At 44.2% G+C, this 144,179-nt stretch overlaps 1 long non-coding RNA gene across 1 annotated transcript; it reads left to right on the top strand.

The window, feature by feature from the left end:
* Nucleotides 1-43,305: 43,305 nt before the first annotated feature.
* LOC137517728 (uncharacterized) lies at nt 43,306-122,754 on the top strand. Its single transcript, XR_011020637.1, has 4 exons — nt 43,306-43,375; nt 43,470-43,551; nt 120,873-120,974; nt 122,391-122,754. It is a non-coding gene; the product is annotated as an uncharacterized lncRNA (long non-coding RNA).
* Nucleotides 122,755-144,179: the final 21,425 nt, after the last annotated feature.

Genomic DNA, 144,179 nt, shown 5'->3' with positions numbered 1-144,179 from the left:
CCAGCCACTGCTTAAGGATATGTAGCCAGGCATGGCCTTGCCACCACCAACACTACATGCTGAAGCCAGCCTAGAATGTACCATTTATGCTCAATCCATTTATGCGCAAAAATACAATTCCGCGGAAAGCGGTGACCATCTCTACTAGAGAGAGAGAGAGAGATGAATATGCCTGGTTATCTGGGGTTCTCTTTGGACAACTGTTGAACACAAAAGGCAAGGCCATGCTACATATCCTTAAGCAGTGGCTGGATGGTGCTACATATCCTTAAGCAGTGGCTGGATTGTGTAATGGTTTCTGAATGAAATGTGCTTAAAGGGGAGATTTATGTACCTTACAGATAGCGGGGTATACTGTAGTATACAGCGAGCAACTGAATTTCATGCAATCAGCTAATACAGTGCATAACCTCTGGATCTAACTGCATACACCTTGTGAAATTCACTATTGCCTAGAAGAGTGCCAATTGATTCAATTGATGATGGACACTTAGGATGGATGCAGTATGGAAGTGAATTGCGTGTGACACAGCCAGCTGTGAGTGGTCTAGGTTATATAAACCTTAAGGCTGCTTTCACAGTGAGACGTTACAGGCACACGTTAGTGCAGCCTGTAACGCACCCCACCGCACAGCAATGAAAAATCAATGGGCTGTTCACAGTGCCCACGTTGCGTTACACAGTAACGCTGCACGTTCGTTTGAAGTGCAGCATACTGTGCGTTCTAGCGGCTTAAGCCGTGTTAGACTGTTTGCACATGCTCAGTATGGGTGTCTTTTTTATTTTGTGGGCAGAGAGGAGGCGGGGAGAGGCCGCTACGTAGCCAGGCACATGGCTACTTTATAGAATGGATGAGTCTTGCAGCCGCGTTCATCACTGATTGAAGGGGGGCAGTGCGTTTCAGGGGGAGGCCAGAAAGGAGTGAGTTACAGTAATCAAGGCGGGAGATGATGAGGGCATGGATGAGCAGTTTGGTCGTGTCCGGGGTTAAGAATGGGCGGATCTTGGAGATATTACGGAGGTGGAAATTGCAGGCTCTTGTGATGTTTTGGATGTGTGGGATGAAGGAGAGGTCAGAGTCCAAGGTGACACCCAGGCAGCGGGCCTGGGAGGTAGGGAGAATGGTTGTGTTGTCGATTGTGAGGTGGAAACCTGGGATGGGTGCAGCAGCATGGGGTGGAAAGATCAGGAGCTCAGTTTTGTCTAGGTTAAGCTTTAGGAACCTAGCTGACATCCAGGAGGAAATTGCTGAGAGACACGAGGAGACCTTGTTTATGGTGGTGGCTGAGAGATCGGGGGTATGGAGGTAAATCTGAGTGTCATCTGCATAAAGGTGGTAATTGAAGCCCAGGGAGGAGATAAGCTTGCCAATTGAGGAAGTGTATATGGAGAAAAGAAGGGGGCCTAGAACAGAGCCCTGGGGGACCCCAACTGAAAGGGGGGCAGGAGTTGAGGAGGAGCCTTGAAGGAAGTGGTGAAGGAGCGATTGGATAGGTAGGAGGAGATCCAGGCCAAGGCAAGCCCATGGATGCCCATGGACTGTAGTGATTGGAGGAGGAGGGAGTGGTCAACAGTGTCAAATGCTGCAGAGAGGTCAAGAAGGAGCAGGATGGAATAACTGCCTTTGGCCTTGGCAAGGGTAAGGTCGTTGACCACCTTGGCGAGGGCTGTTTCAGTTGAGTGCGCAGGTCGGAATCCAGACTGTAGGGGGTCAAGTAGGGTATTGGTGTTGATGTATTTGGTAATGCGCTGGTGGACTAGGCGTTCGAGGAGTTTAGAAGCATAGGGAAGGAGGGAGATTGGGCGGTAGTTTGAGGGTAGGGATGGGTCGAGTGAGGGTTTTTTCAGCAGGGGAAGCACAGTGGCCTGTTTGAATGCTTTGGGGAAGATGCCTGTGGAAAGGGAGAGATTGAACAAGGAGGTGAGGACTGGGGCCAGGTCAGGGAAGTGGGGACGAAGAGTATTCGCGGGTACCGGATCACAGGGAGAGGATGTGGGGGGGGGAAGCCACTAGCAGCAGGCTGACTTCATCAATGGTGGCAGGACCAAAAGAGGCGAGGGGTGGATGAGACAAGGGAGCCGCTGGGAGGGAAGGCAAGGGGACAACCTGAGACGCATTGGTAAGGGAGGGATGGAGGAGGGAAATTTCATTGCGTAGGAATCCGTCTGGAGTCCTGGACCCTGTTGGTGGTGGCGGAGAAGGCAGTCAAGCGGCCTGCGGGCAGAGGTGCTGTGTGGGGAGCGACTTAGTCTTGGGGGCAGTCTTGCACTGTGAACAACAGGTAGGTATATGCAATGGGTATTACAATGTGCACCTGTCAGTCACACACAGACAGGTAGCGGACAGGCTCAGTGACACTGCATGCGCTCAGCTCACGTAGGTAGGTGGGTGCACTGTGAACAACAGGTAGGTACAGTATATGTAGTAATGGGTATTACAATGTGCACCTGTCACACACAGACAGGTAGCGGACCGGCACAGTGACACTGCGTGCACTCAGCTCACGTAGGTAGGTGGGTGCACTGTGAACAACAGGTAGGTATATGTAGTAATGGGTATTAGAAAGTGCACCTGTCACACACAGACAGGTAGCGGACAGGCACAGTGACACTGCGTGCGCTCAGCTCACGTAGGTAGGTGGGTGCACTGTGAACAACAGGTAGGTATATGTAGTAATGGGTATTACAATGTGCACCTGTCACACACACAGGTAGTCACTGAATGTGCTGGGCCTGGCAGTGGCACACACACAGTATGAATTAGCAAGGCTGTCTATGCAACACAAGTGTCAGTGGGACACACACACACAAAAAAAATAGATCACAAGAACAAGATTAGCTCTCAAACGAGCTGTTGTGGGGTGCTATTTTAGCAATAGTTATCAGCATGGAGCAAGCTAACAAGCCTACAAGAGCCTAACTAATCTTTCCCTATGAGAGTCTGCAGCAGCTGTCCCTTCTCTAATTACTGCAGGCACACGAGAGAGTAAAATGGCTGGCACTGCCCGCCTTTTATAAGGGGAGAGTGGCTCCAGGAGGGAGTGTAGCCTGATTGGCTACAATGTGCCTGCTGACTGTGATGTAGAAGGTCAAAGTTGACCCTAATTGTGCACTATGGGGGCAAATCGAACTTCCTGTAAAGTTCGCTGTTCTCCGCGATCGCGAACACTCAAAGTTCGCCGGCGAACCGTTTAGGCCATCTCTATTGTGGAGTATTGTGGCACTTGGTGTAGGCGATCCTTGGCACCCAAATGAAGCATCCATTTCCCCATAGATGGAAATTGTAATTATGGGAATACCTGGTATAGCCCGTGCCTAAATCAACTAATCTTAAGGCAAAGACAACTTTCTAAGATGTAACTGACCTCCCAGGTTAATGTGCACCAGCTTCTGGCTGCACCATCCATTGCTTTTTGAATGACAGTGTACTCAATTTACTGCTAAGAAAAAACACAACGCAACCCAAAACACACCATGAAGAAAATAAAAAAAGAAGAAAGGCTAAGAACAAATCTTGACTTTCCTGAAGTTGCTTTCAATGAGATCCTTTTTGAACCCTATCAAACATCTATTGATAGAACTGAAACATGCAGTCTGGAAAAGGAACTCTTTAAGCCTTACACAATGGAAGCAGTTTAGTTATGCTGGGAATACACGGTAGTTTTGAACCATGTATCGAGCCACTCGATAGATTGCGGCGCGTCCCCGCTCGTCCCCGCGGGCGCCCGGATCGATTCCTGCTCATCCCCGAGGGCGGCTTCTTATCTTCTTTTCATTTTTGACCATTGTCCTGCCCGCGGTATCGAGCAGGGAATCGATCCGGCGGGGCATCGGACAGGTCGGAAATTATCAATTGAGCTATCCGCGGCTCGATTACACGGTTCCAAACAAACCGTGTATTCCCAGCATTAGGAAGAGAGGGCCAAACAACACCTATGACAGGTGCAGAAGTATCACAGAGATAGCTACAAAAAACACTTGTCTCTAAAGATTGTGCAGCTAAATACTAGCTGATGGCTTATATCTTTTTTGGCCATGACATTTCCTTTGTTATTATTTGAAATATTATGTTGTATCAAAATATGAAAGCAAAGTCTGAGTTAAATATAAATAAGCAATGGTGGTTCAGTTTCAAGCTCTTTTAAAGACATGTGTGGGTTTGTTTCTTATTCATTAAGGAGTATCAACAAAACATATGTCTCAATATCATAAAATGCAGTACAAATGTTCCTACTAGTTTTGACTAAACAGAGTTTACAATTTAGCTCCAGGTTGTGTGAACTTAATGATTCCCAGTCCCCTCCTAGTATTCCTTCATTGCTGCAGAAAGCTGAGCCAAATCCAGCTCCACTATGTGTCCAGCATGTGTTTTAAGACTGCATATAAATAGACTTTTGAGCGTTTTCTGCCATTTGCAAAGAGGTCTGAAGTTAATTTTACAGACACATGGAGACAAAATAAAGATGAGCAGATAAGGACACATCTACTCTAATTGACCGTGGCTAATTAGAAAAGAGACACTTATTTTGTTTCCATTAGAATTCACATTGGGCCATGTTATTATTATTTGTCCAAACATATGAGTAGAATAAGAGAGCCACAGAGGCTTTCTTAATATCCTTATCCAAAGGGAATTACGGTTCAAAAGCACAACTTGTGAAAACTGAAACGTAAGAAGGAAAACATTTTCATTGTGTCTAATAAGGACCTACTATGGAGTCAGCAGGGCCAATTTAATGAGAACAGTTGTATTTAAACACATTTTCTTACTATAGTTTCACAGCAGATGACATTTTACGTAGCTAAAACTGCTACTGTGAAACATATGTATCCTGTAATGCGTTTCCTATTAAAGTAATCCATTTATTTGTCATAGTGACTAGTGATGTCGCGAACCTCAGATTTTCGGTTTGCGAACCCCGTTCACGAACCTCCGCGGAAAGTTCAGTTCGCGAAAAAGTTTGCGAACTGCAATAGACTTAAATGGGGATGTGAACTTCAAAATTTACAAAAATTTCTACTGGCTAAAAAAATGATAGAAAACATGTTTCAAGGGTTCTAATACCTGGAGCTCCCTCCTCCCTACATCTTCCACCCTTCTACCTATTCCCTCCTCCCTCCTACCAGAGGGAGGAGGGTCTCATCTGCCAGGGAATTCCAGTATTTCAAAAGCCAACTTACATACCATGGCTGGGGATTGAACCCTGGTCTCAGTGTATGGTAGGTAACTAACATATCCATTATACCACCAACACTTCTAGCTGAAGCTAGCCTAGCATGTACAATTTATGCTCAATCCAAAAGAAAAATTAGACAAGACAAATAACATTTATATCATGATTTTCTCCTGGCAGACTCAAAGCACCAGAGCTGCAGCCACTAGGGCACGCTCTATAGGCAGTAGCAGTGTTAGGAAGACTTGCCTAAGGTCTCCTACTGAATAGGTGCTGGCTTACTGAACAGACAGAGCCGAGATTCAAACCCTGGTCTCCTGTGTGAGAGGCAGATCCCTTAACCATTACACCATCCAGCCACTGCTTAAGGATATGTAGCCAGGCATGGCCTTGCCACCACCAACACTACATGCTGAAGCCAGCCTAGAATGTACCATTTATGCTCAATCCATTTATGCGCAAAAATACAATTCCGCGGAAAGCGGTGACCATCTCTACTAGAGAGAGAGAGAGAGATGAATATGCCTGGTTATCTGGGGTTCTCTTTGGACAACTGTTGAACACAAAAGGCAAGGCCATGCTACATATCCTTAAGCAGTGGCTGGATGGTGCTACATATCCTTAAGCAGTGGCTGGATTGTGTAATGGTTTCTGAATGAAATGTGCTTAAAGGGGAGATTTATGTACCTTACAGATAGCGGGGTATACTGTAGTATACAGCGAGCAACTGAATTTCATGCAATCAGCTAATACAGTGCATAACCTCTGGATCTAACTGCATACACCTTGTGAAATTCACTATTGCCTAGAAGAGTGCCAATTGATTCAATTGATGATGGACACTTAGGATGGATGCAGTATGGAAGTGAATTGCGTGTGACACAGCCAGCTGTGAGTGGTCTAGGTTATATAAACCTTAAGGCTGCTTTCACAGTGAGACGTTACAGGCACACGTTAGTGCAGCCTGTAACGCACCCCACCGCACAGCAATGAAAAATCAATGGGCTGTTCACAGTGCCCACGTTGCGTTACACAGTAACGCTGCACGTTCGTTTGAAGTGCAGCATACTGTGCGTTCTAGCGGCTTAAGCCGTGTTAGACTGTTTGCACATGCTCAGTATGGGTGTCTTTTTTATTTTGTGGGCAGAGAGGAGGCGGGGAGAGGCCGCTACGTAGCCAGGCACATGGCTACTTTATATTCACTGCACTTGCAGTGTTTACTTCTAGGAGCGGCCGCTGATTGGCTGGCGGGACCACGTAATGCGGAGAGCTCCGCTCACGTGGTCTCCGCAGCGCATCCGACAGAGCAGGCGCACCAAGAACTGCTTTTAACGCGGCTCTTGGTAGCGTCCTGCTCCAGCACCACCAGGCGTGGCATTAGGGGCACGTTATGCGACCTTAACGTGTCATCTAACGCAACTAAGGTAAGTGCTTGTTTTTAAATATTGGGAGGTGGGTGCGGACGGCTCTCCCCGGCGCTGGCCACGCTTGGGGGGGGGGGGGTCGCCTGTGCCACCCAGCCTCCCCCTCCGGGGTGCTGCTGTGGTTCCCAGGCAGTGAGAACGCGGTCCCCCGGTTGTATGGGGGCATTGGGAAGCCTCCTCGTGGAGCTCCTGGATAGTGCTATTGTAGCATGAACTAATTCCCACAGGGCAACCACTTTGCGGCATTGGTTTTGGACCCTGCATATGTTGGCATGCGAAAGCGAATGCATATTTGCATGAGCATTGCCTCATGAATAGCCAATTAGGCCAAATTTGCTTAGCCAGTTTTGTCAGGTGTTCACTTGGTGTTTAATGCACACATTCAATTCTCTCTGTAGTGATTAATGTCTATGCCCTTTTGGAGGCGGGTGGTGGATGGCTCATTCCAGGTGGTGTGAGTCCTGGAGTGGGCTGTCTGCGCCTGTCCTCCAACCCCCCCCCCCCCGCCCCCTGGAGTGCTGTGTGTGAACCAGCCCTGAGCTCCAAAGCTCAGTGTGACCCATGCTTCATTCCTTTCCTTTTCAAATGTGTTGCACCCAAGCTATGCTCAGTAGCAGAACGCAATGGACGTTAAGGTAAGTGCTTGTTTTTAAATATTGGGAGGTGGGTGCGGACGGCTCTCCCCGGCGCTGGCCACGCTTGGGGGGGGGGGGGGGTCGCCTGCACCACCCAGCCTCCCCCTCCGGGGTGCTGCTGTGGTTTCCAGGCAGTGAGAGCGCCTGGGACCCCGCGGTCCCCCGGTTGTATGGGGGCATTGCGAAGCCTCCTCGTGGCGCTCCTGGATAGTGCTATTGTAGCATGAACTAATTCCCGCAGGGCAACTGCTTTGCGGCATGGTTTTGGACCCTGCATAAGTTGGCATGCGAAAGCGAATGCATATTTGCATGAGCATTGCCTCATGAATAGCCAATTAGGCCAAATTTGCTTAGCCAGTTTTGTCAGGTGTTCACTTGGTGTTTAATGCACACATTCAACTCTCTCTGTAGACATTGTGGAGTGTGTTGGCCAGTCTATGGATCACGCTGTCGGTAGCAAGGTGCAGTTCACTATGGATGGCTGGAGCAGCAGGCATGGGCAGGGAAAGTATCTCACTTTTACCGCCCATTGGGTCACCCTCCACTGAGGAGGGGGCAAGATCTGGGGCATCTCAGCTGGTGGTGCCACCACGTGGGTTGAAGGGGAGGCCTGTTCCACTTCCCTCTGCTACATGGTCTGTCCAAGGCCAGTCTGCCGTTGCTGAGCCTCCCAGCAAGTGGCCCCGCTCCTACACTGGTCTGCAGCACCATAGATGCCAAGCAGTGCTGAAACTGGAATCCATGGACGAGAACAGGAAAACAGGATCTGTAATTCTTGCAGCCTTACACAATCAGATTCGGCAGTGGCTGACCCCCCAAAAACTGGACACAGGTGTAGTGGTGTCTGATAATGGTGCCAACATGCTGGCCGCCATTTCGGGAGGTGGCTATATCCACTTACCTTGCTTGACCCATGTCTTCAACCTTGTAGTCCAGATAATTTTTTAAGGACTGCCGTGGAACCACCTCCAGGTCCCATGGCCCACGACAACTCCTGCTGCTCCTAAATAATTTTTTAAGGACTGCCGTGGAACCACCTCTAGGTCCCATGGCCCACGAAAACTCCTGCTGCGCCTAAATAATTTTTATGGACCGCAGTGGAACCACCTCTAGGTCCCATGGCCTACGACAACTCCTGCTGCTCCTTAATAATTTTTTATGGACTGCCGTGGAACCACCTCTAGGTCCCATGGCCTACGACAACTCCTGCTGCTCAAAAAAAACCAAAAAAAAAAACGGTGGAACAGCCACTAGGTCCCATAGCCTACGATTTATCAAAAACGAGGTTTCAATTGAGATTACTGACATTTTTCTGTCGGAACGCGGAATTCCGCGGAATTAGGCAAAAATCCGACGGAATGTAACAGTTACGGAATTCAACGCGGACGGAATTCCGCGGAATTGGAAATTGCACTTTCTGATCAACCCTATTCAGGAGCATACCCTGCAGGATCACACCACCAGCTGTTTCCTGTTACTAATCTCTCTGATTGCGTGGCCTATACAAAGACTGTTGTTTACTCTAGGCATTTGGCAGAACTTTGTAGTACCTTGCAGACCCGAGGCTCTGGACAACCCTTGTACCTGTAAACCTGATCTGTTCCTTGTTCCTGACCTGTGTATCTTGCCTTTTGACCAAGCTTAATCCCTTGCACTGCGCTTATCTGATTTCTGTTACTGACCCTGCTTCCCTATTGATGTTGATTCTGTCTATTCCTTGGGTACAGGGATGCTCATCCGGATTCCGGATATCCAGGTAACCCGGATATACAAACTTTTTTACACTATCCAATTCGGATTCGGATTCCGGAATTTTTTAAAAATCCGGATAGCTATCTGCTGATATTTGGACGCATTACTCGGATATCCGCGGATATTGCAGATATCCGGATCCGAAACCAATTACAAGTATAAAATTCCTTCTCCCTCCTCCCTCCTGGAGGAGGAGCAGGGGCGCCTCTAGCCTTCTTGTCACTCCAGGCAAGAAATCCTGTGGCGCCCCCCCCCCCCCCCTCATAAAAAATAAAACAAAAATCATATAGATTATAGAACACTTCACACATGATATAAGCCATCAGAGAGGGATAACTATGAAATGGGGCCCTAGGCAAGATAACACTTTGCCCTCCACTGATGGTCACCTGGCTTATTTAGTTAGATTTGGTGGGGGCTAGCAACCACCAGGCCCCTAAACTCTCTCTAGACCCTAGGCAGCTGCCTAAGTTTACCTTGTGGATGATCAGCATTGTATGCCATACAGCACATGCTGCCAGTATGCACCTCAAATACAGCATCTACACTACAAGTTCCAATGGCAGTCACATTGCAAGATTGGATTATCAAGCAAGACATTCTTACTTTCAAAATAATTTTTCACAAACATTATGAGATATGCAAATATGTTACCACCTGTTAGGGTAGGACTAGAGTGGGTATATCATGACATTGAAGGGCTGATATGGTAAGGTGGTTTAAGGCCCAGTGCACACCGAGCGGTTTTAGCACCGATCCGCCAACCGCATTTGTCTGTGAAAACGCTTGGCTAATGTATTTCAATGGGATGGTGCACACCAGCTGTTTGAGGTTTCTAGCAAACCGCAAACGTGCCTCCTGCTGCACATTTGCGGTTTGCAGAAGCGATTCTGCCTCAATGTAAAGTATAGGAAAAATGCAAACCGCTCTGAAAAACGCTAGATCAGAGCAGTTTTCCAGGCGTATTTGTTACAGAAGCTGTTCAGTAACAGCTTTTACTGTAACAATATTTGTAATCTGCTTCACAAAAACACGCAGCAAAATGTCTCTAAACATGCCTAGAATTGCTCTGAAATCTGCTCCAAAACCGCTAGCGTTTTGAGGATCTGCTAGCGGTTTTGGTGTGCACTGGGCCTAATAGTTTGATTCATAATCCATTCTGGAGATAAGCACAGTGTGTTTGTAGTGTAAGTGATACAAGAGAAGAGAAGTAGAATGGAGGGAGGAAGGGTAGTAGAGGGTCAGAATTGATGACATGGATGAGCAGATATCTATGACTAGAATAGAGGCTCAGTGGGTACCACTACTGCATTTTAGTGCTGAGTCCTAGGCTTGAACATTGGCCAGGGCAAAATCTGCATGGAGTTTCTGTCTTCAGACACTTCAGACATTTCCTGCATCCTAAAAAACATACTAATAAGTCAACTGGTTTACCCCAAAACAATCCTATATTGAAAATATTAGACTATAACTATGGTAGGGATTAGACTGTGAGCTCCTCTGAGGACAGTCAGTGACATGACTATGTACTCTGTAAAGTGCTTCAGGAGATGTCAGTGCTATATAAATAAACAATAATAATATGGTAGGACATTAGACTATGACTATGGTAGGGTTAGATTGTGAGCTCCTCTGAGGACAGTCAGTGACATCACTATGTACTCTCTACAGTGCTGCAGAAGATGTCAGTGCTATATAAATACATAATAATAATATGGTAGGACATTAGACTATGACTATGGTAGGATTAGATTGTGAGCTCCTCTGGGGACAGTCAGTGACATGACTATGTACTCTGTAAAGTGCTGCAGAAGATGTCAGTGCTATATAAATACATAATAATAATATGGTAGGACATTAGACTATGACTATGGTAGGATTAGATTGTGAACTCCTCTGAGGACAGTCAGTGACATGACTATGTACTCTGTAAAGTACTGCAGAAGATGTCAGTGCTATATAAAGTACTGCAGAAGATGTCAGTGCTATGTAAATACATGATAATAATATGGTCGGACATTACAGTTTGACTATGGTAGGGATGAAATTGTAAGCTCCAGTGAGCAGTCAGTGACATGACTATGTACTCTGTAAAGTGCTGAAGATGTCAGTGCTACATAAATACACAATAATAGTTCCAAATGCTACTGGCTCCCCTGAAGAGTGCTCAGACTAGTGTACATAGTTGTGCACATTGTTCCCCAAGTAGCAGTTGTTTGGTCAGGGAGACAGTGGGAGAGGGAGCATGAGCAGAGGGTGAGGGCAAGCAAAGTTAAGCTCCACACTCACCACAGTGACTGCAACAACACAGGAAGATGGATCCAGCGAGGTGTCCCTCATGACAAGCGTCCAGCGATTCATCTTCCTGCCAGCGGGTATGTGAGATGTCACGTGACATTACAGGACGGGCGCGAACGAGAAGTCAAGCGACCTCAGTACTTTACTTGATCCTCAGTGACGGTCACTTTTCACCACACAACGCTAAGCGATGTCATGACATTGTGTAAATGACTGCTTGTCGCTCAAAAAAAAAAATTGATGACCATCAGGAAAATCGTTGGAAAAATCGTGAGGTGGTACATAGCATTAGAGAGAGGGCAAACAGACAGCATTAATGGAAATACATTATTATGCCATCTTCAATTATAAGTAGTGATGGATGTAATTACACACATTGCTTACATGTCCATTATCATTGTTTGAGCTTTAGATGCTGCCCTCCTATTCACTCACGCACAATGAAAGACAAAACCTGCAACCCCCACTGTGTCCATTACACACTTCAAACACTGTCCTGTTGAATTCAGGGAAAAGTGCAGGCTGTGTAGGGGAGAGGATCAGATGATCCTACCGCTCCATAGCTAGTCATGGCGATTGTCCTGACATCTAGACATGCAGACATTCTAGCAGAGCACACAGCTGTCTGCAGAGTTTACTGTTTGTTTGTTTGTTTGTCTCACTCCCTCTGCAGACTCAGTAACATTTGGGGGTAGGGCGCTGTCGCTGTCTCCTCTGTGGAGGGGCAGAGAACAGCTATAAGCCAGACACCTTCTTCTTAGGGAGTATCTATAATTCTGAACTCTGAATGATTCTTTAGTGACTTAGCAGAAGGCTATTTGTGAAAAGAGCTGAGTAACCAAGCAGCTCAGGGTGACCCAAGCTACTAGGAATGTATAGGGGGATAAAAGGAACCAAATGCCCTCCTACTAAAAAAGCAAAGCTTGGTGTAATTTGCCTTCTTAAAACAGAAGGAAATCTTTTTCTCTCCAGTCCCTTACAACGGTCTTTCAGGACAGGAATTTTTATTTCCCCTTGGACTGACAGTAATTTATTGCACCTTCCCCATCAAAGCCGCTCCAAGCCGCTGCCTGGGTAGTCAGTAGGTAAAGGCGCCCCTGAGGAGGAGGGTGGAGGGAGGAGGAGGGTGGAGGGAGGTGGAGGGTGGAGGGAGGAGGGAGGAGGTTTTTTGCACCTTCCAAAACGTTTTGGAAGCATTTTAAAGGGCACTTCTGGTTTCTCTATCCGGATATCCGAATAGGTCGGATATCCGCGGATAATGCGTCCGGATATTCACGCGGATATCTAAAAGGTCGGATTCGGATATCCGAACCAGATCTGGATATCTAGGTATTCGGATCCAGATCAATTCGGATTTTAAAAAGTACTATCAGAGCACCCCTGCTTGGGTACCGTATATGTATATATATATATATATATATATATATATATATATATATATATATATATATATATATATTTATTTTTTTTTGCATATATTGGTATCTGTCTCCTGCACATTGCTTGTAAATATATAGTCAGAGTGTTGGTTGTATGACTGCACACTGCTTGTCTGGTTTATGGGAGGTTCATTGTATATATTGCAATTACATGTAGTTTGCACTTTATCTGCATTTATCTGTTTGCATGCTTGAGCTGGGTACAATAACCTATTATTGCACATTACTCCTTGCTTCACTGTCAGTATCGCTGCACACTGTGGTCATCGGCGCATACAAGATAACTGGCTGCTGGGAGACTTGGACGCAGGATACAGCCAGTATATGGCTGATCCTGCTACTGCACAAGTCCTGGTCGTGTTAAATAATATTCCCCCTCCCATGGATGGTGGGGAATGATGTAATTCAGCTTCCAGCTATTGCTGGTGGCCAAATTACAGTGTTTTAAATGTAACTTCAGCTCCGTCTTCTGATGGCGTTGAAGTTACACTCTGTGCACCGCTATAGCCGTATTTCCTATTACGGTCTATGGTGGCGCTGGCTGCACCCAAATCTCCTGCGCTGGATTACTTGTGTTCGGTGGCCATCACCTGTTCCTCCATTCAGGTTTGCAACACTGGCCGTCATCTCCCTGATCTAGGAATATTTATGTAGTGATGACCTCCTCATCTGCAGTAGGCATCTGCTCCAAGCAGGGCCGGGCCGAGGCAGAGGCGTGAGAGGCTCCAGCCTCAGGGCGCAGTGTAGGAGGGGTGCACAACACCCTCAGCTATCATTTCTCTATTGTGTTTGAAGCCGAGAGAAATAAGAAAAGGGGATACATGGCAGTGATTGTAAGCCAAATAATTAGAGATTAAGGTGTTGGGGCCCCAGGTGCCTCTTAGTCTAATAGCAATCAGTGTGTGACGGCTGGGGTGGGAAGGATGGAGGGGCGCATTTTGGTGTCTCAGTCTTTGGTGCTGGAGGACCTTGTCCCGGCTCTGGCTCCAAGCACATAGCAGGCGTTAGCCCTCTGGTGTCACAGTTTTGTTTATCAAGTACATACAGGCCCAGATTTACATCACAGGAGCCTATAGGCACATACTGTAGGTTCTGGCACCCTAGATTTTGTCCTCCACAAACCTACAATCCCCTATTAAACTGCACTGCCACTGTGCTAGTTGGCCCAGATGTCAATTCTCCCCTACTTCCCCTGCCTTGTGTAGGTGGCCACAATTGCCCCTTAGCATTAGGTAGCCAGAGGTGCCCTTATTATTAAGTAGCTAGAGGTGCCCCCAAGTATTAGGTAGCCAGAGATGCCACCGGCTGAAGGAGATCCCAGTGAAATATTGAGAGCTGGGTGAGTAGACTCTCATTTATACCCTGGTCAGAACTTTGCATAGAGAAGGAGGGAGACACTTGGGGAGTGGAGTTTCCATCATCAGGTGCCTGTAGGTAGGAGCCTACAGTGCCTTATGGAAAATCCAGCACTGGGCACCCCCCCAACCAAAGGTGCTCCACTGAAAACTGATAACGATGAACCATAGCCACTTGAATCAATACAACAACGCAAGATAACACAAATCTCACGAACAATGCAAAATTTCAAAAGCTATGTTTTTAATGACGTGTAAGGACATAAAGGGGGTTTATTCACTATAACAAATAGCGTGCCTTATCAGAGTTAACATGCCTTATCAGAGTTGGCACACTCTATCAGAGTTGACACGTCTTATCAGAGTTAACACGCCTTATCAGGGAAGCATAGCAAGCGTTACAAGCTTATGCCTGCTAATTGGCAATGACGAGAGCTCCACTCACCCTGCCCTGAGCCCCTGCAGGTCCAATCAATTTAAAGAATATTATCCCCCCCCCCCCCCCCTTTGATTGGCCCAATAGGCTGCCTGTCAAGTTTCCTGTCAAGTGACAGGCAGTCTATTGGACCAATCAAAGTGCGGGGGTAAAGTCGTTTAAAGTGATTAGACCTGCAGGGGCTCAGGGAAGGACGAGTGAAGCGCTTGTCATTGCCAATTAGCTGGCATAACTTCATAGCGCTCGCTATGCTACTCTGATGCGGCTTGTTAACTCTGATAAGGCATGTTAACTATGATACGGCTTGTTAACTCTGATAAGGCATGTTAACTCTGATACGGCTTGTTAACTCTGATAAGGCACACTATTTGTTATAGTGAATCAACCCCTTATATATTTGGAAACTCAGATGATTCATTCCACAAACCAAAAGCATGTATAGAAACTATATTGTATACAAATTATTGTACTGTATATAGTCAAAATGTAAAATAGACTTTCACTATAACTAGCAGAATCATTGCTGTCTGTTGGCTCACCCCAACATTTTTTTTTGTTAGGCTTTCACAAGGAACTTATCCCCCAATGACAGCCTGCTTTTGAGGTTTTGATAACTGTGATTGGGGAATACTGGATAGTGCCATAAACCCTAACTTCTATTATTGGGTAACCCACCAAGCAAGAGCTTTTGCTCATGAATCCACCATGGGTGGGGTCGGGCTGGCGATCTAGATACAGAAGGAAGCCATGTCCCACTGCTAATGGGGTGGGACTTTTTTAGGGGGTTATGTTACTTATTTTTATCTTTTCATAAAGATATAAATATTCAGCATCAAAGAAAGCTTCTTAAAGAGACACTAAAGCGAAAAAAAATGATGATATTATGATTTGTATGTGTAGTACAGCTAAGAAAAAAAACATTCAGATCAGATACATCAGTCTAATTGTTTCCAGTACAGGAAGAGTTGAGAAGCTCCAGTTGTTATCTCTATGCAAAAAAGCTATTAAGCTCTCCGACTAACTTAGTCGTGGAGAGGGCTGTTATCTGACTTTTATTATCTCAACTGTAATTGAACTGTTTACTTTTCCTCTGCTAGAGGAGAGTTCATTAGTTCACAGACTGCTCTGAAAGACTCATTTTGAATACTGAGTGTTGTGTAATCTGCACATATTATAGAGTGATGCAATGTTAGAAAAAACACTATATACCTGAAAATAAAAATATGAGAATATTTTCTTTGCTGCTAATCTTCTAGTAATTATTCATAGTACACAACCAATTCATTATATTATATATTTTTTTCGCTTCAGTGTCTCTTTAAAGAGAACCCGAGGTGGGAATCTTAGAGTTAAATCTATACACAGAGGCTGGGTCTGGCTATAGTGCCCAGCCTCTGTTGCTAGTTCAATATTCCCTAAAACCCCCCTGCGCTCTGAACGAGCCCATAAATTACAGACGCGCTGTCTGGCTCTGTTTACCTTTCTAGTGTCACTCACGCTGCTCCCCCGCCTCCTGCAGAGCGCTGGTCCCTGCCCGAGTAACTTCTCTCTAATCAGCGGCGAGGAATGGGACGTGGGCGGGGATCGGCGCTCTGCAGGAGGCGGGGGAGCGGCATGAGTGGCACTAGAATGGTAAACAGAGCCCGCTGCGACAGGCTCAGTGTCGCCAGCGCGGCTGTAATTTTTGGGCTCATGCAGAGCGCAGGGGGGATTTAGGGAATATTCAACTAGCAACAGAGGCTGGGCACTATAGCCAGACCCAGCCTCTGTGTATAGATTTAACTCTAAGATCCCCACCTCGGGTTCTCTTTAAGCTATATCAAAATAGCCCAGTTAGCTACAGCACATAGCAAGCTGTGCATAGGCAAAACACACCAGCATTTGCCCAAGGCCCGGGCCTCTATGGCTTTTCTCTAAATATGGCCCTCAGTACACTCCAAAGTCATCCTAGCCAGCAGTAACAGATGCCCTCTATTCTACAAGTGGGCTACTTTGACTGCACACTAGAGCAGATTGTAAAGTATAGGAGTAGCTGAAATGCTGACACTGTCACACCTGCACATTTACCAGGGCTACAGGTGATTTTTCTCTGAAGGAAATGTGTATTTCCATTTTTAAGAAAGGAACCCTGAGAGAAAATCGTGACCACATGGTTTAAACTCTTTTAGTGCCATTTATTACAATGATGGATTGCTCCGCTTTTTGTAAAACACTGTGTAATACGTCAGCACTACATGAATATTGTAAAAAGGTCTTATCTTAATCTATAAATACATAATTTCCCTGTAAACTTTTGTTTAGCCATCACCCATATAATTTGTGCAACCAGACAACTGTTTTTATCTAATTGGAACCAAACCATAACCCCATCACTTCCCCACATCTTAAATTTAGTAGACCAAAACTTTAAAATGGAACATCTTCTCAGATCAAAAAAATAATCAAAATTGAATGAAATATACATGGGAAATCGATTGGGCTTCCTTCCTACATTAACATTAACACTATACCTTAGTGCTCTGTATAAAATTCACATCTAACTAGACCTACTTTCGCTCCATACAGGTCCGCTACAACCCCACCCTTCCTATTCCTCCCTAATCCCCACTTTCCCTCTGGCTGACCATCCCATTTAGTTGCAAGTCCGAGTCATAAAAAAAACAAATTGCAGATAAGGACCTCTGCAACTGCCCCCGGGTGATACTCTACCTCTGTCTCAAGCACAGGCCAATAGAAGGTTAAACTTGTAATGGATTCCTCGGTTCTTAGACTAACATTAAGATGTTTTAGTTAAATATTCTTTGTAGCCTTTTTTCTGGGTTCAAACATTCCCCTGATAGGCTGCAAACTCTCCTTGTACATTTAAGGTCCATGAAGACTTCCTTTTTATCTCCTATGTTTCTTTATTAATGATATTGCAGTTGTTGACCTTAGATGTCATTCTTTTTACCTCTTGTAAGCACTTGTTATGATATATAATTCTGCATACTGTTTATTAATGTTAAACTTTCAGTAAAAACTATTAACACAAAAAGATCTATAAATACATGTGACTGATAAGCTGGTGTCTATGGTTGTAGTTATGTCAAGTCAGTGATCTAAATAGCAGTAATTCAATACAAATATAAGGAGCCACAATAAATAAATAAAATACAGTGGCTTGCAAAAGTATTCAGCGCCCTTGAAGTTTTCCACATTTTGTCACATTACTGCCACAAACATGAATCAATTTTATTGGAATTTCACGTGAAATACCAATACAAAGTGGTGTACACGTGAGAATTGGAACGAAAATCATACATGATTCCAAACATTTTTTACAAATAAATAACTGCAAAGTGGGGTGTGCGTAATTATTCAGCCCCCTTTGGTCTGAGTGCAGTCAGTTGCCCATAGACATTGCCTGATGAGTGCTAATGACTAAATAGAGTGCACCCTTGTGTAATCTAATGTCAGTACAAATACAGCTGCTCTGTGACGGTGTAACGATTGCGGAATTATCTCCGTGGTCAGCGCACAAGGTGTGCGCTGACATGGCGGAAGTCCTCCACAAGCGTATAAAACGACAGAACCCAGCTTGGTGCAATGCACTTGTAGAGGGAAATTCCCACCGGCAGATGGAGCTGTGGAGCGCAGAGGAACAACCCCTCTGCACTGCCACAGATGCCAGCTGGGAATTGTACGAATTGCAACAATGCAGTGCAAGATAGCCCTCAGAGAGAGAGAGAGTGAGCACAGCGACAGAATGTATGTGTGTCCACCTATCTAGTCGCCCCCTGGTGACGGTGAACACACAACAACGGAAATCAAGTGGGAACGCAATCGCAAGAGTGACGATTGCCAACAGTGACACAAGACCAATTAAAGACAGAGCACAAGTGTAGCAAGAAAGACACAGCAAATAACGATGATCAGAACGCCAAGGAAAATAAACGCACTCGCTAAGTGCGGTCGCCGCACGCAAAGTGCAACAGCGACAAAGCACGCCAACCCTAACTAACCAATGTAACACGAAAACGAATAGAGAACGCAAACGCTTGATAAATGGTTACCTCACCGAGCCTACAGCAAGCGTTCGTTCCAGACAAGACAGACAGATGGAGCAACCTGTAGCAACTGCTGCTCTGGCTTTCACCCTTAAGACAGAGTACCACCGCCACTACCGCTAGGGCGAATGCGATCCCAACAGACAGAACGATTTCCTGTCGACCGCCGCTGGTGACAAGACAATCGCAACAGATAGACAGTACAAGGCAATACAGATAATACTACAACCTGACTACGCTAGAAGGAATGCCTAGTGCACTCTCAAGGAATAACTCTAAGATAATCTTAACAAACAATTAGCAAAGGCTGAGACTCCAGGTAAGTTAGCAGGAACAAACCATCATGACCAGCCAGGAATTCTGGGAAGAAATGGTTTTTATACTGCAAGCCATCAGAGGAAGCAGCTAAGCAATTTGCATGACAAGTGGATGCAAATTCCTCCTCAGAACAGCAACTCTGCAGCTTGCAGAGTGGAGACAGGTCTCTTTTCCAGAGACCTGCAGCACTCAGACCTAACAAATGGTCAAACAGCTGTCTGTGCAGATAGCAGCGCAGATCATTACAGTACACCCCCCCCCCCTCCAGCAACGGCTTCTAGACATCTCTCAAAACTGATATTTCCCCCAAAAAATCTGAACACTCATGAAGGTCGGGACAGCCCGACAAGGCCCAATTCCAGAGTCAATCCTCCCGAGACCGAAGTCGTCGGAAGCAGAAGCCACCGAAACATGCCCATCAGTACTACAAGCCTCAGCGTAACACCCATCAGGACTGTGAATGCCAGAGAAGAACCCATCAACACTCTCTGAGCAATACCCACCACCTTCCAGGGACCGTCCAAAAATACCAAACCTCCCACAATACCTATTCGAAGTGTCCCTATCAACACAAAAGCCACTGTTGATCCTGTCCAGGGTACCAAGACAGATTTCTCCCAGAATCTCCCAGAACACTTTGAAGCTCCTCAGAGATCCCAAGAGGCTAGAACGTTCACCAGGCTCACATGGAGAACTATCAAGAAACCCTATGGAACCTATGACAATTCCGGATTCAGAATTACCAGGACGACCATCAAGATCAGGGCTTTCAGGGACCACTTCTGGGCATGCAGGCAGGCAGGAAAAATCAGAACATGTCTCCACAGAGGAAGCATCTGAGCACGCTGGTAACCGAGACACACTTGGGCATTCTGGCTCACAGAGTGCATCGGGGCACACTAGCACAAGAAAAACCTCAGGACATGTCGAGGAACTGCCAACCTCAGAGTCCGTCACGACAAGACCAAAACCAGGACCGGGCAGAGAAACATCACGAGTAGTGGTCACAAGTACTGATCTTTCAAAAGAAGACTTGGACTCAGACTTAGAATTCTCTGTGACTGTAATATTATCTGACCAAAACTCATTATTGACTAAGCATGGCTGAAGCTCCACAAGAGCTGCAAAAGTAGTCAGCATAACAGCAATGCCTACTGAAGTGGACAAAACCTCAAACGGCCCTGCGGGGCAGGAGGCACCTCCTAAAAGCTCTGCACCCTTTGGGAGGAACTCGGAGACCTCCAGAACATCAAACAAGACTTCAGAAGCATCATTTCCCAAGTTTTCTGACAAGGATTCTGAACTATCCATGTTACAGGGCCGAACATCAAGTACCTTCTGCGGACAGGGCAGATGTCCCAGGGATGGTTCCACCATACGCTGGGACTGAATTTCATCTTCAAGAACAGGATGCACAGGAATATCTAGTGAAACCAACACTGACTCCCTGAGTCTAGTTTCACTGCAGGCAGAATCCTTCATAGCAGTCAAACCCGACTGCAATTCTGAAATGGCAGAAAAACAGATGAAATTAGCTGCAATACCTAGAGGAGCCTCTGGGCTCCCTGCAGGAGATTTATTGCAAGGTAATATTAACTCATCCAGAGTACAGGGTGGAGAATCAGTACTTTCTTCAGAGCAAGAAAGAGACTCACAAATGTCAGTGTGAGTGAACATCATGGTTTCATTCATGGTACAGGGCAGGCTCACAGAAACACCTGAAAAACAGGCATTATATCGCACAGATTCAAACTCCACACAAGCAGAAGAAAATCTTTCAAAATTCACACAGGTGTCAACAACAGTGGTACACCCATTCATTTCAGATCGCACAGTATCCAAACTCACTTGCTTTACCCCAGAAAGGCAGGAACAATCATCTGATAACGGTGTCTCTTTATTGGAGTCAATTGGTTGATGTGTGCGCAATTCATCCAAAATCGTCTGCCACACACAAATCACTGGATCCACAAAACACTCGTCACACTCATCAGATTCAATCAAAGTGTACACAGAATCAATACAAGCATTAAGAATCTCTTCATTTTCTGCGATGTAAAAATCTCAAAACGCCTTCCAATCGAATTCGAACTCCTCAATCAAAGCCCCAATCTCCCACGGAGCAAATGGAGGCTCAAACAACCCTATATCAAAGAAACACTTATACGGGTTGGGATCAGAAACATGCATAGTTTTACTTACTGCTTTAATATAATGTATAATTCTCCCTATAATAGGATCCACATATGCTTTTGCTTTGGGTAATGAAACCTGAGAAAAATCGTACAAATCGGAAATTCCCTCTACACTGGGAATTTCGGTTTGGCTGGTCATACTGTAACGATTGCGGAATTATCTCTGTGGTCAGCGCACAAGGTGTGCGCTGACATGGCGGTAGTCCTCCACAAGCGTATAAAACGACAGAACCCAGCTTGGTGCAATGCACTTGTAGAGGGACATTACCACCAGCAGATGGAGCTGTGGAGCGCAGAGGAACAACCCCTCTGCACTGCCACAGATGCCAGTTGGGAATTGTATGAGTTGCAACAATGCAGGGCAAGATAGCCCTCAGAGAGAGAGAGTGAGCACAGCGACAGAATGTATGTGTGTCTGTCCACCAATCTAGTCGCCCCCCGGCGACGGTGAACACACAACAACGGAAATCAAGTGGGAATGCAATCGCAAGAGTGGCGATTGCCAACAGTGACACAAGACCGAATAAAGACAGAGCACAAGCGTAGCAAGAAAGACACAGCAAATAACAATGATCAGAACGCCAAGGAAAATAACAAAAGCACTCGCTAAGCGTGGTCGCCACACGAAAAGCGCAACAGCGACAAGGCACACTAATGGCGCGGTCTTCGCACGAAAAGCGCAACAGAGACAAAGCACACCAACCCTAACTAGCCAATGTAACACGAAAACTAATAGAGAACGTGAATGCTTGCTAAATGGTTACCTCACCGAGCCTACAGCAAGTGTTCGTTCCAGACAAGACAGACAGAAGGAGTAGCCAGTAGCAACCGCAGCTCTGGCCTACACTTCCAGACAGACTACAGAAGGAACCACCGTCACTACCGCTAGGGCGGATGCGATCCAGACAGACAGACAGATGGAGCAACCAGTAGCAACCGCTGCTCTGGCTTGCACCCCTAAGACAGAGTACAGAAGGAACCACCGCCACTACCGCTAGGGCGAATGCGATCCCAACAGACAGAATATTTTCCTGTCGACCACCGCTGGCGACAAGACAATCGCAACAGATAGAGACAGTACAAGGCAATACAGATAATACAATAACCTGACTACGCTAGAAGGAATGCCTAGTGCACTCCCAAGGAATAACTCTAAGATAATCTTAACAAACAATTAGCAAAGGCTGAGACTCCAGGTAAGTTAGCAGGAACAAACCATCATGACCAGCCAGGAATTCTGGGAAGAAATGGTTTTTATACTGTGCAAGCCATCAGAGGAAGCAGCTAAGCAATTTGCATGACAAGTGGATGCAAATTCCTACCCAGAACAGCAACTCTGCAGCTAGCAGAGTGGAGACAGGTCTCTTTTCCAGGGACCTGCAGCACTCAGACCTAACAAATGGTCAAACAGCTGTTTGCCTGTGCAGACAGCAGCGCAGATCATTACAGACGGCCTCAGAGGTTGTCTAAGAGAATATTGGGAGCAACAGCACCGTGAAGTCCAAAGAACACACCAGACAGGGCAGGGATAAAGTTATTGAGAAATTTAAAGCAGGCTTAGGCTACAAAAAGATTTTTAAAGCCTTGAACATCCCACGGAGCACTTTTCAAGTGATCATTAAGAAATGGAAGGTGTATGGCACAACTGTAAACCTACTAAGACAAGGCCATCCACCTAAACTCACAGGCCGAACAAGGAGAGCGCTGATCAGAAATGCAGTCAAGAGGCCCATGGTGACTCTGGACGAGCTGCAGAGATCTACAGCTCAGGTGGTGGAATCTGTCTATACGACAACAGTCATGCATAGTGATGGGCCGAACCTCCGATTTTAGGTTCACGAACCGGGTTCGCGAACTTCCGCGGAAGGTTCGGTTCGCGGAAAAGTTCGCGAACCGCAATAGACTTCAATGGGGAGGCAAACTTTGAAAAATAGAAAAAAATTATGCTGGCCCCAAAAATGATGGAAAAGATGTTTCAAGGGGTCTAACACCTGGAGGGGGGCATGGCGGAGTGGGATACATGCCAAAAGTCCCGGGGAAAAATCTGCATGTGAAGCAAAACAGCGTTTTAAGGGCAGAAATCACATTGAATGCTAAATTGCAGGCCTAACATGCTTTCAAACATCTTGCATGTGTATACATCAATCAGGTAGTGTAATTAGAGTACTGCTTCACACTGACGCACCAAACTAACTGTGTAACGCACCGCAAGTTACCAGCTGTTTGTGTAGTGATGGCCATGCTGGACTACTGCGCAACATGGCGAGATTGCTCTTCCTCACTCAGTGATGTCAGGTAATGTGTGACTGCCTTCTCAACTTTCCATGGCATTTTTTAAAGCTTACGTTTTGTTAGATGCAGTCAGCTGAGTTCACTCAACACAAACGTAGTTATATGCAGTGAGGTGAGTTCACTCAACAGAAAAGTTAGATATGCAGTGAGGTGAGTTCACTCAACCCAAAGGTAGTTATATATGCAGTGAGGTGAGTTCTCTGAACACAACAGGTAGTTAGATGCAGTCAGCTGAGTTCACTCAACACAAAGGTAGTTATATGCAGTGAGGTGAGTTCACTCTACAGAAAAGGTAGATATGCAGTGAGGTGAGTTCACTCAACAGAAAAGGTAGATATGCAGTGAGGTGAGTTCACTCAACAGAAAAGGTAGATATGCAGTGAGGTGAGTTCACTCAACCCAAAGGTAGTTATATATGCAGTGAGGTGAGTTCACTGAACACAAAAGGTAGCTATGTGCAGTGAGGTGAGTTCACTCAACCCAAAGGTAGTTATATATGCAGTGAGGTGAGTTCACTCAACAGAAAAGGTAGATATGCAGTGAGGTGAGTTCACTCAACCCAAAGGTAGTCATATATACTGTGAGGTGAGTTCCCTGAACACAACAGGTAGTTAGATGCAGTCAGCTGAGTTCACTCAACACAAAGGTAGTTATATATGCAGTGAGGTGAGTTCACTCAACAGAAAAGGTAGATATGCAGTGAGGTGCGTTCATTCAACCGAAAGGTAGTTATATATGCAGTGAGGTGAGTTCACTTAACCCAAAGGTAGTTATATATGCAGTGAGGTGAGTTCACTCTACAGAAAAGGTAGATATGCAGTAAGGTGAGTTCACTCAACTTAAAAGGTAGTTATATGCAGTGAGGTAAGTTCACTCAACACAAACGTAGGTGTATGCAGTGATGAGGTGGGTTAACTAAACACAACAGGTACTAGTAGTAGGTAAATGCAGTACTGGGTAGGTAGTACAATGTGCAGCTCCCTGTCACAAACACAGGTGTCACTGAATGTGCTGCTGAATGCTGGTGGGCTGCTGGCAGTGGGACACACACATTATGAATTAGCAATGTTGTCTAAGCAACACAAGTGTCTCACACACAGACACAGGTAGTCACTGAATGTGCTGCTGCTGCTGCTGGCAGTGGGACACACAGTATGAATTAGCAATGCTGTCTAAAAAACACAAGTGTCAGTTTTAAACACAGAAAAAAAAAATTGATCACACGAGCAGGATGAGCTCTGAAAAGCAATAAGATTCAGCTAAGCAAGCTAAGAAGGCAAGAGCCTGACTAATCTGTCCCTAGGAGAACAAGTCTGCAGCAGCTGTCCCTATTCTGTCTCTAGCAGGCACACGAGTGAGGCTAATGGCCCCCGGAGCCTGCCTTATATAAGGGGGGGTGGGGCTCCAGGGCTTAGTATAGCCGGATTGGCTACAATGCACCTGCTGACTGTGATGCAGAGGGTCAAAGTTGACCCTCATAGAGCATTATGGGGTGAATCGAACTTCCGGGAAAGTTCGCCTTCGCCGGCGAAGGCGAACCACCCGATGTTCGCCTGGAACCGTTCGCCGGCGAACCGTTCGGCCCATCTCTAGTCATGCACTGCACATAGTTGGCCTTTATGGAAGAGGGGCAAGAAGAAAGCCATTGTTAACAGAAAAGCATAAGAAGTCCCGTTTGCAGTTTGCCACAAGCCATGTGGGGGACACAGCAAACATGTTGAGGAAGGTGCTCTGGTCAGAACAGACCAAAATTGAACTTTTTGGCCAAAATGCAAAACACTATGTGTGGCGGAAAACTAACACTGCACATCACTCTGAACACACCATCCGCACTGTTAAATATGGTGGTGGCAGCATCATGCTCTGGGTGTGCTTCTCTTCAGCAGGGACAGGGAAGCTGGTCAGAGTTGATGGGAAGATGGATGGAACCAAATACAGGGCAATCTTGGAAGAAAACCTCTTAGAGTCTGCAAATGACTTGAGACTGGGGCAGAGGTTCACCTTCCAGCAGGACAAAGACCCTAAACATAAAGCCAGGGCAACAATGGAATGGTTTAAAAAAAAACATATACATGTGTTAAGGTAGCCATACACTGGTCGATTTGCCATCAGATTCGACCAACAGACAGATCCCTATCTGATCGAATCTGATCAGAGAGGGATCGTATGGCTACCTTTACTGCAAACAGATTGTGAACCGATTTCAGCCTGAAACCGTTCACAATCTGTGGTGGTGGTGCTGCCGCCGCATCCCCCCATCCCGCATACATTACCTGCTCCGCCGGCACGACTCCCGGGTCTCCGCTCTTCTTCTCCGCTCTGGTCTGCTCTGGTCTCCGGCATGCTTCCCTTCTTCCTGTCTGGGGGAAGTTTAAACAGTAGAGCGCCCTCTACTGTTTAAACTTCCTGCCGGGACAGGAAGAAGAAAAGCATGCCGGAGACCAGACCAGAGCGGAGACGGAAAAGAAGAGCGGAGACCCGGGAGTCGTGCCGGCGGAGCAGGTAATGTATGCGGCTCTATTGCGTCGGTCGTCGGGCACTCGAACGCCGCTAGCGATGCGCTCTTTACCCGCGGGCGATCGACGGTAATTTTCCGCACGGCGCGATCGACGGGATCGGACGGAATGGATCGAAATTCGGCGTGTAGCGTGAACGATTGGCAGCAGATTCGATCCCAGTGATCGAATCTGCTGTCGAAACGGCGGCAAATCGGGCCAGTGTATGGCCACCTTTAGAATGGCCCAGTCAAAGTCTAAATCCAATCGAAAATCTGTAGCAAGATCTGAAAACTGCTGTTCACAAACTCTGTCCACCTAATCTGACTGAGCTGGAGCTCTTTTGCAAAGAAGAATAGGAAAGGATTTTAGTCTCTAGATGTAAAAAACTGGTAGAGACATACCCTAAAAGACTGGCAGCTGTAATTGCAGCAAAAGGTGGTTCTACAAAAGTATTGACTCATGGGGCTGAATAATTACGCACACCCCACTTTGCAGTTATTTATTTGTAAAAAATGTTTGGAATCATGTATGATTTTCGATCCACTTCTCACATGTACACCACTTTGTATTGGTCTTTCACGTGGAATTCCAATAAAATTGATTCATGTTTGTGGCAGTAATGTGACAAAATGTGGAAAACTTCAAGGGGGCCGAATACTTTTGCAAGCCACTGTATTTGGAAAGGTCGCACCACATGTTACTGCTGTGATGCAATCATACAGTGAGGCATACTTTACAATTTAAGTATGTTTCACTTCTGCATTATGCACATGCCACACAGCTCTTGCGCCATCCCGACAGGACCTGCTGGGCCGTGATCGATGTGATAGCCTCATAGGACTATCACTTCTTCTGCAATTGGATGCAGTGTTTTGTGCAATGTGATGGAATGTGGTAAGTGTTAATGGCCATAAGGGCTCTTTTCCACTAACTGTGATCCGCTTGAGAAAGCAGAATGCAGACATTTTGCCAATCGTAATGAGCTAACATCTAAACCGCGGTGCTCAGTTTCCACTAATGCGCATAGTTCTCCCCCAAATCATAATCTGCCTCATTCCTGCTCCATTCCTGATGGCTATATTTGGCGCAGTTGCGGATAGTGGAAATTGTGGAATGTGCAATTGCAACACAGCGTGAATGCGGTTGCAATCGCACTTCCCAGTGGAAAAGAGTCCTCAGTCCTGCAATATAATTTTCTTTAACGTCATCTAAAAGACCTGACTGATTAATAAAACATTTGTACTATACACCTGTTATTTCTCAGCATTTATTCCCATTCTTTAACACATTTAGAGCAGGTAATTCAATCTATAAGGTTCAATTTAAAATATCAGCTTATCCACAATATTGCAGCTAGGAATTCTAAATAATGTATTTGCATTTGTCTCCACCTACTGGTAGAACTAAATGTTGACATTTGGTGATCTGTGTCTACATGCAAGATTTAGAAAGAAAAGGATGTCCAAGTTTTGGATCTGCCAGCATTAAAATCTGCAGTATAATTTTTTTTACTATGTTGTCCGCTGCAGGCACTACTTTGTTTCATCCACTTATGCAAACCTCAATAGATAAAACAAAACCTGCAATGGGTCATATCCTTTTAACTTTTCTCTTGAGTTTTCTCCAAGGAAATAATTTTTCATGTTAACTAAAAAATAACTTTTCAGCACTTTGCAATTGAAAAAGTAATAAAACATAGGTACATAGGTAATATCAAATTTATTGAGAGCAATTTCTTGCTTGGTGGGAGCTTTAAAAGTATTTTATTGATAAATAAATGTTGTTCCTTTAACCACTTAACGACAATCTAACTTATTAAAATGTCCTGTTTGAGCCTGTTAACGGCTCCAGGACGGTTTAATAAGTCGCTTGCTCCCGCTACGCGCTGCGCCCGCTGCCGTTTACCATTGGGTCACCGCGATCTGGGATTGGGGAAGAGGACCGAGCGGTCCTCTACCCAATCACAATGCCTGGAATGAATGGACATGACTGCGATCAGCGGCCACGTCCATTCACAAAACAGGAAACAGTCACAGCATAGTAAAATGTAAAAAAAAAACAAAAAAAAAACAAGTGAACAATTCCTATGAAACGGGAGAGTGTTCACTAGCGCCATCTAGTGGGCAAAAAGTAAAATTACACATACAGGCAATACATACACATACACTTATTAATTATCAATAACATTAATAACCCTCTGCCCCCCCCCCCCCCCATACACAAAAAAAAACACTTGTAAAAAAAATTCGATTATAAAAAAAAAATGTATAGATAGTTGCCTTAGAGACCCAGCTTTATTCATCTATATTTTATGTGGGAAAATTACTTTTACTTTACTACATAAGGGCTTGTAATTATTGATCGGACAAAAAAAAAAACCATAAAAATAACACCTATATTTCCAAATAATATATTGTGATAGGGACATTAAAAATTAAAAAGTGTTTTAATAACCGGGACAATTGGACAAATAAAATGTGTCGGTTTTATACAAAGGAGAATGTTTTATTTTAACTATAATGGCCGAAAACTGAGAAATAATGATTTTTTTTCCATCATTTTCTTATTTTTCCCATTAAAATGCATTTAGAATAAAAAAATTCTTAGCAAAAAGTACTACCCACAGAAAGCCTAATTGGTTGCGAAAAAAACAAGGTATAGATCAATTTGTTGTGATAAGTAGTAATAAAGTTATTTGTGAATAAAAGGGAGGAGCACTGACAGGTGAAAATTGCTCTGGTCCGTTAGGGTAAAAACCCTTGGGGGTGAAGTGGTTAAAAACCCCAATTGTCTATTTTGTATATATCAGTTTGTATCCTTGGCTGGAACTGTATTGAGATATTTTATCTCCATTTTCTGGCATATTTTGTTGATAAAGTTGGAACTGGCTGGAACTGTATTGCGATATTTTATCTCCATTTATCTCCATTTTCTGGCATATTTTATTGATAAAGTTTGAAAATATCTCTTTAGAGAACATTAAGGAGAACAGTTAATAGTTAAAATGGTCAAAATGTACGTATGGTGAATGCTTAGAACCACAACAGTATCCCAGGCAAACTCTGGAATCAAATGATTCATAAATGTATGGCATTGCTTTCAAAATACAGAAATACACAGCAACTTTAAAATCTAGAGAGGAACTATTGAAGTACACACCAAAGACTGAAAACAACAGAGTCCCAATAGTGGTCACCTATAGGGATGCTCATTCGGATTAAGCGGGAATGCAATTTCCGAAATTCCGATCGGAAATTGCATTTCCGCATCGGAATGCGGAAATCGGTAATGCAAGTGCCGTAGGCAATTTCCGCCGGAAATCGCGGAAATTTCTGCCGGAAATCGCGGAAATTCCGCCCGACTTTAACATTGATTTTCTCAAAAACTATAAGGTCTTTTCGAAAACTTTTTTTTGCATATTGTTCACAAGATTCAGTTCAACAAACCCTGAAAATTGGTGTGTCTAGGACTTAAGGGAGCTTTGCTAATAACCGCTAAAGTTGCCGGATTTTTACTGTAATGTAAAATGCAGAAAATAGGCAGATGCAGATTTTCTGCATTTTACATTACATTAAAAATCTGCCAACTTTAGCAGTTAATAGCAAAGCCCCCATAAGTCCTAGAAACACCAAATTTTCAGTGTTTATTAAACAGAATCTTCTGAACAAGATGCAAAAAAAAGTCTTCAAAAAGACCTTATAGTTTTTGAGAAAATAAATGTTAAAGTCGGGCGGAATTTCCGCAATTTCCGGCGGAAATTCCGCATTGGAATGCGGAAATTGGTAGCGGAAAGCGGAATCGGTAATTGGTACATGACGGAATGCGGATTTACCGCGGAATCGGAAATTGGCATTCCGACTATCCCTAGTCACCTACAACCCAAGATTAAAGACACTGAGGAAGATATCGAAAGCCCTGCAACCGATACTTCACAAAGACAAACGCCTGAAAGAAGTTTTTCCTGATTTACTACTGCTTGCTTTCAGACAACCTCCCAATTTTAGACAAATGATTATCAGAAGTGCATTATCTACACCAGAAACTCCAGGCACATTACCCTGCAGTACTGCAAGGTGTGAGACCTGCCCTTATATCTTGAGCACAAGCCAAATACAAATACCAAATTCACAGAAATATCATCAAATACCAGACCAATTTTCCAGTGAGTCATCCAGTGTAGTATACATGATACGCTGCATGAAATGCCCCTCAAGAGGAATCTATATTGGAGAAACAGGACAAAAACTGCGCACAAGAATGAACCATTACCGCTTTAGAATTAATGAGGGTAAAATGGACACACCAGAGGGCCAACACTTCTGTGAACCAGGACACAGCATGCAAGATCTAAAAGTACTTATTCTTAAGGGTAACTTCAAAAATGAACAAGCAAGATAGATTTCTGAGTACAAATTTATGAAAATGTTCAAGACATTAACAGAAGGTTTAAATTGTGGAATGGGATTCATGACTCCTTATGTAACATGATTGACTTGGCTTCACTATCTTCAGAAACCTGATAGATTTCATGTTTGCATGCATGAGCTCACTTGCTTCAACCTACTGATCGCCTGACATCTAACTGCTCAACAGCAACCAGCACAACTGCCATCTTCGTGTTTACTATTAACCTGCATCAGTGTTTTACTACAGCTAACATCTGGAAATATGCCTGAAGAAGGGGACTAGATCCCAGAAAGCTTGCATAATTTAACTTTATCAGTTAGCCATTAAAAGGTATTACTTTTACAAGACTTTGTTTTTTTCTACCTACATAATTTGTTTGGCTAACACGGTACAGCAACATTTTTACTACTATCAAAGTGTTAACACAAACACCAAGATTTAACACAGCTTCAGTAATTGTGGAAAGCATTGAACAATCCACATAAGGCAACATATAGGTACTGGAAGAAGCAATCAGGTGTGAGAAATTTACATTGTAGGCACTGTACCCTTGCATCATAAAACCCAAGAAAAACAGAAAGTGCACCTAACATGACACATTGGACCTGATGCATCAACTAGGAAGTGCATGGCCATTTTACCGTTACTAACACCAAGGGAGCACTGCCTGTTAACCCGGTAACACGCGTGGCACTAACGGCCGGGGCTCAGCCTTAATAAAGCTAAAATTGCAAAAAAAAAATGAATCCGCACAGCAATCTTACTGCTAGTTGTTGCATCCGGGCCAATGTACATTAAGGCTTAGTTCACACTACAACTACAAATCACAAAATGAAATCCCAATTGCTTAGTGACTGCAATTTTGCAAAGCAATTTTAAAAGCAATTTTAAAAGAAAGAAGAATTCATTCAAGTGCAATCAATGAGAAAATGCTGCATGCAGTGAGGTTGGGATTTAGTACACATCGCAGTGCTGCAGTGGGATTACACTTATAGAGTTATACTGTAGTAGCGCTGTGGCGATCGCCGGGATCAGCAAGTGCTGCTTGTGTGAACTAGCCCTAATAAGAGATTTTTCTTTTACTGGTATTTATCATCTTTATCATCAGAGAGCATATATGTTTACTGGAAGGTTGAAAATGCAGCTTTGTTATAAAAATTGCTATAAACATAATTAGGTACCACCCAAGTCAATTTGGAATTTAATGTTTTTAAGAATTGTTTATTTTAATTTGCAGACACTGTAGAGTAGTCAAAAACTGAAAGCTGGCTCAATCTGTACTCTAGACAACAGCGCTCAGTATGCTCTGTTTGGTATAATGTTGCCAAATGCTGTTCATAAACCCACCTTGCTCATTATCTGCACTGGGCACAAGCCATTGTAACAAAATATGTAACAACTGCACCAGCCTATAGCAAATTCTAACACTCTTATATGTCAGTTCTTGTTAGAAAAATCATAAAATCATGGCAAGGCCGAATAGCAGCTTTCAAGATGCAAACTCTCCCCAAACTAATTTAAATTTTTTGCACGGTTAATATCACTGTTCCAAAGCAATTTTTCAAAGAACTCAGAAAGACTATTAAAAAAAAATTAGTTTGGAAGGGGAATAAGCACAGACTAGCCTATGATACCTTAAAAAACAACTATCAAAGAAACTACCCATCTGTAAACCCCACATACCTATAGAGCTTTTAGCCAGCAACAATACAAAACTTTTCAGAAGTCTCTCATCACAGCCAGTGTGAAGAAAAAGCCTTGCTTACCACCTGTTTGTAACAGTTTGGCCTCGATTCATAAAAGTGCTGTCGGTAAGGTAAATTCGAGTGGGGAAACACCGCTGTCGGTATTTCAGCCTTCTGGGTGGTCATTCATAAAAATGTTTCTAGTTGTGATAGGAGTGCGGAGATATTCCGCTGTAGGCTGGCGTTAGGCTGTTGGTACGCATGCGGAAACAGGAGAAGCTGGCCGAGTCCCTCCGTGCGGTGTTGTCTCTGCTGCTGCTTGGGAGGTCTGTCCCATTCACTGCAATGTATTCCGCATGCTTCTCGCCACATCAGAGGTAGCGGTAATCCCCGACTGCATACCGCTTCCTCTAATCTTTATGAATTGACATTTGTTACTTTTCTTAAGATAATCACCGCGCAAGGCGGTGATTTATCACTCTGCTCGCGAATGTCGGCTTTTCATGCGGAAAAAGCCTTTATGAATACAAATTTTGCTATGTGGTCGGTAAAGTGAGCTGTTTTCAGCATTTCCGCATGCGGGAATGCTTTATGAATCGAGGCCAATGTGTCGGCATCAGGCTAGAGGCTAGAGCTATACCATGTAGATAGGTTCTACGTCTCTGTCATTATTAACAGAGGAATGATTTACTGTTTGTTTCTCTGCCCTGCTCTCACACACACATTGTTTTCTCACAGATCGTATGAGAACAGCTGATGGATTTTTTTAGCTACAGAGAAAGGATCTGAAAAGAAGGAGGCTTACTTTAATCCTATTCTTGGATGCTCCCCCCCCCCCCCCACCCCATTCAAAATGAGCTATTTCTGTTGTAAACTGTTTATACTGTGAGGCAGAGAGAGAGAGAGAGAGAGAGAGAGAGACAGGCACACAGAGATGCAGCTGATGAGTTATTTACACACTTAATTTGAAGCTATATTTCTACTTTTCATAATTCTAAACACATTTTACTCACAGGATTACAGCCAGTGAAGATTGTCTCTGTATGCTGGATGTGCTGGACACAGTCCCCCATAGTAATGCCCACTGTGAAAACTGTTTTCTTTAAATGTCATATTTTCTTCACAACAAAATATTGCTATTTGCTAGTAATTACTGGAAATAGATATGGCATTTAGAATTTTAGTTGACTTTAATAGTTATCCTTTAACCGTTATCCTTTAACCCTTTTCACTCGTATGTCCCGCATAGCGGGACATCGCGAATTCCGCGTTGCACTCGTATGTCCTGCTATGCGGGACATCCCTGCAGCGGCAGTTTGCAGCGCATCGGGACCGCCGCAAACCGCCGATCACCATGCGCCAGTTTGCGGGCATGTAATAGTACATGCCCACCCTAGCCCCATACCGGATGTCCGCGATCCGGATCCGCAGGAAGTGACATTAACATTTAAATGTCACTTTTTTTCTTTGTTTTTTTATTTTTCGCCATATAAGACGCTCCGGCATATAAGACGCACCCAGATTTAGAGGGCAAAAATCAGGAAAAAAAGAAAAAACTAAACCTAGGTGTGTCTATGATGCAGGGGTGTCTTAAGGACTTTTTACCCCCCCCCCCTTTCCAGTTACATTACATACTATTACACCACATAAGGGGACAGTGTTATGATTGGTTGTTCCCATGTTGCCTGCCTATGTTCCTCTATGTGGTCAGTGTAGTGATTGGCTATTCCTGTGTCCCCCTGGGCTGGTCCTGTGCTGTGTCCCCCTGTGCTTTGTCTCCCTGTGCCTGCTGTGTCCCTGTGTCCCCTTGTGCTGGTCCTGTGCTGTGTAGGGGGACACAGGGGGGTGCCTGCTGTGTCCCCCTGTGCTGTGTCTCCCTGTGCCTGCTGTGTCCCCCTGTGCTGTGTCCCCCTGTGCTGTGTCTCCCTGTGCCTGCTGTGTTCCCCTGTTCTGCCTGCCATGTCCCCCTGTTGTGCCTGCAGCCCCCTGTGTCAGTGTCCCCCTATTGTGCCAGTGTCCCCCTGTTGTGGCAGTGTCCCCCTGTGGCAGTGTCCCCCTGTTGTGGCAGTGTCCCCCTATTGTGCCAGTGTCCCCTGTGGCAGTGTCCCCCCGTTGTGGCAGTGTCCCCTGTGGCAGTGTCCCCTGTGGCAGCGTCCCCTGTGCCTGTGGCCCCCTGTTGTCCTTGTGTCCTCCAGTGCCGGTGTCCCCCTGTGCAGGCAGCGTGAGTACACATACATTAACTGCCCCCGCGCTCCTGGCTCCCCGATCCTCTTCTTCCATCTACTGCTGCCCGCTGCTGCCCCCACCGAACATTGCTGGCCGGTCTTAGCCGCAGGAATACGCTATCAGCACACCACGTGCCGGGGTCACGCATGCCGCTGAACAACGCTGGCCGGTCCTAATTAGCCGCACAGGGATACACTATCAGCGTGCGCCGGGTCACACATGTGTATGCGTGACCCCGGCGCACGTGGTGTGCTGATAGTGTATCCCTGCGCGGCTAATTAGGACCGGCCAGCGTTGTTCGGCGGCATGCGTGACCCCAGCATGTGGTGTGCTGATAGCGTATCCCTGCGGCTAATTAAGACCGGCCAGCGATGTTCGGCTGGGGCAGCAGCGGGCAGCGGTAGATGGAAGAAGAGGATCGGGGAGCCAGGAGAGCGGCGGTAGGAGCAGGTAATGTATATACTGCTTTCCTGCGCACCTCTGCATCCCGAAATCCGTACTTTCGCCGCATAAGACGCACCCACTTTCCCCCCAACATTTTGGGGAAGAAAAAGTGCGTCTTATACGGCGAAAAATACGGTAGTTGCTGATCTGAACCAGCAGATTCATCACAACAGATTACATGCAGATTCCTCTCAGATTACTTTGCAGAATTTTTGCAGATTGCTTGCAAAGTTGCAAGGAGAATCAATGGAATCCTATGGAAGGGACTGAAACTTCTTTTTAAGAATTCAGAATATCCCACAAACCAGGCTACATTACTGTCATGAAAAGCCTTTAAAGAAAAAATGCAAATCTTTCCCCAAGATCCCAATCCAAATACCTCATCAAACCCTCCACATAGGTTAGCGGCTTTCTCTCAAAAAACATCTATGAAAGATTTCAGTGCTGGCTTTTTTCTTATATTCCCAGGACAATTTGTTACTGCAGGTGGTTGTAAGGATCCTTCCTGTAGACTGCCCTGTTGGTTGCAGTGAAGCTGCAACCGAGCAGTTTTAATTTATCTGCTTGCATTTGGTTGTTTGGTTTGGATTGCATTTGCAATAAGTCACATTGCCATCTGCACTCACTCTGCAGTTCAGAGCAGCTCAGGATGTTGTTATGAATCCACCTATGGCTTGCTGCAGTTGAACTGTAGCCAGACAGCTCTGGATTTCCTACATGCATGTTGTTGCATAATATGGCATACTTTTGTAATGAGAGTCCTTTCCATCCACAGGCAGCTTGTAGCCTTCAATCAGCCTGACACAGGATGGAGTTATTACCAATAAGCTGTGTGGGAATTTGCATGTCTGCTCTCATTGGCTGATGTCCATATAAAAGTCAGCTCTTCCTTTCACACCTTCCCCGTCATAGTGTTCAGCTTTGCCTTAGTTGACTGCTGGGTTCCTTGTGTGAAGTTTAAGATTGTATTGCATTACCTTGCCTTGCCTGCTTGGATGTTCATTGACTGCACCCGTGGGGGTACAGTGAAGTCTTTCCTATCCTGATAGCTTGGAGACTGCCTTCACCACATTGGTTACTGGTAGTACTTACTTCGAGGCAGTGGTGCTAATCACGATCTTGTGATCACGAGCTGTTTTTTGTGATCACCAGTTCATGATCAGCACTAGTGATTGGCTCTCGATAACAAATGCCGATCACCAATGCACTCGTGATTGCACTCGTTAACCAACTCGTGAACACTAATAATTTGTGATCTTGAGTCGGTATTCACGATTAAAAGCCCACCGAATTTAACGGTTAATAGCAAAGCCCCCTTACATGCTAGAAACACCAAATTTGCAGGTTATGTTCAGAAGAACAGTGGGAACAAGGGGGGGGGGGGGGGGGGGGGCAGGTTCTTTCAAGAAGACCTTATCGTTTTTGAGAAAATTGATTTTAAAGGTTTTTTTGTTTCAATCATTTTTATTGAATTTTCAAAGAGAACAAGACATATCAACAGGAAAGTTTTGTGGTACATCATTACAATCACGTAGGAGAACAAGTTACGATGACAGAAAACATTTTGTAAGGATGAAATCAAGGTTTGAGCATTGATGAACCTACAGAAAAAGCATTATTATTCTTGATGAGTATAGACTTACTACTCAGTATACTATAACAATCTTATGTGAACTAGAATTGCTAGCAAGAAGATAAACTGAAAACATAACCTGGAAGAGTACTCACTACCCATTTACTAAACCAATCTTGGTCGGGTAGCCTTGTACTCTTTTCAAACTTTAGTGTAAAGCCTATGAGTCCTGGTCTCCAGCGAGTACCAGGCTGGATTAAGCGTAACATACCTACAGCATTAGTTCAAATCATGTTTTCTCCATTCTTATGAGTTAGTCTGAAGTAAGAGTAGTTTATTGTATAGCGTAGGTTCAAAAAGCAAAAATTAAAGCTATTTGTCCTACTGTTCTGTGACTGTAAAGTATTACCCAAATTAAAGACCGGCTGAGGAGAAAGAGTACAAAAGAGGAGAAGTGATATACTAGAGTAGAATAGATAAGTAAAAGATAAAGAAAAGCAAAAAGAGAAATAGTGGGCACATGGGATCAGAGAGTTGCTTTACTTTACTCTGAAGTAGTGTTGGGCGAACAGTGTTCGCCACTGTTCGGGTTCTGCAGAACATCACCCTGTTCGGGTGATGTTCGAGTTCGGCCGAACACCTGATGGTGTTCGGCCAAACCGTTCGGCCACATGGCCCGAACTAAGAGCGCATGGCCGAACGTTCCCCGAACGTTCGGCTAGCGCTGTGATTGGCCGAACGGGTCACGTGGTTCGGACCCGAACGCGCTCTGATTGGCCGAACTGTCACGTGGTTCGGGTAAATAAATACCCGAACCACGTCATATCTCTGCCATTTGTCTGTGGGTTTAGCTTTGGGTAGGCAGGCAGGGTAGTTCGCGCTCCAGCCACACTAGCCAGGGTCCCCCCAGTCATTGTGTCGCTGCTGGGAATAGTAGTACACCGCTCGCTCAGCCACACTATATAGCATTGTGTTTACTGCCACTCTGTGTACCTCGCTCAGCCACACTATATAGCATTCTGTTTACTGCCACTCTGTGTCTGCTGGGAATAGTAGTACACCGCTCGCTCAGCCACACTATATAGCATTGTGTTTACTGCCACTCTGTGTACTGAAACTTTACATTGAAACTTTACAATCAATTTTCTCAAAAACTATAAGCTCTTTTTCAAATATTATTTTTTCCTCTTGTACCCACTCCCAAGGTGCACATACCCTGCAAATATGGGGTATGTAGCATGTAAGGAAGCTTTACAAAGCACGAAAGTTCGGGTCCCCATTGACTTCCATTATGTTCGGAGTTCGGCGCGAACACCCGAACATCGCGGCGATGTTCGGCGAACGTTCGCGAACCCGAACATCTAGGTGTTCGCCCAACACTACTCTGAAGCAATTAGACCTTATATCTTCACCCAGGTTAGCAATTCTCAACTCTTGAGGACAGGTCTGGGCCTAAAATATACCGTAATTAGTAATTGGGGACCAAACTTGTTCATTTTATATATACAAACAAATGAGCACTACCATAATTGTGCATCTACGAGCCCCTCAATTAGGCCCTGTGGCAATAAAACATATACTAAATCTTTAACTGGGAAAAATAGAAAGACATCCTGGGCAAATCTGAATCTCTATAAATCACCACTAAGTCACAGTGGTGATTCCTCTCCAGCTCCTGCCTTGTGCGGTTCCTGTGTCTGAAAATTGGATGAGTGGTTAATCCTGGCTTGATGTTGTCCAGATGTTTATTAAGAACATGTGTTAACTATACAGATTTGTCTCTATTTTTGGAGGCCTGATGAATTTGCACAACTGCACTAATCTTGATGTTAACAACTGATGCATTTTTGCCATTCTCTGCTATGGAAAATGTTCCCTGATGGATACTTTTTATACATATTTTTGCACAAGTGTTGTCTTCAATAAAAATCTTTTGTATTTTTGCATATAAACTCTTCAAGTTTCTTCAGTCTTTTGCTACATATATCCTTTTTACTAGTATAACGTCTATGTAGGTGTTGTGGCACACCTGAGAGGATATCATCATCATTCCTTTTTCCCTGTATACAGAATATGGTTATTAGCCCAAGCTCTACTCAGGCTTACCGCTGAGGAGGTTAACTCCTTGGTCCACTAGAAGGTCACAGACTCTGGTTAAGCCCACCTGGGACCACCAATGATAGCTGATAGGTGTATCTAGGGCCACTGGAAAAGAGGGATTACCCAGTAAAGACTCTAAAGGTCTGTGTGTGGACATGAGCTTACCTGAGTATTTACAGCTATCCCAGACTTGTAACGAGGTTTTTATAATTGGATTCTTTGGGGCGTAATCCATAATAGATTTTGTGGAGTAATAGGATGAATAATATGTCTTTCCATGTCCACCAAAGCCGGTTTATCTATCTCTGCATGCCATCTAGTGAGATTTGCAACTTGAGCTGCCTTGTAGTAAAGCTTAAGGTTGGGTACTCCTAGGCCACCATGTTCTCTTAAGAGCCTATTAAAACATGGTTTCTCTGAGCCCCAAATGAAGTCATTTATCTTTGTATGAAGATTCTCTAAAAATGAGGATGATAGTAGGATGGGAAGATCTTAAAGTTTCAAAAGAAAAAAGTATACACTTAAATGCGGTAAATGACAGTTAATGTAGCAAACCTAACAGTAGTGTAAATGTACATATATCAAAAGAAAGAGCATTGAATTTCCTGGCGGGGTACGTACGGACCCTATGGAAATTCCTCCGGATCTGCAACTCTTTGGCCAGGGATCGCTGTACAGCCGTAGTATGGCTGTATAAAGATCCCTGGCATCATTTCCTATTTTTTTAAACTTTTTTATGTTCAGGGCGGGGGGGGGGGGGGGAATTTTAAAAAAAAGTGACGACAGTTTAGACAATGGCCTCAATTCACTAAGATCATGCTGGAGATAAGGCAAGAGAAAAAACTTACCACCACATATCGATCTTGCCTTATTGAGGTATAGAGATACATTTTCACAGTGAGAGAGTTATCTTATCACTTCAGTCCTTAAGTTACCTCCTCTGTAGTTATTTTCACATGCAGTTAATTAACAGCCGGGGCCCCTATGCAATTCACTTTTTCTCCTGAGTTTTCTCCTAGGTGATATTTTCACACATTGTAATGAAACCACCAGCAAGCAAGCAAGAAAATACTCAAAATAGTTTAGATAGTACTTTTTCACTAACTTTTGGTACTTTTTCAATTATAAAATGCTGGAAAGTTATTTTACAGAGAAGATGAAAATTCTCTACTAGGAGATAACTCAGGAGAAAAAGTGAATTGCATATGCAATTCACTTTTTCACCTGAGTTTTCTCCTAGGAGATAATTTTTCATCTTTGATTTAAAATAACTTTCCAGGACTTTTCAACTAAAAAAAGTACCAAAAAGTAGGTAAAGGGGTACTATCAAAATTATTTTGAGTATTTTCTTGCTTTCTGTTGGCTTGAAAGGCATTTTATTGACAAGTTTAAAAATATCACATAAGAGAAAACTCAGGAGAAAAAGTGAATTGCATATGGCCCCGTCTTTAACTTTAGAATTCTGTCGTTATTTTAAGGATTGAAGAGTTAACTTTACAGATCTCACCTTAACTTAAACACAGAAGAGTTAACTTTAGGTTTGCCTGAGGTAAAATGTTTCTTGAATACTACATGCCTTATCACCATGGTGATAACTCTAGAAACGTTATTAAAGAAATGGGATAAGCTTACTAAATTGAGGCCAATGTCTTCACATATATAAAGTAGCATAGTGCGGTAAGGGGCGTGGCTTAGTGGTATTGGAAAGGACTTAAAGCACATCTGACACGAGGCAAAGCTTCCTAATGTAAGCACAGAGGTATGCTCATGCTGGAACCACGTATATTATCTGTTCCTCTCCTCGATCCCTCCATTCCCTGTAAGCACTCCTTAAAAATTTTGTTAAGAAACCTGCAATTCCCTGTCCTACCTGTGGATGGCATTTTGGACTTGGACTGTCATGTACATCACTACTCACCACCAGATGTCCTCAGCAGGACTTTCTCTGTAATTATGCAGTCAGCTGCAGTGAGCCTATTTGAAGACTTCACCTTGCTACAGATATTGCCAGAGCTTCAGCTCTAATAGGCCTCTGCTTGCTGCTAGCTGCCTGAACTCCTGGTCCCATTGCCTGTTCCTGATTCCCCAGTCTGACCTCTTGCCTGATTATTTACCTGTCTCTGGATTCTGATTCTGTACTGCATTGCTCTCCTGGTTTCTGATTTTGAGCTTTGTCTTGACTTGCTCTTGGTATCGATTTGGTACTTCATTCTTGGATCTGTATATAGTGTATATAGTCCTGTCACTTCTAGTATTTAGCCTGTGTGGCATGCATGTGGAAATATTCACGGTTGTATATATGTTTGCACTTGTTCAATAAACATCATTGTTTGATACTTGCTGTCTCATCTCCTGTATGTGTTGCAAAGAGTGGTCACCAGCTCTGCTGTCAGTGAGGGTTATAACAAATTTTTACTTTTAGCTGAAGGAAGAAGAAAAATAATTAGTGCCCCAAATATATAAGTGAACCCCCTTTTTTTCTAAAATAGGTCACTATATGTCTGCTGTTTTTGTTTTTTTTATACCCGGTCTTGTACCTTTGCTGAACTGTGCCGAACTCTGCAGTGCCAACCAGATTGTTTTTTATTTATCTACAATAACGAGGATATCTGAAAATGCAAGTAAAAGAACCTTCCAATTTCAGATAAGATAAAGTCACTATGACCAGAAGGTAATTAAATCTCCTCCTCCCTTTGAGGACTTTACACAGTGATGTAAGCCTGTTACATAGGTGATTTTTGCTGTTGGAGGGACAGTAATCTGTAAAATAAGCAGTAAATGAACACTGAATTGTGTTAAAAAGAAAAAGAAAAGAGCAGAAGTGATGTTACCTTTGGCATCACAAACACAGTAAAGATGGAAACCAGCACAAATATTTTTTTTTTATGTATATCACATTTCTGTTAAATTTGACAGGGAGTGCTAAAAACAATATTGGATGATTTATTTTATTTTTTTTCAGTTAATATGGAGTTTCATGCCTCTTTAAAGTGGACCTGAACTCATACACAGGACAGTAGGAAAACAGAGAGAAATGCCTCCATTGGCCTCAATTCACTAAGCTTTATCAAACACTTTATCAAACGTTTGATAATTTATCTCATGGGTAAAATCTAATTTTGAATTTACCAAGGTGTTATAGATTTATTGAATGTTAAGATAAATACATAACACCTTAGTGAATTCAAAATTAGATTTTACCCATGAGGTAAATTATCAAACGTTTGATAAAGTGTTTGATAAAGCTTAGTGAATTGAGCCCTGTATGTATTTAGAGGGTTTAGCCTGTCTAATTCCCCCTCATCTGTGTCTAATCAGAAGTTGATCTCTCCCCTGTGTCAACTGACTGCCACGGCAGATAAGCTCATTTGAAAGCACAGGGTGTTAACAATATGTCTGCTTCCCTGAAAGCAGAAAGTAGAAACAGAGCAGATTTATTGTAGGATTTGTATCAGCTGTAACACTTTTTTTTTTCTTTAAAGGTTATTATGCTGTTGCTTATCTTTTAGAGCAGAGAGGACGTTGTGAGTTCAGGTCTGCTTTAAGAGGAGGAAATGCGAGAGTAATAAGAGGAAAAAAGAAGCAAACTTGCCTCTTCCTGTCTGAAAATTTGACTTTAGACAAAAGTTACATTTTTCAAGGAGTGATTACGGGGGCTGAAGGAAATGAGGAGATGAACAGACAATGCAAAGAGGTATGTGGATCCAGCATGAACATACCTCTGTACTAAGCTTAGGTAGCTTTGCATCCAGTCAGGTATTCTTTAATGAAACGGAAACATTTACACATTGATGCCATGTAGCCACTACTTGAAAGTCTCAACTTCAACAGCAAGTGGTTTGCTCTGAAATAGCTAGGTCTGTGTTTGTAGCAGCCTTGCAATGCCATTGCTTGATTATCTTTAATTGGAAAAAAAAAAAAAAAAAAACAATTGCCCAGTTACTTACCTGGGGCTTCTTCCAGCCCCCTAAAGTCTTCCTGGTCCCTCAGCAGCATCTGAATTTCCCGGGTGTCCCGCTCTGATCACCTCATGCAAGGCCCTGTGACACACACTTCCTTACAATGCATTTCTGTACCTGGCAGAGCTCTTGTGCAGTGTGCAGAGCCGGGTGACTCTTATGGAGGGGGACAGAGGAGGAACAGTGGAGTGCGGAATCGCAGCAAAACAGGAATACTCTAGGTGGCTAGAAGAAGCCCCAGGTAAGTAACTGGGGAATTTTTTTTCCACTTAAGGGCCTGTTTCCACTACACGCAGATTCTGTATGCATATAAACTGACTCCAATGAATGCCTATGGGCCTGTTTCCACTAAACGCGATTTTTCTGATGCAGATTTCCCATATAGGCATTAATTGGAGTCAGTTTTCTGCATCTGCATGTAGTGGAAAAAGGTCCTATGTGTCCCTTTAAAGGCAACCTGAAGAGAGAGGCATATGGTATCTGCCGTATTTATTTCCATCGAAACAATACATATAATAAATACAACAGCCTCCATTGTTTAAAAAGAAATAAATATATCAGTCTCCATACTCCTCTCACTTCAGGTGTGCTATATCAACATGCACTGAAAATGACGTATCAGATTTGGGTAGATTATCCAATTTAATAACAACACTTAACAGCATGCTGTGTATAACACAAAATGCAAATATATAAAATACCTAAACAATTATACAATAAAAAGCTAGGCATTTTGCACCCAATGTCCCAAAGACTAGACACTGGACAAAAAAAAGCAGTTTCCTTCACAGATCCAAGTTGTTGACAAAAGTGTACTATTGTGACTTGTGATGGTGTCACTCAGTTCCATTCCCCAAAGCTATTAGTAGGATTCACAGGGGATGCGGCTCTCGCTGCAGGACATGGGACCATTTGTTCAATGACTTTCTGTGAAAAGAGTTTTGAAATGTGTTTTGAATGAACAGCATTTTCTTTGTGTAGTTTGGTAAATAACAGAGAGAGCAAAGTTAGTCAGCAAGTTGAATAGTTTCTGCATTCTGATTCTTTGGAGTTCTTTTGTGTTATGTCTGATAGGATGTTTTCAACAGTGATCAAACTGATGGGCATGCTGAATGCAATGTAAGTAAAGACAGAACTCTGCATTTCGTTTGTGTATGTTTTTATAGTGCAGATTAAATTGATGACACCACATTTAATTTTTTTAATCTATCAGATCCAACAGAAAGGAACATTTTGCAGCTAAGCTAATGCAATAACTGGTATGCATATTTACCTGCAGATCAGTTTGATCAAAGGTAAGAATACCCTTTTTAATGTGAATTTTCTGTAGTGTAGTTTGCCATTTTTATTTAAAAAAAAAACAAACTAAACTGAACTATAGTTTATTAAATTGCATAAACGGAATATATAATTTCCTTAATATATAATGCATTGCTTAACTTTGTTGTAGTAAAAATGCAAACAATTGTACAATTGTAGTTATTGTGGTGTGATTTACATCTGCAGAATGTACCTGAAATGACAATTATAAATCTTATTATATCTAGTGACATAATATTAATACATGTTTTGGGTTTGCAACTGTATTACTACTACAGACTATTTGCCTTGGCACTTCTCAATATAATGAGGGTTTTAACGTGCGTCTGTCAAAGACCTGACGAAACAGATGTTTTCAAAGTTATATGCAAATTTTGACTTTTTCTGAAGGAACTGAGCTTCCACTTTTTTAGAGTCTAAAGGTCTGGTAATCTGATAGGTGTTTTGACTTCCAAATAGTGTATCTCTAGAACTTTTGATTATTTTGACATGCAGTTTTATAGTGTAATATTTGAATTAGATTTTTTGTTTGTTTGTTTTAAATTCAGTTGGACTGTCCAGATTTGTGAGAACATTGCTCTAGATTTAGGCAGAGTGTTATGTAATGAAAGTATGTCAACTATTGGTATTGGAAAGTAAGGACAAAGGAACACTCAAAGAGGGTAAAACTGAGCAATGTAGGCTTGTTTTCTTGGGCACAGATGTTTTACTTTCAGAAAGGCATAATGCATAACTTTGATAAATAGCAAAATACACATGTCCGATGTTGCATTTTGAAGTCTAATTAATAATTTGGTAATTCTAATGTAATATATTTTTAGTAACATACAAATGTAATATATTTTTAGTAACATACGTTAAATTCTTATAATAAAGTTATTATAAGGCACTCCCAGATTTTAAAACACTCTGAAAAGATGTGATAATTTAATCTGTGTAAGCAGATCATTTTAAATCATTTCTACGACCTTCGGCATCCCATTTTAGATGAATTTTGTGAGCTGCAATACTGGTGAACGTTAGTATGAGCCAAGGTCCAAGAGGAACTTTTTTATAACCCCACACAAGTTCTATGGCAGCTAATTAGGTATTAGGGACAATTACCTTGTAGTCTGACTTCACTAGCTGCAGAGAAATTGGAATTTATAGCTCTGCATTATTAACCATTACAGTGAAAAAAGTTCTAAGTAAGATTGATACTACAGATATATATGTATACCTCATCATGCAACATAACACTGCAGGTGGATTTTAAGAAAATGCTTTTGGGTTCTACTATTTTCGTGTACCAACAAAGGTATATAAAAATGTTAATATATAGAGGAAGGTTTGCACTGCCAGTATCCTGTGTATCTGTTTATAATTCCATGAAATGATCTGAATGATTCCTTGGCAGTGTGAGAAGTCTTAAGGAACCCTAAAAAAATTAAATAATTTGTTCAGTATCTTTTCAATGTTGCCCCCGAGTCACTTTAACCTCCCTGGCGATATGATTATTTCCAGATTTTAGGGTATTTTAAGCACTTTTCAGACACTAAAATCAGGAACAAATCATGCCTGCAGCAGCCCTAGTACTTACTCACCTCACCTTCAAGGAATCCAGCATTGTAATTTTCCCTCCATGCTCCGAGTGGCGCTCTAACCTTGTAGTGAGATCACCGGTGGCGATCACCCCAGAGTGATTCAGAGCCTCCGAGGACAGGAAGGAGAATGGCTTCTGGCGTCTGGATCCCCTGGGAGGTGAGTAAAAACAACCGCTGTGCGCCATTGCTCTGCATTGAGCTCCCAGCAGCTATCCCGAGAGTTGCTCGGGGTTACTGCCAGGAAGGATAATTGTCCCTTTACACTGGGCACATTTTCGCTCATATTTATTGGTAAGAAATATGCTCCCAAGGCCTTTGGTGGGTTTCCCATGCTGTTTTGTGGCATTGGCTTCTGAAATTGCCCGATTAAGGTCTCAATTTAGTTAACAAAATTGGATTTGATGTCTTCCAAAATCATTCTAAGAATCAAAGACATTGTGGAGTAAAACTTGCTGTGGTATGACACCTGCTGTGAAAGTGCACTAAAATCCTTCAGAAAGGCTAGGCCCAATACTGGGCAAACCAACTCGACCCCCCAACACAAGACCATGATGCTCTCTTAAGGACTGGCTATAAATCTTTGTATGATTCACCATCAGTGGCTAAGCAGACGCAGTCATTAGAGCAACTGAGCAAAGGGCAGAAAGCTTTTTCTCTCTGCACCCTTAGTTGTCAGGCTCTCTGAACAGGAAAAATAATCTTTTTTTCCTGGACTGCCAGAAGATTTACAGCCTTTCTAGACAGCTCTGCACTCCAGTGGGTGTCGGGAAGGTCTGCGTGACAGAGGAATGCTAGTGCTGCTATTGAATGACATTCAGAATCTACACTATACCAGCAAGCATCGCCCTCAGAACTTGCAGGTCTAGGCAAGTGTCTGATAAGTGCTTCATGTGCTTCATGGTAGGACCCCCTGGCGGGGCCCTAGAATCCCCTGGGCCCCATATACCAGTCCTCCCATTGATGGTGTATTGGCACCTCTGCTAAAATCAAATGTTGACTAAAATTCAATTACTTTCTCTATTATGGGAGACATCAGACTATACTAAACTATAGCACGTGGATATGTGATGCCATTTTTTTAAGCAGAACATGGTAACTAGAAATGAGCATTCAACCATCTCCCCTTCCCACAACCACCACCTTCTCCATCAACTTATTCAGACTACTAGTGCCCATTAAGGTTATCATTTGATAAGAATTCTTGCATCATAATGGGAAATAAAGGGGGAAAATTATAAACACCATCATTCAAAAACCAACAACTACTCAAACTGTATTTCTAACATCACGTCCCATTTCCCCCCATCACTACCACCGCCCCAAACTCCACATGTCACATAAGGTCCAAACACTCCCTTCAACCTAAACGACTCTTTGCCTAAGTTGTTTTACAATAGGGTCTAAGTAACCTTACATTTTTTTAGATCATTGCTCACTCACAATGCACTTATCTTTTATCTATATTGAATTTTAAGTTTTTTTTAGATGCCACCCTCCTATCTTCAAGAAATATGACATTTAACTCTCTGGCGGTAAGCCCGACACAAAGATCGGGGATCGCATGGCCCCGGGAGGATTTTTTTAAAATAAAATGTGTTTTACATTCTTCAGCTTGCACTTGGCTATCTAACTATGCCCCCAAGTGCCTCCAGTCCCCTCCGATCGCTGCCGCAATACATAACCCCAGGGATTCTGCGATGGCGTAGCCTCCCAATCAGCTCCAGGCTTCGCTATGGGGAGGATCGGGACTGCACATGACGTCATGACTCAACACTTCGCGCATGCGTATGCAAAGCCTCATTCCACATTGCGCAAGTGTACACAGGCCCCCAGCTCCAGGATTCAATCCGCGGCCAGTGACGCGCGTGCGTGCAAGACGAGGAGGACGCCATCGCCGATACATGGAAGCGTGAGTATAACATACGCTAAATAGGAAGGGGGTCAAAAATGTTACTTAAATATTACTTGCGCTGTTTGTGGGACAAGTTGCATCATATTAATTAGACAAACAGGTTGTGGACCAATCCCCCATACTGGAGACTATTCTGACCTAAAAATAAAAAGCTCTCTACAATGGTAGTGATACTGAACATTAAACCACAAATGAAAGTATTGCAAGCACTGTTTGTGGTGATCAGTTCTTAGGCCTCTTACACAGTGGGACGTTGCGGTTTGATGCGACGTTAAAGTCACAATGCAAATTACAACGCAATGCCCCCAAAAACTCGCACCACAGCTTAATGCCCTGTTATCGTCGCATACAGTAGAGCATACAGGAAAAGAAAAGTATGCTTCCAAATCATTACTGAGCATGTACAAACAGTCCAACACAGCTAATAACATGTATAATGCACAGCCACAGCATACAGCACTGTCTAATAACGCTACACGTTACACACAAATGCAACGTGTGCACTGTGAATATCGCACAGACTTAGTATTGCTGTGCAACTTTTTGGGGGCATTGTGTTGTAATTTGCGTTGTGACTTTAACATCGCATCGAAACCCAACGTCCTACTGTGAAAGAGGCCTTAATTCTAGTTTCCTATGGATTTTGTTTTTACAGAAACTGAAACAGGGAGAGCCTGAACCAGAACTTTGCTAGGGGCTAACGATGGTTGGAAATGACACAGTGTGAGCATGCTATTGGACAAATTACACACTCATCCCTACTAGGAGTTAATCATATTTGAGAATAAATGATTACTATGATTAATTGACAATTTTGATGTAACATGCAATTTAAAATTAAAGTAAAATGTCTATTTACAAGATGGAAATTATACTTATAATAAAGTTCCATTATTTAAAAGAAATAAAGTATGCATCTCTATATACTCAGATGCTGGCGCTTTCATTGTGGTTACCATTACCAATTTAACTCAACATGTTTTGAACTGCTCTAGCCACAGTTACATTTTATTCATATATTCCTTTAAATTAAAATAAATAAATAACTGTTAATGGAAACTGTTTATGGAAATTGCCTTTTCTTATATAAATGTTTGTACCTATTCTCATTGTTACCACCAGAGGTCAGCAGAATGCACAAAAATAAAATTGTACTTGTTAAACACAGTACAGTTTCCTAACCCTGTGAAAAGCAAGCGAGCCATAACATACACTACAAAGTTTATGGTTAAAGTACACTGTGGCTGATTTATTAAGATATTTGCAGAAAAAAATGAAGAAAACGTGGTGAAGTTGCCAAGATTAATCAATTAGATGCAGGGCCGGAGCTACCATATGAAAAAATGGGCAATTGCCCCAGGGCCCCAGAGCCTGTAGGGGCCCCCAAGGTGTCCCTCCCCCATCTTAACTGTTGCTCCCCAGGGACTCTGCAGAATCTGTTACGTTGGGAGGTGATTGGGGGAGGGTCAGCAGCCAGCTCAGGGGCTCAGGAGGGAGATTTGGCTGCAAAAAAGGACCTCTAATGACGCTTTTTGGTCGGGGGGGGGGTCTGTCTCGAAATGAGCCACTCCTATAATATGCAACAGATACAATAAAGAAAACAGATCTATGTAGGGTTTATAGGCCAGTGAGCAATGCTGACATTAATATATAAAATATAACATTTATTAAACACAACCAAAACAATTCAGGTACATGAACATCAAAATATGTATTATGTTCGTAATCATGTAAATACACTGTACAATATGAAGCCTAACGAACATTTCGTAGCTATACTTCTACTTTTTAAGCATAGAATTGTGAGTAGATATCCATGAAGATGGATAAAACCATAATATCAACAAACCAAAAAATACATAGGTATATGGCAATTTACTTTGCCTTAAAGGGATACTGTAGGGGGGTCGGGGGAAAATGAGCTGAACTTACCCGGGGCTTCTTATGGTCCCCCACAGACATCCTGTGCCCGCGCAGCCACTCATCGATGCTCCGGCCCCGCCTCCAGTTCACTTCTGGAATTTCTGACTTTAAAGTCAGAAAACCACTGCGCCTGCGTTGCCATGTCCTCACTCCCGCTGATGTCACCAGGAGTGTACTGCGCAGACACAGACCATACTGGGCCTGCGCTGTGCGCTCTTGATGACATCAGTGGGATCGAGGACACGGCAACGCAGGCGCAGGCAACGCAGGAAACACTAATGAATGATGTGGGGACTTAAAATCCCCCCCCCCCAAAAAAAAATGGCTGTCAATTAACATCAGGACTAGGTTCCAGACAGCGGTCGTGCAGCCCACATTGTGTCCAAAGTCCAACCGCACATCTGAGACATGACTGTTTTCAGCCCAGACACCTCCAAAAAATCACGCAGCAATTGTGTTTTGGGTTAAATATAGGTGGTATCAGCACAGCAGCAGTGGCCTGTGGCACCCTGGCAGTGTGAGCAGCACAGGCAGCAGGAGCAGGGCAATGCAGCAGCAGCAGGTGCAACGTCTGCCAGGAGCATGCCGGACATGGCACTCGGCAGTGGCACATGGCACTTGGTACGTGGCACTTTGCACTTGGCACTTTGCACTTAGAATTTGGCATGTGGCACTTGGCACTTGGCACGTGGCACTTTGCACTTGGCACTTGGCAGTTTGCACTTTGCACATGGCACTTTGCACGTGCCAAGTGCCACGTGCCAAGTGCCACGTGCCAAGTGCCAAATGCAAAGTTCCAAGTGCCGAGTGACAATCAGACAGCAGAGGAGAAAACACTAGTGCACACTGTCACACTGGCACTGCTCACAGCACAGCAGTTCTGTAGTAAGCAAACACAGTAGTACTACTACTCTAACAACTACTAGCACTGACTGCAGTACTACAGTACTAACTACACAATTACACAGTAATCCTATTCCCTAACCTAACCTAACCTAACCTATACTGTAGCTAAGGCTAATAGCAAGCCAGCAGGCAGCAGCTGGCCTGGTCTGTGCACAGCACACACAGACACATAGTGGCTGCAGCAGCCCTGCAGCACACACTCTGACTGTAACTGAAAGAAATCAAGCTAGCTACCTAATTAACAATATAACAATAGAGTAGTGATAGTGAAGGGGTTAATCACTGAACAGCTTTAGGTTTATCACTGTATACAGCACTTGCTAGGCCAGCAGCACTGGAGCATGTCTCTCAGTGAGCATTCACAAGCAAGGACGATATTTCTCATCATGGCAGCCCTCCTTATTATACAGGGGGACCTGGCCAGGGTTCTTTTCTGTGATTGGGTGCCAGGGCTTAGGCTGGGAGCCCTCTGATTGGCTCAATGAGGTCAGGTGGGGCTGGCCAGGGTTTCCTTCTCTGATTGGTTGCTAGGGCTTCTGCTGGGAGCCCTCTGATTGGCTCAATGATGTCATCTCCTTAGTTACAGTATTCGGATTTGGATATCCGCCGGATATCCGTGGATATCCGGGTATGCGACCAAATATCCGCATAGAGCTATCCGGATTTGGGCCCAGGTATCCAGAATCCGAATCCGGTCGGATAGCTGAAAAAAGGTCGGATATCCGAGTTACCCGGATGTCTGGAATCTGGATGAGCACCACTGGTCCACAGTATCACAGATTGTTGGTCGTACTATGGTGCACAGCTGATATAATGCACATCGTGTGCCTCTGAGGAAGTTGCTTTTGGTCACATGTCAGGCGGTTTTGTTTGTGAATTGGATCTCTGCATTGTGCCTACACTTTGTATCCAGAACTAAGAAGACTACACAAAAATAATAAATGATACTGCTATCTCATTGTTTTTAGCTCCATATAAACCTGCAGTTTACAGACTCTTTTTGATATCAGTACTTTTGTGCTTGCTGGTGGTTTAACAGGCAATTTATTGAGAAATTGTGAAAATATCACCTAGGAGAAGACTCAGGAGAAACAGATATGGGCCATGGTGTTCAATGCCACCTACAGAGAAATTGTAAGAAGATAAGAACAATAAGGAAATGTTTTTCACATTATTCTTTACTAAACAGAAGAGCATTTCAATATTCCCTACAAGGTCAATTTAACCGTGTCATTTGGATCTCTGCAAATAGTGATCAAAAATAATGTACTATGCTAGGTAGCCTCAATTAAAAGCCTGAGTTTGAGACTGACAAATCATAGCATCTAGCTTTTGATCTAGTTAGTCAGCAGTTGTGTTAACTGTTCAGTGATTTAGTAGCCCCAATTACTTCCTTCCTGAAGAAGCTATTGTGCATATTAGGAGATTGTTTTTGTTTATCACTAGTTAACACTAGATTTGACAGATGATTACAGATATTGAACTGAGTTCATGCTCTAGTTTTTCACTGCTGTAATCTATTGAAATCTGTCATTGTGCCCTATCACATGAGTCATACTGCAATCCTTTTCTTGACCAGTTTTTTACTCTTTTGAAAGCATACATGAAATGAAAGAGTATCAGAAAGGCACATCATTGACACACATTCTTTTATGCCTAGTACACACCATTAGAGATGTGGTGAACGGTTCCCGAACCGTTCGCCGGCGAATAGTTCCCGAACCGTTCGCCGGCGAATATCTCTGAATCCCTGGGGGGCTTGCTACTTCCGGGTCGCTCTGACCTGGAGTAGTACGCCTGCGCTGCCCGGCGGAGCGCGTCCTAGATTGCGCTCCTGTTGCCGGGCACTTTCTGCGCATGTGCGTGACGTCATGAACGATGTCAAGCTCATGCGCAGAGAGTGCCCGGCAACAGGAGCGCGATCTAGGACGCACTCCGCCGGGCAGCGCAGGCGTACTACTCCGGGTCAGAGCGACCCGGAAGTAGTAAATCCCCCAGAGATGTTCGCCCGGCGAACCGTTCGCCACATCTCTACACACCATACAATTTTGTGTAAGATTTTCTGTTATGCTGGGCATACACGGCGAGGTGCGCTGTTATCAATCGAGCCGCTGATGGCTCGATTGATAATATCCGACAGGTCTGATGACCTGCCGGATAGATTCCCCACTCGATCCTCGCCGACGGACAATAGTGGGGAATCGAGCGGCTGATAAGGAGCGCTGGCAGGGACGAGCGGGAATTGATCCGCGCGGACAAGCGGGGACGTGGCGGGAGTCAATTCGTCGGCTAATCGGCCGCCAGATCGACCCGTGTATGCCCAGCAATAGATTTACCTGCCAGATAGATAATTTCCAACATGTTGGAAATTATCTATCTAACCATCTATCTGCCTAGCAATTAAAGTGAACCTCCGGACTAAAAATCGACTCAGCAGCACTGAAAAGGCCTGGTGTTTCTTTAACAGTATCACAGCATCAGAACTTTGTTTCTCTTATCCAAGCCTCATTTTTAGCTGCACAGAAGAAAACTGCCCGGGATTTTTTCCCCTGATGCTGTGCAAAGCATGATGGGATTTCTGATGTTGTTGCTCTCGTTCTGCTGTTTTGGTGCAAATTTTTTTTTTTTACATTTTGAATTTGACATTTGAAGCCTAGCGTGTGCAGCTGGGAGGGGTTATCAGGACACAGGACAGTTGGAACTATGTTTCCTGCTCTTTGTCACCTCCTTTCAACCAAAAAGATGGCTGCCCCCATGACAAAGATGGCAGCCCCCATGAATCACAAACATTTGCCTGTTCTTTTAAAACAGGGTGGGTAAAAAATTATATTACCTATCTATTCTAATTAACATAACTAATGTAACTTAATGACAGTATGTTTGTTTAGGCTGAAGTTCCCCTTTAAGCATTGTTCTACTCAGCAGGAGATAACCAGAAGACAATGCACCAGAGATAATGACCAGTCTCTACCAGTACTTTACAGAAAATAATCTAATTACAGAAAATCTTATGCTTGGAATACACCATACAATTTTCTGTTAGATTCTTCTGTTAGATTTTTCTGTAAGATGTTCTGTTAGAATTCATAATTAGATTATTTTGTTTAGAGACTGGTCATTATCTCTGGTGCATTGTCTTCTGGTTATCTCCTGCTGAGTAGAACAATGCCTAATTGCTAGGCAGATAGATGGTTAGATTGATAATTTCCAACATGTTCGAATTTATTTATCTGGCAGGTAAATCTAAACCATACAATCTTCTGTTAGATTTACCTGCCAGATAGATAAAGTTCAACATGTTGGAAATTTATCTATCTTATCATCTATCTGCCGAGCAATTAGGCATTGTTCTACTCAGCAGGAGATAAACAGAAGACAATGCACCAGAGATAATGACCATTCTCTACAGAAAATAATCTAATTATGCATTCTAACAGAAACTCTAACAGAAAAATCTAACAGAAGAATCTAACAGAAAATTGTATGGTGTATTCCCAGCATTACAGAAAATCTAACAGAAAAATCTAACAGAAAATTGTATGGTGTGTACTAGGCATTAAAAAGCTGATACTTTAAGGAAACATCTTAAAACTCCATTAGCCAATGACAAAATCCACATAGGAAAGAGGGAACAATCGCATGCACAGAGGTTGAGAGCTGTTTCACACACAAACTAGGGGCACTTTATCAGCACAATGATCCATAATTTCTGACCCCCTTAGATAATAGAATAAAATATGCATACACTTACTTATGATGTAAATGAGAGAGCGTGCCACCTCCATCTCAGGACACCCGTCCATGTGTACAACACTTCCAGCCTGCTGTTTCCGCCCCACAAACATATGGGGACAAAGAGAATGGAGAAAACAGCCAATTGCAATCCAGTGGGCAGAGAATTGATTCTGCAAATGGCCAATACAAATTTAAAAGATCAATTCACACATAGTGAGTTTGTGGGTAGTCAGGCCTTTCATTGGTTGGGAGTGCACCTGGGTATTGGCAATTCCGGAATATATATCTGCTAGGACAGATTTTTTTATTTAATGTAGCCTGATTGGTTGAACTTCATTTTGATCACCAAATGAGAGTGTTTGCTTTTTCTTGGACCAGTCATGGCAAAAGTGTTTGTAATCTATTTGCCGTGTGAAGCTATTTCTCAACCACACTGTTTTACTCCACCCACCCTTCTGCTATTGGTTGATTCCCCGTTTGCATACATGAAATGAAATGTAACATAGTGAGAAAAACATTGATGAATATAGTACTAGTTATTTCCTACTACTTATTACCAGTGTAATGACCTGCGCATGCAGGTCATCCCACTTGAATTGTTAAAAGAAAATATGCATGTGACTGAAAAAGAACAGAAGATCACTTGCAAAGAAAAACAGAGGTCTGCAGAATGGATTTGAAAGTGAATAAATGTGTTTATTTACAGGAGCACAAAATAAATACAGTATATACATACAGTGGGATGCGAAAGTTTGGGCAACCTTGTTAATCGTCATGAATTTCCTGTCTAAATCATTGGTTGTTAAAATAAAAAAAGTCACTTAAATATATATCGGAGACACACACAATGATATTTGAGAAGTGAAATGAAATTTATTGGATTTACAGAAAGTGTGCAACAATTGTTTAAACAAAATTAGGCAGGTGCATAAATTTACAAAAATGAAATGAAATCAATATTTAGTAGATCCTCCTTTTGCAGAAATTACAGCCTCTAAACACTTCCTGTAGGTTCCAATAAGAGTCCGGATTCTGGATGAAGGTATTTTAGACCATTCCTCTTAACAAAACATCTCTAGTTCATTCAGGTTTGATGACTTCCGAGCATGGACAGCTTTCTTTAACTCACACCACAGATTTTCAATTGTATTCAGGTCTGAGGACTGAGATGGCCATTCCAGAAGGTTGCACTTGTTCCGCTGCATGAATGCCTTAGTGGATTTTGACCAGTGTTTAGGGTCGTTGTCTTGTTGAAAGATCCATCCCCGATGCAGCTTCAGCTTTGTCACAGATTCCTGGACATTGGTCTCCAGAATCTGCTGATACTGAGTAGAATCCATGCATCCCTCAACTTTGACAAGATTCCCAGTCCCTGCACTGGCCCCACAGCATGATGGAACCACCACCACATTTTACTGTGGGTAGCAAGTCTTTTTCTTGGAATGCTGTGTTGTTTTTCCTCCATGCATAACGCCCCTTGTTATTTCCAAATAACTCAATTTTAGTGTCATCAATCCACAGCACCTTATTCCAAAACTAAGCTGGCTTGTCCAAATGTGCTATAGCATACCTCAAGCAGCTCTGTTTGTGCTGTGGGCGGAGAAAAGCCTTCTTCTGCATCACTCTCACATACAGTATCTTCTTGTGTAAAGTGTGCCGAATGGTTAACGATGCATAGTGTCACCATCTGCAGCAACATGATGTCGTAGGTCTTTGGTGCTGGTCTGTGGGTTGACTCTGACTGTTCTCACCATTCGTCGCTTCTGTTTATCCAAGATTTTTCTTGGTTTGCCACTTTGAGCATTAACTTGAACTAAGCCTGTGATCTTCCATTTCCTCAATATGTTCCTTACTGTGGAAACAGACAGCTGAAATCTCTTTTTGTATCCCTCCACTAAACCATGATGGTGAGCAATCTTTGTCTTCAGGTCATTTGAGAGTTGTTTTGAGACCCCCATGTTGCTACTCTTCAGAGAAAATTAAAAGAGGAGGGAAACTTACAATTGACTCCCATAAATACTCTTTCTCATAATTGGATTTACCTGTGTATGTAGGTCAGGGGTCACTTAGCTTACCAAGCCAGTTTGAGTTCCAATAATTAGTTCTAAAGGTTTTGGGATCAATAAAATTACAACAGTGCCCACATTTATGCACCTGCTTAATTTTATTTAAACAATTATTGCGCACTTTCTGTAAATCCAATAAACTTAATTTCACTTCTCAAATATCACTGTGTGTTTCTCCTATATGATATATTTAACTGACATTTTTTATTGTAGCAACCAACAATTTGTACAGGAAAACCATGACGATTAACAAGGTTGCCCAAAATTTTGCATCCCACTGTCTATGCATCAATATGCATAGAACCAAACACAATATACACATACAATCAGAAACACATGGTGCACCACAAATCCCAGAAGGTCAACCTTAAGTAGCTATCTATAACAGACATATACAAAGCAATACATAGGTGCTCAATTCATGCAATATATGTACAAGAGTGGATTAACATAAGCAGTAAACAAATGAATAGTTAAGCATGCAAGGGTCAAAACCAAAACATCAGATATAAATATATACTACGCAAAGAGTAGTCAAACAGGAGGTCAGTACCAGAAAGTCAGTGACAGGGAGCAAGATACAAGAGGCAATGAACAAGGATTGATGACCAGAATCACAAGGATTATAAGGATCTAGCAGTTCATGAATGGCAGAAGCAGACTTATGTATAATGCACATCGGTCAGGTGACTGTTGAGAATGTTCACAGAGTTCCATCTGCAGGTGAGCCAAAGAACTGTAGAGTTCCCATTACAATGAGCGACATCTCCTGGTGGAATTGGAAGTCCATGTAAAAGTCCATCAGTGCTACTACCAGCAGGATAGTAAAGGCAAAGGTCCTGAAAACTAGTTGGCTGGCATGCTGCTGATCTTTCATGCATCAAAAGTGTCTGAAAAACCAACCTGAAAGAAGCATGCAAAAAATCCAGTCAGACTTCAGTTGAACATCTCACCTGCATGTTTGTTCAGGGTCTATGAATAAAAGTATTACAGGCAGAGAAGCAGCAGGATAGCTATGCAATAAGCATTGTTTAACCTCCTTGCCGGTTATCCCAAGCTGAGCTCGGGGTAACCTGCGCAGGAGGATTGCTCTAGCCCTGCTGAGCCAATTTTCGCAATTTTGCACTTTGCTAGCTGCGGGTAGTACGTGATCGCCGCCGCTACCCGCCGATTCGCCGCCCCCCCTCCCAGACCCCTTGCGCAGCCTGGCTAATCAGTGCCAGGCTGCGCTGAGGGGTGGATCAAGATTCCCTCTGATGTCCCGACGTCGATCATCGCCATGGCGACGGGGGAAGCCAAGCAGGAAATCCTGTTCTGAACGGGATTTCCTGCTTGCGCAGATCGCCGGAGGCGCTAGGCTAGCTACATGATTTAATTTTTTTTTTTTTAAGTGCTGCGCCGCCCCCTTGCCGGCCTAATTGGAACGGCAAGGAGGTTAAAAGGAAATAAATATGTCAACCTCCCTATCCCTCTTAGTTCAGTGGTACTTTAAAAACTAGAGCTGGCATATATGCAAATGAGCTTGAGAAACAGCTTGTTGAATTCAGCCTGAAAAGTAAATTAAAGGCAAACCCTTTTTCCTAGCTGATAAAAGACTGGTGATAGCTTTTTAGTGCTGGCAAGTTCATAGGGTAATTACTTCTGTTTGTTTTTCAGTTAAATGAAGCAGATTTTACATCAGACTAGTCAAGGCTGCTGTTAAGAATTCATCTTAAAATTAAGTCTTTAAACTGCAAATAAAAATATGAGACTCTGCTCTATGTTACATATATTCTATTTACCATTAATAAAACACAGGGCGCTGACAGGGGCTGATATACTGCTGGGAATTTTGGTGCAGGAATGTTGTAAATATTATTGTTGTCTATGCACTGTATACTTTATTTGCCTCCTGACACCCCTTCGGGGTTAAACATGTTGAGGTTGAGGTCCATGTCCGTGTAGCTTCAACCCTCCCTGACTGTCGATATTAAGGGGAGGTGTGGAATCAGCGAAGACCCGAACACAAGTGTAGTGCACGTTATCTGTTGGATGACAAATACTGACAGTGTAAACAAATGTTTTTATTGTTAATAAAGTCCACTCTATCTCTGAGTACATAAGTACAGAAGTCCAAAGGACCACATTTTGTACATTTTCCCTGGTACGGCTTTTGGATATTTTGCAATACATTTGCATTAACTTTATATGCATATTGAAATTATGTACAGAATCATTTCCTTTTAAAACTTAGTGTAATGATCTGCTCAGCTGTCTGCACGGGCAGACAGCTGCTTGTCCATTCTTTAGGTCTGAGTGCTACAGGTCTCTGGAAAAGAGACCTGTCTTCGCTTTGCAAGTTTCAGAGTTGCTCTGCTGCTGAGGAATTTGCATATACTTGTCATGCAAATTGCTTGGCTGCTTCTTCTGATGGCATGCAGTATAAAAGCCATTTCTTCCCAGAATTCCTTGCTGGTCTTGATGGTTTGTTCCTGCTAAACTCTCCTGGAGTACCAGCCTTGCTATTGTTTGCTAAGATTATCTTAGAGTAATTCCTTGGGACTGCACTAGGCATCCCTTCTAGTGCAGTCAGGTTGTATTATCTGTATTGCCTTGTTCTGTCTCTCTGTCTCGAAATCGTTCTGTCTGTCTGGGAGTGTAGGCCAGAGCTGCGGTTGCTACTGGCTGCTCCATCTGTCTGGATTGCATTAGCCCTAGTGGTAGTGGCAGTGCTTCCTTCTGTATTCTGCCTTAGAGGTGCTAACCAGAGCAGCGGTTGCTACTGGTAGCCCCATCTGTTTGTCTGTCTGGATCGCATCTGCTCTAGCGATAGAAGCAGTGGTTCCTTCTGTATTCTGCCTTAGGGGTGCTATCCAGAGCAGCGGTTGCTACTAGTAGCCCCGAACGCTTGCTGTAGGCTAGGTGAGGTAATCGTTTAGCAATCGTTTGCGTTCTCTATTTCATGTTTGTGTTTCATTGGTTAGTTAGGGTGGCACGCTTATCACTGGGCGCCTAACGCGCGGTGATCGTGTCTTTAACGCGTTCGCTGTTGCGAATGAGTGCGGTGTTCGCGTTTAGCTAGCGTTTGTTATTTTCTTTGATGTTCTGGTTGTTGTTGCTTGCTGTGCCTTTCTTGCTGCTCTCGTGCTCTGTCCTGCTCAGTCTTGTGTCTCTGTTGGCAATCGCTACACTTGCGATTGCGTTCCCACTTCGTTTCCGTTGTTGTGTGTTCACCGTCGCTGGGTGGCGACTAGATTTGTGGACACACATACATTCTGTCTCTGTGCTCTTTCTCTACACTTGTGCTCAGTCTAGTTCGGTCTTGTGTCACTTTTGGCAATCGTCACTCTTGCGATTGCGTTCCCACTTCGGTTCTGTTTTTGTGTGTTCACCGTCGCTGGGTGGCGACTAGATTGGTGGACACACATACATTCTGTCTCTGTGTTCTTTGATTCGGTCTTGTGTCACTTTTTGCAATCGCCACTCTTGCAATTGCGTTCCCAGTTCGGTTCCGTTGTTGTGTGTTCACCGTCGCTGGGTGGCGACTAGATTGGTGGACACACATACATTCTGTCTCTGTGCTCTCTCTTTTGAAGGGCTATCTTGCCCTGCATTGCTTTAACTCGTACAATTCCCAGCTGGCATCTGTGGCCGAGCAGAGGCTGTGTTCATCTGCACTCCACAGCTCCATCTGCCGGTGGGAATTTCCCTCTACAGGTGCATCGCACCCAAGCTGGATTCTGACAAATTACACGCTTGTGGAGGATTTCCGCAGTGTCGGCGCGCGTCCTGTTCGCTGACCACGGAAATAATTCCCCCAATCGTTATACTTAGGGTTTGTTTTTTTCCATGTACAGCAAAGTCCCCAGTATCCAGCACCGGCAGAGAATGCCTGATGCCAGATACCTGTGCTTATCGGTTGTCTGAGCAATAGACATGTTGCGAACATAGAATTTTCCATTTGCGGATAGCGAATGCGAACTTCCGCAATATGTTCGCAAATAGGTGAACTGCCATAGACTTCAATGGGTAAGCAAATTTTAAAACCTAAAAAAAGTGATGAAAACGTTATTTCATGGGGTCTAACACCTGGATAGGGGCATGCCAGAAGGGGATCCTTGCTAAAAGTCTCACCAAAAATTATGGAGTTGACGCAAAGTCAGGTTTTAAACCCTAATGGGCAGAAATCACATTATGCACAGCTCTGAGTGTCTCACACAAAGAAATACAATAGTACTATCAGAATACAGGGAAATAATAATGCACTGGAGTGGTTCTGTGCGTGCAACTTAATGAGGCAACAATAGCAGAAATGTGCACACAGCTCTGGGTGTCAGTGGGCTGTGGAGGGTCACACACACAGAAAAAAAGGAGGCTGATGTGCTAGCCCTCAAAAGAGCTGCTTGGGATGCTTTCACAGCAAGTGAGGAACAAGAACACAAGCCTAGCTAATGCTTTCCCTACCTATCTGCAGCCAGTCTGACCCTGCTCTCACTAACAGTCAGCAGCCAGCAGAAAATTGATCCAAAGTGGCAACCGCAACTGCTTTTTGATAGGGGGGTGGAGGATCCAGGAACGGGTGCTAGCTGATTTGCTACCATGCATCTGCTGACTGTGAGGTAAGGGGTCAAAGTTTAGATCAATGATGATGTATATGGAGCAAATCAAACACGCCAAATGTTTGATGTTCAGTGCAAATGCGAACAGCCGATGTTCGCAGAATACTGCTTGCTGGTGAACTGTCCGGGCCATCTCTATTGAGCAACCAGCCAAAATAGCACAAACCTCTTCCTGAAATACTTACCGAGGCACCAGCGATGTCTGGCAGTCTCCCTGAACCTCCTCACAGGCTCTGAGTGGCTTACAGCTTCCCCAGTGCACGGAAGCCATAGTGTCAGCTGGCCTGCATTGGGTCATGTGACAAGCCGCCTCCCGTACACAGATGCCAGAAGCCACTAGGAGCCTGGGGGGAGGATCTGGAAGACTGCCAAACATGGCTGGAGCCTCGATAAGTTTTTTTAAGCTTGCCAGCCCCCCCAACGGAGGTCCCCGTTATTCTTCAGGCATGCCGGTTAGTTGAGATTTCCAGTTGCCTGAATTCCGGATAATGGGGATTTTGCTGTATTAACCTCCTTGGCGGTTAATTGTTTCTGCAAAAATTGCAGAAATCCAATTTTTTTTTTTATGTTTCATGTAAAGCTACCAGAGTGGTAGCTACATGAAACTCCACTAGAGGGCGCATGTGTCCCTCTAGTTCGATCGTCGCCGGCAACAATAGCGAACAGGGGAACGCGTATATAATGCGATCCCCTGTTTGGCTTCTCCTGTCGCCATGGCGACGATCGGAATGACGTCATGAACGTCAGCCGACGTCCTGACGTCAGACGTCTCCGATCCAGCCCATAGCGCTGCCCGGAACTCATTGGTCCGGGCAGCGCAGGGCTCTGGCGGGGGGGGCCCTCTTGCGCCGCTGCGTGCGGGCGATCGCCGCAGAGCGGCGGCGATCAAGCTGTACGCGCGGCCAGCAAAGTGCTAGCTGCGCGTACAGCACTTTACAGTATCAAAATCGCCCCGCCAGGGGCTGAGATCTCCCCCTGCGCGGCATAGCCCGAGCTCAGCTCGGGCTTACCGCCAGGGAGGTTAAATATTCCATAACATTTTTGACATTTAAAAAAAGTTTTGACAAAACTAAAATGGTAAAAACATACTGTATAAAAAGTAAATTAGATTCGCCTGCTATTAAGGATATTGGGAATTGCTCATTACTATTACAATAGATTGTCATTTTCACCTACATCATTTCTCTTATGGGCAAAGTCAAGCAGGATAAAAAAGTGAAGCAGAAGTGATATTTGACCATGTGATTGAGCTGTAAATATTCGATTAACTGTAATGATCATGTGATATGTATGACTATGTAGAATAGAGAAATGCTAATGCAGATTTTAAGATTTTGTATGTGGCTTGGAACTGTGCCAATCAAAATAAATTAATTTAGATTTAGATTGGATGAATTCCAAGCTACAAATAATCTGCATGCAAGTCAGAGTAAAGCTTTATACACTCGTACGAGGCATGTCACCTGGTGGGGATCAGCAGCACCTGATCCCTTGGGCAACATTACAGGGCTGAGGCTGTACAAGCACTTAGCTATCCTGCCCTTAAAGTTTTATGTGGTTTCAAAGTCAATGCTAAGGTGAGAAGAGCATAATAATACAAGGTAGATAGCCCATCATTTCTTATATCTTGTTCTAGCGATGTGATTTGTTGTGGCAGAGCAATGCGAGAGTGATGTCATGAGGTAGGCTGGGTGAGTGGGGAGAACAAAGCTTGTGGACATTGCTTGGCTGAAGTGATCCACCCGGCGGTGGTTGAGAGGAGTTGGTGGCTGTCATACACATGCTGGATTCTTGGCAGTTGTTGGCCTTTCACCTAGTCTGTGTTCAGAGATCTATTAGCATCTCAATGACCGTCTCTAAAAGCAACCTTTTTTAATGTATTTATAAGGGTGTCTGTAAATGGAAAATGTATCTTAAATGTTGAGTATTTAGTCACAAAACTTCAGAAGTGGCATATAAAAAATGACGTATATAATATAAAAATTGGTACACTTGGTTTAGATCCCATTGCTGGCAACCATACAACATTCCATATTTACATCATCACAGCATGGCTTTACTCTTCCTACCAATGAAAAAAACAAAACAAAAACAAACTATATTAACTATATTTAGAAATGAGGCTATAGAAAATGTTTTCCCTCTGTTCATCTGCCAGTCATTTGGTTATAACTGGGAAATCTCCTTGAGGTTGGCTCAGACAGTAATATGTGATATTTGCATAATGATATATTTTAATACCTAGGGGAGGGATTAAACCTGGGTCAGCATCATAACATTGTGCCAAAAAGCTATTTTCCCTAATTCCTCATTTACCATTAAGCCCGGATTCTATTTCAGAAGTGTAATAAAATTGTGGCAAATTCCGTTCTTTCCAGAATTTTGGCGTAGTTTATAGTCTGGTCATTTATACATGTGACGCAAATGGAAAAATATACCAAAAATAAAGAAATTGCTTTAAAAATGAACACATTGGCTGGATTGTCAGTACATGCTGAAACTGTAGTACACACTAAGTTGCGAAGGAAATCAGGTGGTATTTTAACATTTATAAATAGACCCCCTAATCTGCATATTTTTGACTAGTTATTTTTCTTTATTTTACATGTTTGGATGGTGCTGATTCTGTTCCTCCAGTTCTTTATAGGCAATATTTACCAGTCTCATCATTACCAAATTGGTAATTAATCTAGTGTCCCTAAAAGGCTCAATTTACACTTGAGACAAAAAAATGGTCTGATTCATCGAACGGGCCACAATAGATGATCTGTTAAAACCTGTGACGACATGTCCGTATTGCATGTGGCATGTAAAATGATGAGATGGATACCCAGCTAACCTATACTAAAAGCACATATACCCAGCTAACCTATACTGAAGGCACATATACCCAGCTAACCTATACTGAAGGCACAAATACCCAGTTAACCTATACTGAGGGTACATATAATCTGCTAACCAATACTGAAGGCACATATACCCGGCTAACCTATACTGAAGGGACCTATACCTAACTACATTTCCATGGGGTGGGGGTCCGGGTGCATTTGAAACGTCGGTAGATCTCCTGGCCTCGGCAAATTTTAAAGTAGCTCGTGAGCCGAAAAAGTGTGGGCACCCCTGTTCTAAGGTCTCCCATATTTTGTGTACAGAGCTGCATAATATGTTGGCGCTTAATAAATTCAGTTTAATAATAACAATAACTAGATAACTACACAGAGAATGAAATACCTATAAATGTCAGTTTATCCTATTTGAAGAGCATTAAGGTATTCAAAGCTTTTAAATAATTATTCATTTCCACCAATGATTTAAAAGCTTTGAATACCTTTAGTACTTAATGTTCTGCAAGAAGTAAAAAGCTGTTGTTTCTAAAAATAATAATGATGGTTGATAGTTATCTCTGTGTGGGCATTGCCCTTTCACTCTTGCCAAGATCTAATGAAATAAATATATTACATGTATTTTTTGTGGGTATATGCTTGCAGGATCTAAAGTGAACAGCTTATTCCGGAGTCCGGACATCAGCCCCGATTAAGCAAAGTCATAGTTATTTATTCTGCATGCAAGAGAAAGAGCTGCTCATTAGGGAGGAGCAGGTGCATATTTAAAGTTTGATCTTGTGACGAATTAGGGTGTTTTTGTTTACCAAACTGTTTTGCAGAATTGCTGCATATGCCTTTTAAAATTAGCCTTTTAGGGAGTAGCATTGAGCATTATGTGTGGCGGCTGGCAGGTGCGTAGATATCTTCAATCAAGGTATCAAGAGATACTGGTGTAGGACATTTCTGAGGATATTAGCATGGGAACATTAAATAAAGGTAAGTATTTGTGGTTGAGAACAATAAAGAACTTTTTTCATTGTTGTGTTTTTATTTCATTTAACCATTTGTGGAAATGGGTAAGAGGTACTATGCACCCCTATACTCATTCTTCCTGGGGAGGGGGCTGGCAACTGGGCATCTGAATCCTCTTCTTAAAGGGGATTCCTACATGCCACCATGAACCACCTCCTAGGGCATCGTTGGCCCCCACCTCGTCCTGGGGCACCGGAGGTGGGGAAGAGCCCCGGAAGCAGGAGATTTGGGTGCATGAGACAAGTGGACAAAAAGGGCGCCCCATTCACTCCCATTATAAATATCGTTTAATGGGTGCCAAACAGGGAAAAAAAGGCGCCGGAGATTATTAACGTTTTACAAACGGCGTCCGGTGATTTTTAAGGTTTTATAACTGTGCTTGTGATGATTTAACTTTACAAAATGAGCCCGTGACGAATAACGTTTAGAAAGATACTAAACATATTTATCCTGTTTAATTAAAACATGATTTAACATTTTAACCCTTACTGTTTGTAAAACATTATTATTCACAAAATAAAGCGATCAGTAAGTAACGTAAATTGTATATATTTTTTACAATCACTATTTTTAAAACATTTCTAAAACACTAATATCCACCCAAAAAAATTATTTAAATTTTTTTATTTACATTTTTTATTTAATAATGTTTGTAAAACATTATTATCCATAGGGGGTCTTAGGTTTAGGCACCACCAGGGAGGTCTTAGGTTTAGGCACCCCCAGGGGGTCTAGGGGTTAGGGATAGGTACAGGGAGGGCTTTGGGGTGGTTAGTTTTAGGCACCACCAGGGGGGTCTTAGGTTTAGACACCACCAGGGGGGTCTTAGGTTTAGGCACCACCAGGGGGGGTCTTAGGTTTAGGCACCACCAGGGGGGTCTTAGGTTTAGGCACCACCAGGGGGGTCTTAGGTTTAGGCACCTCAGGGGGCCTAGGGGTTAGGGATAGGTACAGGGAGGGCTTTGGGGTGGCTAGTTTTAGGCACCACCAGGGGGGTCTTAGGTTTAGGCACCAGCAGGGGGGTCTTAGGTTTAGGCACCACCAGGGGGTCTAGGGGTTAGGGATAGGTACAGGGAGGGTTCTGTGTGAGAGTAGGGTTAGGTATAGTTTTAGTACAATTTTAATTATACTAATCAACAGTTATTATGAATGTACTTATATTAATATCATTGTTATAAACAATATTTTCACATTTTATTATTATAATAATAAACGATAAATCAAGATTATCCATAACAATATATAATTATAATGTTTAAACAAATTTTACTGTTTTTTTAGCAAACATAATATTAACGTTTTAAGAATTGCCGATTTCATACACATTATTTAATGATTTATAAATTCTTAAAACACTATTTGTAAACGAAATTCTACACAATATTTTTATAAACGATAATACTGCTTATCGTTTACACCACGCGCCCTTTTTTCCCGACGCCCTTTTTTGATGTACGCAAGAGCCCCTTGTCCATGGATTGGAGGCTTGGCTGCCACTCTCCCCCATAGACCCCTCTACCATGGACTATGCGGGCTGGTATAGCTAAAGGTGCAAAACCCCACGCGGCCGGGGCTCCGCAGTCTAGCTATCCGAGCCTGCATGGGGGGCAAGGGGTAAAAGAGGCTCAGGAGAGGTGGACCCCATGTAATTTTTCCCACACTCTGAACAAAAAAAAAATTTGAATGGTAAAGTTGCCAGGGATCCTTATACAGCCATATAGCAGCTGTATAGTGGTCCCTGGCCAAAGCGTTGCCACATTTTCCACAGGGTTTCCATAAGCCGCATCATGAAATTCACTGCTCTTTCTTTTGATATATGTAAATTTACACTACCGATAGGTTGTTACATTATCTGTCATTTACCGCATTTAAAGCGAACTCGAGATGAGAGGGATATAGAGGCTGTCATATTTATTTCCTTGTAAACAAAGCCAGTACAATCGGAGTGCGGAAATTAAAATTCCGGGGAATACCACATTACCAAGACTCAGAAGTTTTAGGCCAATCACAAGAATAGAAAGTATTAGGGCCAACCAAAAATTCAGTAATATACAACGCACAGTACTTCCACAAAACATATTGGATCATGCAAAATATAGCAATTCCACAAAATATAGCTGATTTATGCAGAGAGCAACTTTATAAATAAAAATATTAACAAATTTTATTAACAAAAATGGCAACCCCCCCCTCCCCAATTTCCTCAGAATCAGAAATTCAGATTTATTCACAAATTGGAAAATCCAATTTCCCCAGAATTCGAAATCGGAAATGGAAATTGGCATTTCTGACCATGCCTTCTCAAAGTCAAAAATAAGGCACTAACTACCATAACTAACACGTACATACTGTAGCTTTGCGAGACATCATGTAGTAGATTATATAAAAATAGTATAAATATTCTGGTTGTAGTTTAACTGCCTTGGCAGTTATCATGAGTCAGGCTTGGGGTGGAAAAAACAAGCCAGGAGTGGAAACCCCGAGCGTGACTCATGGTAGCCGGTGGCAGAATTGTGTAGAGCTGAGCATAGTGCACAGCGGGCTCTTTCACTCACCTCCTTAGGGGGTCCAGATGCCGGCAGTCATTCTCCTTCCTGTCCTCCGAGTCTCTGCATCCCTCGGGTGAGATCACCATTTGTCGTCATGATGACAGATGGCGATCTCAATATAGGGTTACAGCGCCACCGGGAGGACGAAGGGTGAACTGCAGTGCTGGATCCCAGGGAGGTAAGTGCTGGGGCTGCTGCAGATCTCTTTGCTGTGTGATTGTTTGCCGGTTTTAGGGTCCAAAAGCCTGCAAAAAAATTGCACCGCTTTTAGACCCTAAAATCTGGAAAGAATCAGACCACCAAGGGGGTTAACCAAAATAACTATGTAGTGTGTGTACTGTTTTCAGTACACACACTACATGTAGAAATTAAAGACATATCATAGCATAGCAGCCACATAGCAGTGGCTTCCAGACTTAAGCAATGGAGGCAGTAAAGACTAGTTGCTTTCATACATAGAGACAGGGCCAGCCCTACCATGAAGCAGACTGAATCACGTGATTCAGGGTAGAAGACTGAAGGGGGCAGCCCTCTGCTCTGCTCCTTCTGCCTGACTTGTGGAACACAGAGCTTGCCTGCTGTGAGTCTGTGTGTACTGAAAGGGCCCTTAATTAAATAAACACTGCTCTTTTCCTGCCCCGCCTCCGCTCCATGTGGTGTTTTTTTTGCCCTCCATGTGTTGGTTGCTGCAGTGTGTGTGCATGTGTGTGTGCGCATACTGCCCCAGCCAGCCACCTTTAGCTGTCGGCACCCAGCCAGCCATTTACACATCTGCACTGACCCGTACACCTACAGTATTAGCACCCATATAAATTGCATATATATGTGTGTGTGTGGGTGTGTGTGTGTTTTGGGGGGGAGGGAGTGCAACCTCATAAGTTGACTTCATGCAGCAAAAAGTCTAGAACATGCCCTGGATGGAGAGGAGTAGTGGGGGTTGATGGCACCACTGCTACCCCATGTCCCCCCTTCCTCTTCCCAGGTTCTCCTATGACTGCTGATGTTGGGGGTGGGGGGGGGGGGGTGAAAGTTATGCATTTTGGACAAAATACTGTTTTAACTGGAAAAGGGGAGCAAACTTCATTGACTGCACCCCAGCACTGAAATAAACAGCAATACTTGAACTATCCGTATTACCTATACTAACTCTGCAAAGTTTCCTACTAACAAGTTAACTGTTGAAATAGCTTCAGGGTTCATTGTTGCCAGAGTGGTCTGGGAATGCTGCAGACAGGAAGAAATGACATACCTTTCTCTGCAAATGGATCCAATTTAAAGTGTCCCCGAGCCAAAGCTCTGGTGCAAAATCACATACTTATCTAAGAAGAGGGAAGCCTCTGGATCTTAATAAGGCTTTCTATGGCATCCTCTGTTCCCCCGTTGCCAAGCATGGACCATCCAAAGATTATCGGAAGAGGAGTCGGGCCTTGATCAGCTGGAGAACCCTGGGCAGTGGCAGAGGATTGGAGGACAGCGTTACTTTAAGATACTGAAAATACCTTGGGTTCTCTTTAAGAAAGGAAAAAGCACACGTTCATTGTTAAAGCAAACCTGAAGTGAAAATAAACTTATGAGCTAATGAATTGTATGTGTAGTACAGCTAAGAAATAGAACATTAGCTGTAAAGACAAGAATTTCATATTGTTTCCAGTACAGCTACAACTTAAAGAGGAACTCCAGTGAAAATAATGTAATAAAAAAGTGCTTCATTTTTACAATAATTATGTATAAATTATTTAGTCAGTGTTTGCTCATTGTAAAATCTTTCCTCTCCCAGATTCACATTCTGACATGTATTACATGGTGACATTGTTACTGTGGGCAGGTTATGTAGCTGTTTCTAGCTGTTCTGGCTGTTACAGACAGCTGTAAACAGCCATTTCCTGTCTGTGAACATTGTTACATTGTGGCAGTTTGCCCAGAGTACCGCGGTACCAGAGTTTCTTGTGGGAGGGGTTTCATCACAAAATCAGTCATACAGTGCCCCCTGATGGTCTGTTTGTGAAATGCAATAGATGTGTCATGTAAAAGGGGGTATCAGCTACTGATTGGGATAAAGTTAAATTCTTGGTCGGAGTTTCTCTTTAAGAAACTTCAGTTATTATTTATGCAAAAGAGTCGTCTTTTCTGAAGCACCTAAACAACCAAGAAACAGTGAGAGACAGGTTGAGATAAGGTTTTAATGGAGGAATATTCAAAGGGTCATTAGCTCTGCTCTGTTTTATAGTTTAAAATACAGAGTGTGGTTTGTAAACTGTAAATATGTCAGAATGACGCAATGTTATAAAAAAAAAGTTATATAACTGAAAATAAAAATATGAGACTGTTTTCTTTGCTACTAATGTTCTATTCATTATCCCTACTACACATACAATTCATTATATCATACTTTTTTTTGTTCGCTCCAGCTTTGCTATAACACAAAACCCCTATTCCACAGTATTTTGCTGATCACGTCCACTACAGTATACTGCATTCCTTTGTAAAAGTCTGGCTATTAATAAATTAGTTAGAAAAACAGCACAACTTTACATGTAAAACATTTTCAGATTAAAGTCTTGTCAAAACTATTGCATAAACTACTTCTTATACTTTCACGGCTGAATGCTTCATATACCCTTAGACTCTGATAAAATTGTAAAGTGAATGTGAAATCAGTTTGTTATTTCCAAAAACTCAAAGTTAATGAATATTGCACTTATGTTCCATTTCCCCTAACAAGCTTACTTGCATTCAGGGCACATAACAGTCACCGTGAACAGCCTGTTGCCTCTCTTTGCATGTTGTTCACTATGGTACGTGTTTAAAAGGTCACAAGAGATGAATCAGCATTAAACATTACCTTTCCTAATACTTTGAAATATTAATATTGAAATATTAATTATAAAAGAAAGCATTAGTTAGATGGTATATTTGCAAACTCTACATTGGGCACACATGTCTATGTACTATTAATGGCAATGCTGATGATAATAATAATAATAATATGCTGGAATATTAATAATTTCTTTGCAGTTGATACAAAGTTAATATACTGTATTTGCAATAAAGATTTTGTTACTCTCTACATTCTCACTGCCGCACACTTATTGCATTACTAGGCAGGCATACAGAAAATGCATTTGAGAAAGTTTTTACTGCATTGTAAAAGGGGAAGATCTTAGGGTGTTTATCAATGATACCATCTTCATTTTAAAATTGTACAATCCTACCAAATCTTTGTAGTACATGGGGAAAGTGAGAGAATACCCTTTGAAAGGACACTTTGTGTAGAAATGGTAAGATTGTACAATCAAGATTGTACCATTACACTGCGTTCCAAATGATTATGCAAATTGTATTTAAGTGTCATAAAGATTAAATATTTTGTTTTTCAATTCAACTCATGGATGGTATTGTGTCTGGGGGCTCTTTTGATCACTGAAATCAATCTTGAACAACTCTAATAACTAGTTTTCCAGATGAGCCCAATTAAAGGAAAAACTACTAAAAAAGGATGTTCCGCATATGAAAAAGAAAAATTATCTCTCTGCTGCCGAAGAGTGTGAAATAGTTGAATGCCTTGGACAAGGTATGAAAACCTTTATAATTCGTGAAAACGTAAGCATGATCATCGTACTGCTAAAAGATTTCTGGCTGACTAAGGGTGCACAAGGGTTTGTGCAGATAAAAGCAAAATTCTGCCAAACAAATACAGCAAATTAAGAGAACAGCTGCTAAAATGCCATTAAAAAAGCAGCAAACACATATTTAAAGCTGCTGCTGCCTCCAGAGTCCCACGGACATCCTAGTGCAGAGTTCACCAGAAGATTTCAGCACATAAACCTTCTATTCAATCACCCCTACCCTAAGCTCACAAGCAGGAACACATGCAATGGGCCCTGAACTACAAGAAGACTACTTTTCAAACAGTCTTGTTTACTGATAAGTGGCGTGCAACTCTTCATGGTTCAGATGGATGGAGTGGTGGATGGTTGGTTAACAGCCACCACATCCCAACAAGGCTACAATGTCCGCAAGGAGGTGGTGGAGTTATGTTTTGAGCTGGAATCATTGGAAGAGAGCTGTTTGGCCCCTTTAGGGTCCATGAAGGTGTGAAAATGACCTCTAAAAAGTAGGTGGAGTTTCTGACTGACTTTACTTCCATGGTACAAAATGAAGAACCCTATTTTCCGTGATAAAATCTTCTTCATGCACAATAATGTACCATAATGTACCATCTCATGCTGCAAGGATTACCGTTGCATCATTGGCTGCTATTGGCATAAAAGGAGAGAAACTCATGGTGTGGTCCCTATCCTCCCCTGACCTTAATCCTATTAAGAACCTTTGGAGCAACCTCAAGCAAAAGATCTATGAGAGTGGGAGGCAGTTTACATTCAAACAGCAGCTCTGGGAGGCTATCCTGCAAATGTAATTCAAGCAGAAACTCACAAGTTCAATGGATGCATGCATTGCAAAGCTTCTATCAAAAAAGAGGTCCTATGTCCATATGTAACTTGACCTGTTAAAATGTTTTTAATTAAATTAGCTTTTGATTTCAGTAAATATGCTGCAAACACAACACATGACAATTTTCAGTTCTTTACAACCTATCAAGTATTTTGAAACTTACTGTGCATAATAATTTGGAACAGTGCATTGTACGTTTTTATTTTTCAAAAAATATACTGTTATCATTAGGAGATTTGTTGAATATAATTGACTTGTACTCTTAATAGTTGATAGCATGAAAATTATGCTGACTGTTGATGTATTTACATCAATGGGAGTGATGTTAGGTGGGTGGGCAATGACTGGTTTCACATGGGACAAGAAGGCTGGCCATCACAGCAGTTCAGCTCAGCAGCATCAGCACCTGGGCACAGATGAATCTAGAGAGAGTAAAATAGGATACAACACTCACTAAACAATTTGCAAACAATATGTAGAGACTGGCACTTCTGCAAATGATATCTTTATTCAAGCAGACACAAGCCAAACATTCAGGACACTTAAAGGGAGTCTGATGCCTAAAAAACTCCAAAAAAACGAAGCAGAGCATTTCGGCGCGTGGCTCTGAGGGACAAGCTGGGTGCCGTCATAGCAGCAATGCTATGCTGCACGCCCCACATAAGGGTAATTCAGGGCTCTGGCAATCACCAGACCCCAAATTACATCTTCCTCTGAGTTGCTACAACTCTGAGGAGAATAGTATTTAACGTCACCGGGAGTTTGCTGGCAGCAGGGAGAGCCATCATTCGGCTCGCCTTGTGCTGAACTTCCTCGTGCCGAGACAATGGCCTCAATTCACTAAGGCCCCATTCACACTTGCGGTTCGAGTCCGCAAGTGTCCGGGGGTCCGGGGGCCGCAAAGAGACCGTACGGGTCTCTGCGCTGGCCACAAGTTGCGCCGGATGCATGTATCAGTTCCGGCTACAATAAAGTAGCCGGAACTAGATACTTTGCAGTGCCGGAAAGGCACTGCAAGCATGGGGGATACCGGCGTGTAGTCAGGGCCCTCCAAGTGGCATAAGACCGGTGCTGGAAGCATCCGGTCCCATTGCCAGTGTGATGAGAAACATCCGTTTCTCATTGCACAGCATGGGCCGCATGTTCGGGTCAGGATTCGGCCCGGGTCCGCAGCCGCACCGGGACGGACTGAAAAATAGCGCATGTTGGAAAAAAAGCCGGACCGTCCCGGAACTGCGTTCCCGGTTCGGATCCGGATCCGGACGGCGCACGAGTGTGAATGGATACATTGATTAACAATGTATCCGTTAACCATCCGCTGTGTACGGAGCGTTCCGGGTCCGGGGAAGCCGGACCTGGAACGCTAATGTGAACCGGGCCTTAGCTTTATCAAACACTTTATCAAACGTTTGATAATTTACCTCATGAGTAAAATCTAATTTTGAATTCACTAAGGTGTTATAGATTTATTGGACATTTTATCGATAAAACATTCGATAAATCTATAACACCTTAGTGAATTTAAAATTAAATTTTACTCATGAGGTAAATTATCAAACGTTTGATAAAGTGTTTGATAAAGCTTAGTGAATTGAGACCATAATGTACTCCCAAAAAACAGATATTCACCTAAGGAGAGGGAAGGTCCTGGGTCCTATAGAGCCTTCCCTTTCCTCCTATAGTCCCCACGTTCCACCGCTGTCTCCACCGTTTGCAGCCTCCGACTGATGGGTCAGAGAGACTACTCATTTCTGTGGCTGTGGGAGGATTTAGCAGTCTTTGGAAGCCAGAGTGCTCCTGAAGATGCACCGCTCTGTACTGTGCATGATTTAATGAATTCTTGCACACTTGTGCATGTGCACTCGATTACAGAAGATTATAGTACAAATGCTGGACTGCGCTCTCCACTTCCTATAACAACACAAGATTGCACATAGCGTGACTATGTATAAAATTATTCACACACCACCCGTGCTACAGTGATCAAAGTGCAACACACGTGACCGCACACTCCTTCTTTGAATCTGCTCACCGGATTTGCACCACCTCAGAAACCAGGTGTGTCTAGCGTTTGTATACAATTCCACAAGGCACTTTCTCACTTCTTCATCTTTTCTTTAATATAAAAGTTCCTCAATAAAATACATAAAAACAACATAGTGTGATCCTATTTAAAACATCAGCCGCAATGCCCGCACAAATGCGCACTCACGTTATAGTTTCTTGATTAATAGCACATCAAAAGTCCCAACAGCAAGGTCTGCACGGCACCTGAATGAATGGATGAGCGGCGTCCCGACTCCCCGTTCCCTTCACGGCTACCCGGCTGCTATTGCGGCGCTTGAATCTCCCTCTCGATCGGCTCCAATCTGGTGACGTCAGACGCGCTGGACGTGGGCGGAGCCCACGTCCAGCGCGTCTGACGTCACCAGATTGGAGCCGATCGAGAGGGAGATTCAAGCGCCGCAATAGCAGCCGGGTAGCCGTGAAGGGAACGGGGAGTCGGGACGCCGCTCATCCATTCATTCAGGTGCCGTGCAGACCTTGCTGTTGGGACTTTTGATGTGCTATTAATCAAGAAACTATAACGTGAGTGCGCATTTGTGCGGGCATTGCGGCTGATGTTTTAAATAGGATCACACTATGTTGTTTTTATGTATTTTATTGAGGAACTTTTATATTAAAGAAAAGATGAAGAAGTGAGAAAGTGCCTTGTGGAATTGTATACAAACGCTAGACACACCTGGTTTCTGAGGTGGTGCAAATCCGGTGAGCAGATTCAAAGAAGGAGTGTGCGGTCACGTGTGTTGCACTTTGATCACTGTAGCACGGGTGGTGTGTGAATAATTTTATACAGAGTCACGCTATGTGCAATCTTGTGTTGTTATAGGAAGTGGAGAGCGCAGTCCAGCATTTGTACTATATTTACCATCTGGAAAAGTGTGACAGCGATCCCATTGGAACTTGTGGACATTGTATGGACAAATAACTCTATCGTTTTTCAAAATTTATTGTGATCTTAAGTCTTGACTATAACTCATTGTGGACAGACAGCGCAGCCTAGTTGTTGAATTAATTGATTACAGAAGATTGCTGAAGCCTCTCACAGTGGTGGAAGTGAGCAATCTCCAACCCAGTCGGACCCTAACGGGGGATCCAGCGCTGGATCGTGGGGACCATAGGAGGAATGGGAAGGCTCTATAGGACCCAGAGTCTTCCTCCCTCTCCTTGGATGAGTATCTGTTTTTTTTTTTTTTTTTTTGGGGGGGGGGGGGGGTAGGCTTCAGATTCACCTTTAGTCCCTTCATCAGGGCAAATGGGTCTGTGCTGTGGCCACCAGATGGACCACATGGCTTGCTAGTGAGTGGATTGGCAAAGGATGCTTGCTCTTATCCCAGTTTAGATGCATTCAACAGTCTCATTTGCCCTGAAGAAGGGTCTTAAGTGTCCCAAAACGCCGGCTTGTGTCAGCTTGAATAAAGATATGATTTGCAGAAGTACCATTCTCTTTATATTGTTGACAGATTGATTAGAGGGTGTTCAAACTATGAAATACTTATCATTTATAAAACATTTATTAACTAAGGCTACCCTCCTTCACCCAAAAAAACCCCCAAAAAACTAAATATCTGCCAAAACTAATAAAATGGGGTGTAAATGATGACTTACCTCCAGAAATGACATGATTAGGCCACAAAGCTTTATTTTGCAGAAGACACAGAGTAATGAATTTTGTATAACTAAGTCAACTTCCTCAGATCAATGGGAAAGAGGCACTAAATAGGTATAAAATGCTCTAAAAACAAATAAAATAAGAAAACTCGAGATGGCTTACCTCAATAGATGACACGTTCACATAAATTAAACCGTTTATTAGTGTAAAGCACAGGCAATGCGTTTCATGGGAGATTTCCCACTTCCTCAGGCCAAATCAAGTGCCACTAAGTACTGGAAGCCGCATATGGAGCGCCTCTAGGCATGGTCAACTAGGCATGATTAAGACTTGTAAATATAAACCTTTTTATACATGTGCCTAATGAATGAATAATATTTTAGGAACTAGGAATGATCAAGACTGTAAGCATAAACCCTTTTGTACATACAAAATATAATGTACAAAAACAAAAGCTTGTAATAAAATAAAGCGACCCAGAGCTGCAGCAATTACTATATATATATATATATATATATATATATATATATATATATATATATATATATGTGTGTGTGTATATATATATATATATATATATATATATATATATATATATATATATATATATATATATATATATATATATATATATATATATATAATACATGTATATAACTGTAAAATACCATAGTATTAATTGACACAACAACTTTTTTCACTGTGCTAATGCTTAAAATGTTATATTATATTACATTAAATTTGGCTCTCTGCGTCTTTGTTTTTGTTTTCAAGGTTCCTTGTCCTTTCGGTACCTATCTTTTAACAAAGATCATTGTTCTCTGCCAGTCAACATGGTTATTTTAGTAACTCCAGCAGTAGAAGGTGATTAACACCTAGCCCATCAAATTCAACATATCTAGTTTAAATAACGCAAGGAACGCAGTAAAAACATAAATTAAGGACAGAATTTAATTTAAAATGTGTCAGGTTGAATAGATAGGCTTCATTTAATTTTAAAATCTGGCACCTCTGCTTCTATCACTTCATAAAGCTTTCAGGCACTCGATATTCAACATACAAGCAATCTTAGATTTTCAATCGAGGAATCACTTTAGCTATGATTAGCATATAAATGCAAAGAAACAACTAGTAGGTGAATAGATTAAACACAATCCCCTTGCACGGGAAAACTAGTCATAACATTTCCAGAGAAAAATAACTTTATCTAATGAAAATAATCCACTGAGTGCTTCACTATTTTTTGTTTACTTGTAGTTGTTCTTTCATATTCTTTTTATTTTTGGTTAATGCATCTTTTTTTCCTTAGCTGCTGGATTTACTTATGATTATTGTTATTAGTTTTAAAGTAGACCTGAACTCTTGCACAGGACAGAAAGAAAACAGAGAGAAATGTACCCTCTATGTATTTAGAGAGTTTAGCCTGTCTAATTTCCCCTCATTTGTGTCTAATCACCATTTGTAATTTGATCTCTCCCCTGTATCATATGCTGTGCCACAGCAGAGATGGCAGATAAGCTCACTGGAAAGCACAGGATGTTAACAATATGTAGAAGTAGAACAATATGTACAAGTAGAAATAGTGCAGATTTATTTTAGGATTTGTGTCAGCTGTAACAAAGAAATGTTTTTTTGCTTAAAGGTTAATTTGCTGTTGTGTATCTTTTAGAGCAGAAAGGATGTTCTAAGTTGAGGTCCACTTTAATTAAACTACCAATTAACCTCCCTGGCGGTACGCAGTTTCTGAGGCTGCGTCCGCGGGAGGGATTTTTTGAATTAAAGTTGTTTTATTCCTTGTAGCTAGCACTAGACTTGCTACCATTGTCCCCCAAGTCCCCCCACACCTTTCTGATTCCACCGATCGCAGCCGCTATATGTTACCTAGCTGTGATCCCACAAGAGCCGCAGCCTCCCCAATGAACTATAGTCTTCGCTTTGCCAACAATTGGACATGACATCTGACGTCATCGATCCTCGATCCCCGATCCTCCCCATAGTGAAGCCTGGAGCTGATTGGAGAGGCTGCGCCATCGCGGGATCCGGGGAGGGTGGGTACGTATAACGGTGGCGATCGGGGGCAATCAAAGAAGAGCGGAGGGACTTGGAGACAATGGTAGCTAGCAAAGTGCTAGCTGCAAAGGCTAAAGCAAATTTAATTTAAAAAATCTCTTCCAGGGCAGAGAAATCCTCTGCGGCGGCTACCCCGAGTGTAGCTCAGGGTTACCGCCAGCAGGTTTAAACAAAAAGTACTTTGGGTCTGATCTACTAAGGTAGAGCAATACAAAGGTCATGTGGTCTTATTTGGTCACATATTTTAAGTCGTCCCAGTAAACTGGCAACATATGTATGAATGTAAACATTCTTGCAATGGGTGTATTATGAGGGTTGCCAAAAGTCGAATTGCTAGTGATGTGGTTCTGTCCATGCACTTGAACTTTTTTTTATTAGCCTAACATATTTTAGATGTATTTTTAAATGTTTTCACTGCAGGTGATGTCACATGATGATGCAGAGAAAATTTTTATTTCAGAACATTATTCATAAATCTAGGCCACCTACTGTGAGGCCTGCCAGATACTCTGCTTTCGACTCAGTCTTTATGTTCCAATCTAACCCCGCAATCTTCACCCTATGTGGCATGTCCCTGCTTGAACGGTCTACCAGACTTTGGTTACACCCAGGCCTTAGTGTGCAAGATATAAAGACTGAGGTAGGGGAGGCAGAGATACTAACAGAAACCACAGACAGGAACAGGCAGATGGTCAAACTAGCCAAGGTCATACACAGGAGATAACTATCATGTTAAAGGTATAATACAATATGTAGTCAGATATAGAGATGGCTCGAACCTCAGATTTTGGGTTAGTGAACTGCAGACGCGAACTTCCGCAAAAGTCCGCCAAACGGCGAACCGCAATAGACTTCAAAATGGGCAGGCGAATTTTAAAAACTACACACACTGTTTCTGGCCACAAAAGTGATGGAAAAGATGTTTCAAGGGGTTTAACAACTGGAGGGGGGTATGGCGGAATGGGATACACGGAAAAATGACGGTTTTGGCGCAGAGCAGAGTTATAATGCCTAATGGAGAGAAATCACACTGCATTGCTAAATTGGAGGCATAAAGTGGTTTAAATCGTCTTGCGTGGGTATACATCAATAAGGTAGTGTAAGTAGTGTACTACTTCACACTGACAGACCAAACTCACTGTTTAACGCACCGCCGCAAACAGCCGCAAAGGCTGTTTATATTTGTGTGCTGCTTTTATTAATGTGTGCACACCATTGGTGTTTGTGTTTTGGGATCAGGTGCTTTCGTAAAGCAGTTGTCCCTAGGTGTTGGGCTTCCCATGACTCAGTTTCCTTTGGCAGAGGTTGCAGATGGCATTGCTGGTATCACAGGCACACAAACAAACAAAATTTCACACTGCTGAGCTTTGGAATGTCAGCATTCGGGTGGTGGCAACAGCAGGCTTTGAAGGGTGTGTTGGCTGGATGACCCCAAGTGTATCACTAAATGCATCAGGTGTGAATAACTCCTCTGACACATCAAGTGGAGCAGCTGGGTTGCTAGTGGTAGTAGTGTTAAGGTTTTGTGCGAAACCAGAAGCTGAGCAGGAGGAGGACGGTGCGTCAAGGAGGTTCTGTGCAAAAGCTGTAGAAGATGTGGTGCACTGATTAAGCCAGTCAACCATGTCCTCATAATCTTGGGGGTTGAGGGCACATGCCTTCTGAACACTGTACTTTGGTTGAGGGCCGCACGAAATCACGCCAGCATGACCTTGAAAATACCCGCGGGTGGCCTGCCTCTGCCTGTTATTTTTCCCATATTGGGGGTATGCAGTACTACTAACAATATTCAATAGTGGTAGACAGTGTGTGTAATAACAAAGAGGCACACAGTGTCAAATACACAGCAGGTGTGTGTGTGTGTGTGTGTGTGTGTGTGTGTGTGTGTGTGTGTGTGTGTGTATCACTGGGCTGTGTACTTTAACACACACACAGAGATATCCACTGGTCTAATACAGTGTGCTGTCACACAAATACAGTGGAAAGATATGCACTAGTCTAATACAGTGTGAAGTCACACAGATGCAGTGGAAAGATATGCACTGCTCTAATACAGTGTGCAGTCACACAGACGCAGTGGAAAGATATGCACTGCTCTAATACAGTGTGCAGTCACACAGATGCAGTGGAAAGATATGCACTGCTCTAATACAGTGTGCAATCACACAGACACAGTAGAAAGATATGCACTACTTTAATACAGTGTGCAGTCACACGGATGCAGTGGAAAGATATGCACTGTGCCACTTGTCTAATACAGTGTGCTGTCAGACAGTGGGACTACAAATACCAAACAGGGAGAAACTGTCTGTGGGCTGTATCTATGCAGTGTCACCCACAAAGAGAGCTATGCTTTAGTATGTAAAATCACACAAATAGAGTGGGAAGAAATGCACTGATCTAATACAGTGTGTCAGCAAGCAAGGGCACAGCTGCAACAGGGCTGTATGCAGTGCCAGTGTCAAACACACACACACACACACACACACACACACACACACACAAAAACATATGAAGAACATTAAAAGAGCTGTTTTGGGGTGCTTTCAGCAATAAATTTCAGCAAGGAGCAAGCTAACAAGCCTAACTAACACTTTCCCTATCTCCCCAGCAACCTCTCCCTTCTCTCACTATAGCAGCTGCAGACAGAGTGAGAACATGGCCAACACTGCTGCCTTTTATAAGGGGGGGGGGGGGGGGTCCAGGAGGGAGTGTAGCCTGAATGGCTGCCATGTGTTTGCTGACTGTGATGTAGAGGGTCAAAGTTTAGCCCAATGACAAGTATAGGAGGCGAGGCAAATGCGCATAAAAGTTCTTTAATTTCCGAGGATGCGAACAGCAGAAATCCACATGAACTACCCGCCGGGCAAACCGTTCGGGCCATCTCTAGTCAGATACAGGCAAAGGTCAGTCCAGGCAGCAAACAGAGGGGTCGAGCTACAGGCTAAAGGTAGGTCCAGGCAGCAATAAGGGGTAGTCAAAAATCAGGCAAGAGGTCAAAATCCAGGTAATCAAAAGAGCAGGTACACAGTACAGCAGAGAACAGCCAGCTAATAGACAAGCTATTGCGATCACGGGCAATTAACACTGAGCACAGACAGATTTTTAAATCATCCACTCACCAATCAGTGGCCGGCCACACACACACCACAGCCAACCAGGTGCAATCCTGCTCAAGTGTCAGCTGACCAGACCAGAAACATCAGCTGACACTATGTCTTCCACCATCTGAGAGCATAGGATGGGTGCCTATCAGCATGCGCCTGTACCCAGTCATCACTGCAATGTGTGGGAAGGATGCTGGGGTTGCCACGTGCACGTGAAGACCCGGAAGTGGACGGAGCAGCCTGACTCTCCGGACCCTTCAGGTAAGTTCCTAACACCTACTTTGTAAATGTTTAAATATAAAAAAAAGGGATTTTAAAATAAAGTCCTTTTGAGGGGGATAAATATAATTGTTTTTCTCATCAGTTTATTTTCACCTCAGGTCCACTTTAAGTTAGGCTGGAAAAGTATTGAATGCACTTAAATTGTTTCTTTGGTGACCCCATACTCCCTTTACCTTGAAAGACATGCTTTTTCAGTGGCATCTCATAGCTTATGTGGTCATTAAGTAATCTATGTTTAGGATGATCTGTATGAATTAATCTGAAAGCCTCTCCTCCAAATATAAAACTTTGGTATAAATCAACTAGCAAACAGAGTTTTCTGAGGTGGAATAAATGCACCATTAGAAGAAAGACTATCAGGTTAAAATGTTGTCACGGTGACAAAAACATGTTCAGTTATAAAAAACAAAAACAACAAAAAAGAAAAACAATGTACATGTCTGTTTTGGGGTCAAAAGCAGAAATGATGAGCATTGAATTCACTTTGATTACTATCCACGTCTATATTTGCATATTGTAATGGCATCTGCTTATTTACTATTATATTTGTATCCTATCTTATTTCACTAATGTGAAGGTGAGAGGAAAGGAGTCACCATAACTGCACATGTGTTTCATTATACCGGCAAAAGTAAGCCAAAAAAAAGCTTTGTAAAGGTACAAATGAGATGAGATGCATGACTATAAACAAGTTGGTTGGAATATTTACAGAATTCTGTTTTCTCTGTAAGCGCACACATGCTCACACATTACGCACATTTTTTTCTACAGTATTGAGAGGTTCTGTCTGTTTTGGCTTTGTTACATCACGTTGTACCATCTGGCTTCTTAAAACACGGATGCTCAAATCAGCATATTTTTACGCATTAAGTGGCGTATATTATTATATTATTGCTTCAAATAAAAGTCTTGATATAAAGTGGCGAGGATATTTTTAAACTTATGGTTGCTCTAAGACGGAAGATTTAGAAGCAATTTAGATTTCAATGCCGTTCTATTGCAAAGTATAATCTACTGGTAGGGTGCCTCTCTTCCACTCAACATTATTTTACATGAAAGCAAAGTAAAATGAATAACAGATGCCCATTGTTCTTTTATTCATGTTTAATTTTAAGTGTAAAAGAGGGGAAAAAACATAAAAACAATATTATATCCAATTCAATGCTACTATAGCAAAGTAACAATAAAACACAATTTACAGGATTTTGTAGCAAAGGAAATTGTAGTTCAAATGACTAAAGTGTGTTATGGCTTCTGCTATTTTCCCTAAATGAATAAAATTACAGATGTAGAGCACACTCTGGCCTACTAGGCACATTCCATCATGCAAAGTAGTGCCCTAGCCTCTCCCACTTACCATGGTGTTCTAAAGGCTTGACTAATGCAGAGTGCACCTGCTTGGGAGTTATGCATATCGTGTCAATGCATGTCACTGGGTGCAATCATGTTTGCTGTAATTGCATGACTATTTATCAGGCATTGTATAAAATAGGGTAGTAATGTAACTGTAGTGTAGGAAACTCAGAATACTTGTGGAAGAATATTTGTGATCTGACTGTGAACGGTGAAAGAGCTTATACGACTATTTACTTTCTAGATATATTAATACACATGCCAAGGATATTTTCTCTCTGGTCACCTTCTCCAACTCCCCCACCAAACAGTTAAAAATACTTACTTGCTCTAGAAGTCATTCATGTCCACCCATATCCCCAGGAAAACTACAACAGTGATGCCCATCTATATTATGGCTGCTCACCTGGCTATTACCAGTAGAGTTGGGCCGTCCCGCAGGCGAACCTTTGCGGAGGTTCGGTTCGCCCCATAATGCACATGGAGGGTCAACTTTGACCCTCTACATCACAGTCAGCAGGCCCAGTGTAGCCAATTAGGCTACACTAGCCCCTGGAGCCCCACCCCCCCTTATATAAAGCAGGCAGCGGCGGCCATTACGGTCACTCATGTGCTGCCTGCGTTAGTGAGAGTAGGGCGAGCTGCTGCAGACTGTCTCTCAGGGAAAGATTAGTTAGGCTTAACTTGTTCCTGTCTGGCTGCATACCTGTTCTGTGAACCCACCACTGCAAACCTGTGCTGTGAACCCACCACTGCATACCTGTGCTGTGAACCCACCACTGCATACCTGTGCTGTGAACCCACCACTGCATACCTGTTCAGTGAACCTGCCACTGCATACCTGTTCTGTTCAGTGGACCCGCCACTGTATACCTGTTCATTGAACCCACCACTGCATACCTGTGCTGTGAACCCACCACTGCATACCTGTTCTGTGAACCCACCACTGCATACCTGTGCTGTGAACCCACCACTGTATACCTGTTCAGTGAACCTGCCACTGCATACCTGTTCTGTTCAGTGGACCCGCCACTGTATACCTGTTCATTGAACCCACCACTGCATACCTGTGCTGTGAACCCACCACTGCATACCTGTTCTGTGAACCCACCACTGCATACCTGTTGTGTTCAGTGAACCTGCCACTGCATACCTGTTCTGTGAACCCGCCACTGTATACCTGTTCTGTTTAGTGAACCCGCCACTGTATACCTGTTCTGTTCAGTGGACCCGCCACTGTATACCTGTTCAGTGAACCCGCCACTGCATACCTGTTCTGTTCAGTGGACCCGCCACTGTATACCTGTTCAGTGAACCCGCCACTGCATACCTGTTGTGTTCAGTGAACCTGCCACTGCATACCTGTTCTGTGAACCCGCCACTGTATACCTGTTCTGTTTAGTGAACCCGCCACTGCATACCTGTTCTGTTCAGTGGACCCGCCACTGTATACCTGTTCAGTGAACCCGCCACTGCATACCTGTTCTGTTCAGTGGACCCGCCACTGTATACCTGTTCAGTGAACCCGCCACTGCATACCTGTTGTGTTCAGTGAACCTGCCACTGCATACCTGTTCTGTGAACCCGCCACTGTATACCTGTTCTGTTTAGTGAAAGCGACCACTGCATACCTGTTCTGTTTAGTGAACCCGCCACTGCATACCTGTTCTGTTCAGTGGACCCGCCACTGTATACCTGTTCAGTGAACCCGCCACTGCATACCTGTTCTGTTCAGTGGACCCGCCACTGTATACCTGTTCAGTGAACCTGCCACTGCATACCTGTTGTGTTCAGTGAACCTGCCACTGCATACCTGTTCTGTGAACCCACCACTGTATACCTGTTCTGTTTAGTGAACCCGCCACTGTATACCTGTTCTGTTTAGTGAACCCGCCACTGCATACCTGTTCTGTTCAGTGGACCCGCCACTGTATACCTGTTCAGTGAACCCGCCACTGCATACCTGTTGTGTTCAGTGAACCTGCCACTGCATACCTGTTCTGTGAACCCGCCACTGTATACCTGTTCTGTTTAGTGAACCCGCCACTGTATACCTGTTCTGTTTAGTGAACCCGCCACTGCATACCTGTTCTGTTCAGTGGACCCGCCACTGTATACCTGTTCAGTGAACCCGCCACTGCATACCTGTTCTGTTCAGTGGACCCGCCACTGTATACCTGTTCAGTGAACCCGCCACTGCATACCTGTTGTGTTCAGTGAACCTGCCACTGCATACCTGTTCTGTGAACCCGCCACTGTATACCTGTTCTGTTTAGTGAACCCGCCACTGTATACCTGTTCTGTTTAGTGAACCCGCCACTGTATACCTGTTCAGTGAACCCGCCACTGCATACCTGTTGTGTTCAGTGAACCTGCCACTGCATACCTGTTGTGTTCAGTGAACCTGCCACTGCATACCTGTTCTGTGAACCCGCCACTGTATACCTGTTCTGTTTAGTGAACCCGCCACTGCATACCTGTTCTGTTCAGTGAACCCGCCACTGTATACCTGTTCAGTGAACCCGCCACTGCATACCTGTTCTGTTCAGTGGACCCGCCACTGTATACCTGTTCAGTGAACCCGCCACTGCATACCTGTTGTGTTCAGTGAACCTGCCACTGCATACCTGTTCTGTGAACCCGCCACTGTATACCTGTTCTGTTTAGTGAACCCGCCACTGTATACCTGTTCTGTTTAGTGAACCCGCCACTGTATACCTGTTCAGTGAACCCGCCACTGCATACCTGTTGTGTTCAGTGAACCTGCCACTGCATACCTGTTGTGTTCAGTGATCCTGCCACTGCATACCTGTTCTGTGAACCCGCCACTGTATACCTGTTCTGTTTAGTGAACCCGCCACTGTATACCTGTTCTGTTTAGTGAACCCGCCACTGCATACCTGTTCTGTTCAGTGAACCCGCCAATGTATACCTGTTCAGTGAACCCGCCACTGCATACCTGTTGTGTTCAGTGAACCTGCCACTGCATACCTGTTGTGTTCAGTGAACCTGCCACTGCATACCTGTTCTGTGAACCCGCCACTGTATACCTGTTCTGTTCAGTGAACCCACCGCATCAGTGCGCATACCTGTGCAGTTAAGTGAACCCACCTACCTACGTGAGTGCACGCAGTGTGATATACCACTCCGTGCATACCCGATATGGACAAAACAGGTAGAGGAAGAGGTAGTGCCAGAGCCAGAGGAAGGCCACCCGGCAGGTCTGCGCGAGGTCATGTAAATGTAATTTCGTGTGGACCTGGCCCACAGTACAGTGCTCGGAAGAAGGCACGTCCCATCACCTCCCAAGATTGTCAGGACGTGGTTGAGTATTTAGCGACACAGAACACCTCATCTTGCTCAGCCACCAGCGCTACTACTAGCACCACTTCCGCTGCATTTGACACTTCGCAAGAATTATTTAGTGTTGAAATCACTGATGCACAGCCATTGTTGTTACAGCCAGATGAATTTTCACCAGCTCATATATTTGAGTTACCCGGCAACACTATGGATGTAACATGTAAGGAGGATGAAGGACCTACTGATGGTGCATGTTTGGATTTGTCTGAGGCAAGCGAAGCTGGGCAGGATGATTACGATGATGACGATGATAGGGATCCTCTGTATGTTCCCAATAGAGGAGATGAAGAGGGGGACAGTTCAGAGGGGGAGTCAGAGAGTAGTAGGAGGAGAGAAGTTGCTGAAAGAAGCTGGGGCAGCTCTTCGTCAGAAATAGCTGGTGGCAGAGTCCGGCACCATGTATCGCCACCTATGTACAGCCAGCCAACTTGCCCTTCAGCATCAGCTGCTGAGGTCCCCATAGTGCCCACATCCCAGGGTGGCTCAGCGGTGTGGAAATTTTTTAATGTGTGTGCCTCAGATCGGACCAAAGCCATCTGTTCGCTCTGCCAACAAAAATTGAGCCGTGGAAAGGCCAACACTCACGTAGGGACAAGTGCCTTACGAAGGCACCTGGAGAAAAGGCACAAACAGCAATGGGATGGCCACCTGAGCAAAAGCAGCAGCAGCACACAAAAGCAAAGCCACCCTCCTTCTCCTCTTCCTCCTCCATCAGGTGCATTATCTGCTTCTGCCGCTTTCTCCCTTCCACCTTCACAGGCACCCTCCTCCACTCCGCCTCTGCCCTTGAGCGGTTCCTGCTCCTCTGCCCACAGCAGCAGTCAGGTGTCCGTGAAGGAAATGTTTGAGCGGAAGAAGCCAATTTCGGCCAGTCACCCCCTTGCCCGGCGTCTGACAGCTGGCGTGGTGGAACTGTTAGCTCGGCAGCTGTTACCATACCGGCTGGTGGACTCTGAGGCCTTCCGTAAATTTGTGGCCATCGGAACACCGCAGTGGAAGATGCCAGGCCGCACTTATTTTTCGAGAAAGGCCATACCCCAACTGCACCGTGAAGTTGAGAGGCAAGTGGTGTAATCTCTTGCGAAGAGCGTTGGGTCAAGGGTACACCTGACCACGGATGCCTGGTCTGCCAAGCACGGGCAGGGCCGCTACATTACCTACACAGCCCATTGGGTGAACCTGATGGTGAACGATGGCAAGCAGGGCGCAGCGGACCAAATTGTGACACCTCCACGGCTTGCAGGCAGGCCTCCTGCCACCTCCTCTCCTCCTGCTACATGCTCTTCGCTGTCCTCCTCCTCCTTGGCTGAGTGGCAGTTCTCCTCTCCAGCTACACAGCCCCAGCTCCGCAGGGCCTATGCTGCATGCCAGGTAAGACGGTGTCACGCCATCTTAGACATGTCTTGTCTCAAAGCGGAGAGTCACACTGGAGCAGCTCTCCTGGCTGCTCTTAAGAAACAGGTGGATGAGTGGCTGACCCCGCACCACCTGGAGATAGGCAACGTGGTGTGCGACAACGGCAGCAATCTGCTTGCCGCTTTGCATATGGGGAAGCTGACACACATACCCTGCATGGCACATGTCATGAATCTAGTGGTTCAAAGATTTGTGGCAAAGTACCCTGGCTTAGTGAATGTCCTGAAGCAGGCCAGGAAGTTCTGTGGGCATTTGAGGCGGTCTTACACAGCCATGGCACGCTTTGCGGAAATTCAGCGCAAAAACAACATGCCGGTGAGACGCCTCATTTGCGATAGCCCGACTCGCTGGAACTCGACCCTGCTCATGTTCTCCCGCCTGCTAGAACAGAAGAAAGCCGTGACCCACTACCTCTACAACTACAGTAGAATGAAACAGTCTGGGAAGATGGGGATGTTCTGGCCCGACAACTGGACACTGATGGAAAATGCATGCAGGCTCATGCGGCCGTTTGAGGAGGTGACCAACCTGGTGAGCCGCAGTGAGGGCACCATCAGCGACTTAATTCCCTACGCTTACTTCTTGGAGCGTGCTGTGCGTAGAGTGGCGGATGAAGCTGTGAATGAGCGTGACCAGGAACCGTTACGGCAGGAACAGGCATGGGACCAATTTTCATCAGACCCAGCTGTTTCCTCAACACCTGCGGCAGCACAGAGGGGGGAGGAGGAGGAAGAAGAGAAGTCGTGTGCAGAAGACGAGTCAGACTCAGAGGATGATGAGCAAGGTGTTTCTTTGGGGGAGGAGGAGGAGGAGGAGGAGGAGGAGGAGGGGACAGCAGCAGGAGAACAACCTCAGCAGGCATCGCAAGGGGCTTGTGCTGCTCAACCTTCCCGTGGTATTGTTTGCGGCTGGGGGGAGGAGGTTGACTTACCTGACGTCACTGAGGAAGAGCAAGAGGAGATGGAGGGTACTGGATCCGACTTTGTGCAGATGTCGTCTTTTATGCTGTCCTGCCTGTTGAGGGACCCCCGTATAAAAAACCTCAAGGGGAATGACCTGTACTGTGTGGCCACACTACTAGACCCTCGGTACAGGCACAACGTGGCGGACCTGTTACCAACTCACCGGAAGGTGGAAAGGATGCAGCACATGCAGAACCAGCTGTCAACTATGCTTTACAATGCCTTTAAGGGTGATGTGACGGCACAACGCCAGCAAGGTACCACTGCCACTAATCCTCCTCCCGTGTCCACGCAGTCAAAGACAGGACGCTCCAGCGATCTCATGGTGATGTCGGACATGCGGACGTTCTTTAGTCCAACGCCTCGCCGTAGCCCTTCCAGATCCACCCTCCACCAACGCCTGGAACGGCAGGTAGCCGACTACCTGGCCTTAAGTGTGGATGTAGACACTGCTGTGAACAGCGATGAGGAACCCTTGAACTACTGGGTGCGCAGGCTTGACCTGTGGCCAGAGCTGTCCTAATTTGCCATCCAACTTCTCTCCTGCCCTGCCGCAAGCGTCCTGTCAGAAAGGACCTTCAGCGCAGCTGGAGGCATTGTCACAGAGAAGAGAAGTCGCCTAAGTCACAAAAGTGTTAAGTACCTCACCTTTATCAAAATGAATGAGGCATGGATCCCGGAGGGCTGCTGCCCGCCCCAAGACTAAGTCAGTCCCCGCACACACAGCATCTTTGCCTGCACGCCGTGTGACTGGCTGCCTGGCCTGCCCCAAGAAGACTAAGTCGCTCCCAGTCCCTCCACACAGCATGTCTGCCTGCAGGCCGCTTGACTACCTTCTCCGCCACCACCAACAGGGTCCGGGACTCCAGGCGGATTGCTGAAATTTTTAGGCCGCTGCTAGCAGCGGCCGCTGTAATAATTTTTCTGGTGCGTGTACATGACTGCCTAATTTTTCTGGCTGCACTGCGGGCAGCTGCAACAACAAAAGAAAAGGCATGTACATGCGCCCATCCCCCTTCGTGATCATTACCTTGCCGTGGTGAAGGGGCTTGCGTATCACAATGAAGCAATGACCGGCGCCTAGATGAGTGTCTCGGGGGGCACACCCACGATAATAAGGTCGTTTCCTCATTGTGGTCAGACCAAATTTGATCAGCTGGACAGTCACTGTTCTGTCATTCAGCTACATCAGCCAGGCGACCATATGGGCTGTAAAGCCACCAAAACCTGCACTCTCGCCATGGTGCGCACCAGTCCAGCACGGCCGTCACTACACAAACAGCTGTTTGCGGTGCGTTACACGGTGAGTTTGGTGTGTCAGTGTGAAGCAGTACCTTAATTACACTACCTGATTGATGTATACACATGCAAGATGTTTGAAAGCACTTTAGGCCTGTCATTTAGCATTCAATGTGATTTCTGCCCTTAAAACGCTGCTTTGCGTCAAATCCAGATTTTTCCCCGGGATTTTTGGCATGTATCCCACTCCGCCATGCCCCCCTCCAGGTGTTAGACCCCTTGAAACATCTTTTCCATCACTTTTGTGGCCAGCATAATTATTTTTTTTTTCAAAGTTCGCATCCCCATTGAAGTCTATTGCGGTTTGCGAACTTTAACGCGAACCGAACCTTCCGCGGAAGTTCGCGAACCTAAAATCGGAGGTTCGGCCCAACTCTAATTACCAGTCCTCCAATAAGCTGATTGACCCCTGGCTATAATATAGATCATAATGGAGCTGTATAGCAGGTGTCCTGTCCATAATGGGAAAGGGATTGGGTGTGTTAATTGGGGGCACTATGAGAGCTAGTTTACATGGACCTTTTATGTCAGTTTGGTGCCAGTTTGTCAAGTTGAACACAAATTGAACTCTCAAGTTTTTGGAAGAGACTAAAGTGAAAAACACTAAAGGTAGAATAGAGAAAGTACAGGAGGTAGAGTACTGTAGCCTTTATCGTGAGGTGAAGAGATAGGGGCTGCATGAGTTCAGAAACAATATGACCCATACATCTAATAAAAGCCACCAGTAAAATGGGTATGTGATAATATCAATATTCTACTATCCTCAAATCCAATGATAGAATATTGGTAATTATACAGATATACTGTGATCCTCCACTATAACCGTATTCTCACACAAACCCTCTCCAATCTACGCCTAACACTAATCTCCTCCCTATTCCTAAAACTAACCTCCCACCTTTCTGTGCCTAACACTCTTACCTACATAAACCTGCTCCCCCGCTGCTCGGCTGATAACCCAACGCCTAAATGACCCCCCAGCTCTCGACTATATTATAGCTGACCACTTATTACCGATTCCCCATCACTCCTCTGATAATCTAGGGCCTAACTTACCCCTGGTGTTTGGCAATATTATAGCTGATTGCCTATTACCAATCCTCTGATGCTCCTCTGATAATCTCGTCCCTAACTTAACCCACCCAGCCCTTGGCTATATTATAGCCAGTCATCTATTACCCATCTCCTAATGCTCCTCCAATAACCAGGACCTTGACATCCCCCCGTTGCTTAGTTATAATATAGCCAATTCCAAATGCCTATTACTAATCTGCTGCCGCTGAAATGATTGCTGGAGTTTGCCTATATTGTAGATGAACTCAGGTGCCCAAATTACCTTCTCAGGGTCACCATAGTCATTTACATTGTGGTCTATAGCAGCACCCGAAGTATAGGGTGCATAGATTGCCCATTTTACCTGATTTGCATTATGACCACCATAGCCCAAGACTAAATGTTAGCCCAAGACTAAATAATGTTGCCTGGTGCTTGGCAACATTATAGCTGAATGTCCATTACCAATCCTCTAATACTCCTCTGATAACCTGGCCTAACTTACCTATCCCCTCCCCCCCCCCACCCGGTGCCAAGCGCAGATCATTGTTTTAGGCGAGCAGAGTGGTCACAGACAGTGTAATGGAATGAACTGAAGGAGGAAGAAGATGTCGATGGATCATGGTGATGAGTAGAAATGGTCCGATCGGTTCGCATTCGAACGGTTCCAGGCGAATTTTTGGTGGTTTGCATTCGCAAGCGAAGGCAAACTTTTGCGGAAGTTCGATTAGCCCCATAGTGCGCCATTAGGGTCAACTTTGACCCTCTACATCACAGTCAGCAGGCACATTGTAGCCAATTAGGCTACACTCTTTCCTGGAGCCCCACATAAGGCAGGCTCCGCCGGCCATTACACTCACTCGTGTGCCTGCAGTAGTGAGAGAAGGGAAAGTTGCTAGCAGACTCTCATAGGGAAAGATTAGTTAGGCTGTTATAGGCTTGTTAGCTTGCTCCTGGCTGATTCTTATTGCTAAAATAGCACTCCACAACAGCTCTTTTGAGAGCTAATCTTGTTCTTGTGATCTTTTTTTTTTCTGTGTGTCACTCACTGACACTTGTGTTGCATAGACAGCCTTGCTAATTCATACTGTGTGTGTGTGCCACTGCCAGTCAGGCCCAGCACATTCAGTGACTACCTGTGTGACAGGTGCACATTGTAATACCCAGTACTGCATATACATAGTACCTGTTGTGTTTAGTGAACCCACCTCATCACTGCATATACCTAGTACCTGTTGTGTTTAGTGAACCCACCTCATTACTGCATATACCTAGTACCCGTTGTGTTTAGTGAACCCACCTCATCACTGCATAAACCTACCTTTTGTGTTGAGTGAACCCACCTCATCACTGCATATACAGTGGTTGCAAAAGTATTCGGCCCCCTTGAAGTTTTCTACATTTTGTCATATTACTGCCACAAACAAGAATCAATTTTATTGGAATTCCACGTGAAAGACCAATATAAAGTGGTGTACACATGAAAAGTGGAACGAAAATCATACATGATTCAAAACATTTTTTTTACAAATAAATAACTGCAAAGTGGGGTGTGCGTAATTATTCAGCCCCCTTTGGTCTGAGTGCAGTCAGTTGCCCATAGACATTGCCTGATGAGTGCTAATGACTAAATAGAGTGCACCTGTGTGTAATATAACATCAGTATGTGAGAAAACGCGTAAAAGCCGCCACGTGTGTTCAGAACAAGGCGGCTGATTCCGCGTCCAATGCAGCGGTTTGCACGTGTAGGCCTACATCTACCAATATGGCTGAACGCGGAGAAACCGCCGCATGCCCTGAGAGCGGTGCGGCTAGTTCCGCATCCAGCATGGCGGGTGGTACACAACACATGGCTGGTGTGGCTGGGACTAATAGTCCACACAGGTTCAGAAGGACTCGCGCGCGCGCTGAGAGGCAGAACTTTTATGACAGCCAGAAGGGAGTCAGCTGACCAAGCCGGTCAGCTGACGATTCACCCAGTTACCATTGGTCCAGCACTTAGGGCAGGCGATGGAAAGCGCTGTGCTATGTATACTGGGTGCTGGTCATTCACTGGTTGTCTGCCATTGCGATCACTACGTGGAAGCACTCAGACCTTTTGTTAGATTCTGTGTTACCAGTTGTTATATTCAGACTAGTTCCAGGGTGTTGATGATCACGGACCTCACACCCAGATTAGGGAATTGTATTACCATTCTGTTATACTTCAGACTAGTTCCAGGGTGTTGATGATCAAGGACCTCACACCCAGATTAGGGAATTGTATTACCATTCTGTTATACTTCAGACTAGTTCCAGGGTGTTGATGATCACGGATCTCACACCCAGACTAGGGAATTGTATTATCATTCTGTTATACTTCAGACTAGTTCCAGGGTGTTGATAATCACGGAGCTTACACGAAGACTAGGCATTGTTTATTATCTGTTATGACCTTCTGCTTTCCTGACCACTCTTCTAATTACTGATTTGGTACTTCGCTATCTCTGATATTCTGTTGCCAAACTCTGCACGTCTTAGGATTACTGAATCTGTCTCCTGTCTTTGTACTTATCTGTCTGTGTGTTGCCAACCTGGCTTGCCCGACCTCGAGAGCTATCTCCCTACCTTAGGGATAGTACACAGATCATTAATGACACTCTCCTATTGGTATCACTAACGCTCTGGTCCTTCCATCTCCTGGCCTGGCTCCTCCCTTCGGGAGATTCTCAGGTTACTGGAAGGCACTTGTTCTCTTTTGCAGTATAGCCTACTGCGCTGATACCTGTTCTCCATGTATTGCTCTCAAAGTATTTACTGTTGCACCAAAACACTCATATCTCTCCGGTGTCCAGAGGTTAGTGATATATCTGATTATCGGTGATACTGCAAATCATCAATAATTGGGTATATATCTGTATTCTTGGTGATACTGCAGATCACCAATAATCAGACTCTCTCTGTGTTACACCGATCGTTACACAGTACAAATACAGCTGCTCTGCGACAGCCTCAGAGGTTGTCTAAGAGAATATTGGGAGCAACAACACCATGAAGTCCAAAGAACACACCAGACAGGTCAGGGATAAAGTTATTGAGAAATTTAAAGCAGGCTTAGGCTACAAAAAGATTTCCAAAGCCTTGAACATCCCACGGAGCACTGTTCAAGTGATCTGTAACGATTGTGGAATCGTATTCGCGGTCAGCGCACCAGACGTGCGCTGACGCGGCGGATTTCCTCCACAAGCGTATATTTGAGGACACCAGGGCTAGGTGCTATGCACCCGCAGAGGGCAATTCCCTCCGGCAGAAGGCGCTGTGGAGTGCAGGCGAACACAGTCGCTGCACAGCCACAGATGCCAGACGAGAATTGTACAGATCCAGGACAAGGTACGATCAGGCAGGGCTGGATAGCCCACAAGACACAGAGCAAAGGTACAGAACCAATGTGTGTCCACCAAACTAGTCGCCACCCAGCGACGGTGAACACACAACGGCGGAAACGAAGTGGGAATGCAATCGCAAGAATGGCGATTGCCGACAGAGACACAAGACTGAGCAAAACAGGGCACGAGGGTAGCAAAGGCACAGCAAATAATACAATGAGGAGATACGGAAAATAACAAACGCTAGCTAACCGCGAACACCGCACTCATTCGCAACAGTGCACGCGGTTATGCGTGGTCTCCACGTGATAAGCACAATAGAGACAAGCATGCCTACCTAACCATTAACAGACAAACATGAAACAGAGGACGCGAGTGCTTGCTTAACGGTTACCTCACCGAGCCTCCAGCAAGCGTAGCAGACAAGACAGACACACGAAAACAGGGATAAGCGAGAGATAGGATCCACAGCACTAGCGAGAAGTGGCTAGCGCGATCCCAGAAGACAGAACAGAAGGATCCCCAGCACTAGCGAAAAGTGGCTAGCGCGATCCCAGGAGACAGAACAGAAGGATCCCCAGCGCTAGCGAAAAGTGGCTAGCGCGATCCCAGGAGACAGAACAGAAGGATCCCCAGCGCTAGTGAAAAGTGGCTAGCGCGATCCCAGGAGACAGAACAGAAGAGTTAGATGGTAGCAACCGCTGCACCAGCTATACTCCAAGAAAAGAGATCAGAACCATTTCCTGTCGACCACCGTTGGGACAGGACAATGGCAACAGAACAAACAAACAGATAATACAACCTGACTGGGCTAGAAGGGGAGCCTAAAGCAACCCCCAGGAATTAACTATACTAGATAGCAACGGCTGACACTCCAGCAGTGTCCATCAGGAACAAACCATGGAAGGGAAATGACCAGCAAAGCCTTCTGGGAAACATAAAGCTCTTATAGTGCCAGTCATCAAAGAAGGCAGGTAGGGGATTTGCATAACGAATGTATGCAAATTCCCCAGCAAGAGAACAGACCAGAACTTGCAATGGAAAGACAGGTCTCTGTTCCAGAGTCCTGCAGCATGCAAACCTAAACAATGGTCAAAAGGCTGCCTACCTGCGCAGGCAGCTGAGCGGATTCTCACAGTACCCCCCCCCCCCCCTCTAGGGATGGATTCCAGACATCCCTTAAAACTGGTATCATCACAAAACTCTAACTGAAGACTCATGAAGGTCGGGGCAGCCCGACAAGGCCCAATTCCAGAGTCAGTCCATCCGAAACCGACCTCATCGGAAGCAGAAGCCACCGAAACATGCCCATCAGCACTACAAGTCTCAGCGTAACACCCATCAGGACTGTGGACACCAGAGAAGAAGCCATCGACACCCTCCAGACAATACCCACCACCTTCCAAGGAGCGTCCAAGAATACCAAACCTGCCGCAATACCTGTTCGAAGTGTCCCTTACAACACCAAAGCCATTGCTGATCGTATTCAGGGCACCAAGCAAAACCTTTCCCGGAATCTCCCAGAACGCCTTGAAGCTCCGCAGAGATCCCAAGAAGCCAGAACGCTCACCAGGCTCACATGGAGAACCACCAAGAACCCCTATGGAACCTATGATCATTCCAGACTCAAAATTAGCAGGACACCCATCAAGATCAGGACTTTCAGGGACCACTTCTGGGCATGCAAGCAGGCCGGCTATATCGGAACATGTCTCCACTGAGGAAGCATCTGAGTACGCTGGTAACCGAGGCACACTTGGGCTTTCTGGGTCACAGAGCACATCGGGGTACACTAGTACAGGAGAAACCTCAGGACATGTCGGGGAACTGCCAACCTCAGAGTCCGACACGACAAGACCAAAACCAGTACCGGGCAGAAAATCATCACGAGTAAAGGTCACAGGTACTGGTCTTTCAAAAGAAGACTCGGACTCAAATTCAGAATTTTCTGTAACTGTAATATCATCATTGACTACACATGAATGAAGCTCCACAAGAGCTGCAAAAGTAGTCAGTAAGGCAGCAATGCCTACTGAAGTGGGCAACACCTCAGAAGGACCTGGGGGGGGGGGGGGCAGGAGACATCTCCTACAAGTTCTGCACCCTTTGGGAGGAACTCGGAGATCTCCAGGACATCAGACAAGACCTCAGGAACACCATTTCCCAAGTTTTCTAAGAAGGATTCTGAACTATCCATGTTACAGGGCAAAACTTGAACTTTATTTTGTGTGCAGGGCAGATGTCCCAGGGAAGGTTCCACCATAAACTGAGACTGAATTTTATCATCAGGACAGGGATACACAGGAATATCTAGTAAAACTAGCTCTGACTTTCTGAGTTTTGCCTCACTACAGGCAGATTCCTCCATAGCAGTCAAACCAGACTGCAATTCCAAAATAGCAGAGAAACAGGTAACAATGGTTGCAATACCTAGACGAGCCTCTAGGGTCACTGCAGGAGATTTTAAACAAGGTAATATTGACTCATCCAGAGTACTGGGTGGAGAGTCAATACTTTCTTCAGAATCAGACTCGCAAATGTCAATGCAAGTGGACATCATGCTTTCATTCATGGTACAGGGCAGGTTCAGAGAAAGCTTCTCTGGACAAGGCAAAGAAGCTTCAGCATCAGATTTGCAAAACCGAAGCGCTGTCTCACTCTTAGATTCGGCTAACAATGTCGAATACGAGGAGTCAGAATGCAAAATTTGCGGATCCAAGATCGATTTAGGTTGCGAAACTGACGCTTCCATATCGCAAACCTCCGCGATCTGCGGAGCAGACTGCAAGGCATCTAGGACAGAAACACTGGAGCAACTGTCATCAGGCAACAGGCCTGCACAGGTGCGAACAGAATAAGACATAGATTCATTTGCAAAAGAAGTGGCGACAACAACAGGAGAAACTTTATTAGACACATCAATAATTTTCTTAAAGTTGCATAACTTAGGAATTTTCCCCATGGCAGGCTCACAAACGGACGATCTTAGAGAACCTGAGGGAAAAAATCTGTCTTCCTTAGACACAGGACCACACAGACCTTTTGCAGCCATACGTGTGGTGGCGACATCAGACCGCACTGGTTCAACTTCCACTCAAGCAACTGCTCTGAACGACTTGCACTCAGACTTCAAACACTCAGTTGCTTTGGGAAAGGGAATGCATTCAAAACTCACTTTCTTTAAATCCAGAGGATTGGAACAATCGTCCGCTGACAATGTGTTTTTAGCAGATTGAAGCGCATGTAGTTCATCCAAAATCATTCTCCACACGTCAAACAGCGGAGTCACAAAGTCAGAGATACATTCACCAGTCTTGATTAAAGTGCACGCAGACTCAATGCACGCATACAAAACTGCTTCGCTTTTAGAAAAGGTAATGATTGCAAAACGATCTCTAATCACATTCCAATTCATAGACCAGGAGCTCGATCTCCCATTTCTCAAACGGGGGCTCCCATGCACACTTAACAAAGCATGAACAATCATAGTGAGCACAATCTGCAGATGGAACTGGAGCAGGAACAGAACGGGAATCTTTTACCTCTTTATTGGGATCAATTGATTGGTGTGTGTGTAATTCATCCAAAATGATCTGCCACACATACATCACCAGATCCACAACACACTCGTCACATTCATCAGAATCAATCAAAAGGCACACAGAGTAAAGACAATCGTTCAGGACAGCCGCGCTTTTTGCAATATAAAAATCGCAAAAAGCCTTCCAATCCAAATCAAATTCCTCCACCAAGGCCCCAATTTCCCATGAGGCAAATGGCGGTTCAAATAGCCCGGTATCAAGATAATCCCCATATGGGTGGGGATCAGGGACGAGCACCGATTTTTTAACTGCTTTTATATAGTGTGCGATCCTACCTATAATAGGATCCGCATACGCTTTTGTCTCAGGCAATGACATCTGAATCAAATCAAAGGTTCCCTCTGCCCTGGGAATTTTGGTTTGGCTGGTCATTCTGTAACGATTGTGGAATCGTATTCGCGGTCAGCGCACCAGACGTGCGCTGACGCGGTGGATTTTCTTCCACAAGCGTATATTTGAGGACACCCAGGCTAGGTGCTATGCACCCGCAGAGGGCAATTCCCTCCTGCAGAAGGCGCTGTGGAGTGCAGGCGAACACAGTCGCTGCACAGCCACAGATGCCAGACGGGAATTGTACAGATCCAGGACAAGGTACGATCAGGCAGGGCTGGATAGCCCACAAGAAACAGAGCAAAGGTACAGAACCTTGGACATGTGTGTCCACCAAACTAGTCGCCACCCAGCGACGGTGAACACACAACGGCGGAAACGAAGTGGGAATGCAATCGCAAGAATGGCGATTGCTGACAGAGACACAAGACTGAGCAAAACAGGGCACGAGGGTAGCAAAGGCACAGCAAATAATACAATGAGGAGATACGGAAAATAACAAACGCTAGCTAACCGTGAACACCGCACTCATTCGCAACAGTGCACGCGGTTATGCGCGGTCTCCACGTGATAAGCACAATAGAGACAAGCACACCTACCTAACCATTAACAGACAAACATGAAACAGAGGACGCGAGTGCTTGCTTAACGGTTACCTCACCGAGCCTCCAGCAAGCGTAGCAGACAAGACAGACACATGAAAAAAGGGATAAGCGAGAGATAGGATCCACAGCACTAGCGAGAAGTGGCTAGCGCGATCCCAGAAGACAGAACAGAAGGATCCCCAGCGCTAGCGAAAAGTGGCTAGCGCGATCACAGGAGACAGAACAGAAGAGTTAGCTGGTAGCAACCGCTGCACCAGCTATACTCCAAGAACAGAGATCAGAACCATTTCCTGTCGACCACCGTTGGGACAGGACAATGGCAACAGAACAAACAAACAGATAATACAACCTGACTGGGCTAGAAGGGGAGCCTAAAGCAACCCCCAGGAATTAACTATACTAGATAGCAACGGCTGACACTCCAGCAGTGTCCATCAGGAACAGACCATGGAAGGGAAATGACCAGCAAAGCCTTCTGGGAAACATAAAGCTCTTATAGTGCCAGTCATCAAAGAAGGCAGGTAGGGGATTTGCATAACGAATGTATGCAAATTCCCCAGCAAGAGAACAGACCAGAACTTGCAATGGAAAGACAGGTCTCTGTTCCAGAGTCCTGCAGCATGCAAACCTAAACAATGGTCAAAAGGCTGCCTGCCTGCGCAGGCAACTGAGCGAATTCTCACATGATCATTCAGAAATGGAAAGAGTATGGCACAACTGTAAACCTACCAAGACAAGGCCTCCACCTAAACTCACAGGCCAAACAAGGAGAGCGCTGATCAGAAATGCAGTCAAGAGGCCCATGGTGACTTTGGATGAGCTGCAGAGATCTACAGCTCAGGTCGGGGAATCAGTTCATAGGACAACTGTTAGTCGTGCACTGCACAAAGTTGGTCTTTTTGGAAGAGTGGCAAGAAGAAAGCCGTAACAGAAAAGCATAAGAAGTCCCATTTGCAGTTTGCCACAAGCCATGTGGGGGACACAGCAAACATGTGGAAGAAGGTGCTCTGGTCAGATGAGACCAAAATGGAACTTTTGGGCCAAAATGCAAACCGCTATGTGTGGCAGAAAACTAACACTGCACATCACTCTGAACACACCATCCCCACTGTCAAATATGGTGGCGGCAGCATCATGCTCTGCGGGTGCTTCTCTTCAGCTGGGACAGGGAAGCTGGTCAGAGTTGATGGGAAGATGGATGAAGCCAAATACAGGGCAATCTTGGAAAAAAAGCTCTTGAAGTCTGCAAAAAGACTTGAGACTGGGGCGGAGGTTCACATTCCAGCAGGACCACGACCCAAAACATAAAGCCAGGGAAACAATGGAATGGTTTAAAACAAAACATATCCATGTTTTAGAATGGCCCAATCAAAGTCCAGATCTAAATCCAATCGAGAATCTGTGGCAAGATCTGAAAACTGCAGTTCACAAATACTGTCCATCTAATCTGAGCTGGAGCTGTTTTGCAAAGAAGAATGGGCAAGGATTTCAGTCTCTAGATGTGCAAAGCTGGTAGAGACATACCCTAAAAGCTGTAATTGCAGCAAAAGGTGTTTCTACAAAGTATTGACTCAGGGGGCTGAATTCATTACGCACACCCCACTTTGCAGTTTAAAAAAAAATGTTTGGAATGATGTATGATTTTCGATCCACTTCTCACATGTACACCACTTTGTAGTGGTCTTTCATGTGGAATTCCAATAAAATTGATTCATGTTTGTGGCAGTAATATGACAAAATGTGGAAAACTTCAAGGGGGCTGTATACTTTTGCAAACCACTATACCTACCTTTTGTGTTGAGTGAACCCACCTCATCACTGCATATTCCTACCTTTTGTGTTGAGTGAACCCACCTTACTGCTATACCTACCTTTTGGGCCTGATTCACAAAGCGGTGCAAAGTGTTTGCACGCAAGTGAAAACCCCTTTATCACGCCTAAACTCAGTTTAGGCATGATAAGAAGAAACTCGCGCGAGTTTTGCGCGCGCAAGCGCGCAGGCGCGCGCGCAGCACCCGGCACTTCGCGCGAAGTTCCCATTAAGTCCTATGGGACTTTGCGCGCGGTAGCTTCGCGCGAGTTAGAGCACAAAGCGGTGATAACTTTGCTAGTGCAAAGGTTATCACGCCTAAAGTCTTTTAGGCGTGATAACTGAGTTATCACCGCTTTGTGAATCGAGCCCTTTGTGTTGAGTGAACCCACCTCACTGCATATACCTACTTTTGTGCTGAGTGAACCCACCTCATCACTGCTATACCTACCTTTTGTGTTGAGTGAACACACCTCACTGCATATACCTACCTTTTGTGTTGAGTGAACCCACCTCATCACTGCATATACCTACCTAAAATGAATGAGGCATGGATCCCGGAGGGCTACTGCCCGCCCAAAGACTAAGTCAGCCCCCACACACAGCATCTCTGCCTGCAGGCCGCTTGCCTTCTCCGCCACCACCAACAGGGTCCAGGACTCCAGGCGGATTCCTGAATTGCTATACTCATTTTACTGGTGCGTGTACATGCCTGCCTAATTTTTCTGGCTGCAGTGCAGCTGCAACAACAAAACAAAAGGCATGTACACGTGTCCATTCCCCTTCGTGAATATTACCTTGCCGCGGTGCAGGGGCTTGCGTATCACAATGAAGAAATGACCGCCGGCTATATGAGTGTCTAGGGGGGGGGGGGGGGGGGGGCACACCAAAGATAATAAGGTTGTTGCTTCATTGTGGACAGACCAAGTTTGATCAGCTGGACAGTCACTGTTGTTCTATCATTGAGCTACCACAGCCTGGCGACCATATGGGCTTGAAAACCGCCATGGCCTGCACTCTCGCCATGGTGCGCAGTCGCACCAGTCCAGCACGGCCGTCACTACGCAAACAGCTGTTTGCGGTGCGTTACACAGTGAGTTTGGTGTGTCAGTGTGAAGCAGTACTCTAATTACACTCCCTGATTGATGTAAACACATGCAAGATGTTTGAAAGCACTTTAGTCCTGCAATTTAGCATTCAATGTGATTTCTGCCCTTAAAACGCTGCTTTGCATCAAATACAGATTTTTCCCCGGGACTTTTGGCATCTATCCCACTCATCCATGCCCCCCTCCAGGTGTTAGACCTCTTGAAACATCTTTTACATCACTTTTGTGGCCAGCATAAATGTTTCTAGTTTTCAAAGTTTTCATCCCCATTGAAGTTTATTGCGATTCGCGGAAGTTCGCACGAACCGAACCTTTTTCAGAAGTTCGCGAACCCCGTTCACGAACCTAAAATCGGAGGTTCGGGCCATCTCTAATGGTGAGGTGAGTTACTTCTGTGGAGTAGGGGAGGAGGAGGGAGAGGGACCTCTCTGGCTACCTATTCTGCAGGAGGGGAGGGATGGGGGCTCCTTGGCTACCTATACAGAGGGGTGGGGGAGGCTCACTGGCTACCTATATCGTCAGAGTGGAGGGGGGCACACTGGTTACCTATACTTTGGTAGGAGAGGGGATCCCTGGCTACATATACAGAGGAGTGAAGGGGGAAGGCTCACTGGCTACCTATACTGTGAGAGGGGAGGTGGACTCACTGGCTACCTTTTCTGTGGGAGGGGCACCCTGGCTACCTATACAGAGAGAAGGGAGGGGAGGCTCACTGGTTACCCATACAGAGGGGTAGAGGGGAGGCTAACTATACTGTGGGATGGGAGGGGATCACTGGCTACCTACACAGAGAGGTGGTGATGACTGGTGAGGGGGAGGTTCACTGTCTGCCAATACTGTGTGTGTGTGTGTGTGTGTGGGGGGGGGGGGTTGCTCGATGGCTACCTATACAAAGGGGAGGTAGGGAAGGCTACTTATAAAGCGAGGGGCTCACTGGCTATCCATACTGTTGGATGGGTAGGGACTCCCTGCCTACCTATACAGGGGAGGGAAGGGAAGCTCACTTGCTACCTATACAGAGAGGAGGGGGGCTCACTAGCTACCTATACTGCGAAAGGGGGTTCTCTGGCTGCCTATACAAAGGCGAGGGGGCTCTCTGGTTGCCTATACAGAGGGGAGGGTGGTTCTCTGACTACCTATATGAGGGGAGGAGAGTTCTCTGTCTACCTATACAGAAAGAGGAGGGGACTGACTGTCTGGCTACTTATATAAGGGGGGGCTATCTAGCTACCTATATGAGGGGGTTCTCTGGCTACTTATGCTGGGGAGGTGACGTCTGCATCTGGCTACCTAATACTTCTGTGACTAGCTATACGGGGGGGGTTCTAAAGTTGCAACAGTGTACTTGAGTCTATGGGGTGGGGGAACAATTTTTACACCCTTGCCCTGGGAGCTATGTAGCCTAGAAACTGCCCAGGCCAAGTGCCTATTAGAGATGTAGAGTATGGTTCGCCGGCCAACGGTTCCAGGCGAACTTTGGGGGTTCGCGTTCGCCTGGACCAAGCGAACTTTTGCGGAAGTTCGATTCGCCCCATAATGCACTATGAGGGTCAACTTTGACCCTCTGCATCACAGTCAGCAGGCACATTGTAGCCATTAAGGCTACACTAAGCCCTGGAGTCCCCCCCCCCCCCTTATATAAGGCAGGTTTGCCAGCCATTACACTCACTCGTGTGCCTGCTAGAGACAGACTAGGGACAGCTGCTGCAGACTTGTTCTCCTAGGGAAAGATTAGTTAGGCTCTTGGTCTTGGCTTGCTCCTGGCTGATTGTTATTGCTAAAGTAGCACCCCTCAACAGCTCTTTTGAGAGATAATGTTTTCCAGATGTGTTTTTTTTTGTGTGTGTTGCTCACTGACATTCTACAGCCCTATCTGTTGCAGCTGGACCTTGGTAATTGTTATTACTGTGCCAGCCAGGCCCTGCCTAACTATACTGGGACGCCTACCTATGCCTACCTAACTACTGGGGCACCTACTTACCTATACGGGGACACCTACCTACCTACCTATACTAGGGGACCTACCTATGCCTAAATTGCTCTGTTAGAGGGAGAAATGGTGCGGCACTCCTATTCATATGTACAGTGAAAGGGAAGAAAAAAGCAAAAAACCACTCTCACCACTTCCAGCCAGATCCTTGCTGCTTGTCACTTGTAAGACGTGTGCTCTGCTATGTAATAAGGATAGAGGTATCAAATCATGGTAATGAAGAAAGGGAAATACGTGCACCTTCTGTCTTGACACATCCATGTTTATTGCAGCATAAGGGAAAACATCACCTAGGACTCTGTGTAGCAGTTAAATAGTTAACATACCGATGTGTGGAGCGGTGGTGGTGAAGGAGGTGGGCGGCGGGTGTGGATGGCGGGGAGCGACTGCCGTTTCGTGTCACGGAGACACTTGGTCACGCTGCGTTCCACCTGGATCCGGAGAGCGGCTAGTTCCGGATTATGACGGAGACAGGCTCCGCCCCTTCCGGAAAGAAAGAGCTCTTCGTGATTGGAGCTACAAGGACGGCTTCACAGGGCAGCGTCAGGCATCATGCGCCCGGTGTGCGTGTCCATGGAGACATGCACCCAAGGACTACATTTTTGGTTGTTTTATGCCCTATGTCTTGAAAAAACTCGCAAGGAGCGAGTGAAACGCGTCGGCAGAAGATTGGGCACAGCCGGTCACCGTAACCGCAGCAAAGTGAGGTGTTGTAAGCCACCAGCGGGAGAAACGGAAGCCCACAATAAAGCCAAAGACATCAGCCTAACAAGGAAAAAGACATTCTCTGATGCGGGAGCTAGTAGGGCGGAAAAGAGCAGGCGGGGACGCCCGCGCGCTCGGTCCTCGCTCCCAGAAGGCTCAAGAGTGGTAAGAGATAACTTCTATAGCTGAGTCAGCGGACAAGAAAACGCCATATCTTTGCATGCTAGGCAGTTCAACAGCGGTGGCTGAGTTTTTATTGGGACTGGCTTACGTCCTTAGACCTTGAACCCAGGCTTAAGTATCCTAGCAGGACTAATCACATATTGAAACCGGCTCCGTGGAAACACGATACAGTTTGATTTGCAGCTATACATTCAAAACCAGCGCTGGTATATAAACAGGACTAAAGCCCTGCAGGCCGGGGGAGGGGGTTTTCAGGAGGGAAGGTTCATTTGGGGTATGTGCAATTTCACGGGAGGTTTGTAGATACTGTAATGCAAAATGCATACACATTTAATACAGTTATTGTAATCAGCAAACCTTTTGTGGCGTGTTGTTTAGTGTCATATTGACTGTGCTATGCATAGAATGTGTTAGGAGTAGTAGTAAGGACTACATTACCCATAATACAAAGGGCAAAAAATCACGTGTAGTATAATTGCTACAACGTTGCCTAAAAGAACCGTCCTCTCCATATCCATGACTATGACAGTGCATCCCCCCGATTTGTGATAAATTTTAGCAGGGGATTTATGCATTTATTTACTTTGCTGAAAATTTGTAGCCCTGTCCATATGTCATGGTGGGAGTTGGTTGACGGCTGTCACATACTCCAATGAGAGATGTCCACCTATCCAGGTTCCTGTTATCTCTGGCCCTTCCCTCTTATAATATAGACGCCATCATATAATATCAGTGTCATCTTAATGTCCATTAACAGCCGCTGGGTGTCCAATATGTTTTTAACTTTGTATCACTTTACAAGATGTTCACTAATAATGAGTCACTGTCACTTTAAATATTTAAAGTGAAGCCGTCCTTGTAGCTACAATCACGAAGAGCGCTTTCTTTCCAGAAGGGGCGGAGCCTGTCTCCGTCATAATCCGGAACTAGCCGCTCTCCGGATGCAGGTGGAACGCAGCGTGACCAAGTGTCTCCGTGACACGAAACGGCCGTCGCTCCCTGCCATCCACACCCGCCGCCCACCTCCTTCACCACCACCACTCCACACATCGGTATGTTAACTATTTAACTGCTACACAGAGTCCTATGTGATGTTTCCCCTTATGCTGCAATAAACACGGATGTGTCAAGACGGAAGGTGCACGTATTTCCCTTTCTTCATTACCATGACCTACCTATGCCTACCTACCTATACTGGGTCTCCTACCTATTCCTAGCTAACTACTGGGTCTCCTACCTATGTCTAGCTAACTACTGAGGCACCTACCTATGCCTACCTACCTATACTGGGACTCCTACCTATGCCTAGCTAACTACTGGGACACCTACCTATGCCTACCTACCTATACTGGGACTCCTACCTATGCCTACCTACCTATACTGGGACTCAGACCTATGCCTAGCTAACTACTGGGACACCTACTTATGCCTACCTACATACAAGAAGATAATAAGGTCTACATCAAAGGTCAGCGCAGGTTTAGAAAGTCATTGTATGTAGGGAATGGTAAATTCTTCACCACAATATATCAAATGCTCAGAGGTAGGTATCCGCCAAACATCAAAACTAGAAAATGCTTACCAGCTCTCAACAACCCACATTATAAGGTTGTGAAATGGCTCAGGTCACAGATAACGTCTAGGGAACATCAGACATCGTGAAGATCCAGTGGACATCCGTATGGAGGTAAAGTTTCAGGAATTTGTATAGGAAAACAGAAACGGCAATATCTAAGCGTAACCCGTTTATTTAGATAAAATTTCTTTAAAAGGCAGTAGACATAAAAACGATAACTCACATACAGGGCCCATAAACAGGGAACCCCAGAAGATTAGCGCGCATGTAATGGTCAACCGTAGATCAATAGACAACGATGCCGCCTGTTACCTTCCCGACAGGTTTCGCAGTCTTGCGTCATCATCTTGCGTCTCCCCTGATGACGCAAGACTGCGAAACCGGTCGGAAAGGTATGAGCATTTGATATATTGTGGTGAAGAATTTACCATTCCCTACATACAATGACTTTCTAAACCTGCGCTGACCTTTGATGTATGCCTGACTTCTGAACTTTTGGACATTGTTCTTCTCAGTGGCGTTTCCATTGTCCCTTGGCGCCAATATATTTGCTACTATAAGATAATAAGGTTGTTGCTTCATTGTGGACAGACCAAATTTGATCCGCTGGACAGTCACTGTTGTTCGATCATTGAGCTACCACAGCCCGGCGACCATATGGGCTTAAAAACCGCCACGACCTACACTCTCTCCACGGTGCGCACCAGTCCAGCTCGGCCGTCACTACGCAAACAGCTGTTTGCGGTGCATTACACAGTGAGTTTGGTGCGTCAGTGTGAAGCAGAACTCTAATTACACTCCCTGATTGATATATACACATGCAAGATGTTTGAAAGCGCTTTAGGCCTGCAATTTAGCATTCAATGTCATTTCTGCCCTTAAAACGCTGCTTTCACATCCAGATTTTTCCCCGGGTCTTTGTGCATGTATCCCACTCCGCCATGCCGCCCTCCAGGTGTTCGACCCCTTGAAACATGTTTTCCATCACTTTTGTGGCCAGCATAAATTTTTCTATTTTTCAAAGTTCGCATCCCCATTGAAGTCTATTGCGGTTCGCGAACTTTTCCGTAAACCGAACCTTCCGCGGAAGTTCGCGAACCGAAAATCGGAGGTTCGCGACATCTCTAGTGCCTATTAGAGATGGCCTGAACCTCCGATTTTCAGTTCGCGAACTTCCGCCAAAATTTTGGTTCGCGTGAACTTCCGCGAACCGCAATAGACTTCAATGGGGAGGCAAAGTTTGAAAAATAGCGTGGATCGGGGGGAGGCCCTAGAGCTGCGCAGCCGCACTCACATCTGTGCGGACTGCGCAGCCAGCTCAAGCGGCCATTTTAGAGGCGGCAGGAGAGCCCGACCAGGGCTGTGGGGTTGGGGGCCGGACCGGGGGGCTAATGAGCATCGGGGACCCGGCGGAACGGGTTTCCAATTATAATTTCATGCAGGTATTTCACTTTTTTTGTATTTGGCCTCGTGAGTCCTTTGAGAAATACAGTGAGACAAGAGAGAACATCTTTTTTCTAAAAGACCTTCAATTTTTTGAGAACATCGATGTTAAAGTTAAAGAGGAAAAAAGTTGCAGTTTAAATGTATGGAGGCTTTGCTATTACCCGCTAATTATGTATATAAAGGCAGTTGTAAAAACGACTCGTAATTAGAGACACAACATGGAATTCTGACTTGTAGTCGGATTCAAACCGAAACTGCAATTTGATTCGTAATTTTGATTATGGTCAAATCCAAAGTGTATGAAGTGGTAATTGAAACCACTTAAAGTCGAAACTGGCCCCTTATGCGCATCACTGCTGGGTTTCTAGATATGCCCCAATACAGAGCAGTAGTCCCCATAGAAAGTTATAGTGGGATCAATGGGAAGAAAGAGTAAAAAGAGGAAGTGTAATTCAAAAACAGGCCAGATCTTTGCAAGTAAAACATAACTGAGACATACATTGTAGCTAACAACATAAGCAAGGCAGAGCTCAGTACAGGATGAACGATAAGCCCACGGGGAAATATAAAGAGATACAAGTATTTGCATGATAGGCTAGAACACACAGGAAAGGAAAGGAAATAAATCAGCAGGCCTATGCCCAAATATCAAGAACAGGGACAATATTAGGATAGGATGCTGACTAGGAAACAATATACAGTCTGTGTAAGCCTTTAAATACAGCTGAAACCAGGCACAGTTGAGGCTAGCAGGGAAGACACAGAGCGTGCAGATAAATACAGTACAGGTTCATTCAAAGGAATTAGAAATTAGTTTCAGCTGCCAAGATAGGTAATTTTGGTGAAACTACTTGGTATTGTTTAATCAGCACAGTTTTTGGTGGCAATATCATTGTTCTCCTGTCATTTAGCTGTTGGTTAATCAGTCATATAAATGAAGCCCCTCTTCCCAATGTCTAATCCCGATGTCCGCTCTTAATTTTAACCGTTTCCTAATGCCTATCCCTAATCTCTCCCTATATATTAACTGCTAACTGACACCTACAATTTAACTCCCTGCCTTAATGTTAAATACTTCCTGATGCCTAATATCAGAATCACAATATAATTTAGTCGCCAAGCACGACTGGGTCGTGCTCGGAATTGGGTTTGGCAAGGAGAAATACATGGCGCAAAAACCTCTTCCCTTAAAGAGAACCCGAGGTGGGTTTGAAGAATATTATCTGCATACAGAGGCTGGATCTGCCTATACAGCCCAGCCTCTGTTGCTATCCCAAACCCCCCTAAGGTCCCCCTGCACTCTGCAATCCCTCATAAATCACAGCCACACTGCTGACAAACAGCTTGTCAGAGCTGGCTGTGTTTATCTCTATAGTATCAGTCTGCTGCTCTCCCCGCCTCCTGCAGAACTCCAGTCCCCGCCTGCATCCCTTCCCTCCCTGCTGATTGGAGGGAAGGGACAGGGGCAGGGACCGGAGCTATGCAGGAGGCGGGGGAGCAGCTGAGACTGACACTACAGATGTAAACACAGCCTCACAGCACAGCTATGATTTATGAGGGATTGCAGAGTGCAGGGGGACCTTAGTGGGGTTTGGGATAGCAACAGAGGCTGGGCTGTATAGGCAGATCCAGCCGCTGTATGCAGATAACATTCTTTAAACACACCTCGGGTTCTCTTTAAAGAAAACCTGAACTGAAAATTAAAAGTCAAAATAAGCATACACAAGTCACATTTACCTCCTGTGTAGTCTACTCCTCCGTGTCTTTCTCCTGTCCCGCGTCCTATTTGTTCACTGTGATCAAGGGAATTTGCCGTCCTCCATTTTGAAAATGGCCATTACCCCATAACAGCTTTCTGGAAGGAACACTGTTAACCTCCCTGGCGGTTTATTTATTTTGCCAGGGAGGCTGCAATGTGGCTTTTTTTTAATAAAAAAAAAAAAATATTTCATGCAGCCAACTAAAAGTTGGCTGCATGAAAGCCTACTAGAGGGCGCTCCTGATCCGTACTTTCGATCGCCTCTGGCAATCGAAAGTAACAAGATAGGCCGCAATGAGCGGCCTATCTTGTTTCGCTTTCCTCGTCGCCATGGCGACGAGCGGAGTGACGTCATGGACGTCAGTCGACGTCCTGACGTCAGAGCCGCCCGATCCAGCCCCTAGCGCCGGCCGGAACTGTTTGTTCCGGCTGCGCTGGGCTCGGGCGGCTGGGGGGACCCTCTTTCGCCGCCGCACGCGCGATCGGGCAGCACACGTGGCTGGCAAAGTGCCAGCTGCGTGTGCTGCTTTTTTCAGAACTGAAATCGGCCCAGCAGGGCCTGAGCGGCGACCTCCGGCGGCATACCCCGAGCTCAGCTCGGGATTACCGCCAAGGAGGTTAAACTGTAACATCGCCCACTTGAGCCATAGGAAAACATGGACATTACCTGGTTTTCCTCTCAGCTATAACTGACAGCAACTGATATTTTACTGACAGCAACTGATATATTTCAGATCTGACAAAATATTGTTAGAACTGGAAGGGATTATTGTCAGAAGAAAATGGTGAGCTTCTGAGAGGAACTGATGGCAAGGTAACTATGCAATGTTCATTTGAAGTTACCTCATGTGTTTATTTTAAATATTTTTACTCAGTACAGGTTCTCTTTAACATTAGCCCATTCCTGATCCATAACCTTAAAGTGAAAATGCATTTTTTTATTTTATTTTTTAGAAAAATGCTGTTTCCAGTTTAGATGTATGTACAAGATTATCCTGTTGTGTTACATGGGGGAGTCCCCTTGTGCCACCTACCCGAGCCAAGAGTATAAAGCAGATGGAAGCTTTTCACGCTTTTCACTTCCCCACCAGAGTTGCATGCTGTGCATTCTCCTCTCACTTTCACTGCTCACTGCCCGACATTTTCTCCTGCATGACATGTAATTACACTTAACATGCAGTAGGTGATGCTGGACACTAGCATGAGCAATGAGTGGAATGGTTGCACAGTGCTAGTTGCCAGTGGGGAGATGAATAGCTAACCCTAACAACTAGACATAACTGATACTTACATTTTATTTTCTTCTGTACTGGTCATTTTGAATGTGAAATAGTCAAATACTTGGAATCAAAATTAACCACATTGACAATGTGTTTCCTTGGTACTATTGTGTTTTAAACAACTTAGGGAATTTCAATAAAATATTAGATCTGTGCTATCTCTCATGTGTTTAATCCCATATAGAAGGAAAACTTACTGCATTTAGAGAAAGCTGAGAGTGGTGTCTTGGAAGTTATAGTGAAAAGAGAAGGATATCTTAGGATTTTGCTATACAGTTCTGGCATTTAGATTTCTGACCAGCCCAACATTACGCAATGTAATAATTAGAATTATTACAGAAAGAATTATTGTTTGTTTGTTTGTTTACTTGTTATGTAGGAAGCAATCTTGAGATAGGATCCCAAAAATAAAAAAAAAAGATAAAGGCAAGAAAAAGCTAAATATATTGTTGTATGTAAACAAATTGGAGAACATGATACAGAAAAGATCAGGAGTACTTAGAGACAAGGGTTACCTAAAACCACCCACTCAACCAGTAGAATATATAAGTTGCACCCACTCGGGTCTGGGAGAGGATCCTGCAGGGTTGTTGTATTACAAAAAAATGAAAGGGATTTAAAACAATGACCTTCCTTCCACCAAGGTGGGTGATAAATATAGATATATCATATAAAAGGCACAACAAATATACAAAATAACAAAAAAAACACAGTTACAAGGGGGTTAAGCAGTGGTCTTACCCATATGTAAATAGAACAAATGCTTTATGGTCAGAAATTTCTTAAAGAATATATGAAGTGAAAAAAAAATGTTTGGTACTTACCACAGTAAAATCCTTCTACAATTCATCCTACCAGTGGAAGATCCCTCTAGAGACGTATTCAACAAAAGTTTGTCAATCAGCTTTCTTTCTCCTGGCTGTGAATGAATGCATTCAAGTTGGGTGTGCACGAATAACATCCACGCATGCCCAGCAAAATGAACGGCTTATGCACAGAGGTAAAAAAAGCTGACATTAGTGGCTTTATTCTACTGGGCATGGCATTTCGTTAACAAAAATATATATATATATAAGTTTATATTATTGTCTAACATAATAATCCTGCTCAGTATGAGCGCGACACTATCGAAATCTATAGGATTCTGTCAGAAAATATTATTGTAAAGTCTTGATTATGGAACCTTCCCCCTCCCAACCTCACCTACTTTTCTTTCCTGTAAACGGCCCATTGAAAAGTATATTAATTCACAGCTGTCCACCATCTTGGACTGGAATAGCAAGGCCTTTGTAGTAGATCAAAGGAGCTCAAAATCTAATCCCTACCATAAATAATAATAATTTAGTTAGGAAATTTTAAATGAGAACCCTTATTAATTCTGTAGTGATGTATAGCTACACAAATATAGGATTGGGCTCTTCGGAGACAAACAAAGCCTCTGAGGTGCAAGCTGGCAACAAGGGAGGACAATTAAAGTCTTTGGAAGGCCCACCTCGGTTAACAAAAGGCCACCAGAGCAGTGGGATGAATGCTGGTGGACATGCCAGGCAAGGTATCACTGCAAACTCATGAAGGCCCACACAATGTCCATCTCAATCAGATGTGGGTTCTCCAGAAGACTGATTTATTTTATTTATTTATTTTTGCTTAGTTTAGTCAAACTGAAATGTGCACTGTAATAGCACAAATATGCAGTGGCGTAGCTAAGGAGCTCTGGGCCCCGATGCAAGTTTTACAATGGGGCCCCCCAAGCACTCTATACATAGCAATTAATACGGTGCACCAAAACCTTCCAATGGCAACTACAGTGTCAGAGGTGTAAGAAGGGGATGGGGAACAGTTTGTTAATGATTACCACTACTCAAAGTATCTATAGAAGTGATTATTATGAGCACAGGACCAATAGAGAGCTAATACTGGAGTTGAGGGAGGGCCCTTCGGGGCCCCTCTGGCCCAAGGGCCCCGATGCGGTCGCTACCTCTGCACCCTCTTTTGCTACGCCCCTGCAAATATGCCCAAACAGAAAAGATCTGGAAAAAAGATGGCAAGCCAATATACATCATATATCATAACTTTGGCAGCTTTGGAATTACAGGTATGAAATGTTGACATCTTGCCACAGAAGTAGATGCATATCAGAATGACAGTTAGCCCAACTGTGCTTCAAACACTAGGAGGCTAGCCAAGAAAGGCACATTAGTCCTCTGAGAGCAAATAAACATTGCACATGTCATATTTGAATTTTATTAACCCATAACTTCATTCTGATTAACAATATATTGGTCCATGATTTGTAACTCCTTGTCATACAGAAAAATGAACTCATAGACATTGTAGCACACCTCGAACATATCCAAAAGATCTTTGTGATGGTGTTGAAAAGTTTGACACCACCCTGTTCACAAGACTTGTTACATGGGAGTTTAAAGAGGCTCTGTACATATGGGGATTGTTGAGAAAGCTCATCCCGTGAGCCCAGTTACAATTAAGACAGCACTTAGACCTTAAAGAGAACCTGTACTGAGTAAAATTATTTAAAATAAACACATGAGGTAACGTCAAATGAACATTACATAGTTACCTTGCCATCAGTTCCTCTCAGAAGCTCACCATTTTCTTCTGACAATGATCCCTTCCAGTTCTGACAACATTTTGTCAGAACTGAAATATATCAGTTGCTGTCAGTTATATATCAGTTTCTGTCAGTTACAGCTGAGAGGAGAACTGATGTGTCCATGTTTCCCTATGGCTCAGTGGGCGATATTATAGTTTAACAGTGTGCTGACCAGAAAGCTGTTATGGTGTAATGGCCATTTTCAAAATGGAGGACAGAGAATTCCATTGATCCCAGTGGACAAACGGGACGCAGTAGAGGAAAAATAGATTGAGGAGTAGACTACACAGGAGGTAAGTATGACTTGTGTATGTTTATTTTGTCTTTTAATTTTCAGTTCAGGTTTTCTTTAACTTTGACTTTGTCTAAGACCAGGCCAACTCTAATTCTCACCATGTGCATGTGTGTTATACTAATTTTACATACATTTTTTTGCACCATGTTTTTAATTTTATTAAACAAGATCTAAAGAAACACCTTAAAGTTGGATCTCTGAATGGAGAGGGCAGGGTAGTGTTAAATCTATGATGCTCCTGTCTTGAGGTGGCAGCAAGTGTTATAAGCGTTTCTAAACTGAACCTGAGATGAAAATAAGTGACTTCTCCGCATTTTGCTCCCCATGTCAGCTAATAGTCTGCCCATCACCTCTCACATACCTGCACCCCCCTTCCTTAGTCCTAGGTACAATGAATACATTTTTAATAGTCCGCCCACACCACAAGCCCCTTTTCTAAATCACTCCCTCTCAATCCTTGTATGCGCCATCCACATAAAACAACTGCCACATCTATAGACTGCCTTATGTTTATTATGAACACAGAATGTTTTTCAACGTATTACCCCACTTCCGCCATACAATTCGTACAGTCAATTCTATTGTATAATATAGTACCAACATTTTAGTATGGGTTATTCACGTGTCAATAACTACACATCTATTTAACACACTATTACTATACAACTATACCACACTCAGTATTCTGATGGTTGTCAATTGTCTCTGTCATTTTTTCAGTGTATTGCTCCTGTCTTTTATTGCCTGAAGAAGCGGGTTCTCGCCCGTGAAACGCGTTGCGACTTTCATTGGGAGTAAATGAATAAATTGTACATTTTTTGAATTCCTACAGTACATGTGTCTGTTTTTGGTTGGCTGGTCCACCACCGCAACCGAAACAATTTTAAACCTTTTATTGATTTTTATCCTACCGGCGACTCTGTACATCTCCGCGCATCTAAAAGTCCACCCTTGGTGGAAGGGTGACATACCCTATAATTTCCTCCTATCCACAGAGAGCGACGTCTTATTCCTGAGTGGGGACAGGCTTGTTCCCCCCACCTGCCTTTACAGTGGTTGCCTTGGTGGTAACCCTGGTTTGTGAGTATATTACTTACTTATCATAATGCATTCCCTCCATTCCTATACATACTACACTATATTGGGCTCTCGGTCTTCTACCCTTATATCCCCTGAGATGAAAATACATTGATGAGATGAACAATTGTATCTGTCATCCTAGTCTTAAAAACATTTTTTTAGATACTCCACAGTTTTATTATATTTTTTTTTTAAAAAGGATTTTTCATGTTTTATAGTCTCACCTGGATGACACAGTGTCCCAAAGCTAAAATCTATGATCCATTGACCTTTTTTTATCTATCTCCTGCAGAGTATTATGGCTGTAATTCCATATTAGTGAGGGTGATGCTATAGTCTGACTAAGTTCTGACTTGAGACAATTGTCACTTGCATACCTGAGTATTTACTGTAGCTCTTTCAGTAAGAAACAGAACAAAAGGAACACAGCTTAACTATTATTATGCTTGCCACTGCACATACACATCTATCTCATCATTGACTTGATTCCCTAGGACAAATAGCATGCCTTATCAAAGTTAGCACACCTTATCAAAGTTAACATGCCTTATCAGAGTAGCATAGTGAGCGCTACGAACCCGCAGGGGCTCAGGGCAGGACGAGTGGAGAGCTCGTCTTTGCCAATTAGCAGGCATAAGTTCACAATTCTACTTTGATAAGGCGTGTTAACTTTGATAAGGCGTGCTAACTTTGATAAGGCATGCTATTTGTGTTAGTCAATCAAGCCCCATGTCACCTGAGGTACACGTTAAGGTCCGGTTTATAGAAGTAAAGCTGGTGTAAATGATATTTATTTTTACTAAAACACATAGTAGCTGTTCTGTAAATGGCAATTAAAAGTAGTTAATTAAGTCTGTATAATGTGCAGAGACTACCAGCAATGCTATGCCTAATGCTTGTTTAATGTTTTCTGCATTGGTATCTAATTAGAGATGACCAAAGAGATGCTAATTTTTGCAATCTGATCCAGAGTTTGTTGCAATTTGCATGTAGCTTGAAATTAAACCAATCCAAATCAGCATTAACTGCAATATTAAGCTGCATATAAATTACAGCCACATTTGCTGCAGATTAAAAAAAAATGGCATCTCATTGATCTTGGCTAGTAATGTTTAAATTAAACATCTGGCTCATGAAAAGCAATGGGGTTAAAAATGGACTTAGGGCTATGTGTGTAGGCCACGTGCAGGGCTGTGCTCCGAATGTGGTGTAATATACGCAACACTTGCTTGCAGTAGAAGGGATTTCTTGATATGGAGCAGGGATGACTATGCCACACCATCATTTTGGAGCCAAGCCCTCGCTGCTGTCTGATTGGAGCTGTTGAAAAAGAGGAAGGGCTATGTTATCCCTTCATTCTCGAGCTATGCCCCTTCTAGTAAACGCTGTATGGCTCTTTTTTCTTTTTCTTGCTTTCCATGGAGTTAAATGTGTCATCACCTTTGAACACATAAGCTGATTAAAATGGTTACAAGGGATTTTTTTTTGTCTTCAGTAGAAAATGACTTTTTTTGAGGGACACATTTTGGCCATGACACCAAAAAGACACATCTGTAGCATCCCAGAATATAATGTACAGAAAATATAATATTCATAATTAAGATTGCTAATGAATGGCCTTGTTAATGCATACAGTGTATGCGTGTTGTGAAATTTTGCAAGCTTAATTACTACTTGCTGATTATGTTTATTTTCAGATGTACACACTGATTAAGCATTGTCCACACACTGCGGCTTGAAACAGGATCTGTAGATAAAGTAGCACCTAGTCATTTAACTAGGGACACAAAATGCAAATAGAGCAACTTATGTAAAATTGAATTAATTCTAATAGAACCCATTTTGCTTGAGCAGCTGGTGTCACATTATAAACAGAGATCTCTTGTTATGAGAAATAAAAGGCTTCTGTTGACAGATGCTTATATACTGTTAAATGTAAGCATACACAGTATTTAAAAATAATTTGCTTGCATTCATCCATTTTCTGTTTTATATGACTAGTGCTATTTCTGCTTTACGATAACAAATTATTGATAATAGCAGATTTTCGGACAAAGTCTTTGAATGTATTTAGTGCTGTTCCTGTCTATGTATAATGGATATGCTTCAGCTTATTTTTGCATATATAAATCATTCTATTTATGCTTTACACAAATATGTCAGCATATACAGGCCATAATGCCAAGAGGGCATTCTCAAATGAAAACATATTGCCAATATATCTTATTTTCTCTTAAAGACTGTGTACACCTCATATCATGCAAAAAGCATGACTCTTTTTTGATTAACCTGTTCACTGGTTTTAAAAAGAGGGTATGTTATTTTCAATACAGATGAAAATTATTATTTACAAAGCAGGAGTTATAGAGTTATTTACACAGATCATGGCTAAAATGGCTACCTGGGGCCTATCAATTCAGGATTAGGTAACTAGTTAGCCACCTAACAGACTATTCTACCCTTACCAAGACCCGTTTTAACTTTTCGGCACTCCATTTGGCTATGTAGTAAAGTAGAATGAACTTCCGGGAGGTCCGGAGGAGCGATCAGAGTTGTGCTGTGTATAGTTGGTGCAGCTCTCAATTTCCATGCAGGACGGCTAAGATATATGGAGACAAAGTGGAAGAAAGTGCACTCAGTGTGTGAATTATGAGAAGTGGCCAGCCGACCGTAGAATGACCTCACCTTAATAAAGTGCTGGTTAGCCCGTATGGGTGTACCAGATCGTGGGCTTTGTCCCTTTGAGCCAGGGACCAGGCTCGTGGCAGCGGGGATTCCTTTGTTCCTCTCCTCTCACAGCTGTGGATAGCACCACTCGCCTTGCAGTCAACAGCGTTCTGCACTATGCAGGTGCTCAGTGGCCATGGCAGGTGCCAGGGGTGCAGCTAAAGTTTTTGTGGCCCCAAGCAGTCTGTAAGTTGTGGCCCTACCTTGCGGCATGTGAAGCACGCCACATGGCGAAAAGTGGGTGTGGTTCTGCTCTGCTGTGGAGAGTGGGCATGGCCATGGTTTGTGGGAGGGACCAACTGCATGATTAATTCCTCCAATTGGAAGCGAAGTCGCGACCCGGAAGTACTTCCTGGGTCGCGGTTTAGCTTCCTATTGGAGGAAGCTTACAGAGGTGGAGAGGTAATGCAAGGCAGGTTATTGTGAGTAAAAACCACCTTGGGTTCTCTTCAAGCTCCCTTGAGGCTGCTCCCTCGTCATCTTCCCGGGCGACTCCTGAACCCTGCAACACAGCCTATTATCCTGGCTGACTCGCACATGCACAACCAGCTTAGTGCCCACTCCCATTGCTATGAGCATTCTGTGCCATCATAATGCACAAGCACAGAACGCTCCCAGATGCAGGAGCACACATGGCCAAGCATGCGCAACAAAGTACAAAGCCAGCCCAGCCCCAGATCTCAACACAGCCAGCCAGTACACACTGCACTCAAGCCTAATCACAGCCAGTCCAGCCCTCAACATAGCCATCCATCCCAGCTCGCAACACAGCCAGTCAGCCCAGTACACACATGCCTCAGGCCTGATCACAGCCAGCCCAGCCCCAGGCCTCAACACCACCAGTCAGCCCAGTACACACATGCCTCAGGCCTAATCACAGCCAGCCCAGCCCCAGGCCTCAACACCGCCAGTCAGCCCAGTACACACAGGCCTAAGGCCTGATGATCACAGCCCAAGACACACAGGCAGAAAGACTGAACTGGGCAGCACAGATAATAGTTTAGTTTAGTATTACTTACAGCCAGGCCCAGCAATTTTTTCAGGTGACGGTCACAGTCAAATGGGCGTTGTTGGTGGTGGTGTTAGAGCCCTCTGGCTGTGGCTGCTGCTGGCTGAGAAAGGCCCCCATCTCATCGTCATCCTGCCTTCATCACTCATCGACTATGTGCTACTACTGTACACCTCAGAGGCAAAATGGCGGGCAGCACCTGGACTTGATTGCGCAGTAAGCTTTTTAGCCCATGCGCCTGCACAGTGTCAGTAGTGATGGTGGAGGCGGAGCTGAGCGGAATATCATAGGAAGTCACGTGATGTCCGAAACATGCTTAGGCACAGTGGCTATGACAACCTCAGAGTGAATGCGGATCCCGTGGCGTAGCTATAGACCTCAGGGCCCTGATGCAAAATTTGGACATGGCACCCCCCCCCCCCCCCCATTCCCCTTCCTGCCAGGAGTATGGGCCTGGTCACGTTCGCTGCACTTATGCCAGTGCTATAAAGGGTGCTAGGGGTTAATTGGGAAAAGAGAGGGATTAGGGATTCTGGGAAAAATAATGAGGGATTCTGAAAGTGATGGAGGTAGGTGGAGAGAGAGAGGGAATTATTGAGGGTCTGGGGAACACAGGTCTAATAAGAGTGCTGTAGGTTGGTAAAACAAAGGACCATGTTGTGGGTATTGGAGGGTGAGGGCCTTATTGAGGGACTCGGGGGGAAGAGAACTAGTGTTACTGAGAATGCTAGTGGGTGTATGGGACAAGTGGTTGATTAATCGTTGGGGGGTGAGGCCTATTGAGATTGCTAAAGGTGGGTTGGAAGAAAAAGAGACTTATTGAGAATTGAGGGGAAAGAGAGCAGGGCTAAGGATGAAGCTGGAGGTGGGACAGAGGGTCAGATTGAGAATGTCTTGGGGGAGGGTGGGAGTACAGAGTGGCATATTGAGGGTGCTGGTGGTAAGGTGGTGAGAGAGGGAGTATTATTGAAGGTTTGGAGGAAAAACTGAGGTTCTATTGAAGGTGAGTGAGGAGAAAGGGGGGGGGGGGGGTATTTAGGGTCTGGGAGGCAAGAGAGATTGAGGAATATTATAGAGGAGGAGGTGAGTATGGTAAGCAAAGAGGCGAGGTTATTAGGGGTCTGGGGGAGAGAGGGTGATGAATATTTGTGGGGGAGGGGAAGTGAGCAGAGAGAGACAGGGCTACCAAGGGGCTGGGGAGAGTGTGAGGCATATTGGGGGGGAAACCTGGGAGTGAGCAGAGAGAGACAGGGCTATTAGGGGTCTGGGGAGAGGGTGAGGCATATTGGGTGGCTCTGTACTGTGTATGTGCAAGTGCGCACTCTGGTACGCCTGTGTATGTGCAGTATGGAGCCACCAATCTTCGAAAGCACTCGAGGGCATGAGGCTATTAGGGGTCTGGGGAGAGGGTGAGGCATATTGAGGGGAAAGGTGTGAGTGGGCAGAGAGAGACAGGGCTATTGGGGTCTGGGGAGAGGATGAGGCATATTGGGGGTAAACGTGGGAGAGGGCAGAGAGAGACAGGGCTATTGGGGTCTGGGGAGAGGGTGAGGTATATTGGGGGGAAAGGTGGGAGAGGGCAGAGAGAGACAGGGCTATTAGAGGTCTGGGGAGAGGATGAGGTATATTGGGGGAAAAGGTGGGAGAGGGCAGATAGAGACAGGGCTCTTGGGGTCTGGGGAGAGGGTGAGGCATATTGGTGGGAAAGAGCAGAGAGAAGGGGTCTGAGACTAATAAAGAGAGAGTGAGGAATATTATGGGGGTGAGTGAGGGTTATTAGGGGTCTGAGGGTGAGGAATATTGGAGGAAAGGGGGAGAGAGCGTGAGAGATGGGGTTATTAAGGGTCTGATGGTGAGAGGGGCTGAGGATGCTGGGGAGTTGATATATAGGGAGAGGGACTCCCTAGGAGTCTGCTGGACAGAAGTGAGTGACAACACAGCAAGGGATATTACCATTAGGCAGTGACAGGTAAAAAGAGGGAGACAGCACTCACCTCTCAAGCCTGCTGCTCTGTCTGGTGGGAGGGGACTCATGGCACATTTCATCCTCTCCCTTGCTCCATTCTCTTCCTGCTTTGCTGGTTAACGGGCAGGGGAGACACGCGATCTGGGGGCGGAGCTACGCTATCTGAGTGATGCGGGCTTCACGGAGGACTTGTATACAGAGGATCTGCCTCCTTCTCCCCCTGTGTGGCCGCAGTCATCATGTCAACCTGTGCGGCTCTGCTTCCTGGACTCTCCACTCCATCTCTGTCCTCACAAGTCCCGGCAGGCAGCCACAGAATGAATTGTGACATCAGGAGGCGGTGATGCCCCCTGAAACGATGAGGCCCAAAGCGGCTGCTTGTCCTGCTTGGTGCCTGGCGCCGCCCCTGGCGGGTGCCAATTGTATGAGTATCTTCCCTTTTGTGGAGGAATCTGTCTTCCACCTTCCAGCACAAGCGGTACCTGCACTCTGCAGGCGCTCGTTAGCTGGTGGTGTATAAAAGAGTTGGCAGGGGTGAGGTGCAAGTCTGTGCAAACAATACACGGGGAAGTCGTGTAATGTAACATTCTGTTTATTGTAATGGGTTTCAAAAGGGATAAAGCCGCCCCTTCTTCTTCCGACAAAGATACTCATACAATTGGCACCGGTCATGGCCACTGAGCACCTGCATAGTGCAGAACACTGGTAACTGCAAGGCGAGTGGTGCTATCCACAGCTGCGAGAGGAGAGGAACGAAGAAATCCCCGCTGCCATGAGCCTGGTCCCTGGCTCAAAGGGACAAAGCCTGCAAGCTGGTACACCCATACAGGCTAACCAGCACTTCATTCAGGCCCCATTCACACTTGAAATCGCTAAACGCTAAGGAAAATGCTGAGTTTTTTTCTGGCGTTTTCCAGCGCTTTCCTCCATAGGTTTTGCAGTGTTTTTTCACTGTATGGGATAGCGTTTTTCAGCATTTTCCAGTGTTTTGCGTTTAGCGTTGTTGGGCCTACACACCCTATTTTTTGTTTTCTTTCAAATTCATTGGCTGATTGGATACAGAAGAATTCTATTGGCTGGTGAAGGTAGTCAGCCTGGAATAAAAAGCAGAGCAAGCATGTATTGTGTGTGGGTTGTTGAGGAGAACAGAGCTGAGACAGAGAGAGAGAGAGAGAGAGAGAGAGAGAGAGAGAGAGAGAGAGAGAGTGCAGGCAGTATGAGTGCACAGCATGTGTTATTGCTGTGTTTGTTAGCTGCTTCTCAATGACATTCCAGGTCCCAGAGATATTGGGTACACCCAATTGTGAAGGAGAGGTTTAGGAAAGGACAATTTGTTGGGCTGTATACTGACCTGAGGCAGCATCCGGATAAGTTTTTTTCCTACACCAGGATGTCCATAGCAAGGTAATGTACAATCTTGTTTTTTTTTAATAACTTCAGTAAAGCAAATGTGTAATGTGTAAATAACAGAATATACCGTATACCTATGTTATAAAATGAGATTCAAAAGATATGAAATCAGTAGTTGATGCTTAACCAAAAAACATTTATTTAGTTTCATTACAAACTTGTCTGCAAAAGTATTTTGTAAACTTTGTAAAAAAAAGTAGTATTTTTCAAAAACATAACAACATATCGTTATATAACTGAGAAATAAAATGAACATTATATGTTTTGGTTGTTCCAGCTTCGATGGCCTACCCAGTAAACTGAGGCCTAGTCTGCTAAGAAAAGACACCAAGTTTCGTCCGGCTATTAGTCCTCCAGAGAGGTTACTCCTGACGCTGAGGTAAAGTATTGTTTTTGTAACATGTACTATTTGTGTATATAAGTTTAAACAGAACCAGAGATAAAGCACCCTCATGTATTGTACCATATATATCAGTGTGAACATTACAGAAAACACCTACCCTGCTCTCTGTTTTATCCTTCACTGCTCTGCCTGCTTCTTAGCAGCCCTGATAAAATCCCTTACTAAGCATTCAGTCTTGCTTTGCTATAATGACTCAGCTATAATGATTCCTGAGCAAAGGCAGACTGAATGCTCAGTCGGGGATGTTATCAGGGCTGATAAGAAGCAAGCAGAGCAGTGAAGAATAAAACAGAGAGCAGGGTAGGTGTTTTCTCTAATATCACTAAACAGCAACTCAGACATGGATGAGGACTGACTGGCTTGTGAGTAGCTACAGTCCTCTTTCCTATTTTTTCTGGAAGGTGCTGAGAGTGTAGTATACACACGTTCGTGTTGTGCTCTATGTGCTGCAAAACTGGGAGCACAGGAATTGCTGGTATAGTTTGTGTGCATAGGAGGCCTGTGGACAAGTGGCACTGGTGATCGACTATAATTGCCATGGGCCCAGTGAGGGTAGGGTTGTTGGAGTAAGGAGCATGGGTAGGTGCATATTGACTTCCAAAGTCCTCTCCCATAATTGCATCGGCAGCAACAGGGACCTTATATTTACCAATACAGTCCATTATATCCTTCCTAACTGTAAACTTATGTTCTTCAGGCACTTGTTAAAAATTGGGTAATATGCTCATTAAGAATTGGAAAGTTGGGGTTTTTTTTTTTTTTTCTAAACTCATCATCCTTTTTCATTTGTGTCTCGTCGATAGATGACATTATTTTGCTGTCATAATCGGACCTAGTTACAATAGTTTTTGGTTTTTTTTTTACTTTTTTTGGAACGAGTGGAAGTAGTAGATTTTTCTGAACTAATAGAGTGAGAGGAGGGGCTTGGGGATGGTTCCTGCAAACTTGTGTCAGCAACACTGTCATGGTCAGTCTATGAATAAATCAATCAATTGGCTTTCACTATTTTCTGGTTCAGTGTCAGTAGAGGCTTGAAAATCCGGATTCTGCCTTTCAAGCGGTGGATCCAGGCTATCTTCTGTCCTAACAAATGAACAAAAAAATGTCTTATTACAATGCTACAACTAACAATGATAGGCAATTGTCCACTGTTTGCATACGTACTCTCGAAGCTCTTGAGAATTGCGTAAGAACTGCAGGATGCCAGCAAACATGTACTTTGCTTTGGTGGATGCTCTAGGACCACTGCGGCTTTCGGCTTCTTCATTCTTCAAGTCTCGTCGATAGTTGTCTTTTATTGACTTCCAACGCTTTGTCAACTGCTTAACTGAAATAACAAAATAAATATGTTTTAAATTCTATAATTAATAACTAATTGTAATTTTTTAACAGGTTTCTTACAACCGGACATTTGTATGCAGCTCTGCACTTTGAGTTCCGATTGGGAAAGAGTACCATATACTACATAGTACAAGACACCTGCAGACAAATTTGTAATACACTTCACCACAAATTCCTACCCATCCCCAACAAACAACGTTGGCAAGAAATAGCGGAAGGATTTATGTCCAAACATGCCTTCCCAAACTGCCTTGGTGCAGTAGAGGGGAAACATGTGAGGATTGTGATGCCACCAAATACAGGGAGCCTTTACTTTAACTACAAGAAGTACTTTTTTATTGTGCTGATGGCTGTAGTTTACGCCAATTTGAAATTCATCCATGTGGATGTCGGTTCATATGGCAGCAGCAGTGACGCTAGAATATTTCAATGCAGCAGATTTGGCATCAAGATGAATATGGACCAACTGGACATTCCGCCTCCCACACCACTACCAGGAACTGCACACCCAGACGTGCCCTATATGTTTATTGGGGATGAGGCCTTTGCTCTGTCTGAGCATGTGATGAGGCCTTACGCTCAAAGGCAACTTAAAGAGAACCTAAAGTCCACAAAAAAATGAGATTAACGCACCTGGGGCTTCCCTCAGCCTCCTGCAGACTATCGGTGCCCTCGCAGCCCCGCTCCGATGGTCCAGGACCCGCCGGCGAACACTTCCGGTTTGGCCGTCACCGGCCGACAGGCATGGGAACGCGAGTGATTGTTCGCGTTCCCAGGCTGTATATCGCCCCCTATGCTGCTATTGTTGACTTTAGGTTCACTTTAATGTTGACAAGGAAATGTTCAACCAAAAATTAAGTAAAGCCAGGCATGTGGTAGAGTGCACGTTTGGAATCATGGCCAACAATTGGTGCATCTACCATACAGCCATAATGATGTCACCTGCCAATGCTGTGAATGTTGTGAAGGCCACTCGCATCCTTCACAACTACGTATGAGAAATGGATGGTGCACAGTTGGATGATGATGTTACACTAACTGTCCCTCTGCGGACCTTTCACCCCACCAAAATACGCGGAACTCATTCCGCTCTGCAGCTCCGACAACTGCTAACGGAGTACGTCCTTCCTGCGGCAACCTGGGGATATTCCTTAAAATAACAAACAGATTCTTCTTTCCAAGGGAACCCTGCTTTACTATGTTACTATTTTGTGTTATAGTGCAATAAACTATGTTATGTTTTCATTTTTAACACAATGCTGTTGTATATTATCTTCCTCTTACTAGCAATACACACAGGGTTAAAAAACTACTACAGAAATCACATAAGAAATTTCCATTACTTGTGTGCTGCACAGAAGCCTGTGTGGTTTCAGACAACTAGAATAGAACACAATAACATCCTAAGAATCCTCTCACATACATATCACTAACATATTATGGGTGTCCTCTGACCATAACCTTATCCTACAACAAATGAACACTCACTTTTTGCATTTTTCTCTGACGGTGCAAGATCATCCCATTCTATAGATCTCTGGCTATTTTTGTCCACAACTACAGCGCCTTCTTGCTCAACTTGTATGTAGAGGAGCCTTTCTCATATAAGCTGGGATGCTGCTGCTCATTCACAATCAGATCTTCGCTTGTGAACCAAGCCATGCTGCATCAATGTGCTTTCTCCTTCCACGTGTGACGCTCTCCCATACAGAAAATGGCCGCTAGAAAGGAAAGAGAGGTGTTTTATGGGCAATCTACACTGACTTGTGGGTAATCTACACTATTTACTGAGTAAAAGCGCTGAAAAAACACTGATGATTGTGAACACCACAGCGTTTTTAAGGTGATTTTGAAGCGCTCCTATCTTTAACATTGAAGCGCTAATCGCTGAAAAGCGCTCAGAAATAGTGCAGGCTACGCGTTTGCGTTTCAGCTAATAGCTGAAAAACGCAAAACGATTAAATGAGCGCAGCCACATAGACTTAACATTGACCAAGCGCTTTTCGAAACGCTAGCGATTTCCAGCGATGCGGAAATCGCCTGAAAAAAGCTCTAGTGTGAATGGGCCCTAAGGTGAGATCATTCTACGGTCGGCTGGCCACTTTTCATAATCCACACACTGCGTGCACTTTCTTACACTTTGTCTCCATATATTAATTTGGCTATGGGGCAGCACGGTGGCACAGTGGTTCGAATCCCAGCCAGGACAACATCTGAAAGGAGTTTGTATATTCTCCCTGTGTCCAAAAAACATACAGATAAGTTAATTGTCTTCACCCTAAATTGGCCCTAGACTGTGATACATACACTACATGATACATACATACACATATGATATATATATATATATATATATATATATATATATATATATATATATATATATATATATATATATATGTATATATATATATATATATATATATTTATATATATATATATATATATATACTGTATATATATATATATATATATTAGGGAGTAGATTGTGAGCCCCTCTGAGGGACAGTTAGTGACAAGACAATATACTCTGTACAGTGCCGCGTAATATGTCGGTGTTATATAAATACTTAAATAAATAAATTAATAATAAACTTTATCACTGCTTATGACACCTAAATTTGTTTCTGTTTGGAATGGGTGGGGTTTTTTGAAGAGGTTAATAACTATAGTAAAAAAAATGTTCATGCATTTTAATTTTAACACTACAAAAACTATCCTTTGATTTTTTTAAAAATTTTTTTACCTTACTTTTTATTTGCGTTATAATGAATAAACATGGCTCCTGAGTGGAGTCACGTTGGTTTATATACAGGGACTTTGATTGGCTCAGCTAGGGATGCTCATTCAGATTTCGTGGAATTGAAATTTCCAAATTTCCAATCGGAAATCTGAATTTCCGATTGGAACTCGGAAATCAGAAAACGGAACTCGGAAATTAGATTTCTGCAGAAATACTGTGTTACTGCAGTGTGGTAATTTTAGCCCAATAACAGAACTCGGAATTATTTGGCCAATCAGAGAATGCAAAAAATGATTAAAAAAAACCACTACTACGGAAATCCCAACTCGGAAATCGAAAATCGATCGGAAATCCGTGAAATCGTTATCGGCATTGGCGGAAATCGGAATTTCTGCAGAATCGGAAATCGACATTTTCGACCATCCCTAGGCTTAGCGAACACATGTTCCCATTCACCAATCTCCGAAGTGAATGTCCAGCCGTGAACAAGCAGTACACACACCCACTGCTGATTGGCAGGATGTATTTGTATGTTCCATTCTGACTGTTCTGACAAGACTCAAACTGGATGCATATAAACGTCCAATTTGAGATAACTAGGTAAAGAGTACCTGAGATGGCCAGTGGGGAAAAATATACATACCTGGGGCTTCCTCCAGCCTCCTCCAAGATAATCGCTCTCTCATCGTACTCCTGTGCTATCTGGATCTTTGGCAATTCACCCCGGTAAGTCCTCCAGTCTGGAGCATACTGAACATGCGCACTTCGGCCACCCAGAGTGCACGCCCCCCAGATTTATTGCAGGATTTCTATCAGCTGTAACAAATACATTTTTTTCTTTAAAGGTTATCATGCTGTTGCTTATCCTTTAGAGCAGGGGGAAGTTCTGAGTTCAGGTCCACTTTAATGATCTTTTCATTGTATAAAAACTCTCAATTAAAGAACAGGCAGCCACAGAAGAACTTTTGCTGGGCTCACACAAGACTGCAGTTAGAGCCATAATTCCTAATGCTAGTAAATGGAAGATGAATCACTGTGAGCTGCCCAGTAATGGCCTGTGCAGAGGTGGACCTTGTTTACTCCAAGCCAGGCATTTCTGCTGCTACTCACTCTGCAGCTGTGAGCTGGGAGTTGAATTCAATAAAACAATCATACAGTAGGTACAATCTTCTTAAAGGTGCCCATCAATGATACAATCTTGATTGTACAATCTTACCAAATCTATGTAGTAGAAGGGTAAACTGAGTGAATATCATTTGAGTAAATTATTTATGTAGTCCCTTATATTACATAGAAGTGCTAAGATTTTACAATCCAGAATGTATTATTAGTGGGCATCTTTAGTCCAATTATTGGTGTGCAATTTTGTTGTCAAGGTTTAGTTAACCCCATTGCCGTTCCAATTACTGCGGCAAGGGGGCAGCGCAGCAATTTTTTTATTTATTTATTTTTTATAAATCATGTAGCTAGCCTAGCTCTAGCTACATGATAGCCGCTGACAAGCGGCATCCCCCTATCTACTTCGATCGCTGCCGGCAATCTGCACAAGCAGGAAATCCCGTTGAGAACGGGATTTCCTGCAGGGCTTCCTCCACGGGGAGGGATGACGTCACCGACGTCATGGACGTCGGGACGTCAGAGGGAATCCCGATCCACCCCTCAGAGCTGCCTGGCACTGATTGGCCAGGCTGCGCAAGGGGTCTGGGGGTGGGGGGCGGCGCGGCGCATCGGGTAGCTCCGAATCAGCGGCGGCGATCAACTTATGCACGCAGCTAGCAAAGTGCTAGCTGCGTGTAATAACAAAAAATTGTGAAAATCGGCCCAGCGGGGCCTGAGCAATCCTCCTGTGCAGGTTAGCCCAAGCTCAGCTCAGGATAACCGGCAAGGAGGTTAAAAGGAATACCGAGGTGGAAATAAACTGATGACATAAACAGTTGTGTCTATTCTCCTGCTGCTAAAATTGACTTTTTGAGATATCAAACAGTTTAATTTTACCTTTATATCTACTTTTCATCAATTTATTTTCACCTCGGTATTCCTTTAATCTTCCTGGCGGTAAGCCGCGCAGGAGGATTTCTCAGGCCCTGCTGGGCCGATTTGCTCACTTTTTTCTTTGCAACATGCAGCTAGCACTTTGCTAGCTGCATGTGCATTCCGATCGCCGCCGCTCTATGCTCGATCGCCGATGTTTGTCGCGCCGTGCCGCCACCCCCCCCCCAGACCCCGTGCACTGCCTGGCCAATCAGTGCCAGGCAGCGCTGAGGGGTGGATCGGGACTCCCTTAGACGTCACGACGTCAATGACGTCGGTGATGTCATCCCGCCCCAGGGAAGCCCTTCAGGAAATCCCGTTCTTTGAATGGGATTTCCTGATCAAAGATCGCCGGATGGCTCGCTACATGATTTAAATTTTTTTTTTTAAAATAGTGCTGCGCTGCCCCCTGGCGGTTTCTAATAGACCGTCAGGAGGGTTAATATGCATTCCAGTGGCCACCAGCAAGTGACACTGTGCAAGTGTGCAACTCTATCAGGCAATACATGTGACTCATTGCTAGCAGAATTTATATTCTTGTACCCCCTTCCAAGTACTGTCTTTGCATTTGATCCTGTGTCTGTTAGTTTATAGTCATACTAGCAAATGTATGCCTGTTGGGCACTGCACAGGTCATAGGATAGATGTCACATTGAGCAGCATATTCAGATGTCTCTCTGTTAGCGTCTTGAAAATAAAACCGTTTTTAAGTGTAAACATTAACACTTGTTTAGCACTATGCTCCTACTTCCTATTGGACTGCACATTGAGAGCTGCAGACACTAAGGGCATGCTGAGTAAGCCACTCTGGGGTATCCTCCTATAGGGGTTGTGTCACTTTCTAGCAGTATGGACCATGGAGACGGTGTGAGCCAGTGACATCATAAACAATCATCCTCCAAGTCTACAGACTTGGCATGAGATCTTAAAAGAAATTATAGCTAGATACGTATGTGGAATTGAGCCCCATGGTCAGATGTCTCTCTGGGTATGTTAGTGTCTGTTATAAATAAAGGTGCTTTTAAGTGTACACTTTAACACTTATATAGCACTTTTCTCCTAAAATAAGCAATTTTATTAACTACATTATTTTCACTACAGTTCCTCTTTAAGTAGTATATGCAGATGTTTCTGTGTGTTTTTAATAATAAATAAAGTTTGTTTCAGTGAGCTCCAGGCACTAAATACACACATGTGATGAATCAACATTGACAAAACTAGCATGCGAAAAGCCACAATACACAAAGGAGCCCTCCAGTGGCTAAAGAAGCGGGGGGAGAGCCCGAGGAACAAAACTCTAAACTTTTAAATCAGGAGTGTCAAACTCAAATACAAAGTGGGCCAAAATTGTACACTGGGACCTAGTCGCAGGCGGACCTTAATGTCTACTGGTCCCCTTCCTCCCTTATAAAGTTCCCATATATCTAATGCCCCCCCCCCCCCAACTCCTATACAGTTCCCTGGTGTCTAGTGGTTCTCCTTTTCCTATGCAGTTCCCTGGTGTCTAGTGGCCCCCACCCTCCCTTATACAGTGTCCTAGTGTTTAGGGCTTTCCCCCACCGCCATCATATGGCTTCCCTGGTGTTCTACGGCTTCACCTCTAATGTAGCTTCCCTGGTGGTCTAGAGTAGGCCAAACATAATGCAAAGTGGGAAACCACTTGAGGGCCAAATTGAATGGCTCTGAGGGCCAAATTTGGCCCACGGGCTGGAGTTTGACATGTATGTTTTAAATTAATCAAGGATTTTGTGAATGCAATACATTATATATTTCATACACAATACAGTATTGTGCTATGATATTTTCTTACTTTAGAGGCACTCTTGTAAGGGCCCATTCACACTAGAGCATTTTGCCGGCAATTTTGGATAACCGCTCAGGCGCTAGCGCTTTTTAAAGCGCTAGTGCAATAATACCCTATGGGCCCATTCTCACTTGGGCCGATTTGCGTTAATCGCTGGCGATTGATGAAAATCGCCAAACACAAACGTGTAGCCTGCACCATTTTCAGGTGATTTCCCGGTGATCGCGTTTCAGTGCTATAGAAGTGCTAAACGCGATCGCTAAAAAAAATCGACAAGTGTGAATGGCAATTTTTTCGCGTTTAATGCAAAAAAAATCACCTGCGTTTAGCAAGTGTGAATGGGCCCTTAAAGTATCTGGAGTATCTGGAGGTGGAGTGAGCAAGGCACACTGGATATCATTGGAGTGTATAGATACATATAAACTAAACATAAGGATATCTGGGCGAGAAGGTCGTGGTGACCTAGGAATAACCCCAACGCTTGACTAAGAACTGATTGGAGGTCTTGTAGTATAGGGTGACTGCAACAACCACAATTGCTAACTCCCAGCTAAAGCATTATCCTACCTTTATCTGGTCAGCAGACACTAGTCAGCCAATCAGGTGCACTGTCATACACCCTTTGCCTGCTGTACCAAATCTAGCAGGAATTTCATAAATTGGGTAGCATTCAGGTGGGAGGCTTCGGTTGGACGCAATTATTGATTGCATCTGTTACAGGGATGCCCTGTGTAGGCACATCTCCCACACGGTCCCCTCTCTAACCACTCACCTGTCAAACGCATCCTGGAAGCTGCAAAAAAGAAATTTAAAATCACAAACACTGGTCCACATGACAGCCGGGGGCCCCAGTCTCTTTTACTGGCTGAGGCCCCCAAACCACCATGCGAAGGGAAGTGCGGACGAGTCCTGGACCTCTCACCCCCAGGGAATTCCCCCCCACTGCCTCTAAACTGGATGCTAACTGCAACAAACACAATTGCTAACTCCCAGCTAAAGCAATAGTATAGGGTGAGTCATTTTCTGATTTGGGTGATTGGGCCAAGTACCTGTCTGTGAAATCTGAAGTTGATGATTAGATGAATATTTGTGCAAAGGGCTGTGATGTGCCATACTGATTACTAAAGAACTGGACAGCAGGCCACCCAGGAGCATTGTGAAGTCTCTACAAAGAAAAGGTTCTGGCTCCAGAAAGAGTTTAAACCTTCGTCTCCTACGTCATAGGTAGGTGTTCTACCAGTACAATACCCAACCCTTACCGCTGTCTACCAAAGACAGGGATGGTGTTAGTCTGTGGGTGTGTGAACAATGGGGGTGGTGTAACACTCTAGGGGGCTTGGACCATGAGGAAGGTGTAAGTCAGTGTCATCATAAACCGTTGTCCTCTGGGTCCACAGCATTGAATGTGTTTTAATTATAAGAATAGTGGTATTTTGACCGGTTACCTTCTGTTACTGCAATTATTATTGATTTATACAGAACCAAAGACTGTGGATTTACAACTTGACTAACAGGGGCATATAAGAGTGATTCCCAGGCATTGGCCTGTTGTCCTGAAAAGTGAAGCAACACTGGGAAAACAACACTGTTGCCTTCATCAAGAAAGCCCAACAGAGGATGAACCACTTACGTTGGCCAACACTGTCCAGTTCAGCTCATGCACCATACAGGAGAAGATGAGAGTGCAGAAGACCATCCGTTCAGTTTTACACTAGCAGGTGTATAGTGAAATTGTGAAATACTGGTAGGTTATAACAAAAACTTCCAGGCACAGGAACAGTTTCCTCCCCTAGCTGGTAACCCTCCTATGCAGAACAATGCTAATTAATCCAGCACAAATGGCAATGCTGAAACTACTAGAACTTGAAAACATTACAACACAGAATTGTAAACTTGAAATGCTTCTCATTTTTTTCCCTCACAGATTTGCTTTAAAGGGAATCTGAAGTGAAAATACATAAATGATAGAATGATTTGTGTGTGTAGTACAGCTAAGAAATAGAAAGTTAGTAGCACAGATATGAGCCTCATGTTGTTTCCAGTACAGGAAGAGTTAATAAACGTCAGTTGGCATCTATGCAAAAGAGCTTCTCTGAGTTCTCCAACCAAGCTTGGTCAGCTACAGTGCTGTTTTCTAAAGTACTTATTTCAACCTGTCTCTCACTGTTTTTTTGTTTGTTTAAGGTTTAACTGCAGGAAAGTTTAAAGGGTCATTAGCTCTGCTCTGTTTCATAGTTTAAAATACAGAGTGTAGTTTGTAAACTGTAAATATTAGAGAATGATGCATTTAAAAAAACAGCTATATAACTGAAAATAAAAATATGACACTGTTTTCTTTGCTACTAATGTTCTATGAATTACCTGTACTACACAAAAAAATCATTAAACAAAACATAACTTGATTATGAACTAAGGACAAATCCCCCCTTTTTTTGGATCTGTTCTGTAGTAGGTAACTCGTAGTAACCTCCTATTTTAAAATCTCAAAATGAAGAGATGAGGGTCCATACACTATGAGCAGACCAATAGTTTGAAGATATCTCCTTTATTCCATCTCAAGCAGTAGAAAGAACTCCATCTCATGCAATAGTAAAAATCCAAAACTCCATCAACGAAACATAGCAAAAACTGTTCATTCACACTCCAGTACATATGATATACGAGAACAGAGGCGCCAACAGGATAAAAACACTGTTTAAAAACTTTAAAATTGCTTAAGAGGCAGTGGTGGACTTACCCCCTACAAGCAGGCACAACGACTGTGTATTCAAAACAGGCTTAATTTATTGGTACACTCCAGGGTTAGTGTACCAATAAATTAAACCTGTTTTGAATACACAGTCGTTGTGCCTGCTTGTAGGGGGTAAGTCCACCACTGCCTCTTAAGCAATTTTAAAGTTTTTAAACAGTGTTTTTATCCTGTTGGCGCCTCTGTTCTCGTATATCATACGTCTAACATCCACCCTTGGTGGAGGGGGATACCCCATCTTCTTCATACCTACAGAGAGCAACTTCTTAATCCTGAGTGGGGACAGGCTAATTTCCTCACCTGCTTATACAGTGGTTGCCTGGAGGTAACCCTGGTTTGTGAGTATTGCATTTATACTCGTTTCAATTACCCCTTTTGCCTGAACATACTACACCATATTGGGCTCTCGGTGCTTCTTTCTTTCTCACACTCCAGTACAATTCTCTCTAAATACAGCTCACCTGGCTCATATAGGCATTACACAATAGGTCTTATCACAATAGGTCTTATAACAATAGGTCTTATCTAAGCCTACATAAAGGTGTGTACACACGCACTACATCCGGCAAGGACAGGTCCGTCAGACCCTCCCGCTGGGCGGAAGTTCAGCCGACAGTAGCACGTGTGTACGCGCTGTCAGCGGACTGATAAGGTAGATCGTTCAGAAACAGCCTTATCAGTCCATACGTGCTACTGTCGGCTGACCGTCCGCCCAGCAGGAGGGTCTGACGGACCTGTCGTTGCCGGATGTAGTGCGTGTGCACGCACCTTTAATTTCTAGCAAGTCCATTGTTTCAATAGGTAAACAAGTCTATAGACAACTCAGCATGTGTAACCTCCAGCTATCTGGAGCAGCAACAATCGAGGATCTTAATTACATTAGCTGACATCAAAACAGAATATAAAATAAACATGATATATTACAAAAAAATAAATAAATACATAAACTGTAGAATACATACCATATATTTTCACTTCCTTTTGGTCAGTAGATGAAAATGTCTAATGGCTCTTAATTATATATTGGCTCTTTATAATGTATGCAACTGGTTACCTTGCTTATCCAGCTAAAGATACTAAAACAGTCTTATATAGCATGCAACACACAACATTGTATATTGCCATATCTTTATAGAACAGAATCTTTTCAGCAATCAAGGTCATGATGGGAAATAATAAATTAACTTTAAGGAAAGTGACTTATTGAGAAAAAGGTAACTGAAGACAGATGTTCAAATCGATGCACTTGTGGTTTAGTCTAACTTGAAATAAATGTTTATCTGCCCTTCACAAAAGAGCTGTTAAAGTTCAAAGAACTTTGAAAGAGTTGTAAAGGGATTTCTAAAGACTTTGGATGCCATCAGTGCAATGTCAGACAAATGATTTACAAGTGGGCAAAATTCAGCACTGCTGCTACTCGAGCTTAGTGTCATATCTAGGGAACATGTAGCCTATGGCAAACACCGAAACTGCACCTTGTGGGGTTAGCAGCATAAAGGAGGGGGTGCACCCTCCAAAAATTGTAAGTTATAGTCTGAATTTGAATTGGCTGGTTCCAAGAAAAGCATGACTTGTAAGACTGAAGTATGGCAAAAAGTCAGATTATAAATATCCGCCAAATAACAATTAGGCAGCTTGTCCTGCCCAAAAATTTACCCAGGCCACAGAATAGCCCCTAAATAAAACCAAAGAAGCATTACAACAAAATTAGACATGCCTTCCCCAAATAATATAATTAGGCAGTATGACACAGGCATCTCATGGATACTGGCGATCATTGACATGGGGACTTAGTTTAATGAATGGGAATGTAGATATACTACCGCAAACGCGGCAAGTGGATGAATATAGTTTGGGAATTCCTAAAACCCTATCTGGAAGTTAATTATAGCTATTCTGCTGGTGAGCCATGAAACAGACTCTTGTTGGGGAGATTCTTCAACCGTAAATTTGATTATTAAAGACCCTAGATGGATTCCTATGATAATGACACTTGTTAAATTCATAACCAAGGCTGAGACATTCATTTTGACCTGTATGTTTATTACTTTACCTGTACTCTCAAAACACACCTTTTTAGACAAGCCTATAATTTGATATAGGTCTCAGTGGAGGCTCTTTGCATCATCCACTAACCCCTATGTCTCCTCCATACCTCCATCTACTGATCACGTGATATGCATCAGGGTGCCAGGTATGTAGCACAGGGCGTGGGCCTGTCTAAAAATTAGGGCAGCCCTGGAGCAGGTAAATATTAAACTGCTGCACTGCGCTACTCTGCAGAAGGGGAGTAGCTATAGTTTATTTGAGACTGTGCCACTTTATTTGAGACTGTTCAATAAATGTTAAATCTTAATAAACAATATGGCCCACGGCTTAGACTATGTTTTACATTTTGGGCCCTTGCATGATTGAGTTTGACACTAGAGATGGGCCGAACTGTTCTGCTGGCAAATAGTTTGCAGCAAACAAGGGATGTTCCAAATGTGCCTCTAACCCAATTTTTTTGTTTTTAAATTTGCATTTGCAGTTTTCCCATTGACTTTACCAGTTAATAGCAAAGCCTCCTTACATGCTAGAAACACCAAATCTTCAGGGTATGTGGAGAGGGGAAGTGGGTACAAGAGGAAAAACATTTTCAAAAAGACCTTATAGTTTTTGAGAAAATCTATTAAAGTTTCATAGGAAAAAAGAATACATTTATATGCGGTAAATGACAGGTAATGTAGCCAGCCTAATGGTAGTGTAAATTTACATACAGTATATCAAATGAAAGAACAATGAATTTCATGACAGGGTTTCCAGGGGGTCCATATGCAGTGCATACGGACCCCCTGGAAACTACTCCGCAGTCAAAACAACTTTGGCCAGGGATCGCTATAAAGCCGCAATATGGCTGTATAAAGATGCCTGGCAACTTTACCTATTTTTGAAACTTTTTTTTAATGCTCAGAGTGTGGAAATTTTTTTTTTAATTACATGGGGTTCCCCCTCCCGAGCCTCTTTAACCCCTTGTCCCCCATGCAGGCTAGGATAGCCAGATTGCAGAGCCCCGCCGATTGGGGCTTCGCACCCTGAGCTATACCAGCTCCCACACTCCATGGTATGGGGACTCCAGGGGGAGGGGCGACCAAGCCTCCTCCTCCCCTCCAGAGCCCTTGTCCAATCCATGGACAAGGGACTCTTCCTGACCTCCGGTACCCCAGGAGGAGGTGGGGGTAAAGACTCCCTGGGGGGGTCATGGTGGCATCTGGGAGTCCCCTTTAAGAAGGGGACCCCCCAGATGCCCACCCCCCTCCCAGGAGAAATTAGTATAGGGGTACAAAGTACCAATTTCAACAAAGGGTTAAATGAAAATAAAAACACAACCACTAATAAAGTCCTTTATTACTCTTAATTAACCAGAAACACTTACCTGTATCTTTAAAAAAAAGTTCCCACATCAATATCCTCAGAAAAGGTCCCACACCAATATCCTCTATCTTGCGACCTTATTGATTGATTGATTGATTGATTGAAGATCTCCTCGCACCCGATGCCACACCGCCGCCAGCTCTGCTATACTAAGTATTGCAGAGCTCAAAGCATTTTTGCATTTGGCTCCAAGGCTCCCCATTGGTCTACTAACCACGTCATGATATTCATTGCTCTTTCTTCTGGTATATGTAAATTTTGCTACATGATCTGTCATTTACTGCATTTAAATGTATTCTTTTTACTTATGAAACTTTAAAATGATTTTCTCAAAAACAATAAGATGTTTTTGAAAAATGTTGTGTTGTACCACCCAAAAAAGCCTAATTGATGGTGGAAAAAAACAAGGTATAGATCATTTTGTTGTGATAAGTAATGATAAAGTTATTGGGGATTGAAAGGGAGGAGTGCTGAAATGTGAAAATTCCTCTTGTCCATAAGGTAAAAAATACCCGTGGGCTGAAATGGTTAGTCTAATGCAATTTTTTATATGAACATGTACCAGTACTGATGATGTTTAAACTAGACATCTACAGCTGATATAATTCCTGTCTCTCGCCTAATATGAGGCAGAGGCAGATTAGACTGCACACTTATCAAAGACCTCGGTGAAGATTAGGGCACAGTCCAGCTCAATTACAGGTGCTCCCAAATTGAGATGGAAGGTTGTTTATTGTTATCAAACAGGAGCCCAGCACACTGTTAGGGTATTAATAATTCAAAATGATAATATTTCAAAATTGACAAAGATAGAATCATGGATGGAAAAATGCTGAAGAGGAAAATGTAAAAGGCTGCCATTCTCACAGTAATAAAGCCAGAGTTCCCAAACTTGGCACTGTTGGTCACTTAGTGAATGAAGTTACATATTCAGGGAAGGTTGGTGGAGCATAAAACAGCCAATTACATTTCAGGCATTCCTCTTACATGGGAAAATGTAAATTGCAGCCATTCTTAGACTGTTCATCACAGTGTTCTCAAACTTGGCACAGTTAGTCGCTGGGTGACTAGGGTTAATATTCAGGAAAGTGGGTGGAGCCTACAATAGCCACTCAAAGTTCACTTATTTTAAAGGGGAATAATTAAATTGCTGCCGTTCTTACACTGTTAATGGCAGAGGCCTCAAACCTGATACAGTCGGTCATTGAGTGACTAGGGTTCAAATTCAGATAAGGGGTCAGACTCAGAGCTACAAACAGGCAATCAGATTTGTTTGATTGATATACTGCTTCCTTCCTCATATATTAATGCCAAGGACCCCAATGGTCACAAACTTGGTCATTGAGTGACTGTGTGTCAAGGTTAAAAAAAGTGGGCAGAACCAACAACCACATTTTAAATGGGAAAATGTAACTACTTTAGGATTTTGGATGTAGCGTCCAAAATGCTACATTAGCTGCCGCCGCCCTTTAGCCCGGAGATCAATGAATGAGAACACAGTTCCTATTCATTGATCTAAGTCCCCTTATGAAAGACTGACGCTGTCTATGAAACGGCTTCGTCATTCATAAAGCCCGTCCATGCATTGCTTCTGTTTTGCATAGTAATACTACACATATGGAAGATATGTGTGAGGATACAGTATCTTGTGGCCAAATAGTAAAACTACATCTGGAAAATAAAATTTCCAGATGATGACCGTTTTTACTTTTAAAATTAGTCCCTTACCTCCCACACTCCCTAATAGTTACACAAACATTTTTTTTGTAAAAAATAGATAAATAAATAAAAATATACAAATAAAAAAAATGCATAAATAGCTACCTTAGGGACTGAACTTGAATATGTATGTCAAAAAGGTATATTACTGTTATTTTTTTAAATGATGGGCTTGTAATAAGTGATGGACACAAAACTGAAAAAATACACCTTTATTTCCAAATAAAATATCGGCACCATACACTGTGATAGGGACATAATTCAAATGAAGTAATAACCGGGATAAATGGGCAAATAAAATATGTGGGTTTTAATGACGGTGGCATGTATTATTTCAAAACTATAATGGCTGAAAACTGAGAAATAATGAATTTTTTAAATTTTTTCCTTAATATTCCTGTTAAAATGGATTTGTAATAAATTAATTCTTAGCAAACTGTACCACCCAAAGAAAGCCTAAATGGTGGCGGAAAAAAACAAGATATAGATCATTTCACTGTGATAAGTAGTGATAAAGTTATTGTTGAATTAATGGGAGGTGAAAGTTGCTCGGATGCATGAAGTTAAACAACATTAAAGGCTGATGTGGTTAAATTGTTAGTCACAGGGTTCTCAAACTTGGCACAGTTTGTCACTGGGTGAATGGAGTAGGTGGAGCCTACAACAGCCAAATACTGAAATGGCTGCCATTCTTACACTGCTAATGGCAGATGCCTCAAACCTCATTGGGTGACTGGGGTTCAAATTCAGAAAAGGGGAGGAGCCACAGTCAATCAGATTTGTTTAATCGCTTTCAATGGAATTTAAACTGTTTCCATTCTCACATTATTACTGCCAAGAACCCCGAAGCTCACAAAGTTGAAATTCAGTTGAAGTTTGATTTTGATCTCTGACAATAGTAAAAGTGCTGGCCTCTGCTAGTATTTAATGTGCAGTTCTTCAATAGTCACCATGGGATTATAATCTCTTTCTGCAGTGCAGTCAGAGGGTAAGGCAGTTAGGACTAGTGATGGGCGAACACCTGGATGTTCGGGTTCGGGAAAGTTCGCCGAACATGGCCGAGATGTTCGGCATGTTCGGGCCGAACCCCGAACTTTCCGAACATCCAGCTTTTGGGGGCCATATGGGGTCGCAGGCATAAGGGGGCAGCATGCCCCGATCGCGGGGGGGGTCGGAAATTCCCCCCACCCCCTCCGCTAGCGCTCCCCCCTCTGCCCGCTTCCCCATACAAAAGTTTAAGCAAAGTACCTGTAGTGGATGGCCTGGCAGTGGGCGGCACTGTGGAGTGAGGAGGAGGAGTCCGGAGAGTGACGAGTTGAGGGAGGCCGGGCAGCGGGCGGTTCAGTGGAAGTACCCTTGTGGTACTTCCGCCCTTTCTCTGACCTCACGCCCGCTGCCCGGCCTCCCTCAACTCGTCACTCTCCGGACTCCTCCTCCTCACTCCACAGTGCCGCCCACTGCCAGGCCATCCACTACAGGTACTTTGCTTAAACTTTTGTATGGGGAAGCGGGCAGAGGGGGGAGCGCTAGCGGAGGGGGTGGGGGGAATTTCCGACCCCCCCCGCGATTGGGGCATGCTCCCCCCTTATGCCTGCGACCCCATAGGGGGGCAGTATTCGGCCGAACAGGGCCCTGTTCGGCCGAACAGGGGCCCTGTTCGGCCCTGTTCGGCGGCCATTAGAAGTTCGGGGCGAACCCGAACTTAAAAGGCCGAACACCATCAGGTGTTCGGCCGAACGCGAACATCACCCGAACAGGGTGATGTTCTGCAGAACCCGAACAGTGGCGAACACTGTTCGCCCAACACTAGTTAGGACAGTGATGTAGTACGAAAACCAGTAAAAAGGGTACCTGCAGCAATTTGGAAAAAAGGGCCCTGCCATAGGTACCAGTGATAAAAGCTGTGATTAGCAGCAATAGGGGGAAATTTGGATGCCCAATAAAATAACGGATGCCGGAACTGCCCACTATGCAAATTGCAGCTATATATTGTGGGCACCCAAATTTCTACTTATTGGCACTATTCACGGCTTTGCAGCAGGGGTATTGTACTATTAGTAGTGGGTGGGGGCTTATAGGTTAAGGTTAGGCACCTCCGGTAGAGGGGGGTTAAGGGTTAAGCATCACCGGGCGGGAGGGGGTTAAGGGTTAGGTACTACTTCGGGAATAAGTAGAGGGAGGGTGAAGGATTAGGTATAAGTAGAGGCAGAGGTTTCTGTGTTAGGCTAGATTATAGTTAAATATAGGTACAGATTATCAATATTTTATGCAAACTAAGTAGCAAAATATTAGTAATTTTACCAACATTCTATTCATGGCAATATCCAGCGCCCTTTTTCCAGACGCATTTATTACATGTACACATTGGAGATACCTGAAAGATAGTAGATGTTTCATGATACATGAGACCATACAGACCTGAGAACATTATGAAAGAAACTGAAAAGTTGAATAGAAAGTTGTAACATCCTTAGGGGAAACCCTACACACTATTAATACAAGGCATAAGAAATCTGTTCAACATTTTTGGGGATTACTGGAAATCTGGGACACAATATTATTATTATTAAAGTGTACCTGAGATGGTACACTGTGCCTAATTTAAACTTACCTAGGGCTTCCTCCAGCCCCATGTGGACCATGTGCTCCGTTGCCATCCTCTATGACTGCTCCATTTTCCCGTGAATAATTCCGATAGTTTGGCATGCGCAGGAGAGCCTTGACTGGTCAAATTATTGGAGCTTTCTACAGGACAACAGAGCAGCCAGGGAGACTGGCAAGTCAGCACAAAGTCCACATGGGGCTGGAGGATACTCCTGGCAAGTATAAATCAGGCAAAGTTTACCATCTCAGGTTTCCTTTATGTATAAAGTAGTGTTCATTTGTGACTTCCTCCACTTATGATTTAAAGAGTGAACAGCTCTTTTGAGGGAGTGGGTGTGAGTGGTATGCTAGGGCTAGGGTTAGGGGGTGGTTTGAGAGGAAATTAGGAGGCAATTTCACCTAAATTTGATGAGAAGGAGAGGTTGTAATTGTCAGTGGCTTGGTTGGGGCAGGACAAGTTCAGGAGAGAGGAAGAGAAGGAGTCAAGGGCCGCTGGAGAAGATATTGGGGTTGAGGTTGCAGAGTTCTCTCTGCCACCAACCTGCGGTAGGCAGAGGGCAGGATGTGGAGTGCAAAAATGTAACCAGATGATGATCAAAAAGGAGAAGGGGTGTAGTGTCCAGGTCAGTGAGTAAGGTGGACTTGGAGAAGGTGAAGTCGATGGTGTGGCCAGCAAGGTGAGTGAGGATGTTGGAGTGTTGGCAGAGGCCAAGAGTTGACGATGGAGAGAAGCTGGGTGGAGGGAAAGTGGAGCTATTGGGGTCATCCAAGGGGATATTAAAGTCTATGAGGTAAAGATAGAGAGGTCGGAGGGTAAGATGTGTGGGAGCGGGAAACAAAGTAGTCAAGTAAGAGAGAGGTGGGGCAGGCAGGGGGACTGTAAATGGTAGCTACTATTGTGGGGAGAGAATGGAAGCCATGGATTGGGTGTGATTCAAAAGATGTGAAATGAAGAGAGGGAGGCAGGGGTAGGACATGAGAAGTGAAGGAGAGGGAGAAGAAAAGGCCTACACCACCCCCTATACTTCTGTGAAACCTGTGGGTGCGAGTGAGATGGAGTCCCCCATAAGTGGCGACAACAGTAGGGAATGAGTCAGAGGCAGGCACATGCAGAGGGGGGGGGCTCTGGGTGCCCAAGCACCCCCTGTGTCGGATTGTGGAGAAACCGCCGCGCCTTCTGACAGTGAGGCGGCGGTGTCCGCACACAGAGCGGCGGTTTCCCCACAGCAACATGCGTCTACTTTGGCTGGACCCAGTAGTGCACACAGATGGAGAGCTACGCGCGCGCGCCGCAAGACAGGCTCTTTATACCAATAGGAGAAGGGTCAGCTGATCGAGGCGGTAAGCTGATCCCAGCTCAGTTGTTGATTGGTTGATGGGAGCTGGGTGGCGCTGGAGAGCGCTTCACTATATATATCTGTTCAGTTGCTGGTTGTCTGGCGTTGCGAATGCCTATGTGTTAGCACTCAGACCTAGTCAGATCTTTCAGTGTGGTGGAACCAGGTGGACCTGGGAATCCACACTTAGCCAGTTTACTGTGTATGATCTGTGTTATTCATTAGACCAGTTCCAGGGTGTAGAGACCACTGACCTCACACCCCAGACTAGGAATACTGTGTATCATCTGTGTTATTCCTTAGACCAGTTCCAGGGTGTAGAGACCACGGACCTCACACCCCAGACTAGAAATACTGTATATCATCTGTATTATTCCTTAGACCAGTTCCAGGGTGTAGAGACCACGGACCTCACACCTAGACTAGGGAACTTGTGTTATCATTCTGTTATACATCAGACTAGTTCCAGGGTGTAGAGACCACGGACCTCACACCCAGGCTAGGGAACTTGTGTTATCATTCTGTTATACATCAGACTAGTTCCAGGGGGTAGAGACCACGGACCTCACACCCAGACTAGGGAACTTGTGTTATCATTCTGTTATACATCAGACTAGTTCCAGGGTGTAGAGACCACGGACCTCACACCCAGACTAGGCATTGTTTGATATCTGTTAGGACGTATTGCTTTCCTGACCACTCCTCTGATCTCTGATTCGGTACCTTGCACTTCTGATATTCCGTTGCCAAACCCTGCTTGCCTTGGATACCGAATCAGCTTCCTGTTTTTGTACTTTATCTGTCAGTGTGTTGCCGACCCGGCCTGCCCGACCTTTCTGGCTGTCACCCACCCCTTGGGTGCTCAGCCCTCCTGCAGGGGCCCTCTGCTTTCCAGAGGGGGCACTGCTGCAAAACCTGTCAGGGTCTCCTTCTCCTGGAGTCCTTGACTGCAGTAGAGTCTGTCTCTACTTATTGGACCACCTGCTACCCCGGTGGTCCAATTCTCACTGTTACACCAAACACTTACACGCTTCAGGTGTCTAGAGGTTAGCAATATATCTGTATTATCGGTGATTCTGCAGATCATCAATAATCAGGTATATATCTGTATTCTTGGTGATACTGCAGATCACCAATAATCAGATTTTCTCTGCGTGCTGACACCAATCGTTACAGAACGCCAGACCAAACCAATATGGACGCACTTAGCAGTCGTCTTGACACACTCACCACCTCGGTGGAAAATCTCATCAGAGTGATGGACGGTCAGCAGGCCCAGATCTCTGCTATATCTGGGTCACTACAAGTCCTTCAGACGACTGTAAATTCAGTGCGATCCCCTCCGGTTACAGACTTGAGAATGTCTGTACCAGAAAAGTTTTCTGGCCATAGATCTGACTTTCAGAATTTTAAGAATCGTGTGATGTCATATTTTGAACTGAGGCCTAACCTGTCAGGAACAGAGGCACAGAGAATTGTCTTTATTAAGACCTTACTCTCAGGAGATGCTCAAACCTGGGCGTATAACTTAGAGTCAGGGCATGAAGCACTCAGGTCAGTTGAGGAGTTTTTTAAGTCCATGGCCATAATCTATGATGATCCAGACATTTCCTCTACCGCGGAGCGGAAGTTGAAAACCTTGCGCCAGGACAAGGATTCTGTGGAGGTTTATGCAGCGAAGTTCAGGAAGTGGTCGGTATCGGCCAGGTGGGAGGCTTTTGCATTGCTGGATTGTTTCCTATCAGGGTTATTTATTTATTTATTATTTATTTATTTATTGTATTTATAAAGCGCCAACATATTACGCAGCGCTGAACATTAATTTAGGTTACAGACAATATTTAGGGGTGACATACAGCAAAATGACAATACATGAATACAAGAAAGACCAGATCAGGCAGCACAGTAGGAGTACAAGGTAATGCTTAGTCCGTTACTGGAGGGGAGCATGGAGATTAGGCAAGTTAGGTTCACTCAGATGCATAGCATAGGTTCACAGTAATGGAGGTGCATGATCAGGTAGGACACAAAAGGAGGAGGACCCTGCCCACAGGCTTACAATCTAGAGGGATGGTGTTTCCCCTGGGGGAACGGCGCTTGTCCGCCTGTGGGTCCTCCACCCGCTGGTCCAGCTGCTGTTGGAGGGGTGGATGCGGGGTGCAGGCTGTGGGGGGGGCGTGGGACAGGGTGGGGGGTTATCAGACGCAGTCTGTGGTTTGATGTTGGGATATCCTGAACCTAAAACCATTGAGGAAGCAATCTCTTTGGCAGTGCGGGTTGATCGTAGGTTACGATATCAAAGACAAACCCGTGGGAAGGACCGAGTCGGATATGTCTCCTATACCACTTCTCCCCCGGCCTCACCGCCACCTGAGCCAATGCAAATTGGTCAGTCCAAATTAATGCGGGCAGAGCAGAATCACAGGAAAACGGAGCAGCTCTGTTTGTACTGTGCAGAGGAGGGTCATAGAGTGCAGAATTGCCCCAGGAAGTCGGGAAACGCTGCCGCCTAGGAGTAGTGTTGGGCGCACAGTGTTCGCCACTGTTCGGGTTCTGCAGAACATCACCCTGTTCGGGTGATGTTCGAGTTCGACCGAACACCTGCTGGTGTTCGGCCAAACCGTTCGGCCGTATGGCCGAACTAAGAGCGCATGGCCGAACGTTACCCGAAAAGCGCTGTGATTGGCCTGAACGGTTCACGTGGTTCGGACCCGAACGCGCTCTGATTGGCCGAACGGGTCACGTGGTTCGGGTAAATAAATACCCGATCCACGTCATTTCTCCGCCATTTGTCTGTGGGTTTAGCTTTGGGTAGGCAGGCAGGGTAGTTCTCTCTCCAGCCAGGCTAGCCAGGGTCCCCCAGTCATTGTGTCGCTGCTGGGAATAGTAGTACACCGCTCACCCACACTATATAGCATTGTGTTTACTGCCACTCTGTGTACACCGCTCACCCACCACTGTATAGCATTGTATTTACTGCCACTCTGTGTCTCTGCTGGGAACGGTAGTACACCACTCACCCGCCACTGTATAGCATTGTGCTCTGTGTTGCTGCTGGGAATAGTAGTACACCGCTCACCCACCACTGTATAGCATTGTGCTCTGTGTCGCTGCTGGGAATAGTAGTACACCGCTCACCCACCACTGAAACTTTACAATCAATTTTCTCAAAAACTATAAGCTCTTTCTCAAATATTTTTTTTCCTCTTGTACCCACTCCCAAGGTGCACATACCCTGCAAATTTGGGGTATGTAGCATGTAAGGAAGCTTTACAAAGCATGAAAGTTCGGGTCCCCATTGACTTCCATTATGTTCGGAGTTCGGCGCGAACACCCGAACATCGCGGCCATGTTCGGCGAACGTTTGCGAACCCGAACATCCAGGTGTTCGCCCAACACTACCTAGGAGTAGTCAGAGGTAATACCCTAGGCGTGCAGT

Source organism: Hyperolius riggenbachi, chromosome 5, assembly GCF_040937935.1.
Source record: "Hyperolius riggenbachi isolate aHypRig1 chromosome 5, aHypRig1.pri, whole genome shotgun sequence".
Taxonomy (NCBI): domain Eukaryota; kingdom Metazoa; phylum Chordata; class Amphibia; order Anura; family Hyperoliidae; genus Hyperolius; species Hyperolius riggenbachi.
The sequence above is the reverse complement of the archived record's forward strand: the minus strand, read 5'-3'. Positions and strand labels throughout refer to the sequence as shown.